This window comes from Chiloscyllium punctatum, chromosome 9 (genome assembly GCF_047496795.1).
Source record: "Chiloscyllium punctatum isolate Juve2018m chromosome 9, sChiPun1.3, whole genome shotgun sequence".
In the NCBI taxonomy this organism is placed as follows: domain Eukaryota; kingdom Metazoa; phylum Chordata; class Chondrichthyes; order Orectolobiformes; family Hemiscylliidae; genus Chiloscyllium; species Chiloscyllium punctatum.
Window position 1 is genome coordinate 79,053,755 of NC_092747.1, and position 144,179 is coordinate 79,197,933.

The window sequence follows — 144,179 nt, forward strand, 5'->3', positions numbered from 1 at the left end:
ACTCTTCCTCCAGCACAACCCTTGAGCCATGCATTCATCTGCCCTATTCTCCTATTTCTGTGCTTGCTAGCACAAGGCCCCAGATATAACCCAGAATCCTTTAGAATTCTGCTTTTTAATCTACTGTCTAGCTTCCTAAACTCTATATGCAAGATTTCATCCCTCATTCTACCTATATCATTGTAACTAAAGTTTACCATGACCTCTGCCTTGTCATGTTTCTCCTTCAAGACACCCTGCAGCTGCTCAGCAATGTCTTTGACCAGGCCTCTTGGGAGGCAAGACACCATCCTAAAATCATTGCTACAGCCACAGAAATGCATGTCAATTCTCTTAACTAATGGACACTCTATTGCTATCACTCCTTCGTTCTCCTTCCTCCCCTCCATTACAGTCAGGCCACTTGTGGAGACAGAAGCTTGGCTCTGTCGATACTTACTGGAATACCAGTGCCCTCATCAGCTACAAAATGAAAAATTAATTTATGAGTGGGACCCAATGGGATGCCTGCTCTACCTGCCTGATTCATGACCTAGTGATCACCCATTTCCTTCTTTCCTCCAATCCCTTGAGCTGTCGTGTGACTACCTCTCTAAGCATACTATCAAAGTAACTGTCAGCATCGCCTCAGCATATCTCAAGCTACCACTCAAGGTCCAAAACACAGAATTCACGTTTGTGCAATTAGGAGCATTTTCTGCACATATGGTCATCTACAACACCAATAGGATCCATGATTTCCCCAATACATCAGTTCACATGTCCCACTCAGCTGACCTCATTCATCATGTCTCAACTTTAAACTTACTGCTAACTTTTATAATTACTTAATCTGACATTAGCCAAGTGTGGCACAAACCTGACTTTGTTTCACATGCCAATGAATCACTGGAGCTCAGAGGATACTCTTTGATTGTTCTTTCTTCTGTGAATCAATTCCCACACTAAATAAATGAGCAATATGCTTGAAGAGCTTGACAGTCAGGGGCAAGAATTTTCACTTGTGATTGAGTGTTAAGTCCTGCTTCCTGTCGGCATTGCAGTACTCTCGCATAGAAATATCACAACTCTGGATGCTTTTGACAAACAAGGGACTGAACACCTTACTTGGCAAAGTGATGAATGTTTATTAATCGCACTTCACTAGAATCTTCTTACATCAGGTCCAAGTTTCATGTGACCTGACATTCTCTGACATCACTGATGATACAGTCTAGCTATTAGTATACAGCTATTAACCCTGAATGCCACATTTTCACCCATGTTCACTCTACCCATAAACTGTTTACATCATAAACTACTTGCATTTTCATCCTAATCCTAACTTCCATCCCCACCTTCAATCTCTCTTACCAAAGGTATGACTCTCCAACAATGTTCTTGGCTTCTTTGAAGAAGTGAGGAATGTACATGCCTCCTTAAATTTCCCTTGGAAGGCAGGAACATTGCACCAGGAGTTGCCAACTGCTCAATACACTGGTACCTGAATTTAAAAGGTGAAAACAAGAAAGACTGATCAAAGAACGATTGATTCAAAAGACATATCTTCAGGACCTGATTGATCTAAGCACGAAAGGACAATTCTCATTCCCATTCTTAGTTTGTATGCAGGAGAAAGGCTAAAGCAGCTCCTTGAAGAGATGAAGCATATTTCGGCCTTGTGAAGACCTTCATAGCTGAATTATCCACTGTTGTTATCAACGACAACAAAAGAATGATTCATCACCTTATCAGGAATGACTAAAAGAAGCATACAGAAGATAAGGAAATGATGTCCATACTAAGTATTGGGCAGAGTTTTCCCTTTCTGTAAACAAAAGTGAGAAGTCCAAATACTGTTCAGCATGAGGCCTCAGGAATAATATCTTGGGTATTCCTGAAGAAAGCAAGATTTGACCATCTTCAACAATAGAACTACTGAACTAAAAGGAATTGAGTCCCTTGTGGGCACCTACACTGGGATCATGCTATACGGGAAGCTCCTCCAGAGTATTCTGATTGACTGTGACTTGCTTGAAAACCTGACAGATTATCTGATCATCAGATATAATCTCAGCAAAAGCTTTATTGGTAAAGGAAGGACATCTCATTTCAGTTCTTCATATAAAGGGTTTCTATATCCTTTATTCATTCATGGGACATGGGATAGGACTGGGACAGTATTTAGTGCCCACCCCTAAAAGTCTTTCAAATGAGTCATTAAGTCATAGAGATCTACAGCACAGATGAAAGCCCTTTGGCCCACTGAGTCTGCACCAGTCAAGAACAACCTCTTTTTCACGCAAAGGATGTGGTGGAGGATGGTATCAACAACATTTAAAAAACATCTGGATGGGTATATGAATAGGAAAGGTTAGGAGGGATATGGGCCAAGTGCTGGCAAATGGGAATAGATTAATTTAGGAAATCTGGTCAGCATGGACAAGTTAGACTGAAGGGTTTGTTTCTGTTCTGTACATGACTTCAGTCCATGACTCCATAATCACCTAACTATTCAAATCCCATTTTCCAGTACTTAGCCTTTGCATCACAAGTGCACATCTGAATACTTCTGAAATGTTGTGAGAGTTTCTGCCTCTAAATGGTGAGTTCCAGATTCCTATCACCATCTGGGTGAAAAAGCTTTTCCTCACATCACCGCTAAACCTCTACCCTTTCACTTAAATCTATGTCCCTGGTCATTGACTCCTCCATCAATCTCTTCTGTGCCTCTCATAATTTTATACATCTCAATCATACACCCCTTCACCTGGCCATATCCATCCATCTAATTCCCACTCTCTGCAACTGAATCCTCAGTTTCCTGACCCAGAGGCCACAATCAGTGAAGACTGGGGACAATATTTCATCCTCACTAACACTCAACACTGGAGTCCTCTAAGGGTGCGTACTCAGCCACCTACTGTACTCACCATATACCCATGACTGTGCTGCCAAATACCAGACTAATGCCATTCACAAGTTCGCTGATGACACCACCATAGTCGGTCGACTCTCAGATGGTGATGAAACAGACTACAGACGGGAGGTGGAAGACCTGGAAAAATGGTGCACTGAGAACAACCTAGCTCTCAATGCTGGAAAAGCCAAGGAACTCATTATTGACTTTCAGTGGGATGTTACTCATGCTCCCCTACACATTAACAGCACAAAGGTGGAACGAGTGGAGAGTGTCAAGCTCCAGGGAGTGGTCATCCACAACGAGCTTTCTTGGACTCTTCATGTGGATGCATTGGTTACAAAGGCCTAACAATGTCTCTTCCTCAGACAACTGAGGAAATTTGGCTTGATGGCAAATACTCTTCCCAACTTTTATAGGTGTGCCATCGAGAGCATTCTGTCTGAATGTATCACTACCTGGTATGACAACTGTACCATTCAAGATTGGAGACAGTTACAGAGAGTGGTGAATCTCGCCCGGACAATCACAAAGGCCAACCTCCCATCTATAGAATCCACCTACTAGGTCCGCTGTCGAGGAAAGGTTGCCAGCATTCTCAAAGATCCATCCCACACTGGCATTGTTTTTCTACAACCTCTCCCATCAGGGAGAAGGTACAGAAGCCTGAACACATGCACCAGCCGGTCTCACAACAGTTTCTACCCTTCTGTTGTTAGAATATTGAATGGACTCACAAACTCTTAACATTCACCTGTACCTGTGTTTTTGTTTCTGCCACTGTTTACCTATTATTTATTATCTGTTCTACTTAACTATTTGATCTGCCTGTATTGCTTGCAAGACAAAGATTTTCACTGTGCCTCGATCCACGTGACAATAAATTCAATTCAATTCAATTCATTATTCTTTGGTCTCTACCCTGTTGAAACTCTTTTAAAACATCACATTGGCATCTCTCTTGGAAATCTTTATTAATCCCAGTCACCCATCCTCTTACCCTGAGTTTCTCCATCAAGATATTCCCTTTCCTCTTCACTGAACTCATCTTCACTAATGTCAATCTCCAGTTTGACTTCTCTTGTCCACTGTCCCCTGACAGGTTCTCCCTTATTCAGAAATAAAGAGATATTGGTGCTAATAGATGGAAGCATTAAATGAGATAGTTAAAAACTGGGTGAAACATTGAGTGATAAGGACATTCCAAATGGAAGTAACTGAAGCTGAAAAATTAGGTTTTAGTGAGGGAATTTCAGTGAGCAGCTCCATGTTGCTGAAGGCTTGGCTTCCAATGGTGGGCATAACAGAATTTGGAAGGTGATAAAAGCCAAATTTAGTTGTACAATAATTCAAGAGGAAGGGTTTAAGGACTGTAGGGGCTAACAGAGCTAGGGAGAGTGCAGGCCTCAATGGATTTAAACTGGAGGATAATAATTTTCAGTGAGTTATTAGGACTGGCAGTACACATAAGTCAATGAGGTTCTGTCAACTGGGAGAGTTACTCTTCAGAGGGTCAGTGTGGACTTGCTGAGCCGAATGGCCCGTTTCCACACAGTAGGGATTCTATGAATAATCAAAACTGAACCCATTCAAATTGAATATAAATATGTTCCCACTAGATACTTTAAGGCAACTCCCACTGTTCCCTCCAGTACTGAGCATACAATTATGCAGAGCCACTGGGAAGCATAGAGGTTGCTTCTCTGGTCTGGATATCCTTTAGGTAATACTGTGCCATTCCTGAAGCTTAATCCACATCTAAATATGCAGGGAGTCCCAAAGTCTTGAGAAGTGACAATTTCCAGCTGTTATGAAGGTGTAAGTGTGTATCTTTAAGAGAGAGATTAAAGTTGCAAGGACTGACTGAAAGCATAGAGTGTGCCGAACAGTTTAAAAATGTAACATTTGTTTCATACAGGTAGCTGGTGCTGTGTTGTCATGGAACAAAAATCAAATTCAAATTCAACCAATCAGTTTGAATTATGCCCCAGAGACCAAAATCCAATCATGTTTGAATTTTGCTTTTTGGGATGACATCAAACCAATGAAATGATCAGATGTTTTGGTGTATAAAACAAGACATTTTGAACAATTAGGAGGAGAACAGTAAAGAGCACTCACAAGTAAAAACTGCCAGCAGAATAGCTCTCCAAGAGGTATCTATCTATAAACCATTTGTGCAGCAGGAGGCCAAAGCTAACATAGAGAAATTTAAAGAGAAAGTTCAATATCCAAAGACGACAACTGGGTTTGAAATTGATTTGCCGTAAATTTAAAAGGGAATTTATCCGACCAGTGTTTTAGGGTGGGAGGTAAAAGATAGGTTTAAGAGGAAAGGACTTAAAGAGTAAAATTGTTAATTCTTACTTTAATTAGTGAAAACTGGGATAGTTCTTTGCCTCTCAAAGTTTAACAGATTACGACATGAAGTGAGCTTCTCTGTGTGTCGGGTTTAAATTAGCAGAGGGGTGTACCCATGTCGTAACACCAGCACATAGTGATACTTCCCTTGGCATAGGCTGTGAATCCAAAGAAAGCGAGAAAAGCCTCTACTTAAGCTCAGGACTGTGAGTATTCAGGTTCTAGTGGTACTTCCTGATCTCCAACTAGACTTATATCAGGATTGTTCTAGAACAGCCAAGTGAATTCACTACAGAAATTAAAACTTTGCAGTAACAAAATCTGCCTTTGTTAAACACTTTTAAATGGACAAAGTAGATCTCATTTGAGTTTAAAACCCTGTGTTCTGAAATTTGATGCATGGTCAAGAATTGTAGCTTACTCATACAAAGTAGGATTGGATGGGAAACAAATATTTACAGAAGACCTTGATTTTATTGTTGTGAGTTTAAGGATGACCATGGCATAAAATCATGAAGTTTTTTGTGTTGAATACCATACTCCAGTAACCTAGATTGACACTTCAGTGCAGCACTGATGGAATGCAATATCATTCGCAGCGCTATATTTTAGCTGAAACATGAAGCCAATACCATAAGTTGTCTTCTGAGGAAATGTTGGACAGGCTAGGTTTATATCCACTGGAGTTTAAAAAAAATAAGATGACAACTGAAACACATAAGATTCTGAGGGGTCTTGTCAGAGTAGAAGTGGAACAGTTGTTTCCACTTGTAGAAGAATCTAGAACTCAGGTCACTATTTCAAAATAAGGGGCTTCTCATTTAAGCTAGAGATGAGTCATAGAGTCATAGAGTCATAGTGATGTACAGCATGGAAACAGACCCTTCAGTCCAACCTGTCCACACCGACCAGATATCCCTACCCAATCTAGTACCACCTGCCAGCACCTGGCCCATATCCCTCCAAACCCTTCCCATTCATAAACCCATCCAAACGCCTATTAAATGTTGCAGTTGTACCAGCCTCCACCACTTCCTCTGGCAGCCTACTCCACACATACAGCACCCCGGGTGTGAAAAAGCTGCCCCCCAGGTCTTCCCTGTGTCCTTCCCCTCCCACCCCAAACCCATGCCCTCCAGTTCTGGTCCCTCCAACCCCAGGGAAAAGACTTTGTCCATTTATCCTATTTTTGCTCCTCATAATTTTGTAAACCTCTATAAGGTCACCCCTCAGCCTCCAAAGAGATTTTTTTTCTCACAAATGAGTGAGTCTTTGAAGCTCTTTTCCTCAAAAGACTATAGACACAAATGCCTTGAATATTTTAAGATGGGAAGATACATTTTTGATTATCAAGTAAGTGATAATCAGGGTAGGTGGGAATTTGGAGTAAACAGATCAGTAATGATCTTTTAATGTAAGTGTAGATTCAATGGGCTGACTGGCCTCCCATTGCTCCTGATTAGTGTGTTCTCCTTTATCTACTCCCATCAATGTGAAGATGATGCTCCCATGATGTTAATAGGCTGGAAATCCCAGAACTTGATGGGGCAAGTGAAGAATATATGTCCTGTGTTGCAGGATTTGAAGGGAAACATAAAACGATTCATATAGTATGACCTCTCTTCAGTGTTAGTGGTCATGGTGGTTGGGAAAGCTGCTGGTAAGATTGATAAATGCAAACTATAGAGTCACAAGATCTACAGCACAAAAAGAAAGGCCCTTCAGTCCATCACATCCAACTGGTCAAAAACAACGATCTAACTATTCTAATCCCATTTTCCAGCACTTGGTCCACAGCCTTGTATGCCTTATGTTATCATGTAGATGTTTCTACCACCCGCACAGACAGTGTGTTCCAGATTCCCACCATCCTCTGGGTGAAAATGCTTTTCCTCACTTCTCTTCAAAACCTTCTACCACATACCTTACATCTATGCCTCCTGGTCATTGATCCCTTCCCCAAGGGGAAAAAGTTCTTCCTGTCTATGCTATCTACACTCCTTGTAATTCTATTCATCTCAATCATGACCCCTCTCAATTTCCTCTGTTATAAAGAAAACCACCTCAGTCTGTCCAATCTCTCTTCATAACAAAAACTCTCCAGCTCAGGCACCATTATGATAAATCTCATCTGTCCTCTCTCCAGTGCTATCGCATCTCACCTATAATGTGGATTCCAGGACTGCACACAATACTCTAACGATGGATAATCGCCACATGTGGGCAACCAACATTCTATACAGTTTTAGCATAACTTCCTGCTCTTAAGCTTAATGTCTCGGGTAATGGAGGCAAGGAGATTATTTGCCTTCTTAACTACTTTATCTACCCAGCCTGATACCTTTATGGATTTCTGTACATGTCCACAAAGGTTCTTGGTGCTTCCCAGTGTCACAAAACTGGTCATTTTTTATAAAAGCTATTCCTTTTCTCAAGGATACTGTGTCACCTGTCATGTGACTGACTAGCAGTCTCAGAGTGTACTGGGAAATTGAAAATATGTAACATTTTGCTGCTATATTCACAACAATTTAAATTTGACCAATCACTGCCTCATTCCTGATGAGGGGTTTATGCCCGAAACGTATAAATAAGCCAGTATTTTAGAGAATTAGCTGGAGAGACAGCGACAAACTGCAATCTAGAGAGACACTGCTATTCAAAATACTCTCTATCGGAGGTACATTTCTCATATGAAACATCTTCGCAGCAAAACACTGAAGACAACCCAGGGAGATCTACAGCTGAAAGAAGACACACGCCATCGATGAAAGCCACTGTCTGGTTTTGAAAATTAAGTTGATGTAATTTTCTAATAGGGCTTTTATTGGATCAGTATATTGTTATAGAGTTAGAGGTAGATAACAGACCTTTGAGAGAAAGGAGGCTTAGAGTTGTAAATAGTTGTTGTTTAATGTTCACTTTTAGAGTTAAAGAATAAATTGATATTTTTTCTTTAAATAGTGGAATTTGGGGAGTTCTCTATCACTCATACTTTAACAGGTTACAAGGCAAGGCATTTGGTTTAATTAACAGAAGGGTTTCCCGCCATGTCGTAACATCTGAAAGCTTGTGATTTCAAATAAATCTGTTGGACTACAACTTGGTGTCATATGACTTCTGATATACTCAAGGATATTGTTCAGTCTCAGCTAGTTACTTGGGACTGTCGTGGTCAGGAGCTTTATATTATTACTATCTTGGGAGTGAGCCACAGTCAGTCCTACACCTCCGGTGTAACTAGCCCAAGAATTTGCAACAAGTCAGTTGGGGAGCTGCACAGGGATCTGTCAGGTACCATCTGTGATGGTCACTCATCGGTTAAGGCTGTCATCCCAAACTGATCAGGAGGCCAGGTCACATTTATTCGTGGGGAATCTGTTTACTGAAAATCAAGGGGGTATTATCAGGGCCACTGTTGAGCTGGTCAACTGGGAAGTCAATTTTTGGAATTGGAGGCAGCATGCTGCAATGAGCAAGGAAGGTTGTTGATGGCCGCAGCCGCCTTGGCTTTGACAGAGGGACAGGGTGGTTAGGATTCAGTGGGTTTTGTGGCCTAAAGATGTTTTGGAGATAATGCTGTGACTCACTCTGTGAAGAACGACCTGTGTTGCCTCCCATCCTCATTCGAATTGTAAATGGCCAATAGAAATGGAAAATGTCCAATCAAACTTGGTGTGGGCAGTGTTTTATTCCTGTTTGAGCTCATGGAGTCAACATGAGAGCAATTTGAGATCTTCAATAGGGCTCAATCAATTGCATTAATCAGGCACTTTCATAGTATAGGTTTAAGTAATCTGTAAGCAAAGCATCCTGCGTTTAAATATACACAGTGTCCAATTGTGTAGGATCTAAGTCCTGGTCACAAGAGTCTTGATTTTGCCATTGTGGATAACAGATAAACATGGTCATCTTTGTGAAACAGAAGGAATTAGAGGTGACCTTAAAAGTGGAACATTGAGGTCACTATTCAATGAAATTCAAGATCTCAAACCTGCACAAGAGCAAGGAGCTATTTCCGCTCTCCTTCAATTGTAAGTATGCACCAATGTGCTAACTTTCCTGGGTGATATTGATGGACAAGATATCAGTGTCCTCACATACTTAAAAATTTCCTCTTGTACTTGTGCGACAATGGCTTGCACTGCATTTATTAGAATAAGTAGAGTAGCTTTTTACTTGTCATTTCTACCACATACAACAGATATAGTTAAAAAATGAGACAGTATTCCTCCAGGACCAAGAGTGATACATGGACAGCATAGGCTACACACTTGTACACGGCATAAAGTGCATAAATAACATTTTTCTAGCAGCAATTCAAAGTCATGCAAAGAATTTCAGATAGGAAAGAGTCCGATCATACTGTATTAAGGAGCCTGATGGCTTGGGGGAAGAAACTGTTGCACTGTCTGGCCATGAGAGACCAGATGGCAGGAGGGAGAAAAATTTGAGTGAGGAGTGTGTGTGTGGAGTCTTCGCCTTTTGGATGCAACTGTCCTCGCTATCTGTTGTAAGATCTTACGTTCCAAGACGGTGCAATTCCCAAACCAGGCAGTGATGCAGTTGCTCAGGATACTCTCAATGAACCGTCTGTAGAATGTGGGGAGGATCAGGGGTGGGACGTCGGCTTTCCTCAGCCTATGCAGAAAGTAGAGACACTGCTGGGCTTTCTTGGCTGTGGAACTGGTTTTGAGGTTCCAAGTGAGATTATCCACCAAGAAACTTGGTGCTCTTCACAATCTCCATGGGGGCACTGTCAATGTCCAGCGGAGAATGGTTGCTCCATGCCCTCCTGAAATCAGCAACTATCTCTTTCATCTTGTCCACGTTCAGAGACAGGTTGTTGGCTCTGCACCAGTCTGTTAGCCACTGCACCACCTCTCTGTATGCTGGCTCAGGAAGTATTTAGGCCAAGCAGACTCAGCTTTCCAATCAGGTGCTGAGGAACGGTAGTGTTAACCGCAGAACTGAAGTCTAAGAATAGTATGCTGATATAGGTGTTCTTTCCCAGGTGGGTGAAGGCTAGTTGGAGAGTGACGGAAATGGCATCATCTGTTGAGCGGTTTGGTTGATACGCGAACTACAGGGTGTACAGTGAGGGGGGCAGCAGTGTGTTAATGCCTCACTACGAGCCTCTCAAACCACTTCATGGGTTTCCTCCGGGTGCTCCGGTTTCCTCCCACAGTCCAAAGATGTGCAGGTCAGGTGAATTGGCCATGCTAAATTGCCCGTAGTGTTAGGTAAGGGGTAGATGTAGATGTAGGGGTATGGGTGGGTTACGCTTCGGCGGGGCGGTGTGGACTTGTTGGGCCGAAGGGCCTGTTTCCACACTGTAAGTAATCTAATCTAATAATGATGGGTGTGTCATTGAGACAGGACGCTGAAGACTTCTTCGGCATGGGGACAATGATAGCAGCCTTGAAGCATGTTGGAACTATGACGCAGCCCAGGGAGATGTTGAAGATGTCCGTGAGAACATCTGTCGGTATGTTAGAGCATCCACTGAGGACTCTGCCAGGGATGTTATCTGGTCTAAAAGCCTTCCGTGGGTTGACTCTGTGTAGAGTTTTCCTCATGTTGGGTGTGGTAAGACACAGCACCTGGTCTTTGGGTGGGGGTGTTGCCTTCCTCACTGCCACATCATTTTGTGCCTCAAACCATGCATAGAAGTTGTTCAACTCATCTGGGAGGGCAGGCATCACCAGCACAAGCAGGAGATGCTGTTCTATGGTTGGTGATGGCGTAGATGCCCTTCCACATGATTCACATATAGCCACTGTGCTGAAGGTGGCTGTTATTCTCTGTGTGTGTGCGCACTTTGCCTCTTTGATGGCCTGGGTCAGGTTGACCCTCGCTGTTGTTAGGGCCACCCTGTCATCTGCTCTGAAGGCTGACTCATGAGTCCTCAGCAGCACACACACCTTTGCCATCGTCCATGGTTTCTGGTTGGGGCGAGAAGTGATGGTCTGGACGCAGTGACATTGTCAATACACTTGATAATGTAGCAAATCACCGACGCTGTGTACTCCTCTAAGTTGATGGAATTGCCATCAGTTGCCGCCTCCCTGAACATTCAGCAGTCAGTGCCCTCAAAATAGTCTTGAAGAGCAGAAATGGCTCCTGCCGGCCAGGATTTCACCTACTTCAGAACCGGTTGGACATGTTTGACAAGTGGTCTGTATACTGGGATTGGCATAACAGAGATGTGGTCTGAGGAACCGAGGTGGGGCCGGGCTATGCCCTGTATGCAGTGGGAATGTTTGTATAAACAAGATCCAGCATGTTCTCCCCTCTCATCACAAAGTCCACACGGTTGAAATCTCCAGCAACATTAAACAGGCCATCAGGATTTGCGTTCTGCAGTCCACTCATAGCCCCACACAGTTCACAGAGTGCTTCCTTAGCATTAGCACTGCGATGGATATACCCCAACTATAAGAACAGCAGAGAATTCCCATGACACATCAGCAAATAAGGTCCCTATGTCAAATGTTCATGTAATGGTATTCTTTGGCCCTCCTCGTCAAAGTCCTCCATGTTTTACTGTAAGGAGGAGTAAGCTGAGCTATCAATTGTGAGTGATGTGACTGCTCACATTACTAAGGAGCTGCTTTGTTTCTAATATTCTCCACACAGGTTTATTGGAACCATTACCAATAGATCCATGCACAGCAGGGGTCATCATCATTGTGACTACGACAGTAGTCTTGTGCAGAGCGTTTTTGTTTGCTCATGGGAAGTAGGCATCGCTGATCAGTTTAGCACATATTGCCTATCCCTATGTTTATCCTTGCGAAGGTTGTAGTGAGCTGTCTTCTTCAACTACTGCAGTCTATTTGGCTCACAATGCCATTCGGGAGGCAGTTCCAGAATTTTAACCCAGTGACACCCAGCGATATAATTCCATGTTTCAGCTGCTCTGTCGTTGCAGATAGTATTGGTCATGAGTTTGGAAGGTGCTATCTCAGGAGCCTTGGTGAATTTTTGCAGTGCATCTTCTAGATAATGCATACTGCTGTGACTGAGCATCCTGCTTTGGCAGTGGGGGGGGGGGGGGGGGGGGGGGGGGAAGCAGGGCAAGCGGGGGTGATGAATATTTGTGGATGTAATGCCATTCAAGCAAGCTGCCTTGCCCTCGATGGTATCAGACCTTTTGAGTGTTGTTGAAGCTGCATTCATTCAGGCAATTGAAGACTATTCCAACAAATGCCTGACTTTCATCTTGTAGGAGGTGAATCGGCTTGGAGGAGTCATGAGGTGAGTTACTCCATGCAGGTTTCATAGCTTCAGACCTGTTCTTGTAGCTACTGTGTTTTTGTGGTTTTTGAGTTTCTGGTCAATGGTAACCTTCAAAATATTGATAGTGAGGAATTCAATGATGGTGATGCCATTGAATATCAAAAGAAGTATTGTAATTGTAATGAGATCAGCCAGCTAGACCTCATAGGATATGAGTTCCCTGATTGAGGTTGTTAATCTAGTCCACTCAGGGAAATCTGGCTGACATAAAAAAATGTGAATGTCAGGGATATTAAGAACCTGAATGCCTCACTCAGTGAGAAGCAGTGCTATTGTCAAAGGCTATGTAATAATAAATAAAGGATAATTGGTGATGGGATGCTGGCCTCTGATGAGTTATTTCATTGGTGTCAAGAGAATAGAATGATCCTGAAGAAACTTACTCCTAGCAGTGATTTTGAAGTTAGGGGTAGGGTAGGCATTTTCTTACATTTCCCTCTGTTTGGGAAACTTGACTCATTTGACTGCACTGTCAATGGCTGAGCCCAGTATGTGGAAAGAATTTTTTTTTCTGGGCAATTGATATTGCGGCAGATGAAAATATTCTCTTGACAGCCTGCAGCACTGAACTTGTTCTGTCATTTTCCTGAGGCACCCTTCACGAAAACCTTTCACAAACTGATTTACATAATTAAAGAATATTACAAGCCAAGCCTCTTTAACTCTGAGATGCAATCAGTTTTACTGAGCAATTCAAGAGCCAGCAGAATCTGTATCGGTTAAGTCGACTTTGTTACTTCTCCTCTGTGAATATTTCTCCTCTATGTTTACCGTGGAGAAAGACATGAAGACTTGGGAACTTGGGGATGTTAGTGGTGATATCTTGGGGACAGTCCATATCACAGTAGAGAGGCGAGGAACACATTAGAATGTATGAAAGTGGATAAATCTCCTGGTCCTGATGAGATATGTCCAAGAACCCTGCAAGATGCTAAAGAAGAAATTGTGGCAGCCCTGGCTGATATTTTTGCACCATTGTTAGCCACAGGTGAGTTCCTGGAAGACTGGAGGCTAATGAATGTTGTGTCCTTATTCAAGAAGGGCTGTAAACCTGGGAACTATAGATCAGTAAGCCTAACATCTGTGGTAGGTAAGTTACTTGAGAAGATTCTTAGAAATATGATATACATATATTTGGAAAGACAGGATTTGATTAGGAGTAGTCAGCATGGTTTTGTGTATGAGAGATCATGACTCACATGTTTGTTAGAGATCTTTAATGAAGTGACCAGGAAGGTTGCTGAGGGCAGGGCAGTAGATGTAGTCCATATGGATTTCAGTTAGGTCTTTGTTAAGGTTCCACAAGGTAGCAGCTATGGAAGATTAGATGGAATGGAAACCAGGACGAGCTGACAATTTGAAAACACAATTGGCTTGATGGTAGGAAGCAGAGAGTGACAGTGAAAGGATGGAGGCCTGTAACTAGTGGAGTGCCTCAGGGGTCAGTGCTGGGCCCATTACTGTTTGTTTTCTATTTCAATGATTTGAATGAGAATATAAAAGGCATGATTAGCAAGTTTGCAGATGACACTACAATAAGTGGCATTGTGGACAGTGAGGAAGGTTCTCAGATATTGCAGTAGAACCTTTATCAGCTGGGGAAGTGGGCTGAGAAATAGCAAATGTGCTTAATATAGATACATGTGAGGTCTTGCATCTTGAAAAAGTAAAATTAAGGCAGGAGTTTCATGGTGAATAGTAGGGCCTTAAGGAGTGTAATGGAATGGAAGATCCTTGGAGTTCAGGTGCATGGTTCTCTGAAAGTGAAGTCACAGGTAGACAGGGCAGTAAAGAAGGCTTTTGGCACACTGCCTATGTCAGAGCATAGAATATAAGGGTTGGGAAGTTATGTTGCAGTTGTCCAGGACGCTGGTGAGGCCACACTTGGAGCATTGTGTTCAGATTTGGTCACCTTACGATAAGAAAGATGTTATTAAACTGGAAAGAGTGCAGAAAAAATTTACAAAGATTTTGTCAGGACTCAAGGGTCTGAGTTATAGGGAGTGGTTGGACAAGCTAGAACTGTTTTCTTTAGAGCATAGGAAACTGAGGGACCAGTTTGGACCAGAGGGAATGTCTCTGTCTGTAGCACTCTATGATGCTATGACTTATGACTGGCAGAAGGCTATGAATTTGGGTTAACCCTTAACGAGATGCTTAGAGATCACCTAGAAGAATCATAAAATACTTAATGTGGAAGCAGGCCAATTGTCCTATTGAGTCCACATCAACCCTCCAAACAGCAATCACCTAGACTCACCGCAGTACTCTATTCCCATAACTCAGCATTTCCCATGGCTAAACCACCTAGCCTGCACATCCCCGGACACTATGGACAATTTAGCATGGTCAGTCCACCTAATCTGTACATCCTGGAAGTGTGAGAGAATATTGGAGCACCTAGAGGAAACCCAGACATGGGGAAATGTGTAAACTCCACACAGCACCTGAGGGTGGAATTGAACTCTGGTGCTGTGCTGCAGCAGTGCTGATTACTAAGCTCCCATGCCATCTAGTATACAGGATTAATGATATGACTTTGCAAAAACACCTGCTAGCTGATCTCAAGTGGATTTCAAACAGATACTACATGATTAGATTCCCTACAGTGTGGAAACAGGCCCTTTGGCCCAACAAGTCCACACTGACCCTCCGAAGATTAACCCACCCAGTGCCATTTCCCGCTGGCTAATGCACTGAACACTATGGGCAATTTAGCATGGCTAATTCACCTGACCTGCACATTTTTGGACCTGTGGGAGGAAACCGGAGCACCCGGAGGAAACCCACGCAGACACGGGGAGAAAATGCAAATTCCACACAGACAGTCGCCCGAGACTGGAATCAAACCTGGAACCCTGGTGCTGTGAGGCAGCAGTGCTAACTACTGAGCCGCCGTGCCACCATGAGTTACAAGATATTCCAATGGAAGTGGACACACTTGCCTAAGATTGGGGAACACCTCTTGAGTGCAGGCAACTGCATAGCCTCATTCAGGACATATTCTGAACAGAATGACTCTACAGAAAAACACCAAAGTAAAACCAGTGTCAATTTTCTTTAGAATCCTGCACAGTAAGACATTGTGTGGAGATGCCGGTGGACAAAATCAAAAATCACACAACACCAGGTTATAGTCAAACAAGTTTATTTGAAAGTACAAGCTTTCAGAGCGCTGCTCCTTTATCAGTTAGCTAGTGGGGCAGGACCATTAGCCACAGAATTTATAGTGAAAGATCAAAGTGTCATACAACTGAATCAATGTATTGAACAAACCTAGATTGCTGTTAAGTCTTTAATCACTTAGAACGGTTTTGATTAATTAATATGTAAATCCCAGAATATCTTTCAAGTAACAGCCCCAAGATAATATCGTAATCATTGTGAATATGGGAACTCGAGATAGCAACAGTATCTTCTTAGACAAAAATGGAGCAAGGTCCATTTGTTGACACGTATCTAGAATAGAGGTCCAGGAGAGGTCATAGCTGGAAACTCTAACTACATCTGGTTTGGAACAGTTAAATTGTTTTACAACATTGATTTTGAGTGGGAGCAGCGGCCGAGGAAAAACGAACCCGGGAGACTACAGCTAAGGTAAGACAGTTTGTTTCAAAATTACTTACCTGTAGCGGGCAGCGGAAGTGAGGTTGGAGCGCATAGCTGGGCGGGAAGGTAAGTGATTAGCATTTGAGTGGGTGTGTTCTAGACCCCAGGTCCTACTTCCGTAGGGCCTCCCTCCCACCCTCCTCCTCTAACCTAACTTAAAAGTCCACAGGTTATTGACTCAGTGTTCTTGTTTTTGGAGACAGTGTACAGTCATGGCAGCGCAGGCGGTGGAATGTTCCTCCTGCAGGATGTTTGAGGTAGGGGTGACCACCGATACTCCTGCCGACTTCGTGTGCAGGAAATGCAGTCAGATCCTGATCCTCACCGAACGAGTTAGGGAACTGGAACTGGAGCTGGATGAGCTGAGGATTATTCAAGAGGCTGAGAGGGTGATCGATAGAAGCTACAGGGACATAGTTACGCCGGAGAACAGAGGTAGCTGGGTAACAGTTAGAGGTGGGAAGGGGAAGAAGTAGGCAGTGCAGGGTTCCCCTGTGGTCGTTCCCCTAAAAAATAAGTATGCAGCTTTGGAAACTGTTGGGGGGGACAGCCTTGCAGGTGTAAGCTGCAGTGAAGGGGTCTGTGGCTCTGAGATTCAGAAGGGAAAGGGGGAGAAGAGGAGAGCGCTAGTTATAGGGGACTCTCTAGTTAGAGGGACGGACAGGCGGTTCTGTGGACATGGGCGAGACTCTCGGCTGGTTTGTTGCCTCCCGGGTGCTAGGGTCCGAGACGTCTCGGACCGTGTCTTCAGAATCCTTAAGGGGGAGGGTGTGCAGCCAGAAGTCGTGGTACACATTGGCACCAACGACATAGGTAGGAAGAGGGGTGGGGAGGTCATTCAAGAGCTCAAGGAGTTAGGCTGGAAGCTAAAAGCTAGGACAGACAGAGTCGTCATCTCTGGGTTGTTGCCGGTGCCACGTGACAGAGAGGCAAAGAATAGGGAGAGAGTGCAGTTGAACACGTGGCTGCAAGGATGGTGTAGGAGGGAGGGCTTCAGATATTTGGACAATTGGACTGCATTCTGGGGAAGGTGGGACCTGTATAAACAGGACGGGTTGCACCTGAACCAGAAGGGCACCAATATCCTGGGGGGTAGGTTTGCTAGCACTCTTCGGGGGGGTTTAAACTAATTTGGCAGGGGGATGGGATCCGGACTTGTAGTCCAGCAAGTAAGCTAGCTGTGTGTCAGGATGTCCAAGACTGTAGGGAGGCTGTGGAGAAGGTAGCACTGACAGGGACTACTTGCGGACACAGAGATGGGCTCAAGTGCGTATACTTCAATGCAAGGAGTATCAGAAATAAGGTGGGTGAACTTAAGGCGTGGATCGGTACCTGGGACTACGATGTTGTGGCCATCACGGAAACATGGATAGATGAGGGACAGGAATGGCTGTTGGAGGTTCCTGGTTACAGATGTTTCAGTAAGATTAGGGAGGGTGGTAAAAAAGGAGGGGGGGTGGCATTGCTAATTAGAAATGGTATAACGGCTGCAGAAAGGAAGTTTGAGGGGGATCTGCCTCTGGAGGTAGTATGGGCTGAAGTCAGAAATGGGAAAGGTGCAGTCACCTTATTGGGTGTTTATTATAGGCCCCCCAATAGCAGCAGAGATGTGGAGAAACAGATTGGGAAACAGATTTTGGAAAGGTGCAGAAGCCACAGGGTCGTAGTCATGGGCGACTTCAACTTCCCAAATATTGATTGGAAGCTCTTTAGATCAAGTAGATTGGATGGGGCGGTGTTTGTGCAGTGTGTCCAGGAAGCTTTTCTAACGCAGTATGTAGATTGTCCAACCAGAGGGGAGGCCATATTGGATTTGGTACTCGGTAACGAACCGGGACAAGTGGTGGGCTTGTTGGTGGGTGAACATTTTGGTGATGGCGACCACAATTCTGTGACTTTCACCTTGGTTATGGAGAGAGATAGGTGCGCACAACAAGGTAGATTTTACAATTGGGGGAAGGGAAATTACGATGCCGTAAGACAGGATTTGAGGAGCATACGTTGGGAGCATAGGCTGTTAGGGAAGGATGCGGTGGAAATGTGGGACTTTTTCAAGGAGCAGATACGACGTGTCCTTGATATGTATGTACCGATCAGGCAGGGAAGAAATGGTCGTGTGAGGGAGCCTTGGTTGACGAGGGAGGTTGAATGTCTAGTAAAGAGGAAGAAGGAGGCTTACATAAGGTTGAGGAAACAAGGTTCAGACAGAGCAGTGGAGGAATACAGGATAGCCAGAAGGGACCTGAAGAAAGGGATTAGGAGAGCTAAGAGAGGGCATGAAAAATCCCTGGCGGATAGGATCAAGGATAACCCCAAGGCATTCTATGCATATGTGAGAAACCTGAGAATGACGAGAACGAGGGTAGGTCCGATCAAGGACAGTGGTGGGAGACTGTGTATTGAGTCGGAAGAGATAGGAGAGGTCTTGAACAAGTACTTCTCTTCAGTATTTACGAACGAGAGGGACCGTATTGTTGAAGAGGAGAGTGTGAAACGGACTGATAAGCTAGAAGAGATACCTGTTAGGAAGGAAGATGTGTTGGACATTTTGAACTTGAGGATAGACAAGTCCCCCGGGCCTGACGGGATATATCCTAGGATTATGTGGGAAGCAAGAGAGGAAATTGCAGTACCGTTGGCAATGATCTTCTCGTCTTCACTGGCAACTGGGGTGGTACCAGGGGACTGGAGAGTAGCGAATGTTGTGCCCCTGTTCAAAAAAGGGAATAGGGATAACCCCGGGAATTACAGGCCAGTTAGTCTTACTTCTGTGGCAGGCAAAGTAATGGAAAGGGTACTGAGGGATAGGATTTACGAGTATCTGGAAAGACACTGCTTGATTAGGGACAGCCAGCACGGATTTGTGAAGGGTAGGTCTTGCCTTACAAGTCTTATTGAATTCTTCGAGGAGGTGACCAAGCATGTGGATGAGGGTAGAGCAGTGGATGTAGTGTACATGGATTTTAGTAAGGCATTTGATAAGGTTCCCCATGGTAGGGTTATGCGGAAAGTCAGGAGGCATGGGATAGAGGGAAATTTGGCCAATTGGATAGAAAACTGGCTAACCGGTAGAAGTCAGAGAGTGGTGGTAGATGGTAAATATTCAGCATGGAGTCCAGTTACAAGTGGAGTTCCGCAGGGATCAGTTCTGGGTCCTCTGCTGTTTGTAATTTTTATTAATGACTTAGAGGAGGGAGTCGAAGGGTGGGTCAGTAAATTTGCAGATGATACAAAGATAGGTGGAGTTGTGGACAGTGAGGAGGGCTGTTGTCGGCTGCAGAGGGACTTAGATAGGATGCAGAGCTGGGCTGAGGAGTGGCAGATGGAGTTCAACCCTGCCAAGTGTGAGGTTGTCCATTTTGGAAGAACAAATCAGAATGCGGAATACAGGGTTAATGGTAGGGTTCTTGGTCAGGTGGAGGAACAGAGGGATCTTGGGGTCTATGTACATAGATCTTTGAAGGTTGCCACTCAGGTGGATAGAGTTTGTAAGAAGGCCTATGGAGTATTATCGTTCATTAGCAGAGGGATTGAATTCAAGAGTCGTGAGGTGATGTTGCAGCTGTACAGGACTTTGGTTAGGCCACATTTGGAGTACTGTGTGCAGTTCTGGTCGCCTCACTTTAGGAAAGATGTGGAAGCTTTGGAGAGGGTGCAGAGAAGATTTACCAGGATGTTGCCTGGAATGGAGAGTAGGTCGTACGAGGATAGGTTGAGAGTTCTCGGCCTTTTCTCGTTGGAACGGCGAAGGATGAGGGGTGACTTGATCGAGGTTTATAAGATGATCAGAGGAATAGATAGAGTGGACAGTCAGAAACTTTTTCCCCGGGTACAACAGAGTGTTACAAGGGGACATAAATTTAAGGTGAAGGGTGGAAGGTATAGGGGAGATGTCAGGGGTGGGTTCTTTACCCAGAGAGTGGTGGGGGCATGGAATGCGCTGCCCGAGGGAGTGGTAGAGTCAGATTCATTGGCGACCTTTAAGCGGCATTTGGATAGGTACATGGATGGGTGCTTAATCTAGGATAGAAGTTCGGCACAACATCGTGGGCCGAAGGGCCTGTTCTGTGCTGTATTGTTCTATGTTCTATGTTCTATCTAACATCCAAATCAGAACCGGTCATGAAAAATGTCTGGTTAAATGAACATTTAGTTAAAATGGATGTTGTTACTTGCACGGCTGTATCTGTGATCACAGAACCAGTTTTTATAAAATTTGCTCTGGACTCCAGCCCTTAAAATTGTGAAAGACTTCAGCTAGGTTGAGAACCTATACAGGTTCTGTGCATTGTAAGGGTAAAATCTCTGTTCAGGTCTCTTACGAAAGGCAACTGGTTCAGTTACCATTGATTGTAGTAGAAGGCTCAGATTCAAGCTTGATTGGTTTTGAGACATTCACCAAAATTGGCTCAATATTATTTACTTGGAAAATGGTCGCTTGAGTGAAGTCCTAATTAAATTCTTGAAGGGTTTCTAGGACGGTCTAGGGACTACCAAAGGAGCCAAAGCCACTTTGCATGTTGACTAAGAAGCAATCCTACAATTCTACAAGTCCGTCCAGTGCCATTTGCCTTATGGGCAAAATTAGAAGCAAAGCTAAGAAGACTAGAACGTGAAGGCATCATCAACCAGTCCAATTCACAGAATGGGCACCACCAGTTTTGCCAATTTTGAAGTCTGATGGGTCAGTTCATCTTTGTGGGTATTTAAACAACCAGTAAATCATTCCTCGTAGCTAGCTAAATATCCAATCCCTCAGATAGAGGATCTGTATGCAAAACTGGCAGAAGATTTGCCCATCACGAAGCTTGGCATGAGCCATGCTTAATGTCCTGATTACAGAGAAAACTAATAAGGATCATTTAGTGGATATAGTCTTAAGATGCGTTTCCGTCGAAGGTGTAAGCCTAAGAAAAGAAAGAAAATGTATTCTAGTGCCTCAACCTGGACTACAGGGTCGAGAAGACCAGGTTATTCTTATTGAAAGATAAAGTAAATGTGATAAAAGGTGCCCAGCATCCCATCCTATCTAGGAGCTTAGGCAACTTCAGGCCTGGTAAATTATTGCGGAAAGTACATACACAACCTGGTATCCATCCTGACACCATCACCTCAATATTTACAAAAGGGTCAGCCTTGGAAATGGTTTCATAGATAGGCCCTATCTTTCAATGAAGTTAAAAAAAACTACTATCTTCATAGAATCCCTACAGTGTGGGAGTAGGCCATAAACCCTGCAAGGAGCATCCCACCAAGACCCACTCGATCCCTGTAACCCAACATTGCCCATGACTAATCCATCTAGCCTGGATACTGTGGTAAATTGAGCATATCCAATCCACCCTAATCTGCACATCCTTGGACTGAGGGAGGAAACTGGGGGACTTGGAGGAAACCCACACAGACACAGGGAGAATGTGCAAACTAAGACAGTCATCCAAGGATAAAATTGAACCTGGGTCCCTAGCACACTGAGCCACCATGCCACTTTTGATGTGTTGGCATACTACGATCTTAAGATCTGGTATTGACACGTGATGCCTCCTTGTACGGTATTGGGGTAGTATTAGCTCAAAGGTACCCACTGGAAAGGAATTCCCAATAGCTTATGTATCTAGGTATTTGGCTAATTGAGAGCATAAATGCACCCAAGTCGGAAAAGAAGGAGTCGTGGTCATATTTGGAGGTAGAAACGTCAACCAATACCTTTACAAGCAAAAATTCATTTAACTCCAGATTTTTATTGAACTGAAATTTCATCATCTGCTATGATAGGATTCAAGCCTGGGTCCCCAGACCATTACCTAGATGCTGTATTACTAGTACAATAACAATACCACTTGGACTTCTCCTCCCCAGCTAAGATGAACACATACATCAGTATGCCCAGAACCAACAAAACCCTCCAGCAGCTGTCAAATATCCTCCAATGAAGAGGTCACACTGAAGATCTCCTCTGAATGCGTAGATGAATGAAGTGCAGTGTCAAAGTAGCCTGAGGATGTTCCAAGACACACTCACAAAATGATGCCATTCATACCACTTTCAGAAGTATTTCAAAAACTTGCCAGACTTGCTGATGCTCTTTGGTTCTGTACCTAATCGAACTTGAGATAATAGTTATTGAGGATACTGTGGGTGGTGAGGGAAGGAGGCATGAGGGTAATGGACAGAGGCATAAGGGATATGAGAAGTGTAGGCAGTGGATGAAGGATATGGTGAGATATGGGGGTGTCATACATATATGTGAGGCTTGGAGGGAGGGAGTATGAATGTGGAGAGGATTGAGACATGAAGGGTGGGGGTACAAGGGCCTAACACAGAACAGGATAATGCGCCACTAAACAGAAGCCTGACTTACCACAACATCCAGCCCCCAATACCTCATCTTCACCACGGACATCCAGTCCCTATACACGTCCATCCTCCATGGCAAAGGTCTATAAGCCCTCCATTTCTTCTTGTTCCACTGACCTAACCAGTCCCCTTCCACTGGCATGCTCATTTGATTGGTGGAACTGGTCCTCACCCTCAACAACTTCTCCCTCCTCTCGCAAGCTTACCACAAGGCCTCAATAATTTTCAGATCACAGCTTTAATTGTTTTTTTTTCATCAAAATAAATATCAACAAGTATTTAGTGCATCACATATGAGTAATCTTTTAATAATTGAAACTGACCTTTTAAAAACTGCACTGAAGCATGTATTAGTTTCATTAGTGGACTGTATTCAATTTCTTGACAATTTTTTTAAAGGTCTTTAAATGTATCTACAACAGCCTACAAAGGAACAAATTAATTTTAGGACTTTCCTTTGAAGATTGTGAACAGGAGCAATTAGTAAGAATTCACCAGGGTCATTATTTCAGTCTGAGCATGGAACTGTTTTGCAGACAGAGCCAACTTCTCACATGATAGTTTTTAAAACCATGGAAACCACATTTGCCTTAGATGTACCTATCCAATTGAAAATTCTTCAAATAGTCCCCTGAATTGTGCTGGAATAACCTGTGGAACCTGACCCCACAGGTATACAGTTGTCAGCAAAAGTGAGGAGGGGCATGAGTAAACGTTCTTTATGGTAATAACTTCTGGAGTCACAGAATGAGTCTTTCTGGGAATTATTGATTCAGTTGTACAATGAAAGCAGAGAAAAATTTTTGACATGAAGAAAAACAATGAATCATTCGGAATTTGTGAGGCAATGAAAGGTTTTGTGAAATATCTCTCTTTTGTCATTGAAATTATATAATTCAATTACAGTCGTAGAATAATAGAATAGTTAAACCACAGGGAGTCTATCACATTGCTACAGGCTCAGAAAAATGTTCTAATTTCTCTACCCTTTCCTGATATTTATAATTTTATGTCCAAACATTTACATTAGATATAATGGGAGACAGTGATATAGCAGTAATGTCACTGCACTGTAATCCAGGGACCTAGGCTAATGCATTTGAAGCCTGCCATGGCAGATGGTAAAATTTGAATTCAACAAAAATCTGAAATGACAAGCTCACCAAATACAAACTTCTGTAACTATTCGCAATTGTCATAAGAACGTATGAGGTTCCTTAATGTCTTCATTGAATTAAACAACTAATACCCCTTTAAGGGAGGAAATCTGCTGTTCTTACTTGATCTATAATTCAGATGCACAGCAATGTGGTTGATTATATTTTTCTGAAAGAACTGAGCAAACTGTTAAAATTGCAGCAAAGTCTAAAGAAAGAAATTAAACCACACAGACCACCTCATGTTGACCTAGGCACCAGAAACGACAATGGTAGTGGAAGCATCATACAATAGGTATGTCATGGAGTCATGGAGATGCACAGCACAGAAACAGACCAACTCATCCATGTTGACCAGATATCCCAACCCAATCTAGTCCCACCTACCGGCACCCGGCCCATATCCCTCCAAACCCTGCCTATTCATATACCAATCCAGATGCCTTTTAAATGTTGTAGTTGTACTAGCCTCCACCACTTCCTCTGGCAGCTCATTCCATACACATACCACTCTCTATGTGAAAAAGCTGCTCTTTAGACCTCTTCTATATCTTTCCCTCTCATCCTAAACCTATGCCCTCTAGTTCTGGACTCTCCTACCCCAGGGAAAAGACTTTGTCTATTTATCCTATCGATGCCCCTCATGATTTTGTAGACCTCTATACGGTCACCCCTCAGCCTCCGGCGCTCCAGGGAAAACAGCCCCAAGCCTATCCTCTCCCTAAAGCTCAAATCCTCCAACCCTGGCAACATCCTTGTAAATCTTTTCTGAGCCCTTTCAAGCTTCACAATATCTTTCCAATAGAAAGGAGACCAGAATTGCACACAATATTCCAAAAGTGATCTAACCAATGTCCTGTACAGCCACAACATGACCTTTCAACTCCTGCACTTAGTACTCTGACCAATAAAGGAAAGCATACCAAACACCTTCTTCACTATCCTATCTACCTGTGACTCCACTTTCAAAAAGCTATGAACCTGCACTCTAAGGTCTCTTTGTTCAGCAACACTTCCTGAACAATTCTACTACAAATGGATCAGATTGAAGAACTCCAGTCTTCCCATATTCAATTTTGAGTGGTGATGGACAATTAAACAATTCAATGGAGGATGAGACTCCCACAAATATCCCAATCCTCAATGATGGGAGATCCCAGCACATTAGTGCAAAAGAAAAGACTGAAGCATTCACAACAATCTTCATCCAGAAGTGTTGAGTGGATGATCTATCTCTGCCTCCTATAGAGGCCCCAGAATCACAGATGCTAGTCTTCAGCCAAATTGATTCACTCCATATAATATCAAGAAACTGCTGAAGGCCCTTACAACATTTGACACGAGTCCTAAAGACTTGTGCTCCAGAATTTACTACATTCCTAGTCAACATGTTCCAGTACCTGCAGGATTGAGAATGCTCATTACATGCCATAACCAGGTACCAGACAGTCAGGCACTGACAAGTAATTTTAAAAAGTGCATCTTGTGGTGTGTCTAACAGTAGTTAGGCCTAACAGTCTGTCTGACCTAACCTACATCATTAGATACTTCAGACAATATCCACCCATAATCAATGAATAAAACAAAACTCTGTAAGCCTATCATTAACACAGAATGTATATGAAATATGTTAATTCTTGGAGCCTCCTTGAATTTGCCTGAGGGAGCGTTTGAATTTGTACTGTCAAATTATTTCCATCAGGAGAAACATCACCACAGTGATTGTACATGTTTTCCTGAGTTCTATGCCTCAAAAAGGTGATTTCATTTATTCCACTGACAGTGAATGTAGCAATTTGCATTCATGACTCTTGCATTGAATTGCTATATGAGTGAGATTCTTCAAAGTACATACAGAGACTAGACTCCATTAATGCTGTTTGGTAACTTGAGCTGGTGAACTTGAAAGAGAAAAGTAAATGGATTGTGCTTGTTTAGCAAGTTGTTCAACTCATTGAGATTTGGGGTTTCTAAAAATAGTACTTTTTTAAAATAGTCAATTAATTAATTAGTTACATTAATGCAATCATATTAATATCAATCGCAACAATAGATAAATATAATTCTTTAATATTTTGTTTGTAATTTAAATTTTGAGAAATGTGCTGCATACGTTTAATTAAGTACACTAATACGATGTTTCTTTCTCAGTCCAGAAGTGTTCTTGCACACAACTGAACAGTTTTTCTCCCCACCACCAAAATATCATGACTTCTTTTTCTTTTTAACTACTAACCACCACCAATAGCCAACTGAATACTTACATGCAAAGCACATTATAGGCAACACAAACCATCAGAAGCTGAGGGGGAGATAGGTTGAAGGAGAGGGGGTTAAATCATAATAGAATTGGATGAGGAGAGAACACTCCTCTACCCCCTTTAGTGCCTGACTCTCTCTAAAAGCATTAAGACTATTGGTGGACGTAACATGCTCCCTTTCCAAGGACACCCAGGCATGAGTGTTGCCAAAGAAGTGGGTCAGAGACAAATGATCTGCAGATGATGAAACTGGAGACTGGAAGAACATAGCAAGCCAGGCAGCATCAGGAGATGGAGAAGTCAACATTTCAGATGTAGCCCTTCTTCAGGAATGGAGATTGAGATAGGAGGAGCTGCAGATAAAGAGATGGGGAGGGCTTTGGTTGTGGAATGGGGCAGAATGGTGAGGTAGGGATAGGTGAACACAGGTGGTGGGTTTGACCTGGTTGTTCAATGGGAGAAAGGAATCTGGTTGGTAGCTGGATGGCAGGGTCGGTAGATGGAATGGAAAGGAGGTGACAGGGCTGGAAAAGGAGTCAGGGGATAGGTGGGAAGGTTATTTGAAATTGGAGAACTCAATATTGAGTCCTCTGGGCTGAAGGCTGCCTTTCCAGCCCTTCCTCCTCCTTTCCATGCTACCAACCAGATTCATTCCTCCCATCAACCAACCAGGTCAAACCCACCACCTGTTTTCACTATCACGACCTTACCTTTCCACCCCTCTCCCCACCCAAAACCTCCCCCTCTTTATCTCCCTAACCCCACCGCCATTCCTGAAGAAGGGTTGTACCCAAAATGTTGACTTCTCCTGATGCTGTCTGGCTTGCTATGTTCTCCCAGCCTCAGGCTTGTGTATGGGAGAGGGGCAGCAGCCAGCAGAAATGAACTGCTCCACAGTCTGATGTTTGGACTTGTGAGTAGGCAATTTGGCCAGGCCCAAGTTTAGACTCATGAGGAGGTCCTCTGACTTGCCCACACCCGTCCACATCAGACGCTCCAAGATCAGAAGTGTGGCATTGAAGTGCAACCAAAATCGCAACAAAAGATTTTTTAAGTAACTAAAAAGGAAATCCAATCAACCATAATCAAAATTTACATGATCCATGGACTCCACGGTGTCACAAAATAATTAGTTGGACTGGGAGTCCATGAATCATTACAATCTATGGTTGCATGGGACCACTGCATGGAATACCCTGCATTTATGTCCTCAATGAGAAATGGGAGACTCGAGTGCAGAGACCCCTCCACCAGGGATCCCCATTGCCCGGCAACAAATAAGGATACCAAGGCATGTCTGGGTGGCAGGTCCAAGAGTCAAGGCAGATATTGTGCTGCAGCAGCCTGTGCAAAATAAACCTCTTTTTGAGGCAGAAGGACACAGAGGGCATTCCCAACTACAAGGTTGTGGGGTGTGGGCTCCTTGAAGGAGGTTCAGAATGCTTGGGGTACAAGCAAACGGGATTCCACCACATGCCTGAGCATCCTCCAACTGGTGGGCAATGTTGGGTCAGAGCACCACTGTTTTCAGACATCAGCTGTGAGTTGAATGTCTATTGCCTCCTTCTTTATACTTGCTTCATTAATATTATGTTAATTTCCTGGTTTCTTCTGATTGGCTGCTGTACCTTTGGTGCTATTGACCAAAGTCCTCAACAATTGCAATTTCTGCTGATTTCCCACTGAGCTTATGGTAAGTGATAAGGAAACACTTAGGTATTAATCTTTCTCACTGACTGTTGAATTGTAATATTCAATAGTGCAGTGCAATTCCTTTGTTTTATATTGGTCCAAAACTTTAAAAAAGTCTGGACACAGGACATCAGTGGAACACTTTACTATTGTCCCAGTGTTGGCATCTAACACTAATATCTTACAATTAACATCCATTGTATACGCAGCAAATCTCCCCATACTCTGCTTTAATGATATGCTACAGGCTTAATCCACAACATCCAGATCAACATTTTCCATCTGCCACTCCAGCCAGTTAACAGTGTCTTTCAATCAAATTTCTAATGAAGGGTTGTTTTTGCTAGGTTTCCACTGGACTGAAACAAACATGTGCCTTTTATCTTGATAATGCTCTATTGCTAATAAATTGTCAAGTCTGTCCTCCAACTAGTAATGACATTAAGTCAATATAACATTTTATTTTAGGTTGTGTAATTTCCACATGTCCTTTTTGTTAAGCACCTTGTCATTTTAATTTTTTTTAATGTAATAAACAAAACAACCCATCACGATGAATTATTCCAACTTGAAGTTACAAACATCTTAAAACTGACCCTGGAAGTTTTCAGCTGGTCTTAATCTATGCTGTCTAGGATTCTTCCAAGAAGTATATAGGCTTCTCACGATAAACCTGTCACTTACCAAGAATGACCAACAATGCAAAAGACCAGACAGACTGTTTGGGATTTTATAATTCCTGACATAGCTAAACAACCAATGAATAACAGGATGTGATTAAAGTCAGCAATGTATTTTTTGATAGTTGCCCTTTACCATCATAATTGTGGGAGAGACTAACTTAATAATTATTATTATTTTGTTAGCAGAGTTCAGAAATTAAGAAGGAAGTCTAGTAATTTGTTCACTTCTCAATTGGTTTGATTTACAATTATGTACTGTAGTAAATCTTTGAAAAGATCAACTTTACAGCAGTACTTGTTGCATACCTGTTATTGAGAACAATCTGAACAAAGAAGTTTGCCTTTGGCTGCTTTGTAAATATTTGTGAAGTGTGTTTTATCCAAAGGGGTTTGGCAAATGGCTCTCCTGATGTCTTGGTTAACTTCTGAGTCATGCAAGCTTGATTGGTTCTTCATACTAGTGAGGTCACCTCAGTCCCTGAATAAGTAAGGACGTTACCAGGAGAAAATGTATCAGCCAGTATTTTTGTTGCCATTTGTTCTTAGGCTGGAGTGTGAGAATAGGCAGGATAACGCCCTACAACCACACCTAGTGCCAATTAAAGGTCAAACATTTCAAGTGGATACTTGTTCAAACTCTACAGAAATGAGACAATGTGGAATTCTGCTGCAGCAAGAAGGAAATATCTTTATGAAAGAAATGAACATAGAAGGAGGACAAGAAAAAGAAGGACTTTAGATTAATATTTTCAAATTTGAAATCAGGAACTTTAAAAAATAATTTCCCCTTTAACTAAATAGCTGTGTTTATTCAGCAACTGCAACATGAAAGAATAAATGGTAAGATTTACCAAATCACGAAATAAGTTCATTGGTATCATTAGGTCTTGGCCACTAGAGAGGCCTTGAAAATATTTGTTGTGAACCAGCTCCTCTGAGGCAAATGTAAGGGCAAGTGCTGAACCAGATGAAACAGAGTCCATACAGTTCAAAAAGAGGCAATTCAGCCCGTCAAATCTGCACCAGCCCTCAGAAAAGCATTCCATCTTATCCCCATACCCACATTTACTATGGCCAATACACCTAGCTTGTGCACCCCTGAACACTGCAGGACAATTTAGCATAGCCAGATCTATCTAACCTGCACATCTTTGGATTGTGGGAGAAAATCAGAGTACCCAGACGAAACCCATACAGATACAGGAGAAGTCCACACAGACAGTCACCTAGGGCTGGAATCAAACGCGGGTCCCTGGCTCTGTATTGCACTCAGTGCTGATCACTGAGCCATCATGAATTGTTGCATTTAGTAATTCTTCTTTATATTCTTGCTTTCGCAAGGCTAACTAGACCTTTCCTTGGTACTTATTTTTCATTTCATATTTTAAAATTGTTCAACCATTACAAATTTGTTTCCTGTAAAAAGTATGCTACTTATTCCATTCTCTCATAATATCTATCTATGAATACGAAGAAACTTGCAAAACCATCTTTCCATTATTGGAATATTCCCAACAGGCTTTGATTGTCCTCATCAGAACTTTGGTAAGTCTCCATGGATGACATTTCTTTTGGTGGGAGTTAATACTCGCATGCATGTGACTGCATTCATGACATAAGCAATAGAATGTTTTAATATTCACCTGTTTGTAAACCATCTTAATGGGAAATAGTTCAACATCATGGAATGAATATTTGCATATTGCCAATTCAGAGTTTTCCTTCTAAATTCCTGCAAGCTCTGACTTTGACTTCATTGTGCAATTTATGGAGTTAGAGGACTGGATTGTATGTGTATCCCTGCTGGGCCTGTTTTTGGGAATTAACTTTATAAAATTATTCAGCTGTGCAGCTCATCACCTTCTCACCTAGCACCTGAGCTCACCCACATAATAAGCGAGCTAGGCAGGTGCTGAAACCCGCATGTCATACTTAAATAAAAATTAAGGGTCATTTAGGCTTGTTAATGAGTTTATTAACCTGAAAATTATTAACCAGTTACTAGTGGTGTACCACAAGTGTTGGTGTTGGGTCCACTGCTTTTTGTCATTTTTATAAACAACCTGGATGAGAGTGTAGAAGGGTGGGTTAGTAAATTTGCAGACGACACTAAGGTCGGTGGAGTCGTGGATAATGACGAAGGATATTGTAGGTTACAGAGAGACATAGATAAGCTGCAGAGCTGGGCTGAGAGGTGGCAAATGGAGTTTAATGCGGACACGTGTGAGGTGATTCATTTTGGTCGGAGTAACCGGAATGCAAAGTACTGGGCTAATGGTAAGATTCTTGGTAGTGCAGATGAGCAGAGAGATCTCAGTGTCCAGGAACACAGATCCTTGAAAGTTGCCACCCAGGTTGACAGGGTTGTTAAGAAGGCATACAGTGTTTTTGCTTTTATTAACAGAGGAATTGAGGTCCAGAACCATGAAGTTATGCTGCAGCTGTACAAAACTCTGGTGCGGCCGCACATGGAGTATTGTGTACAGTTCTGGTCACCGCTTTATAAGAAGGATGTGGAAGCTTTGGAAAAGGTGCAGAGGAGATTTACTAGGATGTTGCCTGGTATGGAGGGGAGGTCTTACGAGGAAAGGCTGAGGGACTTGAGGCTATTTTCATTAGAGAGAAGAAGGTTGAGAGGTGACTTAATAGAGACATATAAGATAATCAGAGGGTTAGATAGGGTGGACAGGGCGAGCCTTTTTCCAAGTATGGGGACACCGAGCATGAGGGGGCATAGCTTTAAATTAAGAGGTGATAGATATAGGACAGCTGTCAGAGGTAGTTTCTTTACTCAGAGAGTAGGAAGGATATGGAATGCTTTGCCTGCAATGGTGGTAGATTCGCCAACTTTAAGTACATTTAAGTCATCATTGGACAAGCACATGGACGTACATGGAATAGTGTAGGTTAGTTGGGCTTCAGATTGGTATGACAGGTTGGCGCAACATCGAGGGCCGAAGGGCCTGTAATGTTCTATGTTCTATGTTCTAAAATTATATTGCCTAACCAACAATATAATTATGGGCAATCAGACAGACATAGCAAGGTTGGTTTGCATTGACTATTTGAAAAAAGTGGAAGGGATGGTGGATACATCATTCAGAAAAAACATACATGCATAAGGAGCATCTCTGCAAGATTTCACCTTGTCCTCCCATACTCCTTTCCCCTCTCCTTGGACTCCAGAATTCCTCTTCAACATGAAACTGCAGAATTTATTTTCTCAGCACAGCCATGTTCCTCTTTCTGCTTCTTCCTTCAGTCCCAGCAGCACCTGCAGTACCAGCAGCACCAAGTATTCTGATGGTAGCCATGGAGCTGCTCACTTAGGTGATAGGCTTTTGCAGCATGAGTTCAGTTCTGGCTGACCTTCCTTCTGGAGGGGTGGGCATGCAGGCTCCTTCTTCCACTGTAAAATGCAACCTCTAGAGTTGTTATAACAGTGAAAAGAAGCCCTTCAGTCCATCAAGTTCATACTGACTTTTTGTAGAGCAATGTTAAGAAACAAGTTCCATTCACTGTGTAAAAGTGATTTTCCTTAAATAATCCCTGCCTAAAACCTTAAATCATGTCAGTCTCCTATAATTATGTGAATTACCTGCTTTCGTAGTGAGTGAAGAGTAAAATCGCTTACAGATTCACAACTTCACATCATTTGATCTGACAAACCTAGGGCAAGCATCCCCTCAATGAAAGTATTGCTATAGAAACACCCAGGAAAACAGTCATTCTGTGGCTCATTGATAACGACAGACCTCAATAAAAAAATGGACTAAATACCTTCTAAGTGAGAGTTGGGCATCTATTTGCCACATAGGTTCAGATGATGTATTCAGAACTGCATGAATAAACTGAATCATGTTAAGGACAGGAAAGTTATTCCAAGATTTTGATTCAGCAAACACTGAAGGAACAGTGATACATGATGCTATGTGACTTGGCAGGAATTTGCAGGTGGTAATATTCCCGTGTATCTGCTGTCCCTGTCCTTCTGTGTGGTACAGGCCATAGGTTTGGAAGGGCCTGTTGACGTAGCCTTGGGGGTAAGTACCTGAATTGCATCTTGTTGATGGTATACACGCTAGTAACTGAGCATCGATGGTGGAGGTAGCAGATGTTTGTGCATGTGACGACAATCATGGAGGCTGCTTTGTCCTAGTTAGTGATCAGCTTCTTGAATATTGTTGAAGCTGCACTGAACCAGGCAAGTAAGTCCTGACTGGTGCTTGTGATAGTGGATAGGCTTTGCAGGTCAACAGATATGTTACTTGGTGCAGTATTCCTAGCCTCTGAACCTAGTCTGCAGTCTCTGTATTCACAAGGCAGGTCCAGTTGTGTTCCTGGTCAATGGTGACACTAGGGTATTGATAGTGAGTGATTCAGTGATGGGAACACCATTGAACGACAGGGCAGTGGTTAGATTTTCGCTTATTAGAGATCGTCATTGCCTGCCATTTGTGATGTGAATGCTATTTTTCACTTGTTAGCCCAAGCCTGAATATTGTCCACGCCTGGTTGTATTTGCATATGGACTGCTTCAGTATTTGAGGAGTCACAAACAGTGCAATCATCAGTGAACATTCTACTTATGACCTCATGATGGAGGGGCAGTCATAGAACCATCCAGTCATAGAGTCCTATAGCACGGAGACAGGTCCTTTGGCCCAACCTGTCCATACCTACCAAAATGTCCATCCACGCTAACCCCATTTCCCTGCACTTGGGCCATATCTTATTAACGAGGTAAAAACAATGACTGCAGATGCTGGAAACCAGATTCTGGATTAGTGGTGCTGGAAGAGCACAGCAGTTCAGGCAGCATCCAAGTAGCTTCGAAATGGACGTTTCGGGCAAAAGCCGTTCATCAGGAATAAAGGCAGTGAGCCTGAAGCGTGGAGAGATAAGCTAGAGGAGGGTGGGGGTGGGGAGAAAGTAGCATAGAGTACATTGAGTGAGTCGGGGAGGGGATGAAGGTGATAGGTCAAGGAGGAGAGGGTGGAGTGGATAGGTGGAAAAGAAGATAGGCAGGTAGGACAAGTCCGGACAAGTTATGGGGACAGTTACTGAGCTGGAAGTTTAGAACTAGGGTGAGGTGGGGGAAGGGGAAATGAGGAAACTGTTGAAGTTTGGGTGTTGCCAGGAAGGATGCGGGCTGACTCTTGCCTGAGCACTCCCTAAAGCCTCTTACATTTGAGGGCAGGCCTTGGCGCCGCACGACCTGCTCTGGTAGTGGGTGGCCGCTATTGTCATTTATTGTATCTGTTGCTCCCGATGCGGTCTCCTCTATATTGGGGAGACTGGGCGCCTCCTAGCAGAGCACTTTAGGGAACATCTCCGGGACATCCGCACCAATCAACCACACCGCCCTGTGGCCCAACATTTCAACTCCCCCTCCCACTCTGCTGAGGACATGGAGGTCCTGGACCTCCTTCACCGCCGCTCCCTCACCACCAGACGCCTGGAGGAAGAATGCCTCATCTTCCGCCTCGGAACACTTCAACCCCAGGGCATCAATGTGGACTTCAACAGTTTCCTCATTTCCCCTTCCCCCACCTCACCCTAGTTCTAAACTTCCAGCTCAGTAACTGTCCCCATGATTTGTCCTGCCTATCTTCTTTTCCACCTATCCACTCCACCCTCTCCTCCTTGACCTATCACCTTCATTCCCTCCCCCACCCACCCATTGTACTCTATGCTACTTTCTCCCCACCCTCCTCTAGCTTATCTCTCCACGCTTCAGGCTCACTGCCTTTATTCCTGATGAAGGGCTTTTGCCCGAAACGTCGATTTTGAAGCTCCTTGGATGCTGCCTGAACTGCTGTGCTCTTCCAGCACCACTCATCCATATCTTATTAAACCTTGCCTATACGTTTATTCGTCCAAATGCGTTTTAAATGGTTTTAATGTATCCACTTCAACCACTTCCACTGACTACTCATTCCATATGCATACCATCCACTGTGTAAAACAGTTGCCCCTCAGGTTCCTCTTTATTCTTTCCCCTCTAACCTTAAACTGATGCCCTCTAGTCCATGATTCCCCAACCCTGGGAAAAAAGTCTGAGTACATTCAACCTATCCATGCCTCTCATGATCTTACACAATTCTATAAAGTCTCCCCTCTGTCTCCTATGCTTGAAAGAAAAAAGTTCTAGCTTGTCCAACCATTCCCTATAACTCAGACCCTTGAGTCCTGACATCCTTGGAAATTTCTTCTGCACCATTTCCAGTTTAATAATATCCTTCCTATAGCAAGGTGACCAAAACTGAACACAATGCTCCAATGTCCTGAACAACTGCCACATAACTTTCCAACTCTTATACTCAATGCCTGATGAAGGCCAGTAAGTCAGCAGCTTTCTTCATTGCCTTTCTACCTCTGATTTCACTTTGAGAGAACTGTTAACCTGAACTCCAAGATCCCTCTGTTGCACTACACTCCTTAAGGCTCTACCATTCAGCATGAAACTCCTACTTTGATTTGACTTTCCAAAATGCAAGACCTCACACCTATCCACACCTATCCACTTGCCATTTCTTGGTCCACTTCTCAAGTTGATAAGGTCTTGCTGCAATTTCTGATAACTTTACTGACTGTTCATGATACCACCTATTTTAGTGTCACCTGCAATTTACGAATTGTGCCTTGAACATTCTCATCCAAATCATTGATATAGATAACAAACAGCAACAGACCAAGCACGATGCTGAAGGTACACCACTAGTAACAGATGTTACGACATGGGGTAAACCCTCTGCTGATCTAAACCCAGCACACAGAGAAGTTCACCTCACGCCATAATCTGTTAAAATTTGAGTGCCAAAGAACTATTCCAAATAACTATTTAAAGTAAAAATTAACAATTTCATTCTTTAAATCTAAATGAGATCATTAAAACAACAGTTGTTTGCAACTCCCCTCTCTGATTTCTATCTTTTACTTCCTATTCTACAATACTGGTCCAATAAAACAATCCTGATTAAGATTTACAGAAAAAAAAATCATATTTCAAGACTAGTCAGGTTTGTCACTTCTCTTTGTAGATTTTCCTCTGTATTTTCCTAGGTCACCTCTTCTTCTGTCTTCTGCTACACAACTTTTCATATGGGCAGGTATCTTTTAGAGGGCTATTCAGCTAGCAGTCTGTACTTGTTGGTGCTCTTTTCAGTTCTCCCCCTAACAATGCAAAATGTCCAGTTTTATACCCCAAAACATCAGATCATTTCATTGATTTGATGTCATCCCAAACAGTAAAATTCAAATTTGCTGTGGGCAGCACGGTGGTTAGCACTGCTGCCTCACAGTGCCGGAGACCAGGGTTCAATTCCCTCCTCAGGTGACTGACTGTCGGGAGTTTGCATGTTCTCCCTGTGTCTGCGTGGGTTTCCTCTAGGTACTCTGGTTTCCTCCCACAGTCCAAAGAGGTGCAAGTCAAGTGAATTGGCCATGCTAAATTGCCCGTAGTGTTAGGTAAGGGGTAACTGTAGGGGTATGTGTGGGTTGTGCTTTGGCGGGTTGGTGTGGACTTGTTGGGCCGAAGGGCCTGTTTCCACACTGTAATCTAATCTAATCTAAATTCAATTGGATTTTGGTATCTGGGCAAAATTTAAACTGATTGGCCAAGTTTGAATTTGTTTTCTTCTATGGCAATGCAACTCCAGCTTCAACCAAATGTTGCATTTTTAAATTGCTCAGAACAATCAGTCAGTCAGTCCTTGCCAGCTTCCTCTCTCTCTTAAAGGTACAGTACACCTACACCTTCATAACACAGAGACCTCCAGTCCAACAGCATCCTTCTGCTATTAAATTCTGCTTCCCACCACCAGAAAATTGTTTGTCCAATTTGCCAGCTCCCCCTGCATTCCATGCAATCTAACTTTCCAGAGCAGCATACCATGTGGAGCTTTATCAAAAGCCTAACTGAAAAAGCAACTGAAGTTGATTAGGCCTAGGACACCACCCTAAAGAATTGCTACTGACATATCGTGGAGCTGAGCTGACTGACCTTCAACAACCACAATCAACACTGTTGGGCCTTTCCAGGATGCATCTACTTCCACTATCCTGAGCTTGGAGGGGTTATACTATTGAAAAGAGCACTTACTAGATGATAAGACATTTTTAAGAAATTAATGGCTGTATGGCATCTTTTTTACAAATAAGATCTCAAAGAGCAGAAACCTTGATCAAAACGTTTGGAATATAGCAGAATAAAAAGTTGAAAAGACTGAGACACATTTGTAGATTTTCTTTGTCTTGTGATGTAAGCAACTTCTGCATATATATTCTGTTTTGGTAGGAACAGGTCTAATAGATTGAACTGAACAAGTTGTTTTGGCTCATGTTGATTTGATTTTCTTTTAACTGTTGAAAACAAGGCCATATACTTATGTGGAACATGAAATGTTAGACACTGCACTGGTCAGGTACTCACAAAGCATACATATCACAGGATTCGGACGTTTTATTGACCCTGATGAAGGCTGCGATAGTTGTTTCAGAGTCAGGCAGCTAAAGATGTTGCTGACCAGTAACAGTTGCTTCAAACTTGTCCTTCTTCTAGCAGTGCATCAATGGTACATTTAAAAAACAATTCTGAAAGAACTATTAAGTGTAGTGGCATTGACTAGCTCCATAACCTTCCATAAGTTAGTTTTGGTAAACTCATATTCAATACATTTTCATTGATATTTGCCTATGAATTGGTCGATTGTGACTGGCTGTTGTCAGTAAGATTTGACCTCAAGCTGAAGTTAACTCAAACTTTAAGTTGATCTTCTAATTTTGGTAAATGTTAGCAACATCTTTTGGAGTCATCAATAGAAATGCCAAAACATTTAGCTCTTCCTAGTCCTTTGTTTCTGCCTTTCCCCATCATCCACTTGTTACCAAGGAGCCATAGATTGATTCATTCTTTAAATAAGTGAAAAAAACTGTCAATATAGTGTTAATGTTTACACAGATGTTTGCCGTCCATCTTTCTTTTGTAGCTCTATGCTCCTTAACATGCCATATAAAAATCTGTTTTGTAGTATAATGCTTAGATTTTGTCAACTGCTCTCTTTTTATTTTTTTTTCCCTTGCAGCTGCTTTAGAGCTGACTGCTTTTATTCTTATTCTATTTTCTTCTTTTGAAATAAATTGTTGAGCAGAGAATATATTTGGTATTCACACCAGAAAAGTACCAGTGATGATTTTTCTTCTTTGCATCACTCTGACACAAAACAAAATGATGGAATCAAATGACAATTGATCACAGGTAAGGCCTTAAAGATAAAAAGAATGTTTTTATCGAGAGTTTTGGCCTGTATTTCATTTTAGGATTGCTTCGTTCAATCTGAATTGTCCTGGTCCTCTTGTAAACTGTTTTTTAAAAATCAGACATACCTCAGTCTCCTTTGTATTTTTGTGACAGAGTGTACTCAGAACTCATAAGAACTGACAGCAAGGGACTGCATGATGAATAGTAAGACCCTGGGAAGCACTGACGATCAGAAGGATGTGTGTGTGCGTGTCCACTGGTCCCTTAAGGTAGAAGGACAGCTGGATAAAGCAGAGAAGAAGACAAATAGTATACTCACCTTTATTAGCTGAGGCATAGAATTTGAAGGAGAAAGTGAGTACTGCAGATGATGGAGATCAAAGTGAAAAAGTATAGTGCTGGAAAAGTAGAGCAGGTCAGGCAGCATCCGAGGAGCAGGGGAGTGACGTTTTGGGCATAAGCCCTTCATTAGGAAGGTTGAAGGGCTTATGCCTGAAATGCGATTTTCTTGTTCCTCGGCTGCTGCCTGTCTCGGAAGCTGCTTTTCCAGTGCCACACATTTTGGCATAGAATTTGAAAGCAGCAGTTTATGCTGGGATTATATAAAATATTGGTTAGCCCACAGTTCAGGTATTGTGTCCAGTTCTGGAATACATGTTACAGGAGGACTGTGTTACCATTGGAGAGGATGTAGTGATTTATCAGGATGTTGCTGGATAGTTTCAGTTATGAAAGGAGTTTGGAGAGACTGTGGTTGTTTTCCTTCGAGCAGAGGAGATTGAAAAGCAATATGATTGAGATTTATGAAGTTACAGAAGTATATTAGGGTAGACAGGAGGAAACGATTCTCCCTGATGGAAGGATCAAGACCATAGGATAGAGATTTATCTTATGGGGTAGAATATTTAAAGAAGATATGAAGAAGTTTTTTTCACCAAGAGGGTAGTGGGAATCTGGAACTCACTGCCTATAATGATGCTAGAGAGAGAAACCCTCATACATTTAAGAACATAGAACATAGAACAGTACAGTGCAAGAAAGGGTATTTTGACCCACCATGTTCCTGAACACAAAGCCAAATTAATCTAATCCTTTCTGGCTGCCCTTAATCCATATCGCTCCAATCCTTGCATATTCATGGCTTACTTAAAAGCCCCTTAAATGCCCCTATTCATCTGTCTCCACCCATCAGCCCTGGCAGTGTATTGCAGACTCCTACCACTCTCTGTGTAAAAAACATGCCCCTCACATCTGTTTTGAACTCCATCCCTCACCCTCAATGCATTTCCCCCTAGTATTAGACATTTCAACTCTGGGAATAAGATTCTGACTATCAAACCTATCTATGCATGTCATAATTTTATACACTTGTATCAAATCTTTCCTCAGCCTCCACCACTCCAAAGAAACTAATCCTAGTCTTTCTAGTCTTTACTTATAGCTTGCACCCTCTAAGCCAGATAGCGTCCAGGTAACCCTCTTCTGCATCCTCTCCAAAGCTTTCACATTCTTCCTGTAATATGGCAACCAGAATTGAATGCAATACTCCAAGTATGAGCTAACCAAAGTCTTATAAAGCTGCAACACAACATCCTGTCCCTTGTACTCAATTTCCCCAACCAGTAAAAGCAAGCATGGCATATACCTTCTTTATCACCCTATTTACTTGTGTGGCCACTTCAAGCTATGGACCCCAAGATCCCTCTGTACTTCAATACTGTTCAGGGTCCTACCAAAAGGCAGAATGTATTTCTGGTTATACAAGAATAGAAGAAGCACAAGAAGTGAGAAGCATATGGATATGCACATGTGATGCCAAGGTAAACAAGGCTGTGGCCTAGTGCCGGTAAGTGGGATTAGAATAGTTAGGTGGCTGTTTGTGAATAGCATAAATGTGTTGAGCTACAGGGCCTTTTTATGTGCTGTTGATCTGCACTACTCCTGTTTCTCCATTGTCAGTTGCTATTCTTCAGCACAGTTGTAGCCGTTAATATAAGTTGTAGTTGTAAATTTCAGGTCTGAACTTAGTTGATGAGTAATGATTGTTAGGAAAAATACTCTTTGCAATAATATTGCTGCTATCACCTTTCAGTACGAACAAGCTGACACTCACAAGCTGTCACTTCACTGCTCACTTAGTGTCACCATGGCATAATTTCATGCATCAAACACCATTATCAGCATGATATGGTATGAATTCCTCCCTCTACGCTAGCTCACATAACATATTCTGCAAAGAATGGATTATTGTTGAGGCAAATGGGCAGCACGGTGGCTCAGCAGTTAGCACTGTTGCCTCATAGCACCAGGGTCCCAGGTTCAATTCCAGCCTCAGGTGACTGTCTGTGTGGAGTTTGCACATTCTCTCTGTGTCCTCGTGGATTTCCTCCGGGTGCCCCGGTTTCTTCCCACAGTCACAAAGATGTGCAGGTTAGGTGAATTGGCCATGCTAAATTGTCTGTAGTGTTAGGTGCATTAGTCAGAGGGAAATGGGTCTGGGTGGGTTACTCTTCAGAGGGTCGGTGTGGACTGGTTGGGCCAAAGGGCCTGTTTCCACACAGGGAATCTAATCTAATCAAAAATGTCATGTAGTTTATTGGCGATACAAGCTGTTTACATTGTTATATCTCAAACCTGTACTGTTCATAACATGACATAACATAACATAATACAACATGGACCATTACTGTTAGCAGTGAGTAGCTAAAAATCAAGGATCTTTATACTGGACTATCACATGCTATGAATCCATGGCATCTTGTACCTGTCTTAAAGGTACATTTCTTACCTTGTCTGGAATCTTTGCAATAGCATAACTACAGCATTGCTACATTACTGGGCAAAATTCCTGTGCATGTCTTTATCGGGGGAGCAGAAACCCATTTAAAGTAATCATGTCAACAACTACATAGTTGACAGAAGAGTCGGAAATTTAAATGTTAAAAATAAACAAATTAACATTACAGATAATTTATTTGCATGTAAAACTTATTTTCTTCATAATTTATTAGTTTTAGAGTAGAACTAGAGGGAATGTAATCTTCATGTTTAGAATTCCTGTTTACACAATCAAGCATATTAAGTTGCAATCATCATCTATGTTGCCAAGGAGCATCTGTAATGTAAACACAAACTAATACTTTTTCAATTTAAACTTAAATACAAATTGAACTTCAGGTAATATCGGTCTTTAATTCTTTATTGCACATTTTATTCTCACATTCACAATTGGCTGATAAAGGATTGCAATAACATTTCAAGCTGACATATGGCCACTTGGATATGTATCATTTTTAGTTGAAGTGAATGTAGCATTTCCATCGGACATCATTTCAGTCCAATCATTACAGACAACTATAATCAGATTGCAAATTAAGTTTGAACACATTTCAACTTAATCCACTCTCAGTGTCCCAGTTACACTGCTAAATCAAATGCTGCAAATTGCAGGTGCAGCTTGCAGTCATTACACCCAAGGGGCAAAGGCTTTACAGTCAACAGCAAATAAATTGAAGTACTGAGAAAGAAATCATCTGATTTGCAGGCTACAAGGCATTTCTAATTATCTTAGAGTTTAGCTAGAATTTTTCGGTGCCTCGATACAGTAGTGCTTTTTGTTAACAGCTGCTGAATACGGCTGATGCTTTGCTTGTTTGATTTAATTGAAGCATTACCTCCTCATCTCAAGTACCCCCTCCAACCCGCCAGCAGCTTGTTGCAAAAGTATCAGTTTTACTTGATATTACAGCTGTTTACCTGAACATTCTCCAGAGAAATCACAAATAACTGTCAAAAATCACACCTCATTTCATTCAATTATTGTTAAGAAAGGTTCAGGAGCTAACTGTGTAGCCATGGCTATTTTGTGAATACTCATATACTACCTGTCTATGTGGATAAAAGCATCATTCTCTGTGCATTGGCATTTTGTGGAGCTTTATACTGGAGATTTTCCTTTGATTCTAGGTAACTATGAACAACATACATTTCAAGACATTTTTAAGTGAGTATGATCGTTTCATGCCATAAAGGTGGCATAAACTCATCCTTTATGTCACCTCCCCAAAGCCCTCAACTTCTCACTTTCTCAAAAATTCTGTTGCATTTTAAATACTTTTAGTAATCTAGCATCCACAACTCTCTGATGTAGTGAATTCAATGCACTCTTTGCCAGAAATTCCTTTGAATCTCAGTTTTAAATCAGTGTCCTCCTATTCTGTAACTATGTCCCCCAATTCAAGTTTTTCCCATTTGTGGGAGCAGCTTTTCAACACCTATCCTGCCTTGTCCTTTCAGAATCTTGTATGTTTTGTTAAGATCACTTGACATTGAGTACATTTTCAAAATATAACATTGAGTAATACTTTAATAATTGAACTCAACAGTGAATTAGCATTTCTCCATCTGACTAATTTAACAGTAAATGCTTTTATGGCTTGTTGATAGTGTCCATATGCTGTTAAGCTTCAGCAGCATTGTTTCTCATAAGTGATTTATGTTGGACTCGTGCCCTTGTTGGTGTCAATTCCTGACCGATAAGTTGCGCACAATCACTGGCATCTCCAAAACAAATGTGTCAACTTTACTAACCTGGCAACAAGCAAAAGACATTTTTTATCAGATCTTTCTCACTGACTGCATATTATTTTAGTGTTATTGTTTCTGCTTAAGATTTGTTGGTGGGAGTTTAAAATTCCAGCAGAATTGTGTGCTCCCCGAAGTGGTATCAACATGCTCTTGCCTCAACTCAGAAGGGGTTATGAATGGAGTTTCCAAGGATGTGGATGACTTTCTATTGCCTTGATGAAATAACTTTCTGTCTCAGAGCCTTCTGTCAGACTGCTGCGCTGCTGGTCATGCCTCAGTTTACTTGTTTAGGCTTTGCATTGTATTTATGATCCTCTTTCATTCTTATCACATCCGCATCTCACAGTCGTAGTTTATTTCTTCGACTTTACTCATTGGTCTCTTAGCCACAACCATCTTGTCAATTAACCATCACCTGTTCTCCAGGAAGCCGTTTGTACTTTCCATTCTATTTCCTGGGCTCAACATATGATCTTTTGTGTTTGATCCTGAATCATGCAGCACACAGGGAGGCTATTTAGCCATCAAGCCTGTGACAGCTCTTCAAGAGCTGTCCAATTCAGTTCCACATGCAGCTCTGTCCCCATGACCCAATCCTTCTCAGATACATCTCCAACTATGTTTTAAAAGTTCTTATCTAATTTTATTCCATCATCCTTTCAGTTAAACTGTTCCAAATCTGAAGAGACTTCTATGAAAAATATTTTCCTCTATTTCCCCTTTTATTTTTTTGTGATCTATTTTAAATCTATGGACTCTGGTTTGTGACCTATTTATACATTAGTATTTTTCCCTCTTCTAAGACTTGTCTGTTCAATTTTAAGTGGTGTTATTCTGGAATATTTCTCAAATTTGATAGAAAGTTTAACATGAAGTAATAACAATTATGCTTTCTTCGGATGCTGTCTAATCCTTTTAAATTAATTCATGGGATGTGGGCTTTGATGGTTGGATCTATAATGGTTGTCCATCCTGAATTGCCCTGGAGGGCAGTTAATAGTCAATCATATTGCTGTGTATCTGCTGTTTATACTGCTTGAGAAAAAGGTTCTCATTGGTTGGCAAGTAAACCCACGTCATGGTAAATGATTAATCATTTGCCAAGCATTGAGCGTTCACTCATAAGAATACAAATAAGAGCCGGGCAGATCATTTCGCCTCTCCAATCTATTGCTGACCTACCCTAAGGCCTCGACTTGTCCTTTATGTCACCTCCTCATAGTTGCTTTTTCAAAAATCTATCCACCTCTCCTTTAAGTACTGTGGTCATCTAGCATCCACAACTCTTTGGTGTAGTGACCACAATGCACCCTCTGCAAGGAATTCATTTGAATCTCAGTTTCAAATCAATGTCCCTTTATTTTGTAACAACATCCCCCAATTCAAGTTTTTCCCCACTTGTGAGAATAGTTTATCACATCTACTCTGCCTAGCCCATTCAGAATCTTGTGTGTTTTGTTAAGAGCTCTTGAAATTCTTCTAAACTTTAGTGACTAAACCTGTTTAGCTGTTCTTGATAAGTCAACCTTTTCTCCTGAGGAATCAGCTTAATAAATTGTCCTTGAACCGCCTTTAATGTCTTTTTTAATTTCCCTCCCCAATGGCATTCTGGGTCTATCTACAGCACACAAATGGCAGCAGTTCAAGAAGGCAGTTCATCACCAATGTCCAAGGGCAACTACAGATGAGCGATAAATACTGGCCTAGCCAGTGACATCCATGTGCACAAGTGAACAAAAAAAGTATCAAAATTGTACAGTGGGGTGGTGTCGCAACTTTTACAGTTGTAACAAGACTTCGCTATTTTTAAACTCCAACACCCCCAGCACAAACGGCCACTCATGCACTATAAAATGAGATTCATTGTCCTGTGTCTGTCCTAAGTTGTGCAAGATGAAAGGCTTATATCCCTTGATAGCGTGAGAATGAAGTGGTAAGGAAATGGCACCTAGTTAATAGATTGCAAAGAGAGGTGTTCAGATAGCTGAGGGCACCAATGCTCTTGTTCCTCACACACTGAATGCCCCTCAACAACATTGTTGTTTCTACGTGGCCACTGATGACCTTGTTTTACAGTGCCTCTGTCTCTGCTATCGAGTGCATATATAAGATGTCATGGATTAATCTTCCACCATTAGAATCTTGGAAAGACAGAATTAATAATCTTTGGCGCCACTGACACCCTTCTTTTGCCACTCATTCCATTTTTCTAACCAGTTGAAATATAACTTGATATCTTGAGCATCCCTCAAATCCTCTCCATCACAAAGATCTCCTTTACCACTGTTTCCACCTTCCTTGTCGATTCATCCCTTCGGCACTTATAAAAGTTTTGTTCATCTTTGGATTTCATTATTCCAAGCCAATCGTTACCAGCATCCCATCCTCCACCACGTCTACCTTATCCACAACTCTGCTGCATATAATCTGTCCCATGATGAATGCTTTCCCAAGAATCACTTCCTGTTAAAAACGGCTACTATTGTTGTATCATGCCTGATCTTCATAACCTCTGAAACATTTGTCTTTTTAAACATATTACACCTTCCAGAATATAAACTGGCTATTCCATTAATCTACAAAGCAATAGTGATTGTATTTTATAAGCAATCTACTAGTTATGAGTGCCTCACAGTATCCTGATTTTCTTTGTCACTTTTCTTTTTTCACAATTATTATTACAGCACTAACCTGCTAAGGTTAAAGTGACCTGAGTCTGATGCTTATTGCCGATTGTAAATGTTTTCAACAACTGGTGTTAACCTGTATTCAGAAGTGTACCACATCTGTCCAAGCCCATGCTAACCTGAATGTTGTGCTTCAGGCCATTTGCAGATTGTGGGAAACCTCAAGCTACATCCCTGCTGCTGCAGAGTGAGTTTCTGAATGAGTGTGGTTTGAGACAGGTTGGCAAACCATTGCACAGTTATGTATCTGAGACACTGGCTTGTTCCTGTCGGAGACAATCAGTTCAGGCCAGAAATCAATTTTTTGTCTTTGCTGCTGGGTCCCCAAAACAAGCCTGTCCCCATAACCCTTGAACACCTACTGAATCCTCATTCTGTACAGGTCACTGGTGAAAAGTTCAACAGCCTTGTCTTAATTTGGACCTAGAGATAGTTACCCAGTCAGTGCCAGAATAGCCCTTTGCCACATTTTTCACCAAGATCTATAATAGTTTGGGGTAAAGAACCTGTCCAACCCTTTCTGCAAAGTTCAAATGGAACAATTTACAAAGGGTTGAAGACCTGTGGTAATGAATCCTGTTTTCTGATCTCAACACCTGGACAATGAGCATAGAGTGGAGGGAGGAAATGAAACAGAGGTCAGGGAAATTAATGCCATGGTACTGAGATCATAACTAAAGGAACAAAATTCTGAGTTGGTTTTTGCCATATGAAGCGATACAGTTTGGCGGCACAGTGACTCAGTAGTTAGCACTAATGCCTCACAGCGTCAGGGTCCAGGTTCAATTCCAGCCTCGGGCGACTGTGTGGAGTTTGCACATTCTCCCCATGTCTTCATGGGTTTCCTCCAGGTGCTCTGGTTTCCTTCCACAGTCCAAAGATGTGCGGTGAATTAGCCATGTTAAATTGCCCATTGTGTTAGGTGCATTAGTGAGAGGGAAATGAGTCTGGATGGGTTACACTTCATAGGATAGGTGTGGACTGGTTGGGTCGAAGGGCCTTTTTCCACACTGTAGGGAATCTAATCTAAAAAAAAGTTGTAAATGTCAAGGTCAGTGAGATTCTGAACTTTCACTATGACTCATGTGAGAATTCATCAGAGTCCCAAGGAGAAAGTACAAAGGGCTGAAAAACAATTTCCAATTCACTTCAATGGAGCTTTCACTAATCCTGACACACCTCAATATTTATACAGGTAAGCAATAAAACCAATTGCAGGTTCAGCAAGAAACAATTTATCTAATTATAACAGAAACAGAATATCAAAAGTTTGGAGAGTAGACTCAAAGTGGTCAGAGATTAGCAATTGCATTGTTAACTGATCCTCCACTCACATATAAAAATGTACAAGGTGTGAAAACCTGGGTGGAACATGCATGAGTAACAGGGTGTGAAGTAAAACAATTTGATAATGACTATCAGAATCTGCTCTTAATGTAGTATTGTATTCAGAATTATAATATGTTTATAATGTAATTTATTATGTAAATTTGAGGCCTCAAACTTCCTCACAACTTCCTGGGAGTATTGCACTGGAAATCAAGCCCCACTATCCCTGGAGTCATCACAAAAGTTAAAGATCTTTAAAAAGGATATGCAAAATCCCCAAGCTATCTGATTTACTGACCCAGATTGATAGAAAGCACAGACCAAGTTTCTGTACTTAACAAGAAATCAGTAATTAATACATATCTTAAGATTCCAATTACAGGCAAACAATTGAACTAGAGGAAAGATAAATTGGTTTTCTTCAAGTTTAGAGCTGAAAGTGTGTTGCTGGAAAAGCGCAGCAGGGCAGGCAGCATCCAATGAGCAGGGGAATCGACATTTCGGGCATGAGCCCTTCTGCAGGAATGAGGAAAGTCTGCCAAGCGGGCTAAGACAAAAGGTAGGGAGGAAGGACTTGGGGGAGGGGCATTGGAAATGTGATAAGTGGAAGGAAGTTAAGGTGAGGGTGATAGGCCGGAGTGGGGGTGGGGGCGAAGAGGTCAGGAAGAAGATTGCAGGTTAGGAAGGTGGTGCTGAGTTCGATGGTTGCGACTGAGACAAGGTGGGGGGAGGGGAAATGAGGAAACTGGAGAAATCAGAGTTCATCCCTTGTGGTTGGAAGGTTCCTAGGCAGAAGATGAGGCGCTCTTCCTCCAGCCGTCGTGTTGCTATGGTCTGGAGATGGAGGAGTCCAAGGACCTGCATGTCCTTGGTGGAGTGGGAGGGGCAGTTGAAGTGTTGAGCCACGGGGTGGTTGGGTTGGTTGGTGCAGGTGTCCCAGAGATGTTCTCTGAAACGTTCTGCAAGTAGGCGGCCTGTCTCCCCAATATAGAGGAGGCCACATCGGGTGCAGCGGATGCAGTAAATGATGTGTGTGAAGGTGCAGGTGAATTTGTGGCGGATATGGAAGGATCCCTTGGGGCCTTGGAGGGAAGTAAGGGGGGAAATGTGGGCGCAAGATTTGCATTTCTTGCAGTTGCAGGGGAAGGTGCCGGGAGTGGAAGTTGGGTTGGTGGGGGGTATGGACCTGACGAGGGAATCACGGACGGAGTGGTCTTTTCAGAACGCTGATAGGGGAGGGGAGGGAAGTATATCCCTGGTGGTGGGGTCCGTTTGGAGGTGGCAGAAATGACGACGGATGATACGATGTATATAGAGGTTAGTGGGGTGGTAGGTGAGGACCAGTGGAGTTCTGTCCTGGTGGCGATTGGAGGGGTGGGGCTCAAGGGCGGCGGAGCGGGAAGTGGAGGAGATGCGGTGGAGAGCATCGTCGATCACGTCTGGGGGGAGATTGCGGTCTTTGAAGAAGGAACAACTGGGTTGTTCCGTATTGGAACTGGTCCTCCTGGGAGCAGATGCAGCAGAGACAAAGGAATTGGGAATATGGGATGGCGTTTTTACGGAGGCAGGGTGGGAGGAGGTGTAGTCTAGGTAGCTGTGGGAGTCAGTCGGTTTATAGTAAATGTCCATGTTGATTCGGTCGCCCAAGATAGAAATGGAGAGGTCCAGGAAGGGGAGGGAGGAGTCTGAGATGGTCCAGGTAAATTTGAGGTCGGGATGCATGGTGTTGGTAAAGTGGATGAACTGTTCAACCTCCTCATGGGAGCATGAGGCAGCGCCGATACAGTCACCGATGTGGCGGAGGAAAAGGTGGGGGGTGGTACCAGTGTAGCTGCGGAAGATGGACTGTTCCACATATCCTACGAAGAGGCAGGAATACCTGGGGCCCATGCGGGTGCCCATGGCTACTCCTTTGGTTTGGAGGAAGTGGGAGGATTGGAAAGAGAAGTTGTTCAGGGTGAGGACCAGTTCAGTCAGTCGAAGGAGGGTGTCAGTGGATGGGTACTGGTTGGTACGGCGGGAAAGGAAGAAGTGGAGGGCTTTGAGTCCTTTGTGATGGGGGATAGAGGTGTACAGGGACTGGATGTCCATGGTGAAGATAAGGCATTGGGGACCGGGGAAGCGAAAATCATGGAGGAGGTGGAGGGCATGGATGGTGTTCCGAACATAGGTGGGGAGTTCTTGGACTAAGGGGCACAGGACCGTGTCGAGGTATGCAGATATGAGTTCGGTGGGGCAGGAGCAGGCTGAGCCAATGGGTCGGCCGGGGCAGTCAGGTTTGTGGATTTTGGGCAGGAGGTAGAAACGGGGCGGTGCGGGGTTGTGGGACTATGAGGTTGGAGGCGGTGGATGGGAGATCCCCTGAGGTGATGAGGTTATGGATGGTCTGGGAGATGATGGTTTGGTGCTGGGAGGTGGGGTCATAGTAGGAGGAGGTGTCCGCGAGCTGGTGTTTAGCATCAGTGGTGTAAAGGTTGGTGCGCCAAACTACTACCACGCCTCCCTTGTCTGCCTGTTTGATAGTGAGGTTGGGGTTGGAACGGAGGGAGTGGAGGGCTGCACGTTCCGAGGGTGAGAGGTTGGAGTGGGTGAGAGGGGTGGAGAGGTTGAGGCGGTTGATGTTGCGGCGGCAGTTGGCTATGAAGAGATCGTGGGCGGGTAAGAGGCCAGTACGGGGTGTCCAGGTGGATGGGGTGTGTTGGAGGTGGGAGAAGGGGTCGTCAGAGGATGGGTGAGAATCCTGGTTGAAGAAGTAGGCGTGGAAGCGAAGGCGGTGGAAGAATTGTTCGATGTCTCGCCGCGTGTTGAACTCGTTAATCTGAAAGCGTAGGGGAATGAAGGTGAGGCCTCTGCTGAGGACTGATCTTTCATCCTCAGAGAGGGGTAGTTCTGGAGGGATGGTGAAAATATAGCAGGGCTGGGAGCTAGGACCTGGTGTCGGGCTGGAGCTAGGAGTGGGGGCAGGGTTAGGCGTGAGGCGGGGACGGAGATCGGGGCGGGGGTGGGGTTCGGCGTGCGAATGGAGATCGGCGTGGGGGCGGGGTTAGGCGTGGTGACGGAGATCGGCGTGGGGTCGGGGTTAGGCGTGGTGATGGAGATCGGCGTGGGTCGGGGTTAGGCGTGGTGATGGAGATTGGCGTGGGGGTGGACACACATGCGTTGTGCAGGTGAGTGATGTCACTGGGGGCGAAGTGGCTGCGGCGACGGCAACCCAGGGAGGGCGGATGTGGCAGTGGCGGCGGCAGAAACGGTGTTGTTCCCGATAGCCGTGGATCCCGCAGAGGCCGCGAATCTGTCGCCCATGGTCTTCCTGGCGATCGTGGATTTCACTGGGGGCAGAAGTGGCTGCGGCAACGGCAACCCAGGGGGCGGAAGTGGCAGTGGCGGCGGCAGAAACGGTGTTGTTCCCGATAGCCGTGGACCACGCGGAGCCCAATAGCTGTGGACCCCGCAGAGACACCACGCCACATGTGTCTCAGCCCCCACGCCGATCTCCGTCACCACACCTAACCCCGCCCCCACGCCAATCTCCGTCACCATGCCTAACCCCAGCCCCACGCCGATCTCCGTTCGCACGCCTAACATTGCCCCCACGCCGAACCCCACCCCCGCCCCGATCTCCGTCCCTGCCCCGATTCCCGCCCCCACGCCTAACCCCGCCCCCACTCCCAGCTCCAGCCCCACACCAGGTCCTGGCTCCCAGCCCTGCTGTGTTTTCACCATCCCTCCAGAACTGCCCCTCTCTGAGGATGAAAGATCAGTCCTTGGCAGAGGCCTCACCTTCATTCCCCTACGGTCTTGGATTAACGAGTTCAACACAGGGCAAGATATCGAACAACTCTTCCGCCGCCTTCGCCTCCGCGCCCTACTTTTTCAACGAGGATTCTCACCCACCCTCTGACGACCCCTTCTCCCACCTCCAACACACCCCATCCACCTGGACATCCTGTGCTGGCCTCTTACCTGCCCTCGATCTCTTCACAGCCAACTGCCATCGCGACATTAACCGCCTCAACCTCTCCACCCCTCTCACCTACTCCAACCTCTCACCCTTGGAATGTGCAGCCCTCCACTCCCTCTGTTGCAACCCCAACCTCACTATCAAACAGGCAGACAAGGGAGGCATGGTAGTAGTTTGGCGCACCGTCCTTTACACCGCTGAGGCTAAACGCCAGCTCACGGACACCTCCTCCTACTGCCCTCTTGACCATGACCCCACCTCCCACCACCAAACCATCATCTCCCAGACCATCCATAACCTCATCACCTCAGGAGATCTCCCATTCACCGCCTCCAACCTCATAGTCCCACAACCCCGCACCGCCCGTTTCTACCTCCTGCCCAAAATCCACAAACCTGACTGCCCCGGCCGACCCATTGTCTCAGCCTGCTCCTGCCCCACCGAACTCATCTCTGCATACCTCGACACGGTCCTGTCCCCCTTAGTCCAAGAACTCCCCACCTATGTTCGGGACACCACCCACGCCCTCCACCTCCTCCATGATATTCGCTTCCCTACTCCCCAATGCCTTATCTTCACCATGGACATCCAGTCCCTGTACACCTCCATCACCCATCACGAAGGACTCAAAGCCCTCCGCTTCTTCCTTTCCCGCTGTACCAACCAGTACCCTTCCACTGACACCCTCCTTCGACTGACTGAACTGGTCCTCACCCTGAACAACTTTTCTTTCCAATCCTCCCACTTCCTCCAAACCAAAGGAGCAGCCATGGGCACCCGCATGGGCCCCAGCTATGCCTGCCTCTTCGTAGGATATGTGGAACAGTCCATCTTCCATAGCTACATTGGCACCACGCCCCCCACCTTTTCCTCCGCCACATCGGTGACTGTATCGGCGCTGCCTCGTGCTCCCACGAGGAGGTTGAACAGTTCATCCACTTTACCAACACCTTCCACCCCGACCTCAAATTCACCTGGACCATCTCAGACTCCTCCCTCCCCTTCCTAGACCTCTCCATTTCTATCTCGGGCAACCGAATCAACACAGACATTTACTATAAACCGACCGACTCCCACAGCTACCTAGACTACACCTCCTCCCATCCTGCCCCCTGTAAAAACACCATCCCATATTCCCAATTCCTTCGTCTCCGCCGCTTGTGCTCCCAGGAGGTCCAATTCCAAAACCACCCAGATGGCCTCCTTCTTCAAAGACCGCAATTTCCTCTCAGACGTGATTGACGATGCCCTCCACTGCATCTCCTCCACTTCCCGCTCCTCCACCCTTGAGCCCCGCCCCTCCAATCGCCACCAGGACAGAACCCCATTGGTCCTCACCTTCCACCCCACCAATCTCCATATACATCATATCATCCGTCGTCATTTCCGCCACCTCCAAACGGACCCCACCACCAGGGATATATTTCCCTCCCCTCCCCTATCAGCGTTCTGAAAAGACCACTCGCTCCGTGACTCCCTCGTCAGGTCTACACCCCCCACCAACCTAACCTCCACTCCCGGCACCTTCCCTTGCAACTGCAAGAAATGCAAAATTTGCGCCCACACCTCCCCCCTTACTTCCCTCCAAGGCCCCAAGGGATCCTTCCATATCCACCACAAATTCACCTGCACCTCCACACACATCATTTACTGCATCCACTGCACCCGATGTGGCCTCCTCTATATTGGGGAGACAGGTCGCCTACTTGCGGAACGTTTCAGAGAACATCTCTGGGACACCCGGACCAACCAACCTAACCACCCCGTGGCTCAACACTTTATCTCCCCCTCCCACTCCACAAGGACATGCAGGTCCTTGGACTCCTCCATCTCCAGACCATAGCAACATGACGGCTGGAGGAAGAGCGCCTCATCTTCCGCCTAGGAACCTTCCAATTTCTTCAGTTTCCTCATTTCCCCTCCCCCCACCTTGTCTCAGTCCCAACCCTCGAACTCAGCACCACCTTCCTAACCTGCAATCTTCTTCCTGACCTCTCCGCCCCCTCCCCCACTCCGGCCTATCACCCTCACCTTAACCTCCTTCCACCTATCGCATTTCCAACTGCCCCTCCCCCAAGTTCCTCTTTCCTACCTTTTATCTTAGCCTGCTTTGCAGACTTTCCTCATTCCTGAAGAAGGGCTTATGCCCGAAATGTCGATTCTCCTGTTCCTAGGATGCTGCCTGACCTGCTGCGCTTTTCCAGCAACACATTTTCAGCTCTGATTTCCAGCATCTGCAGTCCTCACTTTCTCCTTTCTTCAAGTTTAAAGTGACTTACTTCAGAGAAGTATTTTGGCTGCTGCAAATACGCTTATTTCTCTTCTTTTGTGAGAAAGCTTCTGTTGGTCTTGTTTGCAACACAAGCTATTTAGTTACCCTGATGAAGGGCTTTTGCTCAAAACATCGATTTTACTGCTCCTCGGATGCTTCCTGAACTGCTGTGTTCTTCCAGCACCACTAATCCAGAATCTGGTTTCCAGCATCCGCAGTCATTGTTTTTACCTATTTAGTTACCTGTCAACCAATCACATATTGTCAATAATAACTGACCCCCAGTCCACAAACCAATTAGCTCAGCTTCAGTTTGTCTGCATTTTGCTGAAACCCAGAACTACACAAATGGAGGTTCACAATAATTTCAAATTCCTATTTTCACAACATACAGCCATCCTTGCAAATCCACAGGTTTCAAAACAGTTCTTCCTCATTTTAGTCATTATTTTAAAAAGCACAAAAATAAAAATACACTGACTTTGCAATTATAATAAGGCCTATGGAGTATTATCGTTCATTAGCAGAGGGATTGAATTCAAGAGTCGTGAGGTGATGTTGCAGCTTTACAGGACTTTGGTTAGGCCACATTTGGAGTACTGTATGCAGTTCTGGTCGCCTCACTTTAGGAAAGATGTGGAAGCTTTGGAGAGGGTGCAGAGAAGGTTTACCAGGATGTTGCCTGGAATGGAGAGTAGGTCGTACGAGGATAGGTTGAGAGTTCTCGGCCTTTTCTCGTTGGAACGGCGAAGGATGAGGGGTGACTTGATAGAGGTTTATAAGATGATCAGAGGAATAGATAGAGTAGACAGTCAGAAACTTTTTCCCCGGGTACAACAGAGTGTTACAAGGGGACATAAATTTAAGGTGAAGGGTGGAAGGTATAGGGGAGATGTCAGGGGTGGGTTCTTTACCCAGAGAGTGGTGGGGGCATGGAATGCGCTGCCCAAGGGAGTGGTAGAGTCAGATTCATTGGCGACCTTTAAGCGGCATTTGGATAGGTACATGGATGGGTGCTTAATCTAGGATAGAAGTTCGGCACAACATCGTGGGCCGAAGGGCCTGTTCTGTGCTGTATTATTCTATGTTCTATGTTCTATGTTCTATAATAATAGAGTATTTCAAAATACTCTAGGAGAAAGTGAGGATTGCAGATGCTGGAGATCAGAGCTGAAAATGTGTTGCTGGAAAAGCGCAGCAGGTCAGGCAGCATCCAAGGAACAGGAGAATCGACGTTTCAGGCATGAGTCCTTCTTCAGGAATCTTTTCTGATTCCTGAAGAAGGGCTCATGCCCAAAATGTCAATTCTCCTGCTCCTTGGATGCTGCCTGACCTGCTGCGCTTTTCCAGCCACACATTTTCAGCAATTTCAAAATACTGTTAAGATTTCCATTCATTCTGTTTTGATTGACACTCGTTGTACTAGATATCTGAAATGCAAATTTTTCCATTCTGAACTTTGACAATGTACAATATTCACAAAGGGAGACATTGAAGAATTCTAGACCCAATAGTACAGTTGTTGCCTTGGGGCAAGAACAGGGCACAGAAACTGAGCCCTTATCAATTATGATTATGAGTTTATCTCATTTGTTTTATGTAGTCATATTTTAAATCCTAAAATTGAACATGAACTAAATCACTGCAAGTTGTTCAATGCTGATGTATGCAGTCCAAATAAGCTGCTCTTTTGCCTTTATCTATACTTTTAAAAAATGCTAATTAACATACTGCAGACAATAAAATAATGATTCTTTGTTTCACATCTTTGAATCATAAATTCCTTTCTGTATGGAAATAGGTCATTCACCCCAAGTCTGCACTGACCGTCTGAAGAGCATTCCACTCCCCAAGCCTATCCCCGTACCCCAGCGTTTACTATAACTAATCCACCTAACCTGCACATCCCTGGACACAATGGACAAGAGTATCTTTTGTTTCCTGTTATTGTAACAAATTGTTTAATTGAGCCTCATTAACTGTGTGCAGAGACAGTAATGTGGCATCAAATTCAGTTCCCGCCCAAAATAATTGGTTCTGAATATTGTCTGGCAAATAAAACAAACCTACTTTGAGCAAAATGGTGGTGATTGGGACTTTATGTTTTACAATAAAAGCCCAGTTTGTGTGGAACAATGGGAACATGATGAGGCAGTGGCTGGAGATTGATTCTGGATAAATCAAAAGATGAAAGCGAGTGGCAGAAGAGAGAGACTCTGAAACCCATTCATTTCAAAGTATGTATTTCAAATGTCAGTGAAACTCATTCATTTCAAAGGCTCTTATATCTATCATATTATTCCAGCGATTTGGTTTGTCTCCAGCACCATCTTATTTTTAATTTTTATAATTATCTGTCTGCCTCAATTAATTGGATCACAGGTTATCCCTTCACTTGCTATTCAGCTGTTGACACTTTACTCACACCATCTGAAACTTGTGATCACTTGCAAAGACTTATTATTCAGCCTGTTGACACTCCACTCACTCCGCCAATAAATTCTATGCCTATGTGCTTCCCTCCACTTCACCTGATGAAGGAGCTTGTGATTCAAATAAACCTGTTGGATTATAACCTGGGGTTTGTGACCTTGCCCACCCCAGTCCAACACTGGTACCTCCACATCATCAACTGTGGCAGTTTAGTTGCTTCACAGCAACATGTGGTTTATTGCGTTTGATAAAAATACTCTGCTGTTAATGTGATATGACTGAACCTTGGAAATGGCATCAGCTCTAATATACCCATATGAAGATGCAAACAAAATGCTTCTGAAATCCACTGTCTCACTAAACAGAGTAAAAATATAGCATCTGATTTCATATTAGACCATCAGAATAATTTTAATGTAGTCTGCACTTCAAGGAGCAATGCTGTATTTACGTCAATAATAACTGAAATAGTCCAGCAAGTGTTTCACTGGAAGTATTGCTATTTATAATTTAACTTTATTGCCTATAGTAGGCTTGTTTGGATTTGTGTTCCCTGAAACTGCTTCATTTAGAAACAAAAGGATGATGAAACCTCCATAACTGAAATTTTGAGGGTGAAATCCTACTGTTTTTCTCCCCCAACATTTTTGGGACATTATTTGTGATTTCCATTGTGAAGACAGACCAAAATATGTACTTATTTGGTCCGCCATGTCTTTATTTCCCACCATAACTTATCTGGTTTCTGACTGAGAGGGAGCTATATTTGTCTTCATTAATCTTTTTTCTCTTCATCTAAAGAAACTTTTATAATCAATTTGTATATTTCCCTCAAGATTACTTTCACACTTAGTTTCCACCCTTTTAATCAAGCTCATTGTCCTGAAATCTTGCTCCCAATTCTCAGGTCTGCTGCTTTTTTTGGCCAACTTTCATGCCCATTGCTTGGATCTAATACCATCCTTAATATCGCTTGTTCACCATGATCGAGCTACCTTTCCAGTTTCATTTTTATGCCAGACAGGAATTAACAGTTCATCCATGTACTCTCCCAATGCTATTCCCAACAACCACATCCCTTTGAGTAACATTCCCTGCACTTATATATAACAAAAGAGCTTTGGTTGCTGGAAATCAAAAATAAAATCAGAATTAGCTGGAAAAATTCAGCAGGTCTGGCAGTATCTGTGAAGAGAAAGCAGAGTTAATGTTTTGGGCCCAGTGACCCTTCTTCAAAGCTGATTGTAGCTCGGAAAAGATTAGTCTATATGCCGAAGATGGAGTGGGGGAGGGGGATAGCATCCAGAGAGAGAGAGAGAAATACAGTTATGCAGACAAAGGAATGGATAAAGGTCAGTCTGAGAGAATGAATAGCTGGTAATGAGGACTGTTAGTGTCTGGTAATGGGTTGTTTGAGGTAGCAACCTCTGTGATGACAAGGTCTAATGTGTGTTGATTGAGGTAAGGACATGGGAGAAGGTGTTCAGGCCCTAAAATTATTGAACCCAATATTGAGGCCAGAAGATTGCGCAAAAGGAAAAAAAGATGTTGTTCTTCCAATCTGTACTGAGTTTTGCTAGAGCAGTGAAACAACCCTGAAACTGAGATGTTGGCCACAGAACATGGTTGTGTGTTAAAATGGCAAGCAACTGGAAATTCAGGGTAATTTCTGTGGATAGAATGTAGGTGTTCTGCAATGAGCCACAAGTCTGCGCTTCATCTCCCCAAAGTAGAGGACACCACATTGTGAGGAATGAATACCGTAGATGAGATTGAGTGAAAGTCAAAAATCACAAAATATCAGGTTATAGTCCAATTGAAAATGTTGTTTTCAAATAAAGCTTGTGATTTCAAATAAATCTGTTGAACTATATTCTGGTATCATGTGATTTTTGAACTTGTCCAACCCAGTCCACAACCAACAGCTCCACATCATAGATTGAGTGAAATACAGGTAATCACTGCTTCACCAAGAAGGTGTGTCTAGGGCCTTGGATACTGAGGAGGGAGGAAGTAAGCAGATGGGTGTTAGAAGTTCTGTGATTGCATGGGTAAATGCCAGGGGAAATGGCAAGGTGTTCAAAATAGAGGAATGGACCAAGGTGCCCCAGAGGGAACGGTCCCTGCTGAAGGCAAACAAGGAAGGGGAGGGGAATATATATTTGGCGGTGGCATCCCACTGGAGGTAGTGGAAATTCTTTGGATCTGGATGATGGTGGGGTGGTAAGTGAAGACGAGGAAAGTCCCTATCATTTTGGTAAGGAAGAGAGGGGTTAAGGGCTGAGGATAGAGAGATAGGTTGAACATGGCTGAGGGCCCTGTCACAAAGTTATCATAGTTATCATCATACAAAGTTATCATAGAAACCTGCGCCCACACCTCCCCACTTACCTCCATCCAACGCCCTGAAGGAGACTTCCACATCCACCAATGTTTCACCTGCACTTCCACACATATCATTTACTGTATCCATTTCTCCTGATGCGGTCTTCTCTACACTGGGGAGACTGGACGCCTACTCACAGAGCGCTTCAGAGAACATCTCCAGGACACATGCAATCAACCCCACTGCAATCAACCCCAACGCCCTGTGGCTGAACATTTCAACTCCACTTCCTACTTTGCTGAGGACATGCAGGTCCTGGGCCTCCTCCATCGCCTCTACCTTACCATCTGATGCCTGGAGGAAGAACACCTCATCTTCCACCTCGGGACCCTTCAACCCCATGGCATCAATGTGGACTTCACCAGTTTCCTCATTTCCCCTCCCCACCTTACCCCAGTTCCAATCTTCCAGCTCAGCACCATTCTCATGACCTGTTCCATCTGTCAATTTTCCTTCCCACCTATCCACTCCCCACCCTCCTCTCTGACCCATCACCTTCATCCCCACCCCCATCCACCTTGCTCTTGGCTACCTTCTCCCCAGCCCTAACCCCCCCTCCCATTTATCTCTCCACCCTGGAGGCTCCCTGCCTTCATTCCTGATGAAGGGCTTTTGCCCGAAACATCGATTTTCCTGCTCCTCAGATGCTGCCTGACCTGCTGTGCTTTTCCAGCACCACTCTAATCTAGTCACTGCTCAGGCATAATCAACATAGCTTTGTGTGTGGGAAGTTGTGTCTCACTAGCTTGATTGAGTTTCTTGAAGAAGAAACAAGGAAAATTGATGAGGGCAGAGCGGTGGACGAGACTATCGTGCCTTCAAGGTTCTTCACGGTGGATTGGTTAACAAGATTAGGTCACATGGAATACAGGAAGAATTTTGGATTCAAAATTGGGTCGAAGGTTTGAAAATGATAGTGGAGGGTTGCTTTTCATACTGGAGGCCTGTGATCAGAGATGTGCCACAAGGATTGATGCTGAGTCCACAACTTTTCATCATTAATGTAAATGGTATGAATGCGAACATTAGATGTATGGTTAGTAAGTTTGCAGATGACCCCAAAGATGGAGGTACAATGAACGCCGAAGGTGGCCTCAAAGTACAATATGATCTAGATCAGATGGGCCAATTGGCCAAGGAGTGGCAGATAGAGTTTAGTTTAGATTACTTACAGTGTGGAAACAGGCCTTTCGGCCCAACAAGTCCACACCAACCCTCCGAAGAGCAACCCACCCAGACCCATTCCCCTACATTTTCCCCTTCGCCTAACACTACGGGCAATTTAGCATGGCCAATTCACCTAACCTGCACATTTTTTTTTGGACTGTGGGAGGAAACCGGAGTACCCAGAGGAAACCCACGCAGACACGGGGAGAATGTGCAAACTCCACACAGACAATTGCCTGAGGCGGGAATTGAACCCGGGTCTCTGGCACTGTGAGGCAGCAGTGCCAACCACTGTGCCACCGTGCCGCCCAACTTAGATAAATGTGAGGTGCTGCATTTTGGAAATGTAAATATCGGCAGGACTTATACCCTTAATGGTAAGGTCCTGGGAGTGTCTTTGAGCAAAGGAACCTTGGAGTGTTGATTCATAGTTCATTGAAAGTGGAGTCCCAGGTAGGCAGGATAAGTGAAGAAGGAATTTAGTATGCTTGCCTTTATATGTCAGTACACTGAATACAGGAGTTAGGAGATCACATTGTGGTTGTACAAGACCACTTTTGGAATATTGCATTCAATTCTATGTTCCCTACTGTAGAGAGGATGCTGTGAAACTTGAAAGGCTTCAGAAAATATTTACAAGAATGTTGCCAAGGTTGGAGGGTTTGAGTTGTAGGGTGAAGCTGAATTGATTGGGGCTATTTTCCCTGGAGCTGAGAGGTGACCTTCTAGAGATTTATAAAACCATGAGGGGCATGGATAAGGTGAATAGTCAAAGACTTTTCTCCAGGTTAGGGGAGCTCAAAGCTAGAGGGCATAGGTGAGAGGAGAAAGGGTTTAAAAAGGACCTGAGAGACATTTTTTACACAGAGGATGGTGAATGTATGGAATAAGCTGCCAGAGGAAGTGGTGAGGCTGGTGCAATTACAACATTGAAATGGCATCTGGATGGGGATACGAATAGGAAGGGTTTAGATGGATGTGGGCCAAATGCTGGAAAATAGGACCAGATTCATTTAGTTGGCATGGATGAGTTGGACTGAAGGGTCTGACTCAATGTTATCCAGCTCTATGACTCTATAACTGGATGTGCACATTGAGTGATTGCTCAATTGTTAATCAATATTGTCTGAAACCCAGGTGACACAAGAGGGTTAAGTACTCAACATACTCTCCCAACAGGTGTGACTGCCTGCAGGAGTTGTCCTGTAGACCCAGATTTGGAAACTGGCCTACCCTCAAACCTTCATTGAGGCTTGCAGATGAGGTGGCCAACTCTTGTGGAAAGTTAAAAATCACACAACACCAGGTTATAGTCCAACAGGTTTAATTGGAAGCACACCAGAACGGACTACGATGCCCAACTCACCGATCGCCAGTTCCGACGTGCCACAGCAAGGAACCGTAATGACCTCCTCAGGAGACAGACATGTGCTGCAACCGATAGGGTACCCTTCGTTGTTCAGTATTTCCCAGGAGCTGAAAAACTACGCCATGTTCTTTGTGACCTGCAACACATTATCAATGAGGATGAGCACCTCACCAAGACCTTCCCCACACCTCCATTACTTGCCTTTAAACAATTGCTAAGCCTCAAACAGATCATTGTTCGTAGCAAGCTGCCTGGCTCTCAGGACAACTCCATACAACCCTGTCATGGTAGGCGCTGCAAGACGTGTCAGAGTGTGGACATAAATACCACCATTACACGTGGGGACACCTCCCACCATGTACGTGGCAGGTACTCATGTGACTCAACCAACGTTGTCTATCTCATACGTTGCAGGCAAGGATGCCCTGAGGCATGGTACATTGGGGAAACCGAGCAAAGGCTACGGCAACGAATGAATTAATGGGCACCGCACAACAATCAATAGACAGGAATGTTCCCTCCCAGTTGGGGAACACTTCAGTGGTCCAGGACATTCGATCTCGGACCTTCGGGTGACCATCCTCCAAGGCGGACTTCGGGACAGGCGGCAGCGAAAAGTGGCTGAGCAGAGGCTGATAGCTAAGTTCGGTACCCATAGGGAGGGCCTCAACCGGGACCTTGGGTTCATGTCACATTACAGGTGACCACCATTGTACTATATTCACACACAGACACTCCCACACGCACACAACACACACACACACACACACGGACACGGACACACATATACACAGACACGCACACAGACACTCACACAGACACCCACACACACACTTACAGATGCACACACTCCCACATACACCCCCTCACAGACTTAAGACACTCTATACTCACTATACACACACGCATACACTTTCTCACACTCACAACCCCCAACCCAGACACACACACACAGACAAAGACCCACATGCACACATATATTTTGTGGGGTGAATTTGTACTTGCAAGGTTACATTGTAATTTGCTCAAAAACTGCATTCATTCATGTAAAGCTCTGAGCTCAAAAACTGTGTGAATTCATGTAAAACTCCGTTATCTCACTTTTTAGATTAGAATCAATCTAAACATCATGGCATAGACAGAGAACACAGGGGGCCAACACCTTCAGCATATTGTCTAGCTATCATCCATTGCTAACAGCTAACCTGAGAATGCAACTTTTAAAAAAAGGTTTTGTGATTTACACATGAAAGAAATGAAACTATAATGGTATTCAAACAGATGCAAGACTTAACAATCAATTTTTCAATGTATAATTTCAGTTACATCACACTGTAAATTTTTGCTATAAATTCTGTGTGTTAGGATTGAGCCCTCCATTATCACTTGATGAAGGAGCAACGCTCTGAAAGCTAGTGCGCTTCCAATTAAACCTGTTGGACTATAACCTGGTGTTGTGTGATTTTTAACTTTGTACACCCCAGTCCATCACTGGCTTCTCCAAATCATCAACTCTTGTGGAATAAGCTAAACAGCTAAAGAACACTTCAGTAATGAACAGCGCTGGTATTGATAACAAGAGAGTAGCACGGTGGCTCAGTGGTTAGCACTGGTGCCTCACAGTGCCAGGGACCTGGGTTCGATTCCAGCCTCACATGACTATGTCTGTGTGGAGTTTGCCCATTCTCACTGCGTCTGTATGGGTTTTCTCCAGGTGCTTCAGTTTCCTCCCACAGTTCAAAGATGTGCAGGTTAGGTGAATTGGCCATGTTAATTTATCTATAGTGTTCAGGGATGTGTAGGCTAGGTGTATTAGTCAGGGATAAATATCACGGTAGGGGAATGGGTCTGGGTGGCTTACTCTTCAAACAGTCAGTGTGGACTTCCCACGTGGTTAAAGATGCCCTCCAATGCATCTCGTCCACATCCCGCACCTCCGCCCTCAGACCCCACCCCTCCAACCGTAACAAGGACAGAATGCCCCTGGTGCTCACCTTCCACCCTACAAACCTTCGCATCAACCAAATCATCCACCGACATTTCCGCCACCTCCAAAAAGACCCCACCACCAGGGATATATTTCCCTACCCACCCCTTTCCGCCTTCCGCAAAGACCGTTCCCTCCGTGACTACCTGGTCAGGTCCACACCCCCCTACGACCCACCCTCCCATTCTGGCACTTTACCCTGCCACCACAGGAACTGTAAAACCTGTGCCCACACCTCCTCCCTCACCTCTATCCAAGGCCCTAAAGGAGCCTTCCACATCCATCAAAGTTTCACCTGCACATCCACCAATATCATTTATTGTATCCGTTGCTCCCGATGTGGTCTCCTCTACACTGGGGAGACTGGGCGCCTCCTAGCAGAGCGCTTTAGGGAACATCTCCGAGACACCCGCACCAATCAACCAAACCGCCCGTGGCCCAACATTTCAACTCCCCCTCCCACTCTGCCGAGGACATGGAGGCCCTGGGCCTCCTTCACCGCCGCTCCCTCACCACCAGACACCTGGAGGAAGAACGCCTCATCTTCCGCCTCGGAACACTTCAACCCCAGGGCATCAATGTGGACTTCAACAGCTTCCTCATTTCCCCATCCCCCACCTCATCCTAGTTTCAAGCTTCCAGCTCAGTTACTGTCTCCTTGACTTGTCCGACCTGCCTATCTTCTTTTCCACCTATCCAGTCCACCCTCTCCTCCTTGACCTATCACCTTCATCTCCTCCCCCACTCACCCATTGTACTCTATGCTACTCTCTCCCCACCCCCACCCTCCTCTAGCTTATCTCTCCATGCTTCAGGCTCACTGCCTTTATTCCTGATGAAGAGCTTTTGCCCGAAACGTTGATTTCGCTGCTCGTTGGACGCTGCCTGAACTGCTGTGCTCTTCCAGCACCACTAATCCAGTATTTGATTTTCAGCATCTGCAGTCATTGTTTTTACCTTGTTGATTTTAACCCTACTGCGAATCCTCTTGCAAGGATGCCTGCCTTGAAGTTTTCCTCCTCTCTCTACAAGAATCTCAGGGAGTCCCTCCCCCACTGCAACTCCCAGGTCATTTCCTTTGCTCTGAAGTTCTTCAACCATGTTGTGAAACAAACTCGGTACCACAGCCACATTTGCTTCCTCAGTGCATGCCTCCGTAACCAACTCATCCCACACGGACTCCAGACCACCTTTAAACCAGCAGAGTTCGGACCCGAACAGGACAAACAGTACAGACTACAGATTCAAAAACACCAGCAACAGTTCTCCTTCAGGATCCTCCGCTCCACGCTTGCAGCAACGTGCCGTCACCTAACCTCTCTCCAGTCAGCCCTGCCTCAGCTGAGGGCCACACTCTCTCAGAATTGCAAAGGACCCACTCTGTACTACATCCTCAGGAGAATTCATACTCTCAACAAACAGTATTTCAATTCCATCTCAAACATCAAAAACTGTAAGTACAACAAACTTTTAACCACCCACCTCCATAACCAGCGCTCCTCAAACATTCCAGAAGATTCCCCTGGCCTCGGAAACGCCATTAGCCATGCGGCTGATGCAGCTACCACCCCCATGCTGAGTGATGATGTCACTTCCGCCCACATCATGGCCACTCCCACAGCCCTTCGGCCCAACAAGTCCACACCGCCTCGCCGAAGCGCAACCCACCCATACCCCTACATCTACCCCGACCTAACACTACGGGCAATTTAGCATTGCCAATTCACCTAACCCTGCACATCTTTGGACTGTGGGAGGAAACCGGAGCACCCGGAGGAAACCCACGCAGACACGGGGAGAATGTGCAAACTCCACACAGTCAGTTGCCTGAGGCGGGAATTGAACCCGGGTCTCTGGCGCTGTGAGGCAGCAGTGCTAACCACTGTGCCACCGTGCCGCCCACAACTTTGCTGTATGATGTGCAGATGCTGGTGTTGAACTGGGGTGGACAAGGTCAGAAGTCACACGACACGAGGTTATAGTCCAACAGGTTTATTTGAAATCAAAAACTTTCAGATCACCATCCCTTCACCACCTGTGTGACTCCTGACCTTGCTGATCTATCAAAGCACCCTATAATCTGTATGCCCTGTTTGCTATGGTCTGCCTGTGCTGCTCGCAAAACAAGAGCTTTTCACTGTATCTCAGTACATGTGACTACAATAAATCAAATCAATTCAAATCTGTATTGTTCCATCTGTATTGTTTCATCGGTATTGTAAAGTTTACTGGCAGCTTTAAAATATCTTGGGAGGTGTAGGATATATTAGCAGTTATTAATTAAGTAACACATTTTAAAATGGCAAGACAGGTGATATGGAAGCTTCTAAATACCATGTATTCAGGGTTAACACATCTATCATACGTGTTGGTTGCTGCAAGAAATTAGTTCAGAGTTATAGAGCTGCAGATTGAGTATATCAGGGAGGGAGAAGTTACCTGGAAACTATATACCAGGAGGCAGTCACATCCTTTAAGGTAGGGTCTTCTAATTTGGTCAATTGTCAGAGACAGGAAGACAGCTGCAAGTGAAGTGGATAAGATCCAAAGGAGACAAGCACCTGAACCCTGCTGGTTTAGGTGTTCTTGACAATTGCATAACCAGTAAATAAGTGTGGGCTTTAAACTAAACAAGGGAGTTGAGGGATCAAACTTGAGAAAATGTGATCAGTCAAAGGCAAGAGTCAAAGCAGAAGAGCATAATACTAGTTGGCAAATGAAGGTCAGCACTTGGTAGGAATATACAGAGAAACAACATCTTAGAATATGCCAGCACTCAAGACTAGTAAAAAGATAATTTAAAAATTTAAAGGCTTTGTATCTGAATATGCATAGCATTCTTAATAAAGTCAATAAATTGACATGCTGAATTATAGACATGGCTGCAGGATGACAAGGATTGAATTCTGAATATTGCTTATGTGACATTCAAGAAGAATTAGCAGCTAGTTAAAGGTGAAGGGATAGCACAATTAATCGTACATGGTATTGGCACAATGGTTAAAGATGACATTAGTTCTGGAGATCAAGAAGTAGAAATGGTTTAGGTGCAGATAAGGAATAGTATGGGAAAGAAATCACTTACACATGCCTCTGAATAGTAAACATGATTTAGCAAGCAATTTACAAGAAGAAGTTTTGGCTGCTAATGATAAAGGGATGCAGAAAATTATGGATGATTTTTTATGAATATACATGTTGGAAAAAGTGGAGTACAGTTGAACTGGGCCTTTCAGCTTTCAGTAAGCTATCCAGGTGTTCCATATATAACTTGTAGCCATTAAAAAATGTGGATTTAGAAATCGTTATCTTTTGTCCAACTTTATCTGTCTATCATATAGAGTATTTTTGATTATTGAAGTTATTTCTGTTTATTTTAACATCATAAAATTGAAAACAATACCACTATCGTGGTTTGGTTCTGTTTCTTCCACACCGGAATTTTGTTACCAGATGCTAAAATGGCAGCAAACAGCTATTCAGTCCATCAGAGTTCAGCCATATTATACTCTGACTCTCCCACAAGAGTACCCAACGGTGCATCAAACTGCTTTTGTCTTCATTTTCCTGCACATCACGTTATTTCAAGCATTTATCCTTCTTTGAATAAATTATTTTTAGCAGCTATTAATGCTGTAACTAGACAAAGTGCTGGCCCCTATAGTCAGAATATATACTATAATCTACCACACATTTCATGTATAGTTTGTTCTAAATTAATTACTCTTGGAATATAGAATATAGTAACAAGTGCTAACAATTTTATTGACTATCAGAAGTTGTCCAAAAGCTAGTGATGGGTTTTATAACACTTTGACCAAGTAGTAAGCTGCATGTCATCAGCCTCCAGCAGGATATTTCACCATATTTATATTATCTCCTGTAACATGGGAATCTATATGTATTGAAGGATCTAACAGAATATCTATTTCAGCTCACTGTTATATACAAAGATTGCATTCACAGACTTCAGTCACAGCACCTGTTCCCTATCCCTGATTAAACTGAATGGCCATCTTGGCCATTTCACAATCAGCCATATCACTGTGCATCTGCAGACCAGAGTAGAAGATGGCAGATTTCCTTCTTCCAAGGTCATTGGATAGCTTTTTACTACAATAATCACTACCAGGCTAGCTTTTAATTCCAGATATATATATATATATATATATATATAAGTTTCACCATCTGCCAGGATGGGATTTACACCCTGGTCTTCAAAAGCATTAGCCATGTAGAATCACTATAGTGTGGAAACCGGCCCTTCAGCCCAACAAGTCCACACCAACACTCCAAAGAGTAACCCTCCCAGACCCATTGCACTACATTTACCTCTGAATAATGCACCTAACCTATACATCCCTGAACACCAAATGACCTGCACACCTTTGGACTGTGGGAGGAAACCAGAGCACCCAGAGGAAACCCATGCAGACACGGGGGAATGTGCAAACTCCACATAGATAATCGCCCAAGGCTGAAATTGAACCAAGTCCCTGGTGCTGGGAGGCAACTGTGCTAACCACTGAGCCACCGTGCCATCTCTGGTATTCTGGATTACTAGTCTAGTGACAATCCACTAAGCCACCATCTCCCAGAAAATTGACTTATATTAGGCTATTTAGTTGGAAAAAAGAGCACATTTCCATCAGTCATGTTTCAAGTGGTGCCAATTAATGTGGACTCTGTCAACTTGATACATGCTATAATGCAATGATGTTATAAGCCTGTATCTTAAAGGTATATTGACATTGCATCTCTTAAAGTTATAACTGACTGTGAGGAATATCACCGGAGAAGGAAATGGTCAAATGGTGTTATCATTAGACTATTAATTCAGAGGTTTATGGAATGTTCTGGAGACATGGGTTGAAATCCCTTCCATGGCAGATGATGGAAATCTAGAATCTACTGATGACCATAAAACCATTTCCAAATGTTGGAAAAATCCATCTGATTCATTAATGTCCTTCAGGGAAGAAAATCTGCCATCCTCACCCAAGTGGCCTACATGTGACTCCAGACCCATAGCAATGTGGTTGACACTAGGCAGTTAAGGTTCAGAAATAGCTACTGGCCTGGCCAGTGACATTCACATCCCATGATTAAAAATAAGGCACTGGATCTTGCTGCCTCAGGGACAGTTTTTCATTGGGACTGCAGTGAGGAGGGAATAGGAAATCTGCTCTCTGCCAGTTAAAAGCCTCAGAGACCTTGTTAAGAAGACTGACCAGAAAACAATTAATGTTCTTTTTTTCATAAAATTATAGCTTTTTGTTGGTATCACTACGGACATCAGAAAATTGGTTTCCATCTGTGAGCTTTTATGAAATGTGAAGTGTTAACTTGTGTCAAGTAAAGTGCTTTACCTCGACTTGGGGGTCCATGGCCATTTTGTATTTCCATATCCTCCTTGCCCTTTCATGAGGTGCCCCTTGGTAAGGCAACCAACTCCAATGTTTTAGGAGAAAGTGAGGACTGCAGATGCTGGAGATCAGAGCTGAAAAATGTATTGCTGGAAAAGCGCAGCAGGTCAGGCAGCATCCAAGGAGCAGGAGAATCGACGCTTTGGGCATAAGCCTTTCTTCAGGAAAACTCCAATGTTTTCCCTACCAGTAGCCTGAGATCAAGTCAATGTCTTATAATCTTGATGTCACATTTGATTCTGAATTGAGCATTCAACCTCAAACTCACTGCAACACTCAGAACATCTAATTCCACTGTATAACACTGCTTGACTTTGCCTCTGTCTCTGCTCCTGCACTCAGGTCACCCATGTAAAATAGTGGGGCAGTCTTAAGGATTAAAATGGAGCCTGGTCCTATTCCTTGTCCGTACGAACTTTAATTACTACCACTATATCTGGAGAGTGTCATAGACTGTGTATTTTTCAAATTTTAAACAAATGGGGATGAGCTGCATTTTGAAACGAAAAAGCTGCAACCTTGGTTAGTTGGTATTTAAATTAAAAAGCTAACTTTTAACAAATTCAAGTAAAAATCCTGACTTACCTGTGCTGCTGTTCTAGGGAAAGGGTGGACCTTCACTGATCTCTGGACCTGTCTCATACTTGAACCAAGAATGCTAAATACTGGTGCTTCATACACTATGAAAAATATCTATTGTGTAGAATGACTGAAAATCCCTGAATTCATAATTTAGTGCTCTATGGACCATAAAGTTTCAGCTGGAGTCAGACCATCTCATTATTTCCTGACATATCGAGTTTGTACCTCCTGATAAATAATTCCTGCTGGTATAATGTATCAAGCTGTACCATATTTGCCAAGGCCAGCAAGGTTAAAGCAGCAATCTAGCCCGCGTATCACCTTTTTTAATTTTTTTGCCCTGCAGACAGTGATTTCCATATACAGAGTGACCTCAGTTTCTGTTGAACATCTCAAATCATGATGAAGCATGAAATGACAGGTATTGCTGTCGGAGATTTGAAATGAGGCCTGGTAACCTGTGGGCAGTATCTCAGGACCAATAAGACTGTCACTGAGGAAATGTATTATGATATGCACTCCTTAGGAAAGAAAGGCTGGTGAAGTTTTTATCTAGGTCATTGACAAACATGACAATTTAATGTATTTTTCTAATAATCTGGTCTTATCCCACTGTTGAGGCAGTTATCTCCCTGATTCTTGAAATATGAATGCTGTATAGAATTATTTTTCTTCCATCAGTATACCTCTGTGGTTTAGTGATTGACAACTTTTATGCGGTATTAAAGGCTGGAGGAGTTTTTAGGACATTTAGATATTTGTGCTGCTTGTAATCACTGCAATGATTTTAATTTTTGAAATGCTTGCAGCAACAAGACTGTTGGAAATAGATAAAAATATGTTGCAGGTAGAATTTTATTGTTGTAAAATATGTTATGGAAGTGGTTGGTATATAGCAATTGCAAATTTATAAATATATTTATATGTATTAAATAAAAAGTAAACATGCTCTGTACAAATTGATTTTATTATTGAAGAAGCACTTGAACAACATTTTGTAAAATTAGAAGACCGTAAGAGAAAGGAGCAGAAATTGGGGCATTCAGCCCATTAAGTGTTCTCTGCCATTCAATCATGGCTGATAAGTCTGTCAATCCCATTGTCATGCTTTCTCCCCAATAACCCTTGATCTCTTTGACAATCAAAAGCCTATCTATCTCCATCTTAAAAATATTCAATGACCTAACCTCCACAGCCTTCTGTGGCAGTGAATTCCATAGATTCACTCTCTGGCTGAAGAAATCTTTCCTCATCTCCACTCTAAAAGGTCTTCCCTTCACTCTAAAGCTGTGCCCTTGGGTCCTCATCTCTCCTACCAATAAAATTGTGCAAAAGAATTTTGAAAATAGATTTTGTATTTCAGAAAGACTTAATGAAATGCCTGGAAAGTTTTGCTCTTTGGTGACTGTGTTCTCTCTCTCTCTCTCTATCTCTATGTATATATATATATATATATATATATATATGTAATACAAGCATCTTACTTTTATGGGTGTTCTTTGATCAGATGAATATTTTTCAAAACATGCAAAGGTATTTTATGGTCAATCATTTTAGGAATCTTGTCTGGCTGTGAATAACCTACAGATAGGTTGTCCAAAAGTTTATCCATGATGTTTTCAATAAAATACTGGCAATTTAAGATGAGAATTTCATTGTTAACCCACTTTGGGGAGGAGGTAGAATGAAAGGATAATAGCACTGATCTGCACCACATTTGTCCAGATATGTGTAAACATATGTCAAACAGAGAATAAAGTAATTTTGAACTAGACACCACAGGTGACATTTTAAAGTTTGATTGTTCACAGGCTATATTTCTTCATGGCCCAATCTTTGTATGTCTCCCACGGATATATTTTCAGCAGAGGATGGCAAAGGGATGTGTCATGCAGCTCAGCACCTTCTCACCCACCTCTGAACTCACCCCATAATATGGGACTAGGGTGATTCCTGATGAAGGGCTTTTGCCCGAAACATCGATTTCGCTGCTCCTTGGATGCTGCCTGAACTGCTGTGGTCTTCCAGCACCACTAATCCAGAACCACAATCATCAGCCTACAACTATGGAGATAAATCATGACAGATAATTCAGCCTGTTAAAACTTCAATTGACACCAATATTACCTCAAAATGGAAGGCATAGGCAGGCAGGTGGGAATGGGCATCCTACTTTAAAAAACATTATAAGGGTGGAAAGGAAGTGGGCACGATTATTAGATGTGCCCTTTAGACACCTTCAGAGTAAGTAGTGCCACCCATTCCTTCCTCCCAACTTGGACTTCAAAACTGACTCCTCCAACCTCCTCCTTATGGCCACCAAACCTCCTTGCCCAATGTCTGACCTGGGTCTGGAATTCATTGGGGCCTTCATGCTGAGACTAGTTGCAGTCTTAGCAGTGTCATACTATGGTGCTCTGGTGATCCTGGGTTTCTTGGAGTTGGTGACTGATCAGATTGGATGACTGATCCATATGGTGGGACGTCCTGCCACTCTGCAGTAGTTTAGCTGCCTGTCCCACTCTGCACTAGTTTAGTCCCTGAAGCATGCTATGGCTGCAAGGCAAGCTCATCACAGTCTGTCAACTTCTACCAATTTTCTTTCTGTGGGAGGAGTGTGTTCTTTTCCACCAATATCTGTTTTTTTCAATCCATCATTTCTTTTTTTATAGATCACTGTTTCTTTCAGCTTTAGAAATATATTTGTTTGGTGTTTTGTTAGCTTTTCTTCCTTTTCCCCTGCATGGGTTGCGCTATATTTATCTTAACTCCTTGCTTTTAGTGGAGCATTGAATGATGCTGATGAAACTTGGTGACTGATTAAAGGTAACCAACATTTAGTGTTAGGTGTCACATCTCACTGAGATGGCATACTGGAAATCAAACTATTTCCACTATTGTCACAAATGTGACAAGATTTAGTCAAACTATCTAAAATCTCCAATTTTCCTAACTAACAAACCCAGGTTGAAACATTCACCAGGTTTCTGTACTTAACAAGAAAGCAATTGTTTGTTATGACCATATTATCTTTAACCAATGGTAATAAAGAAGCATATGTTGCTAATTTACTATTCTATATAAATTAAACCGTATTCCTTCTTAAGTCTCCCCTTCACAAAGACATCAATATTAGGGGTGAAAAAGGAAAAGAAATTAGGGGAAGACAGTTTAAAAGCACCCATCTGGACCACAAGATCTGATGAGCTGGTTTCTTTTTCTTCCTTTCCTTTTTAGCTGTTTGCTTTGCCACAAAATTGTTTGTATACTTTCATTTTATACTTCCATTCTACAGAGTATTTGCAGAGACAGTTCAGTGGAAGACAATTAGTTATCACAGGACACTTGCTGGTATCTGCTCACAGGAGGGAGACAGATTGTTTTGAGGCTTCCTCTTTGCAGACTCAGATTTTTTTAAAAAAAGACTCAATCCCTTCTTTATTACTCAATAAATTTGGAAAGATTCTGAAGTCTTTAAATATTGTTGAAAGTGACAATATTGACCCTTTGTAAGTGATCCTCAAACATGCTGATTTCTTCCTCTAGTGAATCTGTGCCAATTATGTATTCCTCCACCACACTTTGGAGCTTGAGTTTCTTGATCCTATATCCAACCAGGATGAGTTTGGATGCTTTCCACATCAAGCTGTTCATCTGGATGGTGTGCACACACTCCTCTAGCTTTGTCATGTCCATCTCATCATCCCATGGTTTCACATCCATGAGAATGGAGGGCAGGTTTCTTGAATTTCCTCTCTGCATTCTGATGTAAGCATTCCTCATGGAAATTCTCTTTCTCTGCAGTCTCTTCATCATCACTGCTTCCAAAGAGATCAATGTCATCATCATCATCATCTTCATCCTTTCAATGTATATAAATGCAAAGTGATGCAGTTTGGTAGAAGACACACAGAGAGATAATACAGGCTGAATTGCACAACTTTGAGTGGTTTACATGAGCAGTGGGATCTTGGATTCACATGCATAATTCTCAGAAGATGGCCAGGCAATTTGAAACAGTTGTTAGGAAGACCATAGGATCCTCATGTTTATAAATAGATGCATAGAATATAAGGGTATGACGCTACTGCTCTACAAATCATTGGTCAGGCAATATTTGGAGTATTGTGTTCAGTTCTGGACACCTTATTTAAAAGTGTGTTGAAGAGAACGGAAAGGGGATTTATGAGAATGATACGAGGAATGAGCAATTCTCGGTAAAATTAAAGAAATTGGACTTATTCTGCTTGGTGCAGAGAAGATGGGAAGCTGACCGGGTGGCATGGTTTGCACTGTTGCCTCACAACACCAGGGACCTGGGTTCGATTCCAGATTTGGGTGTCTGTCTGTGTGTAGTTTACACATTCACCCTGTGTCCACATGGGTTTCTGCTAGGTGCTTTGGTTTTGTCCCACAGTCCGAAGGTGTGCAGGTTAGATGGATTAGCCATGGTAAATGCAGTGTTATGGATTTAGGGTGGGGCTGAGTGGAATATTCTTCAGAGGGTCTATGCATGGGCTGATGGGACAAATTACCTCTATCTGCATTGTAGGGATTCTATGACCTTATTAAAGTTTTCCAAGTTATGGGCAATTTTGACATGATAAAGAAGGGCATTCTGTTTTCACTAGTTATTATGTCAGTAACTAGTGGTCACAATTTCAAGATTGTCAGCAAGAGAGCTAGGAGTGTGATGAGGAGAAACATCTTTATCAGAGAGTTGTTGGGATTTGGAATATGAAGCCTCACAGAGTGGTGGAGTTGGATTCTATATGAGGTTTCAAAAGGGAGCTGGATAGGTGTTTAAAAGTGATAAAAAAAAGAAGGTTACGGATTTAGGACTGGAGAACAGGACTACTGTAGATGGGTAACTCTTTCTGGAGCCAGTACAGACACAATGCATTGAATGTCCTCCTCCTGTACTGTAAGTGTCTATGATTCAATGAGAGAATGGGTCTAGCGAGCAAAGAAGCAATGGGTTGAATGGCCTCCTAAATTGTAAAATTCTATGATTCTATGAGTTTTAATCTCAAGCTTCATTGTGCTGAGCTTGTTACCTAGGTCTGGTGGCAGATTGCAGGCTTTGTGCTGGCTGGGGACTTCCCTGATGAGGACATATGAGCTTTGAAATTCAACAGTGTTAACCACAAGTCTTCAACTATCTGGTGTAAGTTCTGATTGGCTTCCCTAGGTTGCTCACCTGGGCACACAGATCAATATCTGAACATCACACAGCACTTCTGGCAAGCAATTTAATATTCGCCCTGATCTGGCAATATCTCAAAGGATACTACTCACTTTATTCTGCTGGATGGCTGGTGGATTTTGTAATTAGGTTATTACTGCAGTGCTGAGGTAAATGTAATATTGCACCTCTGCATAATTATACCTCTATTAATTAAACCAGATCTTTACTTTCATCAAAACCTTTGTTCTATAAATGTTAATGGACTTCAGGCTGTTTTCATTAGAGAGAAGAAGGTTGAGTGGTGACTTGATTGAGATATATAAGATAATCAGAGGGTTGGACATTGAGAGCCTTTTTCCTCAGAAGGCAATGGCTAGCATGAGTGGACATAGCTTTAAATTGAGGGGTGATAGATATAGGACAGATGTCAGAGTAGTTTCTTTATTCAGAGTAGTAGGGGCATGGAATGCACTGCCTGCAACAGTTGTAGACTTGCCAACTTTACAGGCATTTAAATGGTCATTGGATAGACATATGGATGAGAATGGAATAGTGTAGGTTAGATGGGCTTTACTGCACTGTAATGTTCTACGTTGTAAAACATTAATTGCCATTGCATTCCGATCTCTCCTTCACCAGTCAGCGTCACTCCCGTCACCCTACACAATCCATGGTCATCTGGTCAGGAGCCAAAGAGAAAAAAAATGTTGTCAAGCAGCTGTCCCTTATTTCAGAGCAAATCAGCTTTGTGTTGTTTGCTTTTGCTCTCATTGTTCCAGAGAAAATGGAATATTGTAAAAAACAAACAAGGAGCTCCAGTAAATATGATTGTTGATACTGCAGCCATCTCTTTACATAGACTGTTTGGTTCAAAATATAATCTTACTTTTTTAGTCTACAGTCCAATAATAAAGGAAATAAAAAGATGTAATCTTTACACAGGATTATGCATTATCATGTCAGATATACTCATTACACATTTATTCACCAGATTAAATTTATTCTTTAAGATTAAGTTTGCAACAAGTAAGAAACACATGCCTTGAGATTCACAAATGTTTCAGTGGTAGTCTGCAGCAAAGTCTTCTTCCTAGTGGATTTGGAGGGAGTTGGAGGTGTTCTACTTTTATGGGACCTCTTTTTCGACCGGAGAGTGGACACTGACCTAGTGCGTTGAGCTCAGGCGAGAGTTTCAGGGAACTCAGGGCAAAGGTTTCCAATCAAAGAGGAAGGTCACAACAGCAAAAAAGAGAGCCATGAGGATCAGAGGGAGGGAGGGACAGTTGACGGTCTATCCCTATCAAACACAATTGAAGTAAATAGGTGAGACAACACAAAGCTGATTTGCTCTGAAATAAGGGACAGCTGCTTGACAACTTTTTTTTCTCTTTGGCTCCTGACCAGGTGACCATGGAATAAGCTGCCAGAGGAAGTAGTAGAATTACACCATTAAAAGACATTTGGACAGGTACATGGATAGGAAAGCTTTAGAGGAATATGGGCCAAATACAAGCAAATGGGACTAACTCAGTTTAGGAAACTTAGTTGGCATGGATGAGTTGGGCTGAAGTGCTTGTTTCCCACTATATACCTCTATGATTATAGGACTCTATCCTCCATTATATGGGAAATCCTAGATGATCCTGGTGAGTTCAGATGACTATGGGCGGGACATGCCCCTGGCTGGAACACTTGAGCTGGAGGCAGCTGGGGATACGATGGTGCATTCATGAGGCTGAGAGTTTCATGGGTAGTTTATTTCAAAATGTAGTCACCTTGCAGCTTAAGGAGAGGATGGGAAGAGAGGGAATAGGTAACCATCAGACAGCAGAATGGGACCAGGCAGGTAATAAGTGAAATTTGTGGAGGGCATCTCACACACAAACCACTTTTTGACTTTGGGAAACAGTGAGAGTGATAGTTCCTCTGTGCATTAGATTCCTGAGGAATTGGGACTATTTCCGGGAGAGATTGGAATTATACAAGTTGTACCTTCTGAACAGGAATGGGACGAACATACTCACAGGGTGGTTTGCTAATGCTGTTGGGGTGATTGTAAACTGGATTGAGAGGGGTCTGAGATCTTGACAAGTATTTCAGAGAAGCTGAGATGGGACTCAGGATTTAAAATGCAAATAATGCATGCCTGGAAGGCAGAAGAAACACAGGCCAGATGTTACTCAGTCTAGCAAATCGAAATAGATCTATTTTCATGCAAGGAGCCTGAAGGATAACATAGATGAGCTGAGGGTAGAGGTAAGCACATGGGAATATGCTTGTATAGCTATGATTGAGATTTGGCTAAAGGATGGGTAGGATTGGCAGCTCAATATTTCTGACTAAGGAGATTCAAATCTTTCCATTTCTGATTAAACATATGTCGTATAGTTTTGGACTCCCCTATCCTGAGAAAAATGCTATGGCTATTCACCCTATGCTTGCCCTTCATGATTCTATAAACCTCAATAAGGTTATCCCGCAGCCTCCGACACTCCAGGGAAAACAACCCCAAACTATTTAGTCTCTCCCAATGGCTCAAACCCTCCAACCCCAGCAACATTCTTATAAATCTTTTCTTCTCCCTTTTAAGTTTAACAACATCTTTCCTGTACCAGAGAGAGCAAATAAACATTCATAGAATCCCTACAGTGCAGATGTAGGCAATTTGACCCATCAAAATTGCACCAAACCTCGGAAGAGCCTCCCATCCCACTGCCTCATCCTCATTACCCCATATTTATCACCTAGACTCCACAATCCTGGACACTACAGGCAAGCGAACATGACCAACCCACCTAACCTGCATATATTTGGATTGTGGGAGGAAACCAGAGGACCCAATAGAAACCCATGCTACAGAAGGAGAACATGCAGGGAGAGTTACCCAAAGCTGGAATCAACTGGTCCCTGGCGCTATGAGGCCATATGTTAACCACTAAGCTGTATTATACCTGATCATTGAGTCAGATCCATACAGCAGGTTTAAAAGTAAAATACTCAAAATTCTGGTTAATTTGCTTGTGATATCTAAATATTCATTATGGGTGTTTCTGGCCACAATCAGCTTCACTACGATACAAATTCACTTGATTTCATTGCACAGGATCATTATTACTCAGATTTGTATTATTTCATTCAGCTGGTGACTTATGGGTAAAATTCAACTTTGCCATGGGCGCATAGGGGCACAATCAAATTGTCTGCTTGTTTTCCAACATATCCAATTTTCTTTTCCGAAATAACCTCACTGAGAAATAAAATTGGGTAGGGTGTGATAGAGAGTTTGCAATTTATTATTGCCTGTATTGTGTTACCACTGCAGTCAAATTTCACCATCTCAGAATATGAAAGTAGTGAAAATTTTCATTTTAACCTGCATGAAAAGGAAAACTGTGAATGCTGGGAACCTGAAATAAAAATAGCAAAACAAATGCAAGAAATATTATACACCTTAATGCTTCATATGTGGCTGGCTAATTAAAATGCAATTAAAATATGAGCCTGTTTATCCATTTCAGATGTAAATTAATATGTAATTGTTTTAAATTTAGGAAATGTTATTTCATTTTGATTTGATACTGCCACTTTATTTTCATTGTTTTATTTATAACCACAATCGTATGCAAATAACTATTGTTCACACATAGCTTTTGCCTCATAACCAGATTCTTTTCAAAACTTACTGTGTTTCTATATTGCTCCATTGTGTTATTCCTGCCAATTGCCATTAGCATTTACAAGTGTTTTCTTCTGTACAGATATTGAAATATAAATCCAAGCTGTACACATCTCTGTCTCAATCTACATCACTGTACCTTCATTATTACTAGGTTAACATGCTGGAACTCACTTCCTAACAGTACTGTATGTCAGAATTCCAAGGGCACTAGAGTTTCCAGAAGACACCTTTTACAGGGCATTTAAGGATGGATAATAAATGCTAATCTCATTACAGAAACCCTTTTGCTATGAACGAATTTTTAAAATTACAGAAACCCTCCAAATAAAGTTCCAATCAATGTATTTCACTGGTTTCATTTACTGAATTCAGTTTGTGCTCTGGTAACTATGCTGACTATGTGCTTTTCACCAATGAATCGTATTGCATAAATGAGTCTACAGGAATAAAGAATGGTTATATAGATTTACCAATAGTGCAAATTGGCCTGGTTGCAAATGAGCAAAATGGGCTGATTGCAAATTAATCAGCTATCCAATGGAGAAGAATGAGGACCCCAGTGTAAAATGGGCTATCAATGCATTAGTGGTCTCGATAAGTTCCACACCCATATATAATAATTTACAGAGGAAAGAAATCGAATAGAATTGAACAGAGGATGAAAACTCAACTCTGAGTGCATCTAGTCTCAATCCAGTGTCTCGTGGGAATGGGCTCACAGTCTCAAGCAATATATTGCACAGGGAGAGGTCACTCTATGAATTTGTGCTTCCCTGTATCTGCTTTAAGAAGTGCACAATGAGAATTTTGGCACCAAAACAGAAAGGTAGATAAATCTCTGGGACCTGATCAAGTATATCCCAGGAGATTGTGGGAAGTTAGGGAGGAAAGTGCAGAGCCCCTGGCAGAAATGTTTGTAACATCTATAACCACAGATGAGATGCCAGAGGGTTGGAGGGTAGCTAATATTGTACCTTTACTCAAGAAAGGCTAAGAATGAGAGACCTGTCAGTCTGACATCATTGGTGGGTAAGCTGTTGGAGGTGATTTTGAAAGATAAAATTTATATTCATTTGGAAGGGCAAGGAATGATTAGAGATAGTGAGCATTGTTTTCTGTGAGGGAAATTGTGTCTCACAAACTTGATTGAGTTTTTGAGGAAATAACCAAAAAGATTTATAAGGGCAGAGCAATAGACCTTGTTTACCTGGGTTTTAGTAAAGCCTTTTATAAGATTCTGTGTAGTAAACTAATTGTAAAGTTCAATCACATGGAATTCAGGTGAGCTTGCCAATTGGATACAAAATTAGCTTGCCGGTAGGAGAGCACGGGTGGTGGTGGTGGTGTTTTTCAGTCTGGAGGCCTATGACTAATGATGTTCCAAGGCTTCAGTACAAGATCCACTTTTATTTTGTTATTTATCTGAATGATTTGGATGAGAATATAGGAAATGGAGGTGCTGGTGTTGGACTGGGGTGCCCAAAGTTAAAAATCACACAACTTCAGGTTATAGTACAACAGGTTTATTTGGAAGTACTAGCTTTCAGAGCACTGCTCCTTCATCAGGTGGTTATTTAATTCATATTTAATTCGAATTTAATTACAAATTTCATTTTTTTTATTCATTCATGGGATGAGAGTATTGCCAGCTGGACCAGTATTTATTGCCCATCCCTTTTTGCCTAGAGGGCAGTTAAGAGTCAACCAGATTGTTGTGGGTCTGGAATAAGGACGTTGGTGAAACAAATGAAATTTTCCCAACAATCAAATTCATGGTCATCGTTAGACTCTTAATTCCAGATTGTTATTGAATTAAAATTCCACCATCTTTGATGGTAGGATTTGAACCAGAGTCCCCAAAACATTACCTATGTCACTGGGTTAACAGTCCAGTGCCAATATCACTAGGCCATTGCCTTCCCCTGTATAAATGCAAACAAGGACATGACTTATACAATTAATGGTAGGGCCTGGATACTGTTGTAGGACAGAAAGATTCAAAGGTTCAGGTGCATAATTCTTTGAAATATGCATCACAGGCAGACAGGGTAGTTAAGAAGGTAAAAACAATGAAGGCATTTCACACGCTTGCCTTCAGATCTTTGAATATGGAAGTATGGGACATCATGTTGAGGTTATACAGAATGTTAATGATTCTTCTTTTGGAGAACTGTGGGCAGTTTTGGTCACCCTGCTATAGAAGGATATTATTAAACTGGAGAGGTTCAGAAAATATTTACCAGGATGTTGCCGACTTGAGATAAATAAGTAGACTGGATTGGCTGTATCTTTTTACATTGAAATGTAGGTGGTTGAGGGGTGACATTATGGAGGTTTGTAAAATCATGAGGGGCAAAGATAAAATGAATTAACAAAGGTCTCTTCCCTAATGTCAGGGTGTTCAAAATGAGGGGGCATATTTTTAAGGTGAGATGAGAAGGATTTAAAAAGGACACAAGGAGCAACATTTTTACACAGAATGTGTGGAATGAACTGCCAGAAGAAGTGATGGATGCAGGTTCAGAAATGTTTAAAAGACATTTGGATAAATGCATGAATAGGAAAGATTTGGAGGGATATGGGCCAAATGCAGGCAGGTGGGACTAGTTTGGGAACATGGTCATCTTGCACCACCTGATGAAGGAGCAGAGCTCCAAAAGATAGTGCTTCCAATTAAACCTGTTGAACTATAACCTGGTGTTGTGTGATTTTTAATCTTGGACCAAAGCCCATGCTGCATGGCTCTATGACTCTATAAATGCAGTGGGGTCCATTATTCATCTCATCATTATTCAATCACTAATTTACCCTTGATTTTTAAATTCCCGATATCCACTACTAACACATATTGCTTCTGTGCATGAAGTGTAAATTTGTTAAAATACACCCCTATGTTGTGATGCTGTTAAGGCATGTTCTGAACAATTATGGTCCAAAAGAAATATTACACTGGTGTAGTAAGGAGCTACTCCACTTTATTTGGGGAGAAATTGAGGAATCTTTACCCATATTCCATACCATTATGGAATCTGATGCTGACATTAATGTTAAATGATTCCAGTACTGTCATCTTTTCCCTCGACAGAATGTTTAAAATGCAAACAATGTGCACCTTCAAACGAGCTTCTTTGGAAGTCATATAAAAATCATGTTAATATAATCACACGTGAGGGATATTTCACGTAAATGCAAACAAAGCATTTTATATCAGATTATGAAACATTACAGCTTTACAAGAAAGGTGATGCAATACTGTTGAATTTTCTTCCGCTGTAAGACTCACGTTTCAGAAGTTCTTACTTAGATTAGATTACTTACAGTGTGGAAACAGGCCCTTCGGCCCAACAAGTCCACACCGACCCACCGAAGCGCAACCCACCCAGACCCATTCCCCTACATTTACCCCTTCACCTAATACTACGGGCAATTTAGCATGGCCAATTCACCTAACTTGCACATTTTTGGACTGTGGGAGGAAACCCGCGCAGACACGGGGAGAATGTGCAAACTCCACACAGTCAGTTACCTGAGGTGGGAATTGAACCTAGGTCTCTGGCACTGTGAGGCAGCAGTGCTAACCACTGTGCCACCCACTTTTTTTTCTTTTTTAAAGCTTAACCACACATACCAACAAGTTCAAGAACATCCTTCCCCAACCCCACCCACCCCCACGCTGTTATTAGACTGCTTAATGGACCTCTCAAATTCCAAATCTGATTTTGATCTTGCTTGTCATGCACCTTCATTGTGGCTATAGTTTTGCATTCCCCTTTATCAAAGGTTCTTGATGACTTGTGTGTTATTAGAAACTCCTGCTGCATTTTATTATATTATTTTTCTCCTTTTGGTTTACAATTTTGAATTAAATCCCCCTTATTCTCTGAATGGTCAATTTGTAGTATTTGGATATATTTAGCCATTAGCATCAATTAAAGCATCAGATGTGTAATCCTAACTTCTCCTCCCCAGGTCAGCTACATCTCTTAAATTCCTTGAAGGCTTCAACTGTGATGAATTGAACTACAATCATTGCCTGTTTTGTCTTAACTGTTTTTGACTAATTATGAAACCAATGCACATGAAAAGGAAAGAAAAACTAATATGTTTTAAACATGCTGTGCAGCTTTTGCACAATGATTTGTGAAGGAAGACAACAGAACAGCAGAGGCCATTTTTTCCCATAACTTGTCTCTCAGTTTCAGATGATTCTCAAGTAATGGTTGAGTCTACAAACTGTTGAGTAAGTATGGATGACCTACTCATTCTAATTGCGCTCTGGTGCCCATTATCTATGAATGTTAATGTGGAAAAAGAATTTAAATGGAGAGGACAATACTCTGAGCGTATGTAAATATTATTATTATTACCTCTCATCTGTTACCAAGTTTGCAATTATACTGGAATGATTTTAGTAGTAATTTACACTTTAACTACAATAATTGTTTACATGAACTTCCAGAATGCACTTGATGAAATCCTTCAGAAAAGAATGCTAACCAAGGCAGATACCCATGGAATTGAGGGCAAATTACTGACATGGCTGTGAAATTGGTTGAGTGGCAGACAACTGAAAGTGGGGTAATGGGTAGGTAGTCAAATTGACAGAGTGTGACCAGTGGTATCGCACAAGGATCTGTATTCGGACCTCCATTATTCACATCATGGTATTAACAACTTGGATAGTGGCATAGAAAGTCACAATTTTAAATTTGTTGATGAAACAAAGTTTAGTGGCATAGTGGGCAGTGTAGATGATAGCATAAAATAACAAAGGGGTATTGATACATTAAATGAATGTGCAAAACTGTATCAAAAGGAGCTCAATGTAAGCAAGTGTAAGGTTATCCATCTGGACCAAGAAAGGATAGATTAGTTTTTTTTTAATATGGTATGAAGCTAACTACAGTGGATGTCCAAAGAGACTTGGAGTTCAGTGCATATATCTTTAAAATGTCACTAACAGTTACTGCAAGTAAACACAAAATCTAATAGAAGGCTGCTCTTTATACCCAGAGGACTGGAGTACAAGGATGTATAAGTTGTGCCACAGTTCTATAAAACCCTAATGAGACCCCATTTGGAGCACTGTGAGCAGATCTGGGCATCTCATCTTAGCAATGGTATATTGTATTCCCAGCATGGCCAATGTAGATTTACAAGAATGATTCCAGGATTTCAGGGATTAAGTTATGAATTTACAATTTCTGATACAAGTTCACTAGACTCAAAGTATTAACTTTGGTTTCTCCTCCCAGATGCTGCCAGGCTTACTGAGTTTCTCCAGAAATTTCTGCTCTTATTTTCAGATTTCCAGCAAATTAGACCTGTTTCTTAGAAGTTAGAACCTTTTAGAGGTGATCTGATTGAAGTCTTCAGGATATTGGAAAAAAGACAGGGCAGATAAAGATAAACTATTTCTACCAGTTTGGATTCTAGAACTAGGGAGCACGTCTGGTAATTAAGGCCATACCATTCAGAAGAGATGTTCGGAAACATTCTGTACACAAAGCATGGTAAATGGTTCAAACTGTCTTCCACAAATGGCAGTGGATGCTGAATCAGTTGTTAATCTAAATCTTTGTAAATAAGTACTTGTTAAGCAAAGGTGTAAAGGGATATGGGCCAAAGGCAGATAAATGAAGTTCGGCCACAGATCAGCCTTCATCTCACTGAATGGTGGAACAAGCTCAATGGGTTGAATGGCCTATCATGTTCTTATGAACTTAGACATATTAAATCAACTCACTTTGACCACTCAATAACAAGATGGTGGCAGAGTAAGACGCTCCAGCTGGAGCTTCCTTGCTGCACCTATTTCTTTTCTTTTCCTCTCTTCCTTTTTTCTCCATTCTGAATTAGGGGAATGGAGGAGCTAACGGGTCTCAGAGGTGAATCCCAGAGTGGAGGCCAACACATAGAAGCAGTCCCAGATCAGCAGCTGGCACAGGAAAGCAGTCCCAGATCAGCAGCTGGCACAGAGAAGCAGTCCTGGAGCAGTGGCCAGCACAGTAAAGCAATCCTAGAGCAGCAGCTGGCACAGGGAAGCAGTCCTGGAACAGCGGGTGGTGCAGTGAAGCAGTCCTGGAGCAGCGGGTGGCATGGGGAAGCAGTCCTAGAGCAGCAGGTGCCACGGGGAATCAGCCCTGGAGCAGTAGGTAGCACAGGGAATATAAATTCTGTGTGTTATGATCCTGCCCCACTAGTCAACTAATGAAGGAGCAGCGCTCTGAAAGCTAGTAGTTCCAAATAAACCTGTTGGACTATAACCTGATGCTGTGTGATTTTTAACTTTGTAATAACAATATCACAAACTTGTTTGGAGATCATTGAATATCAAAATGTCAAAAGGCAAGGACAGTTGGTACCTACCACTTTGTAAACTATTTTTAAAAAACTGTCTCCGTGCAGTCAGAGCTGATGAAAAGTCCAGAGGAGCTGAGAAGATGATGCAAGTTTGCTGTTTCCAAGTTAGGGCTCAGAAAAAGCCCTTGGAATCACTTAGACCTTGGTTCAGCCAAGAGACTGGAACAGTGGACAGTATTAGCTGAGAGAAGCCAGCTGTATGTGAAAGAGAGTAGGTTTGTGTCTGTAAGTAGCTACTGGACTGCAACCTGAGAAATCCAATGGAATGCAGTTTAAGGGGAAGAGATTAATTTACCAGAATGTTAGCTTTCGTTGAGACAGTACATGATGGAATAGCTTTTGAGGGCAATCCAAGATTAGATCGTCATAAGTGAAAATTTGGAATTTCTCAGGAAAGCGACATTTAATAAAATTTTGTGACTCACAGTTGTCATTGACATCTGGCTGTGTTACTGAGAAATCCTGGGGTCACATCTGAAATTTGCTGTGAAATATGAAAGTGTTCAATCACAGTTTATTTGCTAATTCATATTTGCTTAATGTTAGTTCTGGATGTTGAAGTACAAGTTAGGTATTTTAAATTGCTTTACTTTTCTAACTTTATTATTCAAAGTTTTCTTTTGTTCAAAAAACCCTTGGAATCTTTTGGCTCTATTCTCTGATTATTTTAAAGCATTTAAACCTTTTCTCCCCAAAGCAAACATTACTGGTTCCTAACTGGATCATAGTCACACAAATATATGTGGGAATACAAGTGGTGAGGATGACACAAAGTATCTGCAAAAGGATGTGGACAAGTTATGTGAATGGGCAAAAACATGGCAGATGGAATATGATGTTGGGAAATGTGAGGTTATGCACATTGGCTGGCAAAATAGAAGTGCTGAATATAATTTAAATGGAGAAAGACTGCATAAAGCCAACAGCCAGTCCCCAAAAAGGATTTGTGATGCCTTGTCCATGAATCAAAAAAGCTGGATCCAAGTTCAGCAGGTAATAGGAAAGGCAAATGAAATGTTGGCCTTTAAAGCCATAGCATCATAGAGATGTACAGCACAGAATCAGACCTTTCAGTCCAACTTGTCCATACCCAGTAGATATCCTAAATTAATCTAGTCCCATTTGCCAGCACTTGGCCCATATCCCTCTAAGAGAAAGTGAGGACTGCAGATGCTGGAGATCAGAGCTTAAAAATGTGTTGCTGGAAAAGCGCAGCAGGTCAGGCAGCATCCAAGGAGCAGGAGAATCGACGTTTCAGGCATAAGCCCTTCTTCAGGAATGAGGAAAGTGTGTCCAGCAGGCTAAGATATTACTCATGGAATCTATAGTGCAGATGATAACTTATAGTTTGTTTGATATTCCAAATTGATATGAACCATTTGTATATTTCCTTTGCTGAAACGGCTTTCTCTGCCCCATTCATTACTATTAAGTTCATTTTCATACATATATTTCTGAAATTGTCATTAACAACCTCCCTTCATTTATCAGTAAGAAATCTTACTGGAGATCTAAGTCCAGTCCTTATTCACTTTTCCATGGTTTAATCCATAATTACTTTCTTAACTTTACTATATATTATTGTTGACTGGCAAATCTGCCAGAACTTGTGGTTCTGGGGCTTTGATAATGATAGCGTGGTTAGATATATGGAGTCTCCATCGTTTTGGGTAATATTTATCTGCTGAACAATGGAAGCTGTGTGGCAGCTCCTGGGCATTACTGTTCTTGCTGACCTTCATAATGATGTTGCAATTGAAGTTTTCCTCCACACTATCACCTCATAGTCAGCAACACCACAATCACTGGTTCCATCTCAAAAATGAATAGATAATCTGTGGGGAAGGTGGGAAATTGAACAGTACTAATCACAATGAAATAAGATGTCATGGTCTCATACATTGTGACATGGAAGCTTGTGACATGAACTCTTGAACCTTCTGCATGTTGGAGCAACGAAGAATCATAGGCATTTCTCCACTGTGTTAGCACCTTCTCCCTATAAAATTAGACTTTAACTTCACAGACCATGTCATCATATACTTACAGTAGAAGAGTGTGGTGCTGGAAAAGCACAGCCAGTCAGGCAGCATCTGAGGAGCAGGAAGAGTTGACGTTTCAAGCATAAGGTCTTCATCAGGAATGAGGGAGTGGCCCAAGGGGGCTGAGAGATAAATGGGAGAGGACTGGAGCCTGTGGGAAAGGTTGCTGGAAATGTGACAGGTAGGTGAAGGTGGGGTGAATGTGATAGGGTGGAGTGGATAGATGGGAAGGAAGATGGACAGGTAGACAGTTCATGAGGGCGGTGCCAAGTTGGAAGGTTGAATATGGGATAAGGTAGGGGGAGGGAAAATGGGAAATTGGTGAAATCCACATTGATCCTGCATGGTTGGAAAGTCCCAAGGCAGAAGACGAGATATTCTTCCTCCAGGCATTGGGTGACAGGTGAAGGTCCAGGGAAGGAGGGTGGGTTGGTGGGTATTGTGGGCCTAACAAGGGAGTCACGGAGGGAATGGTCTCTCCGGAATGCAGATAGGAGTGGGGAGGGAAATATATCCCTGGTGGTGGAGTCTGTTTGTAGGTGGCGGAAGTGGTGGACAATGATGCCATGTTGGTGGGGTGGAAGTTGAGGACGAGGGGTGCTCTGTCTTTGTTGCAGCTGGAGGAGTGGAGTTCAAGGGTGGAGGTGCAGGAAGTGGAAAAGATGTGCTGGAGGGCATCGTCGATCAAATGGGAGGGGAAATTGTGGTCTTTGAAGAAGGTTGCCATCTGGGATGATCTGTGGTAGAATTGGTCCTCCTGGGATGCAGCGGAGGCAGAGGAATTGGGAATGAAGGATAGTATTTCTAGAGGAGGCATGTGGGAGGAGGTGTAGTCCAGGTAGCTGTGGGAGTCAATGGGTCTGTGTTGACTAGGCATCACCCTCTTAAAGTGTCTTACCTGTCCATCTTGTTTCCCACCTAGCTGCTCCACCCTCCTCTCCGACCTATCACCTTCACACCCACCTTCATCTAATTATCTCATTCCCAGCTACCTTCCCCTCAGCCCCACTCCCTCCCATTTATCTTTCAGCCCCCTTGGGCCACCCCCTCATTCCTTGGCGGTACGGTGGCACAGTGGTTAGCACTGCTGCCTCACAGCGCCAGAGACCCATGTCCAATTCCCGTCTCAGGCGACTGTGTGTGGAGTTTGCACGTTTTCCCCGTGTCTGTGTGGGTTTCCTCCGGGTGCTCTGGTTTCCTCCCACAGTCCAAAGATGTGCAGGTCAGGTGAATTGGCCATGCTAAATTGCCAGTAGTGTTAGGTAAGGGGTAAATGTAGTGGTATGGGTGGGTTGCGCTTCGGCAGGTCGGTGTGGACTTGTTGGGCCAAAGGGCCTGTTTCCACACTGTAATATAATCTAATGATGAAGAGCTTATGCTCGAAACGTCGACTCTCCTGCCTCCTCAGACACTGCCTGACTGGCTGTGCTTTTCCACCACCACACTCTTTGACTGTGATCTCCAACATCTGCAGTCCTCAGTTTCTCCATCATATATTTACAGTTAGGTTCGAGAAGCTGGCAGCTCTGAAGCATTGCATGCCAGTATGAAATACAAAGAGCAATGCAGAAATGGCAAATCCATGTGAGTAATTGTTATGTGTGTATCTGCAGAACTTTTTATATTTGACATGAGAGGTGGCCAACTGATGCAAAGTACATAACAGTTATCATTGCTTGAGGCGACAATTTATGATGTTGATGGATGCCAAACATGACCTTCCAATACAACTGAATTTAATGGCAGATGGATGGCATTGTAGGATCCATGGATGTTTAGTTAGTTTAATCACCCAAAGCAAGGTCACACATGGAAATCATTTTACTCTACTCCAAAAGAGAAAAACAGGAACTTACTCCACCTACTCTGCAGTGTTAGCCATTTTGGCTTCTTCTTGTTCTGTCGAATTTGGAATAAATATGGCAAGGTTTCAGCTGAGGCTAAGTGGCAGACTCTGCTTGAGACCAGCACTGATCCCAATGCTTCATATCAGAGTTGAAAAGGGTGGCACTGGAAAAGCACAGCAGGTCAGGCAGTATCCAAGGAGCAGGAGACGCAATGTTTTGGACATGAGCCCTTCATCTAGAATGATCCTTTATATTTCCTGCCATGTGACTGTCCCTGTGACCACCCTTCATAATGGCTTTATAAAGCCAGAACGGCTTAATGAATTGCCTTCCCTTGTTGGCCATTCACTCTCCTCACATTGTGGATTGGTGATTGTGATCTCTGAAGAGTATAGTAAAGGGCTGAGTACGCTGACTTGTAGAACTCCGATGTTGAGGATTTCTTTGGAGGAGATTTTGTCACCTGTCCTTACTCTTTGCAGTTGTGGGCTGTGAATTTGAGGAACCAGTATGAGTTGGAATGGGAGCAGTCATGATTTGGTTTTATTTAATTTGATTTGATTTATTGTTGTCATATGTACCTAAGTACAGTGAAAAGTTTTGTTTTATGAGCAGTACAGGCAGATCATAGCAAACAAGAACTTTCAGATTATAGGGTGCTTAGACAGACTGATGCATACAAGCTTAGGACTGCACAGGAGGTGCACAAAAGCAAGGCCAACATTACATTTGAAATTACAGAAATCTGTTCAGCAATCTGATAACAGCAGGAAAGAAGCTGTTCTTGAATCTGATGGTGCATGTGTTCAAGCTTCTATATCTTCTGATGTGGTGAGGTTGATCGTTTAGTAGGCGAAGGGTGGATGGGTTAATGTCCACAGTGCATGAAAGGAAATGGTGGTGACATTGTTTAGATGAAGGCTCGCAGAAGTGAGCAGTGAGTTGCTGCTGCTGACCAGTAATTGCTTTGAGTTTCATGTCAGAAATTGATGTTGTCTAAATTTGTAGGCTGGGAGGGGAGAATCCAGAGTGAGATCAAAATGAGGTGGAAATGAAATAGAAATTGGGGTATTAATGAGATGCTAATGCATGGACATAAGATAATCACCACTCATTGGTGAGATTCAGATTTCACTGTTTAAACCTTAAGAGGAAATCAGATTTTTCTCTCAACATTGGATATCTGCTTTTTCATTCTCACCATCAGTAATTGTTTGAGTGAGAGAGTGTGTGAGTGAGTTGGTTGGCAGGTCTGGTTGAATGTGAGTTCCTTGCTGGCTGGGTGACTAGACGAGTGGGTGACTGGATCAGTTTGATTACCTTGTGTTGCATAAGTCACCGAGTATTTGTATTTCCAAGAATATGCAGTTGATAAAATGCAGAATGTATGAAACTAGTGTTGTTTTGATGTATAAATTTGTTGTGTTTTAATAAGTTTTATATGTGTATTTTTTCACATTTTACGTGGTAATTGCTGATAATCTCCCTGCAGTAAAAGTAAAATCTAAAATTTGATATGTATATTGAGAATTTAAATCATGAAGTATGTTGAAAAGAGGACAATTCACTATAACTAGATTGGACAAATCAGACCCAGAAGTAAAATTTAATATGATTGCATGAAATTTATTCATTTGAACTGGTGATGAAATGTTATTACAAAGTATTAAAAATTCTCCTTTTTGACATTAACAATGTTTTATTGACTGCAATCTAAATATTTTTTGCAGAATGGCTATGAAGGCTTTTTGTTTTCTGTCTGACTAAACATGGGAATTGAAAAGTGATGATGGAGCTGGCAGGATTAACATGACATCTTATGTTCTTGTAAAATGATCAGGAATGGAGAAGCCTGGTGAAGAATTCTAAGGGAGTGAGAATGCAGAACAGAGGCTACACAGGATTAGTGGTTTGGGGAGATGGGTTGGTGAGGGTGAGTGAGGGTGAGTGAGGGAAGGGGTTGAATGTAGTAGTGAAAGTGAATGTGTTAGACCATACGCTTTGGTGGGGAGGTGGGTGCAGTAGCAGGGAGAAGAGTATGGCATTTACCTTCCTCTGGCACTCCTGACCATTCCTCCTAAACCTGGAGACAGCACTGATACAAGTGGTGACCAAGGAAAGAGCTACCAACGTGGCATATTCTCCTCCTCTATTGATGCTCCAGATTACTTCACCTTCGAGTCCTTGCCAGATATTCATGGGTCGTATTCTGACATGTTCAGTTCTGTCTGTGACTGACCAAGGCAGTTTCAGAATATCCGTGCTCACCTGAAAACATGATGTCTTTTAAAGATGGCACAAGTGCAAGGGATGCTGGCCCTTCAACGGATATTCTGAGAAATGAGTTGTTTTGAGAACAGTGCATGATAAAATGGGAATAGAAACAGTCATGAAGGACACTGTAGGGCAGGGGATGTAGTTAATGAGGTGCATTTGGTGAGATTCAGTTATATATGTCACAGGACCTTGCAGTGACATTCTCTTCCAAAAAACTTGACTCAGCTTACACTGAGCCAAAAAAAGTACAATATTCAGCCTCAATGTGTTTTGAGGTTCAGAAATTTGCCAATCACCTATTGTTACGACAGCAGACTATGGAAGAATATGAAAATAACTATAAAAATTCCACTTTCACAAAAAAAATTTAAAAATAAAAATTAATTACAATGTAATTATATTTATATCTTTCCATGATGTGACAAAAATAAATTATACAATTAATACCAACTATTAAATGCACTGCGATTGAAGTGGTATTGGTCATGTGTTTAAATCAATCAATAAGCTTTTCACTGATACTAAGTCTGGGTTTTACCAGGACGAATCAGCTCCTGACCTCATTACAGCCTTGGTTCAAACACGAATAGAAGCGTTAAATTCCAGAGGTGAGTAGAGAGGTGATTACCTTTGAAATCAAGGTGTGTTTGACCGAGTGTGTCATCAATGAGGTCCAGCACAACTGAAGTCAATGAGAGTCAGGTTGGAACCATAGCTGGCAAAAAGGATGATGGCTATGGTTGTCAGAGGTCAGTCATCTCAGATCCCAGACATATCTGCAGGAGGCTCTCAGGGTAGTGTTGTTGGTCCAACCATCTTTAGCTGTTTCATAATGATCTTCCCTCCATCAGTAGGTCAGAAGGGAATGTTTGACAATTATTGCACAATTTTCAGCACCAGTGACAACTCCTCAGATACCAAAGCAGCCTATATCCAAATGCAACAAGATCTGGACAATATCCAAGCTTAGGCTTACAAGTAGAAAGAGCCATTTATGTTACACAAGTGCCAGGTAATGATCATTTATGACAAGATAGAACCCAACCATTACCCCAAAATATTCAATGACATTATCATTATCATTACCCTCATTATCATCATCCTGAGATAACCACTGACCAGAAACTGATCTGGATTCACCATATAAGTAAAGTAGCTATAGAGCAGGTCAGATGTTTGGATTACTGTATCAGTATCTCCCCTGCTGCCTCCCAAAGCCTTACCAGCACCTACAAGGCACTTGATAAGAGTGTGATAGAATACTCACCGGTTGCTTGGAGGACTGCAGCTCCAAAACCACTCAAGAAACTTGATACTGTCCAAAAGAAAGCAGCCTACGTTATTAGAATCCCATCTAATACCTTCAAAATTCACTCCAAACTCCAAAACACAGTGGTGACAGTGTGTACCTTCTACATGATGCACTGCAACAACTCACTAGGCTCCTTAGACATTACCTTCCAAACTTGCAATGAGATGGACAAGAATAACAGATGTATGCAAACACCACAGCCTGCAAATTCGTCTCCAAATGAAACATAATCCTGAATTGGAAATATATTGCTACTCCATTGACACTGGGTCAAAATCCTGGAACTCATTCCCTTAGCGCACCCTAGGAGTACCTAAAAGCCACAGGCCTGCAACGATTCAAGAAGATAGCTCACCACCACCTTCTCCAGAGACATCCTTGCCAGAGACATTCACTTCAAATGAATAAATAACATTTTTAAGAAATGATTTAGTGGAGAGATGAGAATGCTAATTGAATTTAATAAATTGATAAACATTGAAGTGTGGTTAATAATATTAGCCGTACTGTGATTAAAATCAATAAATCTGTGCAGGGATTAATGGGATGTAAATTGAAACAATAATTAATTACACTGAATAAAGTTTGATTACTTATCCACTGGAGTGTGATTGCAGCAATTCACTGATTGTGTTCAAATATTATAACTTACTAGAGTGTGACAAATGTGATAATTTCAGTGAACAATGATAATTGTGGCATGATTAAAATTGATAATTTACTAGAGCATTGCCATTAATTCTGGTGAATTCAAATGATAATTAATTAAACTTGCTAATTTAGTGCAGTGGCAGTTGAAGAACAGCTTGCTATACTAAATTGTCATTTGGCATTGTGTCATATATTTGAATTTATATTTTAGATTTATCAGTAATTCCCTTTGGAGCAAAGTGCCGATGATGTGTTATTCTTGTGAGAATGTTTTTTCTTAATTCTCTTACTTAGACTGCTTACATTTCTTGTAGATTTGTTATTTAGGATGAATAATCAGACTTTATTTTTCCCAGGGTGGAAATGTCAAATACTAGGGGGTATAGGTTTCAGGTGAAAGGGGAAAAGTTTAAAGGAGATGTGCGAGGAATGATTTTTACACAGAAGGTAGTATGTGCCTGCAACATGATGCCTGGGAAGGTGGTAGAAGCAGATACATTAGCAAATTTTCAGAGGCATTTAGAAAACGCATGAACAGGGAGGAAGTGGGGGATTTTAAACATGTGCAGGCAAATGGGATTAGTTTAGAATGGCATCATGGTTGGCACAGATATACTGGGCTAAAAGGCCTGTTTCTGTGCTGTACTGTTCTATGTATTCTCTGATTCAAATAGATACAATGGACTGCATTTTGAAATTTAGAAGTATAATGTGAGGTAAGGGGCTCCCTTTCCTAGGGCACCAGCCCCGGTTCTCAGGCAGAAGGAGATGTACCAACTAAATGGGAATGAGACCTGTGTTGCAGTGGATCAGATAAATAAGGAGGTGACATTAACCTTGCATTTGGATGGGGGTTGTGGAGATCCACAAGAAATATAAGCAGTCTAAATGTAAATAGAACAGGGCAGTAGAGCATGGGAACAAAATAAAGTAAGTGAGGACATTGAAGGCATAAGGGGAACAAATAATGTCTCAGAATCAAAGTCTAACAAATTGTTGAACATAAAGTGAAACACAATCCTACTAGAATGAGTAAAAATGTCTCAACAGCAGGAGAGTTTGTTATAAAACAGGGGAGCTGGAGGCAATCATGCATAGTGAGAATCCAGACATAATAAGGATTATTGGGTTGTGATGACAAAAGAAAATCAGGACTGGGGATTAAAGATGCAGGGTTCACTAAAATGTATAAAAGATAGAGAGGGAAAAAGGGGAGGTGGGGTGTTTTGATTAGGGATTCAATGATACAACAAGAAATGCAGATTACCAACAAGGCAAAAGATGGAATCCTTCCAGTCATAAAAGAAAAGAATAGATAAAAGATCTAAAATAGAAAGGAGATGGATGAAGAAAAATTGGAGACAAGTTAGTAAATTGAGTAAAAATCATAGATAACCATTGCAATTTCAATCATGATATTAGAACTAAGAACAAAGAACAAAGCAGCACAGGAACAGGCCCTTCGATCCAGCCAGCATGCACCGACTTTTGATAACATTCCAAACAAAAAACATTTTGCCTCCATGTGGCCCTTCTGTCTCAATTCCTTGCCTATTTATATATCTGTCAAGATGCTACTTAAATGTTGCAACTATATCACCTTCACCACTTCTCAGACAGCACAGTTGAGGCACTTATCACCTTCTGTGTAAAGACCTGCCTTTCAAATCTCCTTTAAACTTCCTTTTTTTTACCTTAAACCTACATTCCCTCATAATTGACAATTCTACTGTGATACAAAGACTCCAACTATCCAATTCTATCCATGCCTCACATAAACTTCTATCAGGTCACCCATCATCCTTTGTCATTCAGGTGAATATAAACCAAGTTTGTCCAATCTCTCTTCATAGCTCTTACCCTCCAAATGAGACAACATCCTGGTAAATATTTTCTGTGCCCTCTCCAAAGCCTCCACATCCTTCTAGTAAGGTGATGAACATCGAACAATACAGCACAGAACAGGCCCTTCAGCCCACGATGTTGTGCCGAACATTTGTCCTCGCAAATGATGAGCAGAATGGCATACAATATTCTAAATGTGGCTGAACTAAAGATCTATATAGCTGTGACATGACTTACCAATTTAGTAGTCTATGCCCTGACTGATGAAGGCAAGCATGCCATATGCTTTCTTGACCACCTTATTCATATACGTTGCCATCTTCAGAGAACTGTGGATCTAGGGTGGCATGGGGGCTCAGTGGTTAGCACTACTGCCTCACAGTGCCAGGCACCTAAAGTTGATTCCAGTCTCAGGCAACTGTCTGTGTGGAGTTTTCACCTTCTCTCCGTATCTGCATGGGTTTCCTTTGGGTGCTATGGCTTCCTCCCTCAGTCCAAAGATGTATAGGTTAGGTGGATTGGCCATGTTAAATTGCCCATAGTGTCCAGGGATATGAAGGCTAGGTGGACTAGCCATGGTAACTGCAGGGTTACAGGGATAGGGTGGAATGCATTTTGGAGGGTTGTTATTGACTCAATGGTCTGAATGGCCTGCTTCCACACTGTAGGGATTCAATGTATGCCTATATATCACTGTATGTTAATACTTCTAAAGGTTCTGCCAGCTACTGAAGTCTTGCATTAGCCCTTTAAAAATGTATCACCTCACATTTGTTCAGAATAAGTTCCATCAGCCATTTCTCTGCCCAAGTTTCCAGCCTATCTATAACTGTTGTACCCTCTGATAATCTTCCTCACTATCCATAGCGCCCCCAACATTTGTGTCATTCGTGAGGTTACTAATCAGACCACCCACATTCTTTTCCAAATTGTTTATATATATTACAAACAAGAGAATTCCCATCATCTATCCTGCAAACCACCACTGTTCACACATCTCCAATCAGAAAAACACTCTTGCACTGCTACTATTCTACAGCCAATCTGGTTCTGTATCCATTTTCTCAGCTCAACACAGATCCCATGTGACTTCACCTTCTATGTCAATCTGCCACGAGGGACATTATTAAAGGCCTTGCTAAAGTCCATACAGACAACATCCACTGCCCCTCCCTCATCAATCGCCCTTATCACTTACTGAAAAAAATTCAGTCAGGTTTGTGAGACAGAACCTCCCCAGTAGAAAGCCAGGATACCTATTGTCAATAAATCCATGTTTTCCCAAATATGAGTAAATCCTACCCTTAAGAATCTTATCCAATAATTATCCTACTACTGACTTAAGGGTCACCACTGTGTAATTTCCTGGGTTATCCCTGTTACCCCTTTGGCTATTCTCCAGTCCTCTAGGACCTTTCCTGTGACAAAAAAGGACACAAAGATTTCATACAAGGCCCCAGCAATTTCCTCCCTTATCTCTATCCTGGGATAGATCTCAATATAACCTGGGGACTTAATGCTTTTCAAAACACCCCACACTTCCTCTTTTTTTATAGTGACATGCCGTAGAATATCAATATACCCTTCTCTAGACTCACCATCCACCATGTCCTTCTTTGTGAATACCGATACAACGTATTGGTTAAGGATCTCACCCACTTCTCCAGCTCCATACATAATTTTCCTCCTTTTCCCTTGAGTGGATCTACCCTGTCCCTAGCTACCCTGCTGCTTATTATTTATAAATAAAATGTTGTGTGATTTTCTTTAATTCTGTTTGCCAAGAAAATTTCAAGACCCCTTTTCGTCCTCCTGGTTCCTTGTTTAAGTTCCTTCTCCCAGCTTCATATTCTTCAAGCTCTGTCTTCAGTTTTCCAAACCTCATTTTTCTTTTTGACTAAACTCTCAAGTTTTCTTATTTTCCAAGGTTCCAGAATCTTGCTATTCTCCATCTTCATTTTCACAGGAATATGCTGATTGAACACTATTTAGTCATTGGCCTTTAAAACATTCCCACAGGACAGATATGAATTTATCTTTAAGCAGCCACCCCAATTTATATTCCAAACCAATATTGTTGCAGTTAGCCTTTCCCCAATTTAGTACATTCACCTAAAGACTACTCTTATCCTTATCTATAAGTAACTTAAAACTTACGGAATTATCATCACTGTTCACAAAATGATTCCCTACTGAAACTTCAATCACCTGATTAGGCTCATTGCCTGATACCAATCTACTTTAGCCCCTGAATTTGTAAGTAGTAAATAAAGAGGATAAGGTATCTAAAAAGAGTAAAAGATATTCCTATAGTGTATTCAGGCTCTTTTCTAACCCAATATGTAAAATAAATCCTAAAAAGGAAATAATTCACCATTGGATCTAGTAATGGGGAATAAACCAGAGCAGATAAAGAAAGCAGAGATGGTGAACACATGGATAATTTTGATCATAACATAATATACTTTAATATGATGATGGAAAAGGCAAAGTTAAAAAATTGGAGAAAAACAGATTTTGTGGGGTAGAGAATAGAACTTCAGAAAATAAAAACGGCAATAATATTGGCCAACAATAACAGAGAATATACAAAGTAATGTTCAAGAGTGCAAGAAAATTAAATTCCACCAAAAGGAATTAAAAAAAATACTTTTGTGACTCCATGGATGAACAAATCAATAGAGAAATAATTGAGGGTCAGGAATGAGTTTATATTAAATTCACATACAGGAGAAGTATGAATGATAAGAGAGAAGGCAAAGTAACATGGAAAGAAGTCAAAACAATTTGTATAGCAAAGAGGAACAAATGAAATTACATTAATGCAGAACATATAACAAAAAATTTTAACCAGGAACATCAATAAAACGAAAAGCTCCAGTAAGAATAAGACCACTAAAAGCTGGATTAGGATGTAAGTACAGGTAATGGTAGCAGGAAGATTAAATAAATATTTTGCCTCAACAGTTACCAGGGAGATATAATGTTGCTGATGCAATTAGCAATGAAATAAGTATAATTACAATTAAAGGAAGAAATGTGGTAAATAATTTCATTAAAACTCAAATGAGCCTGTCATTTGCTCACTATTCAAGATTGATCCTAAAATAGTGTGCATCAAAGCTACTTAGCAGAATAAAGGCTATACCAGTTAGATCATGCATCTTGTATTCTTGTAACTGAGCCTAAAACTACCACTTTTCATCTGAAAGTGCCTGGTCTACTTTAGATAATCTTGGAAGGATAGGATATCTAAAAATACTTTGAGCAACAGGTGGACGTAGCTGTTTCAAGTTTTATCAGTCAGTGGCAATGCAAATATCATTTTTCAATAACCAGATGCTACCATCAAACAAAAAGGAAGCTCTCCCTGTCATATTAATGAATAATGTGGTGTAGAGGTTTTAGAGCCGGGTACATATGATGAACCTCAAAACAACTAATGGATCAGATCATGCAGCAAATGTCTTTCACAGTTTCCAATGAACAGAATGCTAACCAGCCATGTTTGTAAAACTCAGAACATAGTGTCCAAAATTCAATGCCACTCCTTAATTAGACAGCACTTGATGAACATTCCTTTTTTTTATTATTTCACAGGATGTGAGTGTTTCTGGTTAAGCAAAGAATTACACCAACTCATCAATTTAAGGGCATCACTTGGGCTCACAAGATGGTTCACTTGTGCTTGCTAGCAGCTACATTTATTCATATCCAGGGGCCATTCTTCTGGAAGTAAAAGGATCATTCCCAGGAATTGCACCGCTTTTGTTTAATTAAATAAATACCTAGGAGTCAACAGTTCATTGATCCATTCCCCACATTGACAAATCAGATTCCACTTGCAAACCAACCAGCATCCTTTTCACAAGCAATATAAATTGTTTCTCCCTTTAGAATTTGGCATTCTTGCATATGTCCTGGTAGAAGAAGCTACAAAGTTTCAACAGCATGTCTTCTTTTCAGCAAAATTCAAAAGTTGTTTTTTCATAAATTCAGGTGAATTGCATCCATATATTTTAAAAGCATATTTTTGAAGAGGTAAAGAAGGTATACAGATTTAACATTTGTTCATGAAAAAGTTTTGGCTGCCATGGATTAGCAGACAACTAATGTTATTCATTTATTTAAGGAGTACAGAACAGACAATTATAGCCCAGTTGGTTGAACGTAAATAATAAGAAAATTATTTGAACCCTTAGCAAAGGAGAGAATAGAAGAACATTTAGAAATGAATGGTAGTAATATTGAAATTTGATGTAGATTTAAAAGGGAAAAGTCTGGTTTGACCAACTGTTTTGAATTTTTTCTGAGAAGTAATAGAGAGAATCAACAATAATCCTGCAGTAATGTAATTTATCTGTATTTAATTTTGAAATCAAAAATTCAATCATTAAATTTGTAGGTGCCACCAAATTAGACAAATGATTAGTATTAAGAAGGACTGTGGTACATTACAAGAGAACATAATAAACCTAGAGAGTGAGCAAATAATTGATCATTTATCTAACTCAGACAAATATGTATTAATATAAATCTACATTTTGTTGGGAAGAAGGAGGAGATCATTTATTATTTGGAAAATGCAAGGCTATGTGAGGTAAAAGATAAAAATCACACAACACAGGTTATAGTCCAACAGGCTTATTTGGAAGCACTAACTTTCGGAGCGCTGCTCCTTCATAAGGTAGCTGTGGAGCAGGATCATTAGACATAGGATTTGTAGCAAAGGATTACAGTGTCATGCAACTGAAGTGATATATTGAACAAACCTAGACTGCTGTTAAGTCTTTCATCTTTTAGCATGGTTTGCAGGTTTTGGTTCATTGATATGCAAAGATTGTTTACTGTATCACATCTCCATGACACTGGACTCCTTTGGCTATAAATTCTGTGAGCATAGTCTTAACCTCCACAACCAACTGTTGAAGGAGTGGCACTCTGAAAGCTGGTGCTTCCAAATAAATCTATTGGACTGTAACATGGTGTTGTGTGATTTTTAACTTTGTCTTCATCCTGTACAAGGTAGAGCACAGAGTCAGTGAAATATCTGAGATGGGTGGTGACAATCCATAATTGTAGAAAATTATGCCAATGGTGGAGGCAAACCTGAAAGTGGCAAAGGCACCATTGTGGTAGGCTGTGGGCAATGGATAAAAGGGAGATCATTCAGAAAGCGTCATTTGATAGTTCAATACAGATGAAGAGCACAGTGCCCACTGTTGATCCACAACTACTGTAATTTATTGGGGTTGTTGTAGTCTGTTACTGGCTGAGTGATCTGAGCTATCACTACCATATTATACTGCCTCCCACGGAGTCACTTAGAAAGGGAGCACAGTGTACCCTGTCCTGTTAACAATGACCTCCCACAAGTTACTTGAGTCTTTTGTTCTCAGTGGGATTTTCATTATTTATCTTACTGATTATACCAATAAGATAACTTATGTGTTATCGTTGCTTGATGTTATAAACGGTTGAAGAGTGAAGGTACTGAAAGGGGCGTGATTGGATATTCACGTGGACCCCATGGTTTATCTTGCAGGCAGGGAAGGCTCCATTTTCATTGGTATGGTTGAGGATAGGGTTATCCAGATATGTGTACCTGCTGTTTGGTGATTCCAGTCCCTGAAAGAAGGCAAGTGACAGAATCAACTGTCCTCCAAACTCACGTGAATTATTGTTGCATTAGCCAGGGCACTTCTGGTCATGCCAGTCTGACAATCATCAATGGCTTCATGGGTTTTCTTCAATGTTTGGACACCTTTGTGGAAATCCTTGCCTCCTTAGGGCAGTAGTAGATAGATTTTTGACTACCAAGGAAGTCAGAGGTTATTGGTGACAGGCAGGAGTTTTGAGTTCTGTTGCAATCAGTTCTTGTTATATCACACAACAGTCTGGAGGGGATGAATGGCCTGTTCCTGTTCTGAATTTGTATAGAATGGATGGTAAAATAATTCCACAGAGGCCAGTATCTGTCACTAAGACACCCTTTATTTACATGTGCATAGTTGTTGACACTGATCCAACTTCCAGTAGAGCCAGCTGTCGGAGTGAATCTTCTGTCACTCCTGCTTATATCTGTCAGTCAGGGCTCCCTGCTTGTACCAGACCAACAGGCCCAGAGAACCCGTATTCTATGAGATCCACCTGACTGATCTTGTTATGATTACTACATTCTACACACCAACCAACCCCTCCCCCCACGATGCCCAAGTGCAAGATATAGGCCAATTCTTTCTTTTTTGGAGCTCCTTCAGGGGCGTTTTTAGCACTGGGTCAGATTCCTCCAACTCTGTCTCTGATGTGAGCAGCATGTAACCCACTTCTTGTGCCCAGAGCATCTCAGAAGATGCTCCTCTTCACAGGGCAAAGACATCGAGGTGGCAATATCTGCCATGCCCACCTCAGATTCTGAGGTATCTTCAACACTTGATGGAGAGGGAGAACTCACGGGTTCCTGAACAGACAGAAAAGCAGTCAAGCAGCCGAATACGTTTTGCTCCTGCACCTTTTCTGAGTTTGCAGCGTTCATATGGTCCACGTGGATGATTACTCCTATCAAACCTTTATACATCACTGAACCTGACCTCATGTCCTCTTACCTATGCAGAGTCATTTCTATGGTTCCAAACCAAACATTTTCCCCTAAAGTAAACTGCCTCTTTCTCACTTAGCAGAGTCTTGCATTTGGCTTTATTGTTCCTGATGCTGTTCCCCCCTCCCCCCCAGGTCCGAGAAGATCAGATTTTTCCTGGTGCAGAGTCTTCTCCCTATTAGTAACTGCTGCAGCTATCCTTGTATGTGCATGAGGGGTGGTCCTCTAATCAAATAGAAACCAGGACAGTTTGGTATCTAATGAATCTGAAGGCTGTTTCTTCAAGCCTGCTTTCAGAGTTCGGACTGCTTTTTCTGCTACACCGTTCGATGATGGATTTACCATGTTTAACATCCCCAAAAAAGATGAACCAACCTGTCCGGCTTCATATAGATATGAATGGTGCTACCAATTCGACAAACTGGACGGGTTTGATGATTCCTTTGCTTTCCAGCCTTCTGATTCAGCATCATAGAGTCATAGAGTCCTACAGCACAGAGACAGACATTTAGCCCATACTGATCCATGCCAACCAAAATGTCCAGCTGCGCTAACCATATTTCCCTGCACTTGGCCCATATCCTACTAAACCTTTCCTATCCATGTGTTTGTCCAAATGCCTTTTAAATGTTGTTAATGTACCCACCCCAACAACATCCGCTGGCAGCTCATTCCATATGCAAACCACCCTCTGTGTAAAAACTTTGCCCCTCAGGTTCCCTTTTATTCTTTACCTCTAACCTTAAACTGATGCCCTCTAGCCCTCAGTTCCCCAACCCTGGGAAAAAGACTGAGTGCATTCACCTGACCCATGCCTCTCATGATCTTATACACTTCTGTCTTCTACACTCTAATGAAAAATGTTCTAGGTTGTCCAAACTCTCCCTATAACTCAGACCATTGAGTCCTGGCACCATCCATGTAAATTTCTTCTGTATTCTTTCCAATTGAATAACATTTTTCCTATAGTAAGGTGACCAAACTGAACACAATACCCCAAGTGCAGCCTCACCAATGTCCTGTAGAACTACAACATAACTTCCCAAATCAATGCCCTGACTGATGAAGGCCAGTGCTCCAAAAGCCGCCTTCACTGCCCTGTCTACCTGTGACTCCATTTTCAGAGAATCATCCACCTGAACTCCAAGGTCTCTCTGTTCCACTATACACTTTAAGGCCCTACCATTTACCATGAAACTCCTGCCTTAATTTGACTTTTTCAAGATGCAAGACTTAACACTTAAGTATATTAAACTCCATTTGTCATTTCTTGGTCCACTTCCCCAGCTGATAAAGGAACTGTTGCAATTTCTGATAACCTTTCTCACTATCCATGATGCTGCCTATTGTAATGTCATCTGCAAACTTACTAATCATGCCTTGTACATTCTCATCCAAATCCTTGATTTAAATAAGAAACAGCAATGGGCCCAGCACCGACCCCTGAGGCACTCCACTAGTCACAGGTCTCCAGTCCAACAAGCATCCTTCCACTGTTACCCTCTGTTTCATGCATCATGTCAATTGTGTATCCAATTTGCTAGCTCCCCCTGGATTCCATGTGATCTAACTTTCCAGAGCTGCCTACCATGTGGAACCTTATCAAAGGCCTTACTAAAATCCATCTGGACTATGTTTACTGCCCTTGTCAACCTTCCTGGTCACTTCATCAAAGAACTCTAACAAATTTGTGAGGCATGATCTCCCACACACAATGCTGTGCTGACTGCCTTGTCTTTCCAAATGCATGTATATCTTATGTCAGAATCTTCTCAAGTAACTTACCTACCGCAAATATTAGAATTACTGGTCTATAGTTCCAAGGTTTTTCTTTGCAACCCTTCTTGAATAAGGACCATTCTCTACCCTCCAATTTTCTGGGACTTCACTCATGGCAATGATAATGCAAAAATATCAGCCAGGGCTCCCACAATTTCTTTTCTACTTCTTGCAGTGTTCTTGGATATATCTGATTAGGACAAGGAGACTTATGCACCTTCATACATTCTAATACATCAATACCTCCTCTACTGTGATATGGATTGTCCCCAAGATATTACCACTAAATTCCCCAAGTTTCCAGGTCTTCATGTCTTTCTCCATGGAAAACACATTTAGGACCTTGCCCAGCTCTTGCAGTTCTACAAATACATATCTATTTTGGTCCTTGAGGGATCCTATTCTCTCTCTAGTTATTCTTTTTTTCTTTAATATACTTAAAGAACCTTTTTGAATTCACCCTAACCTTCTCAGCCAAAGCTATCTCATGCTGCGTTTGTACTCTCCTGATTTCCTTATTCAGTAAACTCGTCTATCCCCAAAAAACATCCATGATCGCAGCTGCCTGTACCTGAGCCATGCTTCTTCTTTTTTTCTGGTCAAAGCCTCAATATCTCTTGTCATCCAGGGTCCCCTCTTCCTGCCAAACTTGCCCTTCATCCTCACAGGAACGAATAGACCTTTAACCTTTGCTATCTCATTTTTAAAGGCCTCCCACTTATCGGAGATCCCCTTGCCTGCAAACAAAGTACTCCAATCAATCCCTGCAAGCTCCTGTCTAATTCCATCAAAATTCACCTCGCCCAAATTTAGAACTTGAACCTGTGGACAAGTTTTGTCCCTCTCCATAACTATTTTAAATTTAATAGAACTATGGTCGCTGGTCCCATAGTGCTCCTCCGCCGTTACCTCAGTCATCTGTCCTGCCCTATTTCTCAGGAGTAGGTTGAATTTTGCCCCCTTCCCAAGTAAGACCCTCTATATACTGCTTGAGGAAACTTTCCTGAATGCACTTAACAAATTCTACCCCATCTAAGCCCTTTATGCTATGGCAGTCACAGTCTATATTAGGAAAATTAACATCCCCCAATATGATAACCCTATTGCTCCTGTGGTCTCCTCAGTCACACTGCATATTTTGTTCCTCTAATTCCTGTTGACTATTTTGTGGCCTACAGTATGACCCCAATAATGTCACCATCCCTTTTTATTTCTTAGCTCCACCCACAAAACCTCACTGGATGATTCTTCAGTTATTTCATCTCTGATTACTACTGTGATACCTTAATGAAAAATGCAATTCCCCCTCCATTCTTTTCACCACCTCTGTTCTGCCTAAAGCACTGGTACCCTGGTACATTAAGCTACTAGTCCTGTCTTTTCCTTTGCCATGTTTCTATAATGGCAATAATATCCCACTCCCATTTACCTATCCACACCCTAAGTTCATTGGCCTTACCTGTCAGTCCTCTCACATTGAAATAGATGCAATTTAATCAAACAGGCATTCCTTGCTCCCTGTTGTGTTCCAGCCTGACCTGTCTCTTCACTTTACTATTTCTGATTACTGCATTGCCTTCTAGCCTCACACTTGCCTCCCAACTGTTGAGGATCCCACCCCACCCCGCCAACCGAATTAAAACCCTCCCTTGTAGCATTAGCAAAACCTGACTGCCAAGATATTGGTCCCCCTCCAGTTCAGATGCAATCTCTTCCTGCCTCTACTTTTTCCAGTAAGGCAAATGGCACTGGATGGGCCTTATAGAATCGTGGAATTTCTTCTTGGTCAACATACAAGGTAGCCTTGGCTCCTTTGATAGCCCCTGGACCTTCCTGAAAAATGTCTGCGTATTTAGTTTGAGCTTCACTCAGGCAGCCATTTTCTCATTGAAAAGTGTTGAGCCAATTGAGATGAATGTTTCTCAACCAACTTCACCCCATCAAGCTTGGGCCCAAGTCTTTTACTTTGATCAGTGGTATCTGAACCAGCTGCTTTGCATAAGAGACCGGAACCAATGTTGTATCCTTAATCTGTAAAGGCAATAGATGCTCAGTCTAGTCGAGGTCTTGTGGAAACTTGGGGGTTGAGTTTAGAGAAAATTTTGTCCAAGACTAGTTCTGTGAGATTAAAGCAGCAATGCTGATGTCAAGCTTTATTAGAACCGGTGAACATTTAACCAGACATTTATCTTGATTGGTTCTGATTTGGGTGTTGTTGGGTAGTTTAGCTTTTCTAAATCAGATGAAGGTGGACTTTCCAGGGTGTGCACTCTCCCGGCCTATGAGAACTCATATTAGTTCAAGTGGGACTCTTTTGCTGTCTCCAGTCTGCATATTGGCAACAACTACAATGGCTTGCTGGCTTGGATCCTGAAAACAATTTTAACCATTTGACCAAGGCTTAGCTTTGTTTCAGGGTTTTGCTATGGGCTGACCTACAAACTTCTATGCAATTGTCCTCACTTAAGTGGTGTTCCCCAAGCTCAGTCAGACTGGCAAGGATTTTCTCTTCCATCGGAACACCCTACAACTCACATGCTCTTCTTGCCACAGTTTCCATTGAAAAGGCCAGTTGCAGCGCCTGTTTGAAGTCATTTGGGCTTCAGCTAGTAAACATTTTTACATTGTTACATCATTAATCTGACATACCAAAGGGTCTCTCAGCATCTCTCTTTAAGGGTAAAATCAGAGTCATTCTGCCAGTCATCTTAACCTAGTCAAAAATCCTGATACGGATTCCCCTGGTTCTCAAATTGCCAAGCCAAACTGATTGTGTCCCAGAATTAGAGGAGGCTTGGGGTCATAATTTTCCGTAACCAAATCTGTCATCTCTTGAAAAGGTTTAGTGTATGGTGCCTCAGGAAACGTTAGGTTCCTAATGACCAAAAACCAAAAATCCATAAGCTGTCACTTATTGCTTTTCATCTGCCCCAATGCCCTTTTCCCAGAAGAAAAAACATTCTTTCCACATACTACACCCAGTCTTCAACAGCAGGATTGAATGAGTCAAATATCCCAAATAATAGCGTAATGCCGGGAAAGAGAGCTGTTGCAAGTGAATTTCTTCAGGAGCATGCTTTTTCCTCATTGCCATTGAAATAACTACACAGAGACTGGTACCTTGTCTCCAAGTCACTCTTTATTGACATGTGGAGAGTCCTTGACACTTGATCCATCTCTCTCTGGGCCAGCTGTCAAACTGAATGGAACATCAGATACTCTTGGTTATATTTGTCAGCCAGGGCTCCCTGGTTAGACCAGATTAACACGCCAAACCAGGAAACTCATATTCTTTGAGGTCCATCTGGCTGACGTCATGATGATCACTACAGGGTATTTACAATCCTTTTCCAGAACACTTTGAATAGTTACATGAAGTCGTACTCAGCATTTAATCAGAGTACAAGACACTCTAGCTGACTTGTACTGGATACCACTTCCCTATGGCCAAGGGATAAGAAGCGTATTTTCTACCAGTGGTTTGTATGATGAAGGTTTGTGTTACAAGCTATGGCATTTTCTCAATTACAGGTATTAGACCCTTTAGTCCGAGGCTTCCTGCTTTCTGTCTCCCTCCTTTCTTAAAAATTGTATTATTTTTGCAGTTTCCAATGTGCTAGGATATCTTTAAAATCTAGGGAATTTTGGAGGACCACAACTACAGTGATCTAAACTGATCAAGATAAAACCAAAATGAAACCTAGTTTTATGTTCTTTTTAGTTGTCTGTATAGATCAGTCACTGAACATATTTTCAAGAGACTGCCAGTGTACTTTTGACAAAATAACATAATTTTGATTATGCAAATGAAAAACACAAACTATAATAACACCAGAAATGAACTATTAGCATGGTTTCATTACACATACCAGATTTTTAAAAATCTCTTTTATCCCAACAATAATCTCACAGATACTCAGTGAAACCTTATAAATTGGGCCTGCACAAACGTAATGCCAAAATAAGATGCATTAAAGGCATTCTTCAGGATAATTGCTACCCTATTCAGATCATTTCTCATGCAAAGTCATAAAAGGTCCTATGGGTTTCATTCCTGATCATAAAAGTGTCCAGTCCAACTCAGATTACCCTCGAAGCATAGGACCTACAAAGTTTGAGTAACAGTTGAAAATGTTGCTACTATGTCGGATTTTGTTATCAAGCCAAAAAGATTTTCTTCTGCCTGTCACAGAAATGAGAAACTTGGCATCTGAATTTCAGTGCTGGTGTGATGCATGGTGCATACATCCCAAATACAGTCATGTTACATCAAACAATATGTCCCTACAACTCTATACAACATGTAAGGTGCTGACCAAATTCAACCAGCCTGCACTTGCAAAATTCACAGAGTCTAATATTAAATGTGATTCTGAACTTGGACCACATTTGCTGGATGATCTTGAACATACAAGGAATCATGCTAACAACCAATTTAGGATTGTTGGTCAGGCTCACAGTGTGGTGCTGCTGTGTGTGTGTATATATATATTAAACCACAGGGCTCCATTCCTTGCAAATAGAAAGAACATGCACATGCTTAGCAACTGTTTCGGCTCAAACAAATAGATGCCAGAATTGACAAGTTAATTTCTAATGGCAATGCCTGGACCAATCAGAGTCAATGTGCTTGATTTAAAACTTAAACAAATCCTGTTATTAACTGTCAATTAATATTAATGGTTATACAGCTATGTCTCTTCTAATCAGAGTCGATCTTCCAACCAATTAGCACTCTTCTCTTATGCAGTATAAATATTATTTTTTCCTTAGAATTGCTATTTCTCTGAAATGTCCAAATGAACACAAGGTTAAGAGCATCAACAAACTGTCTTTTTGCAACAATACTCTAGCTGATATAATATCTAGATGTGCCCAATTTGAACTATTGTCAACTCTTTAGAGAGGAAAAAAAGCTTAAAATACATAAATCACCAATCTGCTTAACCAGCTCCAACCTGTCTCTATCCTGTTTCTCAGATCACTCTTTTCTGTGAAGGCCAAAACATGATTGCTTTCCTGTCTGCACTAAATTTCCTCACCTTCCAAATTTTGAGATTTAAGCACTCAGTCCCCCTGCAGACTGTATCCACTGCTGCTTTTGTGGGGCTTACTTTGAATATAATGGATCTCTGTATTGGTGTAAGAATGCCAGATGGGTAGTAGGAACAATCTCTTTAGGGGATAACCTTTACCAGCCAGCAATCACCCATGGAGTCTCATTCAAAACAGTACCAACCTCGGACTTTTGACGGATGAAGGCAGCATGAGACATGCCAGGAAACCAAGTACAGACCCACAAAATGGTTTCCCATGGTCACACTTATCCTCCTAGGATGACAGCTGTCAATCGTAGGGCCTCAACTTTATTTTTGAGGGATTTGTTTATGGGCCAATCCCTTGAACCAATTTGTATAGGTCTATAAAGCAAATGATGTCGGACCAATGTCTATCTGACACTTCACAATCACTTGATGCTCACTTTCTGCAATTGTAATTATAAGGTTCACTTTTACACCTGATGATGACACACCTGTTGTATGGAATGTTTCCTTAGGATGGTCAGCTACTCCTTTCTAGCTAAACACTTGCATGCAAAGTGATTCAAGTTCCTGCAGTTACAGCACCGAATTCCCCACACTAGACATGCTTTCCTTTAGATTTAGATTAGATTAGATTCCCTACAGTGTGGAAACGGGCCCTTTGACCCAACCAGTCCACACTGACCCTCCGAAGAGTAACCCACCCAGTCCCATTTCCCTCTGACTAATGCACCTAACACTTTGGGCAATTTACCATGGCCAATTCACCTGACCTGCACATCGTTGTGACTGTCAGAGGAAACTGCAGACAATGTGCAAACTCCACACAGACATTCGCCCAAGGCTGGAATCAAACCTGGGACGCTGGTGCTATGAGGCAGCAGTGCTAACCACTGACCCACCGTGCCGCCCGACCACTTTTGTCATCCACAATATTTACATCCTGTTTCCAGGATTTCATCTGATCTGGAGTTCAAAGTATGTCTTCAAAATTTTCAAACTCTTACCACAGTGAGAGGGTGCAATACAGCTTTCAATATGGTAAATAAATTAAATAAGCTAAATTATTTTAAATATCTTTTTCTCTTGCACTAATAATATAATTGTTAATCTTATTGTTTAATTCAGTTTTAATAGTAAAAATCCTTCTATTTAATGCTGTAGCTACTTTGTAGTTTTGCCACTGAACATGGAATAGGGAGTGGAAAATTCACAGCCATTCTGATTCTGTCAGCGCTTCAAAGCAGAAAATTTCAGTTTAGAACATACAGCATAGAAGAGTACAGCAGAGGAACAGGCCCTTCAGTCCAACATGTCTGTATCCACCATCGTGCTATTCCAAACCTATCAACCTGCGCATGGTCCGCATCAATTTATTCCCTGCCAGTTCATGTCTAAATGTCTCTTAAATGTTGCAATTAAATCTGCTTCTATCACCTCCCAAGACAGCGCATTCCAGGCACCTATCATCTTTTGCGTAAAATACTTGCTTCACATATCTCTTTGGAACTTACTCCCTCTCACCATAAATCTATGCACCCTAGTGTTTGGCATTTCCAACCTGAGAAAAAGACTCAAAAGTAAAAGAAACAACCAAATAAACAGACAAATCTTAACATCCTCCCACGTACCATGGAGATTAAAATTGAACTAAAATCTATTCAAAATTTGTTTTAAAATTAATAGCAATCACTACTAAAAAAAACTTTAATGAATATGGGTTCATAGTCTTTACGGAGAAAGTGAGGACTGCAGATGCTGGAGATCAGAGCTGAAATGTGTTGCTGGAAAAGCGCAGCAGGTCAGGCAGCATCCAAGGAGCAGGAGAATCGATGTTTCGGGCATGAGCCCTTCAGGAAGGGAGAAGAAGGGCTCATGCCCGAAACTTCGATTCTCCTGCTCCTTGGATGCTGCCTGACCTGCTGCACTTTTCCAGCAACACATTTTCAGTTCATAGTCTTTACGTCAAATCAATGTGAAGAAATGTGTTTGTATGGATCATCTATTTCTGAAAACATTAAGGAAAATACCAACAGGGCCTTTTGTATACAATGTTTGAAACTGTAATTGAGGGATTAAAAACTACTTTATAAAATTATTACCAGCCACTGGTTTTGAGTGTGCCTGGTGATTTGAGAGCATGACTTGAAATTAATCTTTTTATTGGAGAAGAAAATTGTTGCCAGATCGCTGCCTGTAGTTTCTCTAAGCCTAAGGCAACCCTCAGATTTTGGATTATTATTAACATCAATTCAATAGTCTGCATTTGTGTCATTGGCATTTCCTTGAATGGTTCTGGTTTCCTTCACAAACCTGCTCCAGTTTCTTATTTTATTTCGATCCTTAATATTCTCAACACATTGTTTTTCTTAAACTGTGATCTCATTTTGCCCAAACGCAGCACTTCACATTTATCAGCATTCTGGGCTGTAGGTAATAATTTGCATGAATGCACCAAACAGATAAGTTTTCACAGACGTCCTAGGACACAGGCTCAGGAAAGGCATGATACTATCTATTGGCCAAGCTTCAATGAGTAACAGTTTAGTGTGAAAGCATTTACAGACTGTTTTTAATACTCCTTCCTTTATTGCTGAAGGAGCCTTATAGTTTATGTCTGCACGCCTGCCTGACATTTGCTTGGCAGCTTAGCAATTCTACCCAAGTTGTTCCTGTCACCAAAAATCAAACAGAAGCTATGTTAGAGTGGAATGGCTCCTTCCCCTGGAACCAATACAGATGGAAGACAGGCAACAGATACTGAAAGCTTAGAGTCAGAAGATAAACTCTTCATGAGACTTCCACATTAAGGTAGCTGAGGGTCATATGTGCTTGTAAATAGCCCTACATAGTAAGGAATAGTTGCTCATTTATCTGTGCTAGATATAATAATGCAACCTTTTTGTTAGTTCTCATCAACTGAGCTCATGTGAGATCTGATGATGACTCTATGACTCTCTCTACAGTTGGTGCACGGGCAAGTCTCCTAGCTTTTTCTCGTACAGTTCACAAATTCAGACAATACCAAATATTTCTAAACATTTCTTTTAAACTGAACTATGAAGGAAGTGAGTACAGAAATTGAGGGACACTGGCCACAATCTTCTAGTCTTCCCTAGTCTTGGGGGAGGTGCCAAGAGACGAGAAAAATTGTAAACATTATCTTTCAACCTGATCAATTAGTATTTTATCAATCTGTGCTTGATTATCAGCAAAGTGACTGAAGATGTCATTGGCAGTGCTATCAAGAGACACTTAATCACAAATAACCTCCTCACATCCCAACTCCATTTTAATTTACTCTCCTCCCTGGGTGGCATGGTGGCACAGTGGTTAGCATTGCTACCTCATAGCACCAGAGACCTGGGTTCAATTCCTACCTCAGGTGACTGACTGTGTGGAATTTGCACGTTCTCCCTGTGGGTGTGCTCTGGTTTCCTCCTACAGTCCAAAAATGTGCAGGTTAGGTGAATTGGCCATGCTAAATTGCCCGTAGTGTTAGGTGTCAGGGACTGGGTCTGGGTGGGGGAGGGTCGGTGTGGACTTGTTGGGCTGAAGGGCCTGTTTCCACACTGTAAATAATTTCTCTCCCTCCACTTTTGTTGTTGTGCTTGGAAATTGCTGTTTTAATTAGAAAGAAGGGTGATTTTGTTGTGGTAAAAAATGTTCAGAGTCATGTTATAGTCTCTCTGGACAGAGAAAGAAAGATGAATAATCTGCTCACCAATATTCAGTTTAGGTTCTATCAGGTCCTCTTGGTTTATGACCTCATTCCAGCCTGAGGCAGGTTGCCAGATTCATTTTGTCAGCTGGCACTTGTGTAGCTCAAATGTTACTTGTTAATTATGACCCCAAACCCAGATATCATCTTTCCACATGTAGGGATGTGCTGTTTCATTGACTGAAGAACGCAATCAACACTATACAAGTGTCAGTGGACAATTCCACTTACACTTCGGTGAAGCAGGAAAGGTTATAAAATGTTACAACATAGAAAGAGCCTAAGATGCCTTCATGGCCAGTGTCCTTCGAGTATTTAATCCTTTGTATTACGAATGTTGCAATTTGTTATATACAGTTATAAATATTTGTTGTATATTTGAGCTAGGAATTAAAGCTTTGTATAAGTGTCTCAGTAGGGAAACATTTCACAGCTGCATAAACACTTAGGGTTAAGGGAACCAATAGGAACTGGAGCATTCTGAACCAGGGACGTCTTCATAAATTGAATAAGATAGAGTTCTCCTTTCTTTAAAATAGAAGTGTGATAATTCAAGCATCATCAAACATAGAACATAGAACAATACAGTGCAGAGCAGGCCCTTCAGCCCTCGATGTTGCACCAATCATATCCCAACATCCCATCAATTCCCTTCCAAATTATACATCATCCCAACATGGAAATATATTACTGTTCCTTCAGTGTCACTGTGTCAAAATCCCGGAACTCCCTTCCTAACAGCATTGTGCGTGTACCTCCAGCGTACGGACCATGACGGTTTAAGTGGCTTATCACCACCTTCTCAAGGAGAATTAAGAATGGGTGACAGATGTTGGTTTAACCATCAATGTCCACGTCCTGTAACAGAGAAGGGAAAACACAATTAGTCTAGTCTTATGTGCTTTCAATTTTCTATTCTCTGGGCTATTCCAAGTCGAGAATCCCTACAGTATGGAAACAGGCCCTTCCCCAATAAGTCCACACGATCCTCCGAAGAGTAACCCACACAGACCCATTCCCCAACCCTACCACTCTACATTTTACCCCTGACTAATGCACCTAACCTACACATCCCTGAACACGATGGGCAATTTAGCATGGCCAGTTTACCTTTGGATTGTGGGTGGAAACCAGAGCACCCAGATGAAACTCATGCAGACATTTTGAGAATATGAAAACTCCCTGAGGCTGGGATTGAACCCAGGTCACTGATGCTGTGTGGCAGCAATGCTAACCACTGAGCCTCCGTGCCATTCTATTTCCAGAATGTAAGATCTACAAATACTACTTGAATCCTTCATTATAGCAGATCTCATTGCAAAACTTCCAACTATCCAACTGTCCACAATCTCTTCTCCTCACTAACACAATGATAAAAGACCTATCAGATATACTCTTGTCATCACTACTGGGAATGAGTGTCCTTACCACAAAAAATAGGAAATTAATTGACCAGCCATCTACACAATATATAGAATCATAAAATGTTATATTATTTAGTCCATTACCATTGTCTTGAGACAACTGGAATAGTGTGTCTAGCCCTAGATTTTTGTGACCAGTTTAAAACAGCCATTGGCAAACCCAACAGCCTTATTTGAAATGATTAAACTCTGCACAAGCAAAGACCACCTCAAGCGGTGCTATGATGAGAGATCTCCCTGTGGTCAATTGGACTCAGTCTATCCTGAGTCATAACCAAAAGTGATGAGGAATCTGCATCTTTGAGGGCAAACAGAACATACCGAGGCACACTGATAGTCCAGTCAGGAACATGGAGATCATCAGTAGCTGGTTGTGGGTCTTGTCATTGACAGAGTGGGGTAGGCCAGCTGGTAACAAAGCCACTGATGTTTTGGGGCATCCCCAGACACCAAACCAACTGTTAGCCTCTGACTTGGTACCTGGTGACATTTGGTGCCCTCACTGTCGGAGGATGGCCAGTCTTTGGTTATGACCAATCAGCAAACCATTCATGGCATGAATGACTAAGGGACTGATTGAGCAGCTAATGGTTGGGGCCATGTACCAATTTGGCAGTGTTCTCAAGTTTGTGATGGACACTGGAGATCCCCCGCCCCAGACTGTATTCTGTGCTTTTGCTACCCCCAGTGCTGTTCAATATAGGAGAACATGGGGATATATGGGAGGATACAGATGTGACGATGGCCTAGTGTCACTGGATTAGTTAGCTGGAGATCCAATGTGATTGACTCTTAATTGCCCTCAGAAATGGCCTTAGCAAGCCACTCAGCTGTATGAAATGCTAAAAAGCTGCCAAAAATAAATGAAACAAGACTGGCATCTACGTAAGCACCTAAAAAGACCAAGGCAGAAACAGCCCTGTCAGCATTGCAAAGTCCTGCTTACTAATATCTGCAGGCTAGTGCCAAAACAGGGAGAGCTGTCTCACAGATTAGTCATTCAACAGCCTGACACATTTATACTCATGGAATCATACCATACCCAGACACCACCATCACCATTCCAAGATATGTCCTGTCCTGCTAGCAGGACAGTCCCAGTAGAGGTGGCAGCACAGTGATATGCAGTCAGCAGGGAGGTACTCTGGTAGTCTCCATTGACTCCATTGACATTGACTCCAGACCCATGAATTCTCATGGATTCAGGTTAAACATGAGCAAGGAAGCCTCCTGCTGATTACCATGTACTATCCTCCCTTAGCTGATGAATTGGTACTCCTCCATGTTGAACAACACTTGGAGGAGGAGTTGAGCCTGGCAGGGGCACAGAAGGTACTCTGAGTGGGGAATTTCAATGTCCACCACCAAGCTTGGCAGCAGCACTACTACTTGAGCTAATCAAGTCCTAAATGACAACAAGTTTTAAATTTGTTGTTGTAAAGGAGAAAAATAGTCTTCAAACAAGGGTTTTGGAGTAGGGTAAGGCAAATTGTATTAAAATAAGACAGGATCTGACCAAACTAGACTGGGAACAGTTACTAATGGATAACTCTACAGGGGATCTTTAAGAAGGTACTGAGAGAGTACAGGCCCAACATGTTTCCTTTCGGGTGAAATTTAATGAAAACAAGAACAGACAACCCTGGATGTCTAGGCATCTGCAGGAAAGAAAGGAAACAAGAGATATGTAACAGGTACAAAGGGAGCAAGCTAATTAAGGCCCGGGAGGGGTGAGAAAGTACAGGGAGAAATTCAAGGAAGCAATTAGGAGAGCAACTAGGTGCCATGAGAAAATGCTGACAGGCAGACATTGGAGAGAATCCCAAGTTATTCTAAAATATATCAAGGGGAAGAGGTTAACTGGGGAAATCTATGCTTGAAGCTGGAGGACATTAGAGGGGTAGAATGTTAAGTGAATACTTAAATCTGTTTCTATCCAGGAGAAGAAGGATGCAACTACAGAATTCAAGAAGACCGACTGTGAAGCTTTTGTGCAGATTGATATAAGAAGCAAGATGGTATTGAATGTCTTGGCAGGTTCAAAGATGGATTATTCCCCAGTCCGGATAGCTTGTTTCCTAGGCTGCTGTGTGAGATGAGGGATGAAATTACAGGGGTTCTGATCCAAATTCTCAAATTCTCTCTGGCCACAGTGGAGGTGTCAGAAGATGGAGGACATCTAATGTAGTTCTACTTTACAAGGTTTCTGCTCCCAAAACTCTCTGTGGCAAGGAGTTCCAAAGACTCTCAACCCTCTGAGAGAAGAAATTCCTCCTCATCTCAGTCTTAAATTGATGCCCCCTTATTCTGAGATTATGCCCTCTGATCCTGGACTCTTCTGTGAGGAGCTAAAAAATGTGTTGCTGGAAAAGCGCAGCAGGTCAGGCAGCATCAAAGGAGAAGGAGAATCGACGTTTCGGGCATAAGCCCTTCTTCTTCCTGAATAAAAAATAGGTATGAAGTCTGCCTGTGTCCCAATGCTATGTTGGATTGGCATATCCTCTGTATAGTTTTCCAGAATTTTACAAGGATACCCTTCGTTATCCAGTACTTCCCGAGAGCTGAACAACTACACCATATTCTTTGCAGCCTTAACACATTATTGATGAGGATGAGCACCTCGCCAAGACCTTCCCCGCACCTCCAGTTCTTGTCTTTAAACAATCACCAAACTTTAAACAGACCTTGGTTCGTAGCAAACTGTCCAGCCTTCAGGACAACACCGCATAACCCTGCCACAGCAGCCACTGCAAGACGTGGCAGAGTATCGACACAGATAACACCATTACAGGTGGGGACACCTCCCACCATGTACACAGCAGGTAATCATGTGACTTGGCCAACATGGTCTATCTCACATGCTGCAGGCAAGGATGCCCTGAGGCATGGTACATTGGCGAAACCGAGCAGAGGCTACAGCAACAGGTGAATGGACACCGCACAACAATCATCAGGCAGGAATGTTCCCTCCCAGTTGCAGAACACATCAGCGGTCTGGGACATTCAGCCTCAAACCTTCAGGTGACCATCCTCCAAGGCGAACTTTGGGACAAGCAACAACATAAAGTTGCTGAGCAGAAATTGATAGCAACGTTCGGTACCCAAGGGGATGGCCTTAACCAGGACCTTGGGTTCATGTCACACTATAGGTGTGACACACACACACACACACACACACACACACACACACACACACACACACACACTCCGCAGGCCCTCTCTCTCTCATATGCACACACATACACCCGTCACACTCACACCAACACAAGCACCCTCTCACACATACCCCATCACACTCACACACACACTTCACCAAGCTTACACACACTCTATCACATGCACTCACACCCACATGCACACTTAAAATGTTGCTCCGATATGCACATACATATAAGCTTATGAATTTATTTTTGCAGAATTACATTTGATTTTGCCGAAAAACTGCATGATTCCATGTAAAACCCAACAAAACTATACACACGATTTGTCAGTCTGACATAACATTGGGACACAGACAGATTTCATACCTTTTGTTTAAAAACCTGAGCTATCTTGACAATGTAATTTAAAAGAAGCTCTGGGATTTACATATCAAAGAACAGAAACCAGTTTATCCCATTGTAAAAGATGGAACTTTTAGTCTAAGTTTGTTTACTGTATGACCAGCAGTGTTGGATTGGTGTTGGGTCAACGTTTGGTTATCATTTATATAAATGATGTTGATGAAAATATAGCAGGCTCAGATATTAATTTTGCAGATGACTCCAAAATTAATTGTATAGTGGAGAGTGAAGAAGGTTATCTAAGATTACAAAGAGATTTTGATCAATTGGGCCAATGGGCTGAAGAGAAGCAGATGGAGTTTAATTTGGATAAATGCATGGTTATGCATTTTGGTAAAACAAACAAGGTCACTCTGTGACCAGTGGAGTACCACAAGGATCGGTGCTGGGTCCTCTACTTTTTGTCATTTACATAAATGATTTGGTAAAACTTACAATTAAAAGTAGGGCCTTGCATAGTGTTGTAGAATAGAGAGACCTAGAGTTTCAGATACATAATTCCTTGAAGTTTGCAGAACATAAAGACTGGGTAGTTAAGAAGGCATTTAACATGCTTGCCTTCATAACTCAGATCTTTGAATATAGAAGATGGGACACTATTTTGAGGTTGTAAAGGACATCGCTGAGGTCTTTTTCTAGAGTACAGTAACCACTTCTAGTTGCAGTGTTACAGGAAAGATATTTTTAAGCTGGCGAGGGTTCAGAAGAGATTTATCAGGATTTTGCTGGGAATGGAGGGCTTGGACTTCAACTTCAGTAAGGCGTTCGACAAGGTTCCCCATGGGAGACTGATTAGCAAGGTTAGATCTCATGGAATACAGGGAGAACTAGCCATTTGGATACAGAACTGGCTCAAAGGTAGAAGACAGAGGGTGGTGGTGGAAGGTTGTTTTTCAGACCTATGACCTATGACCAGTGGAGTGCCACAAGGATCGGTGCTGGGTCCTCTACTTTTTGTCATTTACATAAATGATTTGGATGCGAGCATAAGAGGTACAGTTAGTAAGTTTGCAGATGACATCAAAGTTGGAGGTGTAGTGGACAGCGAAGAAGCTGACCTCAGATTACAACAGGATCTTGACTAGATGGGCCAATGGGCTGAGAAGTGGCAGATGGAATTTAATTCAGATAAATATGAGGTGCTGCACTTTGGGAAAGCAAATCTTAGCAGGACTTATACACTTAATGGTAAGGTCCTAGGGAGTGTTGCTGAACAAAGAGACCTTGGAGTGCAGGTTCATAGCTTCTTGAAAGTGGAGTCACAGGTAGATAGGGTAGTGAAGAAGACGTTTGGTATACTTTCCTTTATTGGTCAGAGTATTGAGTACTGGCATTGGAAGGTCAGGTTGCAACTATACAGGACATTGGTTAGGCCACTGTTGGAATATTGCATGCAATTCTGGTCTCCTTCCTATCGGAAAGATGTTGTGAAACTTGAAAGGGTTCAGAGAAGATTTACAATGATGTTGCCAGGGTTGGAGGATTTGAGCTACAGGGAGAGGTTGAACAGGCTGCGGCTGTTTTCCCTGGAACATCGGAGGCTGAGGAGTGACCTTATAGAAGTTTGCAAAATTATGAGGGGCATGGATAGGGTAAATAGGCAAAGTCTTTTCCCTGGTGTCGGGGAATCCAGAACTAGAGGACATAGGTTTAGAGTAAGAGGAGGAAGATATAAAAGAGACCTAAGGGGCAACTTTTTCATGCAGAATGTAGTATGGGTATGGAGTGAGCTGCCAGAGGAAATGGTGGAGGCTGGTACAATTGCAACATTTAAGAGGAATTTGGATGGGTATATGAATATGGGCCGGGTGCTGGCAGGTGGGACTAGATTGGGTTTGGATATCTGGTCGACATGGAAGGGTTGGAAGGGTCTGTTTCCATGCTGTACATCTCTATGACTCTAAGAGGCTGGATAGGCTGGGACTTTTTTTCACTGGAGCGTAGGAGGTTTAGAGGTAACCTTATAAACGTTTATAGATATAGATAAGGTGAATAGCAGGGATCTTTTCCCTAAGGTGGGGGATTCCAAGACTGGGGGACGTATTTTTAAAGGGAGAGAAGAAAGACTTTTCAAGAAGACATGAGAGGCAATTTTGTTGCACAAAGAGTGGTCCGTGTGTGGAATAAATGTCCAGAGGAAGTGTTGGATGTGGTACAGTTACAATATTCTATGTAACCTTTGTAAAGATGAGGCGTGAAGGTTCAATAGGGGCGATTGAGAGTTATAAGGTAGCCCGGAAGGACCTGAAGAGAGAGCTAAGAGCAGCAAGGAGGGGACATGAAAGGTCCTTAGTTGGTAGGATTAGGGAAAACCCTAAGGCTTTCTATAGGTATGTTAGGAATAAAAGAATGACTAGGGTAGGAATAGGTGGGCGGCACGGTGGCACAGTGGTTAGCACTGCTGCCTCACAGCGTCAGAGACCCGGGTTCAATTCCCGCCTCAGGCGACTGACTGTGTGGAGTTTGCACGTTCTCCCCGTGTCTGCGTGGGTTTCCTCCGGGTGCTCCGGTTTCCTCCCACAGTCCAAAGATGTGCAGGTCAGGTGAATTGGCCATGCTAAATTGCCCGTAGTGTTAGGTAAGGGGTAGATATAGATGTAGGGGTAGGGGTAGGGGTATGGGTGGGTTACGCTTCGGCGGGGCGGTGTGGACTTGTTGGGCCGAAGGGCCTGTTTCCACACTGTAAGTAATCTAATCTAAGGTCCAATCAAGGATAGTAATGAGAAGTTGCGTATGGAGGCTGAAGAGATTGGGGAGGCACTGAATGAATACTTTTCGTCAGTATTCACTCAGGAACAGGACATTGTTGTCGATATGAATACTGAGGCACGAATAAGTAGAATGGATGGCTTTGAGATATGTAGAGAAGAGGTGTTGGAAATTCTGGCAAGGGTGAAAATAGATAAGTCCCCTGGGCCTGATGGCATTTATCCTAGGATTCTCTGGGAAGCAAGGGAGGAGATTGCAGAGCCATTGGCCTTGATTTTTGTGTCCTCTTTGTCTACAGGAGTAGTGCCAGAGGACTGGAGGCTAGCAAACGTGGTTCCCTTGTTCAAGAAGGGGAGTAGGGATAATCCTAGTAACTATAGGCCAGTGAGTCTCACTTCTGTTGTGGGCAAAGTCTTAGAGAGAATTGTAAGGGATAGGATTTATGCACATCTGGATAAGAATGATGTGATCAAGGATAGTCAGCATGGTTTTGTGAAGGGCAGGTCGTGCCTCACAAACCTTATTGAATTCTTTGAGAAGGTGACTAAGGAGGTAGATGAGGGGAAAACGGTAGATGTGGTATATATGGATTTTAGTAAGGCGTTTGATAAGGTCCCCCATGGTAGGCTACTGCAGAAAATACAGAGATATGGCATTGAGGGTGAGTTGGAGGTTTGGATTAGGAATTGGCTGGCTGGAAGCAGACAGAGGGTAGTAGTTGATGGCAAAGGTTCACCTTGGAGTGCCGTCACTAGCAGTGTTCCGCAAGGATCTGTTTTGGGACCATTGCTGTTTGTCATTTTTATAAATGACCTGGAGGAAGGGTTAGAAGGTTGGGTGAGCAAGTTTGCAGATGATATGAAAGTCGGAGGAGTTGTAGACAGTGAGGAAGGATGTGGCAGGTTACAGCGGGATATAGATAAGCTGCAGAGCTGGGCAGAAAGGTGGCAAATGGAGTTCAATGTAGCTAAGTGTGAGGTGATTCACTTTGGTAAGAGTAACAAAAAGATGGGGTACTGGGCTAATGGTCGGATACTTGGTAGTGTGGAAGAACAGAGGGATCTTGGTGTCCATGTACACCGATCTCTGAAAGTTGCCACCCAGGTAAATAGTGCAGTGAAGAAGGCATATGGCGTACTGGCTTTTATTGGTAGAGGAATTGAGTTCCGGAGTCCTGAGGTCATGCTGCAGTTGTATAAGACTCTGGTGCGGCCACATCTGGAATATTGTGTGCAGTTTTGGTCGCCATACTATAGGAAGGATGTGGAGGCACTGGAACGGGTGCAGAGGAAGTTTACCAGAATGTTGCCTGGTATGGTAGGAAGATCCTATGAGGAAAGGCTGAGGCACTTGGGGTTGTTTTCATTGGAGAAAAGAAGGTTTAGGGGTGACTTGATAGAGGTGTACAAGATGATTAGGGGGTTAGATAGGGTTGACAGTGAGAACCTTTTTCCACGTATGGAGTCAGCTATTACAAGGGGGCATAGCTTTAAATTAAGGGGGGGTAGATATAGGACTGATGTTAGGGGTAGGTTCTTCACTCAGCGAGTCGTAAGTTCATGGAATGCCCTGCCAGTAGCAGTGGTGGACTCTCCCTCTTTATGGGTATTTAAGCGGGCATTGGATAGGTATATGGAGGATAGTGGGTTAGTGTAGGTTAGGTGGGCTTTGATCGGCGCAACATCGAGGGCCGAAGGGCCTGTACTGCGCTGTATTCTTCTATATTCTATGTTCTATGTAATATTTAAAAGACATTTAGATCAGTACATAAATAAGGAATGTTTGGAGGGATATGTGCCAGTGCAAGCAAGTGGGACTAGTTTAGTTTGGAAACATGGTCGACATGGACTGAGGAGTCTGTTTCCATACTGGACCACTCTGACACTCTGGAGAAGGAGGCCATTTGACCCATCATGCTTGTACTGGCTCCAGAAAGACTTATTCAGCTAGTCCAATTCTCCAGCCCTATTTCTGTAGCCATCTAAATTCATCACTTTCAAATATATACGCAGCTCTTTTTTGAAACCTGATATGGAATCCAGTCTACCACTTTTTCAGGCAGCCCATAAAATTCTTTGAAGAGGTAACAAGCAGGTTAGACCAGGGAAACCCAGTGGATGTCATCTATCTCGACTTCCAAAAAGCCTTTGATAAGGTGCCTCACACGAGGCTGCTGAGTAAGGTGAGAGCCCATGGTGTTTGAGGTGAGCTACTGGCATGGATTGGGGGTTGGCTGTCTGACAGAAGGCAGAGAGTTGGGATAAAAGGTTCTTATTCAGAATGACAGCTAGTGACAAGTGGGGTCCCGCAGGATTCAGTGTTGGGCCGCAGCTGTTCACTTTATATATTAATGATCTGGATGAAGGGACAGGGGGCATTCTGGCGAAGTTCACCGATGATACGAAGTTAGGCAGACAGGCAGGTAGTACTGAGGAGGTGAGGAGGCTGCAGGAAGATTTAGACAGTTTAGGAGAGTGGTCCAGGAAATGGCTGATGAAATTCAACATGAGAAAGTGCGAGGTCTTGCACTTTGAAAATAAAGAATACAGGCATGGACTACTTTTAAATGGTGAGAAAATTCATAAAACCAAAGTACAAAGGGTTCTGGGAGTGCTAGTCCAGGATTCTCTAAAGGTTGACTTGCAGGTTGAGTCCATGATTAAGAAAGCAATGTAATGTTGTCATTTATCTCAAGAGGGTTGGAATATAAAAGCAGTGACATGCTTCTTAGAATTTATAAAGGCCCCATTTAAAATACTGTGTCCAATTTTGGGCCCCACACCTCAGGAAGGACATACTGCCACTGGACCGTGTCCAGCAGAGATTCATAGAACATAGAACATAGAAGAATACAGCACAGTACAGGCCCTTCGGCCCTCGATGTTGCGCCGATCAAAGCCCACCTAACCTACACTAACCCACTATCCTCCATATACCTATCCAATGTCCGCTTAAATACCCATAAAGAGGGAGAGTCCACTACTGCTACTGGCAGGACATTCCATGAACTTACGACTCGCTGAGTGAAGAACCTACCCCTAACATCAGTCCTATATCTACCCCCCTTAATTTAAAGTTATGCCCCCTTATGCCCCCTTATTCACACGGATAATCCCTGGACTGGTAGGTCTAACATACAATGAACAGCTGAGGATCCTGGGATTGTATTCATTCGGGTTTAGAAGGTGGAAGGGAGATCAGAAAGGGTGGACGCTGGGAAGTTGTTTCCATTAATCGGGGAGACCAGGACCCATGGGCTTAGCCCTAAAATTAGAGGGGGTCAATTTAGAACGGAAAAGAGGAGATATTTCTTCAACCAGAGAGCGGTGGGCCTGTGGAATTCACTGTCACAGAGCGCAGTGGAGGCCAGGATGTTGGGTGTCTTCAAGACAGAGATTGATAAATTCTTGATCTCGCAAGGAATTAAGGGCTATGGGGAGAGTGCAGGTAAGTGGAATTGAAACACCCATCAGCCATCATTAAATGACGGAGTGGACCCAATGGGCCAAATGGCCTTGCTTCCACTCCTATGTCTTATGTCTTATATCTAACTCTCATACAAAGAAGTTTCTCCTCATCAGAATATCCTCTTTTGACCCTGTCAAACTTGTTCATACATATGAACGCTTCAATGAGGTCACAATAAATCTTGTCTGCATCAAGGAAAATAAGCTCAATTTTTCTCATCTTTGCTTGTATCTGAAATCCCTCATTCTTGGTATCATTCTAGTAAATCTCTTTTGCATTCTCTCCTGGGCTTTAATACTTTTCAATAAGATGCCCAGAACTGAACTCAATACTACAAACATAATCTGTAGGATTTGTAGGGGAGTTGTATCATTTCCTACTTGTGCATCTATTCATAAACCCAAGAATCCTGTAAGCCTTTCTAACAATTGTTTCAACTTGCCAGGCTAGCTTCAAATAATCTTGCATGTGAGCCCCAAGTTCCATCTGTCCTGTACTCCACTTTAAGTCATACCTTTGAGCCTGTATTGTCTCTCCATGTTTTGTCCCGCAAAAGGTATTATCTCACATTTCTCTGTGTAAAAATAAATCTTCTGGCTGTCTGTCCATTTGGCCAGCTTCTGAAGTTGCTCAGCATCATTCTCATAATTCACTATTATCTCCAGCTTAGTATCATCTGCAAATTTAGAGATTTTGTCCTTAACCTCCATTTTCAAATCATTTCGATAAGTCAGAAAAAGCAAGAGTCCCAACACTGATCCCTGGAGAATACCAGTTTCAAATTTTCTCCAACCTGAGAAATATCCATCTTTAGCTACCCAAAGTTTCCCATTTTTAGCCATCAATCCCAAACATTCTAATTTGCTAACCAACCTATTCTGTGGTATAAATGCTTTCTGAATATCCAAAATTACATCCACAGCACTACCTTCATCTACTGCCTGTGTCACCTTATCAAAGAACTCAATGAACATTGTCAGAAATGACCTGCCCTTGACAATGCCATATTGACTGTCTAGCATTAAGTTAAAACCTAGAACATAGAACATTACAGTGCTATACAGGCCCTTTGGACCTCAATGTTGAGCTGACCTGTGAAACTAATCTGAAGCCTTCATCAGGAAGGGCTTTTGCTTGAAACGTCGATTTTACTGCTCCTTGGATGCTGCCTGAACTGCTGTGCTTTTCCAGCACCACTCTAACTAGACTCTGGTTTCCAGCATCTGCAGTCATTGATTTTACCTACTACTGTTGCAGGTAGTGCATTCCATACCCCTACTACTCTCTGAATAAAGAAACTACCTCTGATATTTGTCCTAAATGCATCACCCTGAATTTAAAGCTATGTCCCCTCATGCTAGCCATCACCATCCAAGGAAAATACTCTCACTGTCGCCCCATCTAACCCTTTGATATCTTATATGTCTCAATTACATCACCTCTCAACCTTCTTTTCTCTAATGAAAGCAGCCTCAAGTCCCTCAGCCTTTCCTCACAAGACCTTCCCTCCATACCAGGCAACATCCTAGTAAATCTCCTTTGAACCCTTTCCAAAGCTTCCACATCCTTCCTATAATGTGGTGACCAGAACTGTACACAATACTCCAAGTGCGGCTGCACCAGAGTTTTGTACAGCAGCAGCATGGCCTCAGGGCTCTGAAGCTCAATCCCTCTACCAATAAAAGCCTACACACTATATGGAGAGTGTGATTCTGGAAAAGCACAGCAGGTCAGGCAGCATCAGAGGAGCAGGAGAATCAACGTTTTGGACATAAGCCATTCACCAGGAATGAGGCTTGTGGACCAGGGGGCTCAGAGATAAATAGGAGGGGTGTGGAGCTGGGGGGAAGGTATCTGAGAATGCAATAGGTCGATGAAGGTGGGGGAGAAAGTGATAGATCGGAGAGGAGGGTTGAGTGGATAGATTGATAGTTGTGATAGTTTAGTGCACTGAACTCTACACCCCACTGAAGCAAGGCGCCAACTCGCAGACACCTCCTCCTATTGCCCCCTCGACCACGACGTCATATCCCATCAAAAATCCATCATCTCCCAGACCATCCATAACCTCATCACCTCTTTGGATCTCCCATCCATAGCCTCCAACCTCATCATCTGCGAACCCCATACTACCTGATTCTACCTCTTACTGGAAATTCAAAACCTGACAATCTATCCCTCCAACCTCCTCTCTGACCTATCACTTTCTCCCGCACCTTTATCTATTGCATTCTCAGCTACCTTCCCCCAGGCCCAACCCCCTCTCATTTATCTCCTAGCCCCCCTGCCAAGAAGGGTCATTCCTGGTGAAGGTTTAATGTCCAAAATGTTGATTCTCCTGCTCTTTGGACGCTGCTTGATCTGCTGTGCTTTTCCAGCGCTACACTTTCAACTCTGATGTCCAGCATCTGCAGTCCTCAATTTCTCCTAACACACTGTACGCCTTCTTAACAACCCTATCAACCTGGATGGTAACTTTCAGGGATCCATATACATGGACACCAAGATCTCTCTGCTCATCTACACTACCAAGAAGCTTACCGTTAGCCCAGTACTCTCTATTCCTGTTGCTCCTTCCAAAGTGAATCACCTCACACTTTTCCGTATTAAACTTCATTTGCTACCTCTCAGTCCAGCTCTGCAGCCTATCTATGTCCTTCTGTAACTTGCAGCATCCTTCAGCATTATCCACAACTCCATTGACCTTAATGTCATCTGCAAATTTACTAACCCATCCTTCTATGCCCTCATCTAGGTCATTTATAAAGATGACAAACAGCAGTGGTCCAAAACAGATCCTTGTGGTACACCACTAGTAACTGAACTCCAGGATGAACATTTCCTATCAACCATCACCCTCTGACTTCTTTCAGCTAACAAATTTCTGATTCAAACTGCTAAATCACCCTCAATCCTATGTCTCCATATTTTGTGCAATCGCCTACCATGGGGAACCTTATCAAACGCCTTACTGAAATCCATTTGCATCACATCAACCGCTTTACCCTCATCGATCTGTTTGGTCACCATCTCAAAGAACTCAGTAAGGTTTGTGAGGCATGACCTACTCTTCACAAAACCATGTTGACTATCCCTAATTGACTTATTCCTCTCCAGATGATTATAAATCCTATCTCTTATAACCTTTTCCAACACTTTACCCACAACTGAAGTAAGGCTCACTAGTCTTCAATTTCCAGGGTTGTCTCTATAGCCCTTCTTCAACAAGGGAACAACATCTGCTATCCTCCAGTCTTCTGGCACTATTCCTGTATACAGTGACGACATAAAGATCAAAGCCAAAGGCTCTGCAATCTTCACTCTGGCTACCCAGAGAATTCTAGGATAATTCCCATCCAGCCCTATTTTCACACTTTTCAGAATTGCTAACACCTACTCCTTGTGAACCTCAATCCCATCTAGTCTAGTAGCCTGTATCTCAATATTCTCCTCAACAACATTGTCTTTTTCCAGTGTGAATATTGATGAAAAATATTCATTTACCACTTCCCCTATCTCCTCAGACTCCACATACAACTTCCCACTACTATCATTGATTGGCACTAATCTTACTATAGTCATTCTTTTATTCCTGATATACCTATAGAAAACTTCAGGGTTTTCCTTGAATCTATCTGCAAACAACTTCTTGTGCCCCCTCCTGCCTCTTCTTAGTTCTCTCTTTAGATCTTTCCTGGCTAACTTGTAACACTCAAACACCCTAACTCAGCCTTCAAGTCTCATCCTAACATAAAGAACAAAGAAAATCTGTCCAGACACATCCTAAATGAATCTACCGTGCCTGCCTCTACACGTTCCAAACACCCACCACCCTCTCGGTGAAGTACTTGCTGCATGTAGCCCCCTTAAACTTTCCACCTCTCACCTTGAAACCATAACCTCCCGTTATTGAATCCTTCACCCTGGGAAAAAGCTTGTCTCTATCCACCCTGTCTATACCCATCATGATTTTGTAAACCTCAATCTCCTTTTTTCTAGTGAAAATAAACCTAACCTACTCAACCTCTCTTCATAGTTAGCACCTTCCATACATCGTCATAAGCCTTCTCTGCACCCTCTCCAAAGCGTCCACATCCTTTTGGTAATGTGGCAACCACAACTGTACACAGAATTCTAAATGCGTCCAAAACGATGTCTTGTACAATTTTAACATGAGTTGCCAGCTCTTATACTCAATACCCCGTCCAATGAAGGCTAGCATATTATATGCCTTCTTGACCACTCTATCCACCTGTGCAGCAACCTTCAGGGTACAATGGACCTGCACTCCCAGATTTCTCTGCCCATCAACTTTTGCCAAGGCTCTTCCATTTATTGTATAATTCCCTCTAGAATTAGACTTGCCTAAATGCATCACCTCACATTTGTCTGGATTGAAGGCCTTCTTCTTTCTCTTGACAAGAGATTCAGTAGCCTGCTACTAAAGAGTTTTCTTTAGTAAACCACGGCTCCCTCACTTGACCACTTCCTCCTTGCCTGACAGGTACATACTTATTAAGGACAGGCAGTAGCTCTTCCTTGAATAAGCTCCGCATTTAACTTGTACCCATTCCCTGCAGTTTCCTTCCTCATCCTATGCATTCTAAATCTTGCCTAATTGCATTGTAGTTGCCTTTCCCCAACAATAATTCTTGCCCTGTGTTATATACCTATTCTTTCATTACTAAAGTAAACATAACCAAATTGTGGTCACTATCACCAAACTGCTCACCTACCTCCAAATCTAACACCTGGCCAGGTTCATTACCCAGTACCAAATCCAATATGGACTTGCTGCTTGCTGGCCTGTCTACATACTGTGTCAGGAAATCATCCTGCACACATTGGACAAAAACCGACCTATCTAAAGTACGCGTACTAAAGTATTTCCAGTCAATATTTAAAGTTAAAGTTCCCCATAACATAAAGATTCCTCCCTTCCCCCACGCTGTTACTCTCACTTCTATCCAGAATTATCTTTGCTATCCTTTCCTCTACATCTCTAGAACTATTCAGAGGCCCACAGAAAACTCCCAACTCCCCTTTCCTGTTTCTAACCTCAGCCCATAATACCTCAGTAGAAGAGTCGTCAAACGTCCTTTCTGCCACCATAATACTGTCCTTGACCATCAATGCCTCATCTGCCCTTCTTTTACCGTCTTCTCCATTCTTACTGAAACATCTAAATCCTGGAACCTGCAACAACCATTCCTGTTCCTGCTCTATCCATGTCTCTGAAATGGCCACAGCGTCGAAGTCCCAGGTACTAACCCATGCTGCAAGTTCACCCACCTAATTCTGGATGCTCCTGGCGTTGATGTAGACACAGTTCAAACCACCTTTCTGCTTGCCAGTGAACTCTTGCGACCTTGAAACCATATTTCTGACCTCACTACTCTCAAACTCCTGGACACTAGAACTATAATTTAGGTTCCTATCCCCCAGTTGAATTAGTGTAAACCCTCCAGAAGAGCATTAATAAATATCACTACCCTCCACCCGCCCCCCCCCCCCCACACCCCCAGGATGTTGTTACCCCTCTGGTTCAGGTGTATACCATCCTGTTTGTAGAGGTCCCACCTAATGAGCCCCAATTATCCAGATATCCAAAACCCTCTCTCCTGCACCATCCATGTAGCCACATGTTCAATTCCTCTCTCTCCCTATTCCTTGCTGGAACTCTGTTTGTTCCAGCACTAAGCTTGCACCCTAGCTCCCTGAATTTCTGCCTTAAATCCCCATCCCTTTTCCTACCTATGTTGTTAATACCTATGTGGACCACAACATGGGGCTGCTTCCCTTTCCCCTCAAGGATCCCAAAAACACGATCCAAGACATCATGAACCCTGGCACCTGGGAGACAACACACTAACCATGAGTCTCTCTCGTTCCCACAGAACCTTCTATCTGTCTCCCTAACTCTGTAGTCCCCAATGACGAATGCTCTGTTCATCTCCCTCCTTCGCTTCTGAGGATCAGGGACAGACTCTATGCCAGAGACATATACCCCATGGCTTACCCCTAGTAAGTCGTCACCCCACCCCCCTCCCCCCACCCCCCCACCCCACCACCAACAGTATCCAAAATGGTATACTTGCTATTGAGGGCAACGGCCACAGGGATCCCTGCACTTTCTGCCGATTCCCTTTCTGTCCCCTGACTGTAACCCATCTGCCTCTTTTTCGCAACTGAGGTATGACTACCTCCCTGTAACTCCTCTCAGTAGCGTCCTCTGCTTTCCAAATGATCTGAAGTTCATCCAGCTCTAGCTCCAGTTCCCTGACGCGGTTTTTGAGGAGCTGGAGTTGGGTGCACTTCGCACAGATGAAGTCAGCAGGGACACTAGTGATGATTTTCACCTCCCAGATTCTGCAAAAGGAACATTCAACTCCCTAACCACCATTCCCAGTGTTCTAAATTCTCAAACAGACTGTAGGAAAATAAAAAATAAAGAGAAAACTTACCAATCTGGTGCACAGAACCTTTCTGTTTTGGTTAGAGGAGTAGGATGGGTGGGAGACACTGCCTAACTAGTGTTTTGGGTAACACAACCACCCAAATATATCACTTCACTTACTCCCATATATGTTCCTGCTTGGCGTGCGCTCTGTCTATCTACAAGCTAAGTTTTCAAATCAGTGATTCAACTTCTCAGCTGCCCTCTGGTTGACGCTCCTGCTCTTCTTGCTGCTGAAACAAAAATGGAGGGCCCCGACGCTCAAGGTAAGTTTTTAAATCAGTAACTCACCTTCCTGTCAGCCCCCTGGTTGATGCTCCCACTCTTCCTGCTGCTGAAACAAAGAAAAACATCTTTTTTTTCTCAGTGTGTCTTATCCTGCATTCTGACCTCCATTAGTTTTCCCACGATTGATGTCAAGCTGACAGATCAGTAGTTTCCAGGGTTATCCTTTGTTCCTTTCTTAAACAACAGGGTCACATTTGCTGTCCCTGGGGACCACTCCTGTGTTCAGAGAGATCTTGAAAATTTCTGGCTATGATTTGCTCACTTACCTCTCTCAGCAATTTAGGATGCATTCCATCAGAACCTGACGACTTATCTAACCTGGAAGGCTGCCAGCCTTTTTATCACCTATCACTATATTGCTCAGTTGTTCAACAACCACATTTTCAATTCAACTATTATCAGCATCTTCTAATTTGGTAAAGACAGAAGCAAAATATTAATTTAGTACCTCTATCACATCTTTTCCTTCAGTAAGCTGCTTGCCCTTCTTACTCCTTATGGGCCATACTCTATCCTTCATGAATCTTTTACTATTAATATTTTGAAGAACATTTTACTATTTTGGTTGAGTACAAACTGCATCCTTTCCTCATGCTTTCCCTTTGTGTACCTTCTGCCATCCATAGCCTTTCTCCTGCATTCGAGATTCTCCTGATTCCTATTATTCTAGTATGCACCATATGCTTTCTTATTCTTCCTTACTTTCTCATCAATATTTTTAGTCTGTAGCTTTGGAGATAGTGAGGACTGCCAATGCTGGAGAGTCAGAGTCAAAAAGGTGTGGTGCTGGAAAAGGCATAGCAGGTAAGGCAGCATTTGAGGAGCAAGAGAGTCAACATTTCGGACGTAATCCTTCATCAGAAGCAGATACAATAGCAATGTTTAAGAGGCATTGGACAGATACATGAATATGCAGAGAATAGAGGTATTTGGACTGCAAGAGGTTTTTAAATTAGAGAAATGTCTTGTGTAGACATTGGCTTGGTAGGATGAAGGGCCTGTTCCTGTGCTGTACTGTTCTTTGTTCTTTGTCTTTTGAACTCTTTGTTAGTTTATTCTCATTTTTAGAAAAACAAGATCCTTTTTATAGCCCTCTTCCATAGACAGTGATTCATATGGCATGGGGCTCAGTGATTAGCACTGCTACCTCACAGCACTGGGTATCTGGGTTTGATTCCAGCCTTGGGTGACTGTCTATGGAGTTTGCAAGTTCTCCCTGTGTGTGCGTGGATTCATGTTAGGTGCAACTGTTTCCTGCCATAGTCCAAATTTGCGCCAAATTGTCCATGGCATCCAGAGATATGCAGGCTCGGCGAATGCAGATGGTAAATGCAGATAGAGTAGGGAGCTTGGTCTGGATGGGGTGCTCTTCAGAGGGTCAGTAAAGGGTCAATGGTGTGTATGGCCTCCTTCACACTGTAGAGATTCTATGATGCTGCTTCAAAGGTCAAAATGCAATGACAGCTTAAAGCACCATTCCTCATACACAGATAGACTGACCCTGAGTCACATGATATTCAGACACTTTCGACTGGGAGCATAGAGTCATCAGGTCCTAAAGCATGCAAATAGGCCCTTCAGCAGAAAAGATTTACAAGAATGTTGCTAGGGTTGGAGAATTTGAGCTAATGGGAGAGGCTAATAGGCAGGGGCTGTTTTCCCTGGAGTGTTGGAGGCTGTAGGGGTTTATAAAATCATGAGGGTCATGGATAAGATTAATAGGCAAGGTCTTTTCCCCAGGGCAGGGGATTCCAGAACTAGCGGGCACAGGCTTAAGGTGAGAAGGAAAATATTTAAAAGGGACTTAAGGACTGATTTTTACATGCAGAGTGTAGTGTGTGTGTGGAATGAACTGCCAGAGGAAATGATGGAGACTACTACAATTACAACATTTAAAAGGCATGTGTATGGGTGTATGATTAGGAAGGGCTTAGGGGGATATGGGCCAAGTGCTGGCAAAGGTATGAGATTAAATTAGGATATCACGTCAGCATGGATGAGTTGGACTGAACTGTCTGTTTCCATGCTGTACATGTGTGACTCTATGACTCTGTGGTCCATGCTGGCCAAAATGTCCATCCATGCTGACCCCATTTCCCTGCACTTGGCCCATATCCTTCTAAACCTTTCCAATCTATGTATTTGTCCAAATGCCTTTTAAATGTTGTTAATGTATCCACCTCAACCACTTCTGCTAGCAGCTCATTCCAAATGCATATCATCCTCTGTGTAAAAAAGTAGCCTCTCCGGTTCCCTTTTGTTCTTTCCCCTCTAACCTTACACTGATGCCCCCTCGTCCTTGATTCCCTAACCCTGGGAAAAAAAACTGAGTGCATTCACTGTATCCATGCCTCTCATGATCTTATACAATTCAGTAAGGTCCCCCTCAGTCTCATATGCTCAAAAAAAAAGTTCTAGCTTCTCCAACCTCTTCCTATAACTTAGTCCCTTGAGTCCTGGCAGCATCGTTGTAAATTTCTTCTGCACTTTTTCCAGTTTTAATAACATCCTTCCTGTAGCAAGGTGAACAAAACTGAACATAATATTCCAAGTGCATGCTCACCAACATCCTATACAACTGCAACATAACTTCCCAGCTTCTATATTCAATGCCCTGACTGATAAAGGCCAGTGTGCCAAAAGCCTTCTTCACTGCCCTGTCCACCTGTACCATGTGGAGAACCATGTACCTGAACTCCACGATCTCTCTGTTCCACCACACTCCTTAAGGCCCTACCATTCACCATGAAACTCCTACCTTGATTTGACTCTCCAAAATGAGATGTCAATCAATTCACAACATATTGTGGCTTCCTGCCTTTTTAAGATCTCATTGGATGATATGACGAGTGGAGTAGGTGGTTCATTGGGAGTGGTACCTGCAGGACCTGTTATTAATAGGATGTTCTTTTAGTTAGTGTGATATTTGCAGTCTGGGCTCCACTCGCCAGGCAAGGCCTCTTCCCACACTGGGCATTACTTATGTGCCAGTGCCTGTGACTGAGTCTTCAAGGTAAAAAGATGATTTGCTTCATTTCAAATGTGAGAACCAATAGGTTCCTTGTTTTCCTCTTACTCACTACCTTTCTCCCCATCATGCTTCACCAATATACCATTTTGTTATTCCTGTCCCCATGGATATCCTTGAGTATCCCCTCCCCCTCAGATTTTATCAATCCTTTCAATGTTTATGTTTACTTTTCTTTTGTGAGCCTTTTTAAGTGCCAGCTTTGAAGAGGTGCTGCTCTTTCATCTGACAGTTTCTTCATTTGTCTCTTCTATTTGGTTCACCTTCAACACTTTCCAGTTCAGCCTTTAACAATCTACCACAACGAACTTCAACTGCCATTTCTGTACTCCATTTCTCCAGAAACCATCCCTGATGCTGACTCATTATGCATAATGCCATCCGTCAAATCTCCACCCATGATCACAGTGACTTTGGAGTCTTTCCAACATTTGCTCAAACCACTGCACCCATCACAAACTGCAATCAATGCCCATTGTCAAATGACAGCACTTACAAATTCTCGATCTCACTCTTCAGCGGTGCTGACTCATTGTACCTCAAAGCTATCCTGGCCCTTCCATCATATATCTATCACATCTGCTCAGATAGTACCATCTTCCAGACAGATGCTTCTGATGCATTGTACTTTTCCATAAATTAAGGATTCCTTGGCATCTTTAGTTGATATGGCCTTTGATCTTGTCTTTCTATTTCTTGCATATTTGCTCGCACTCTTCCCCACCTCCCAGACGCAAAATAATGCTCTCTTGTCATCACCTATAATTGCCCCAGCCTTCCAAGTCAACCAATAACCCTATGCTAATTTCAACACCTCCACTGTTATACTACTAGCAATTACCTTCCCTTTCAACATTCCAAAAAGAGTAGTCTTTGGCCAACACTATGCATAATGCTCACATTAAGAATTAGGGATGCAACAACTGCCTTCTACCAAATTTTGCTCTGACCAACCAGGGGTCCAAATGTTCTGTCAAAGTGAAACAGTGATCGCCTTCATATTTACCAAAGTTCTAGAGTTGTGTTCTCCACATTGGTGAGAGCAAACACCGAATTAATGATTGCTTTTGGAGGGTTTGGGGGGGGGAGGCGGGGAGGGGGGCAGTGGTGAGGGAGGTTGGTGGTGTCTTAATCCAAAGCATGAAACAAATTTTCGGTCTCCTCCCCTTTTTGAATTCTATCCTACATCATCTTTGTCTGTCTCTTCTTGACCTAGTATATTGTACCACTAAAGCTCAACACCAGCTTCAGGAACAGAATCATATCTTTCCTTTAGACCTTTAAAGCCTTCTAGACTCAACTCTAGAAACACCACCATCAGAAATATTTTATCCAACAGATTTTTAAGAAATTCCAACAAAAATACATATGCTCACATTTCATTCTCTGCCAATATATTTTAAGAGTACAAGGTAATATTATTGAACCCAATTCGAGTTTGACTTTTAGACTTTTTGTTTTACACGTCCTTCTTTCATGCAGTATAGGCTTTTGTCTTTCATGTATTTGACTCATTTACTATCTCAAACTCAATATTGCCTCACACTGGTCATTTGGTACAATGGACACTGTATTACGTTTGTGTATTCATTCACAGTATGTGGACATCACTGCAGAGGCCAACATCTATTGCCCACCTCTGATTATCCTTGAGAAGGTACTAGTGAGCTCTGCACTGTGTTTGGGCTGACCCTACTCCCACATTGCTGTCCTGTAAGGAGCATCAGGACTTTGAACAATGGAAGGTCAAAGGTATGCTTTCGTGTTGGTATGGCTATATACATTGGAGCAAGAAAGTGTAATGCATTGTTTGGTGCTTTGGACTTCTGTTTTGAGGTTTCCAATTATTTTGTGGCTCACCTTTAGAATTAGATGAGATTGACTCTAGAAACAGAGAGTTGGTTTTCTGGAGTAAGGTATGGATAGGAGCATTTCAGACACAATATGGAAATGGCATAAGTATTTTAATCAGAAATTGTTCACTTTTGTGACTTGTATTTATTGAACAATTGAAACAAAATTGATGGCAAAAAAAATGGTAGGGAAGATCTTGTGACAAAACTGATCATCCAGGAATGATTTGGAGATGCCGGTGTTGGACTGGGCTGTACAAAGTTAAAAATCACACACCAGGTTATAGTCTAACAGGTTTAATTGGAAGCACTAGCTTTCGGAGCACTGTTCCTCCATCAGGTGGTATTCAAGCAGCAGTGCTCAGAAAGCTAGTGCTTCCAATTAAACCTGTTGGACTATAACCTGGTGTTGTGTGATTTTCATCTAGGAATAGGATGAGATGTGATTTAAAGGGCTGGACAGGGAGACTCCATTCTGATTGAATTAACATCTAGAAAAAAATAAAGAACTATGAATGATGGAAATCTGAAGCAAAGGTTGAAATTGCTGGAGAAACTCAGCAGGTCTGTGGAGAGAAATTAGAGTCAACATTTCAGATCCAGCGACCCTTCTTCAGAAATGCAGTTTCCACAAACATCAGTATCTTTGATGGTTCTGGCTTTACTATATTTCCTGGCAGCTACATTAATGACAATTGCTGTAAGACCTGTATATGATTTTAATCAGTAATATTATTGTGTCACTCATTGCAGCTTAACAAAAGAACTCATATTAGATTATTCTCTGTTGCCCTATTCAAATGTGTTCTTCATTGTTATGCTAAGTACATCACAAAAGCGTTGTTACATCATTTGTTTTGATTTTCACACCATAAAAACAACATTGCTGTAGTTATTTAAACTGTTATAAAATACACATTTACAGCATTTTGAATGCCCCTTGAACTGTAATTTGTGTGGAAGTTCACATAATGGAATGTGGCTTGTTCATCCAGAGACATGGTGCGGAGGCAGATGAAAAGCCTGGGAACGATAGTGATGGGTACGTTGTTGGAGGGGATTCTGAGGGACAGGATTTATATGTATTTGGAAAGGCAAGGACTGATTAGGAATTGTCAACCTGGCTTTGTGCATGAGAAATCATGTCTCACTAACTTGATTGAGTTTTTTGAAGAAGTGACAAAGAGGATTGATGAAGGCAGAGCAATAGACATTGTCTATATGGACTTCTGTAAAGCTTTCAACCAGATAGTAGTAGTAAGAAAGGTTAGTAAGGTTAGGTCACAAGCTATCCAATTGGATACAAAATTGGCTTGAAGATAGGAGGCAGAGGATGGTGGCATAGGACTTTTTGGACTGGAGTACTGAGACCAACGAGTGCCACAAGGATCAATGCTGGGCCCCCTGCTATTGTCATTTATATAAATTGCTTGAACGTGATTACAGGAGGAATGGCTAGTAAATTTGCAGATGACACTAAAATAGGTGGTGTGGTGGAGAGTGAAGAAGATAATCTCAAAATACAATAGAACCAAAATACAATAGTACAATAGGGTTGGCACAGTGGCTCATTGGTTAGCACTGCTGCCTCATAATGCCCGGGGGCCAGGTTTGATTCCACCCTCAGGTGACTATCTGTGTGGAATTTGCACATTCTCCTCGTGTCTGTGTGAGCACCCTCTGGGTGCTCTGGTTTCCTCCCACAGTCCAAAGATGTGCAGGTTAGGTAAATTGGCCATAATGTGTAGTTTATTTGCGTTAGTCAGGAATAAATATATGGCAGGGAATGGCTCCGAGTGGTTTATTCTTTGAATGGTTGGGCCAAAGGGTCTGTTTCCACGCTGTAGGAATTCTAATTAATAAAAAACCTTGCTCAGATGTGCCAATGGGCTGAGGAATAGCAGTTGGAGTTTAATTTGCATAAATGTGAGGTGTTGCATCTTAGTAAGGCAAACCAGGCAGGACTTATACAGTAAATGCCAGGGCCCAGGGAAGTGTTGGAGAATAAAAAGAGACCTGGGGTGGAGGTGCATAGTTCCTTGAAAGTTGAGTCACAGGTAGATAGGGTAGTGAAAAAGTTGTTTGGCACATTGGTCAGAACATGAGTATAGGAGTTAGGATGTCATGTTACAGCTGTATGGGATATTGGTGCGGCCACTTTTAGAATACTGTGATATTCTGGTTATCTTTCTAATAAGAAGGACATTGTTAAACTTGAGAGAGTGCAGAAAAGATTTACAAGGATGTTGCCAGTACTGGAAGGTTTGAATTAGCAAGAGGCTAAATTGGCTGGGGTGTTTTTTTTCCCTGGAGCGTTGGAGGCTGACGTGTTACCTTATAAAATCATGAGCAGAAATGGGTAGAGTGAATACCCATTGATCTGACACACTCCATGGGAACCCCACCCATAAATGCTGCCTTGAAGAAGCATTATGCTGCCTTGAAGAATCACTGCATTTATGCCCATGTCGATAAAGTGTGGCACTAGAAAAAGCACAGAAGGTCAGGCAACATCTGAGGAGTGAGTTGACATTTCAGATTTAACCCTTCATCAGGACTGGGAAGGGAAAGGGGGCTGAGAAATAAATGGGAAGGGGTGGGGCTGAGAGAAAGATAATTGGAATGCCAATATTTGAGCGAAGATAGGAGGTGATTTTGATAGGTCAGTGGGAAGTGTGGAGCAGATAGGAGGAAATGAAGGTGGAATAGTAGGTCAGGTCAAAAGGGCAGAGGTTTGGATCAGGGATGGAGTGGGGGGTGGGGAGGTTTGGCAACTGGTGAGTTTAATGTTGAGGCTGTGGGCTTGGAGACTCTCAAGTTGGAAGATGAGGTGTTCCTCCTCCAGTTTGCGGGTGGTCTTGTTTAGGCAGTGGGGAAGACCCAGAATAGACATGTCATGGGGGAAGTGCGAAGGGAATTTGAAATGCAAGGTGGAGTTTTTTGGTGCATACAGACCTATAGATATTCCCTGAACCGTTCAGCGAATTTGCGCTCGGTCTCTCTGATGTAGAAGAGACCACATCGAGAGCCACAGATGAAATATGGGTGGCACATGGCTCAGTGGTTAGTACTGCTGTCTCACGGGACCCAGGTTCAATTCCCACCTCAGGTGACTGTGTGGAGTTTGCACATTCTTCCTGTGTCTGTGTGGATTTCCTCCAGGTGCTCCAGTATCCTCCCACATTCCAATGATGTGCAGGTCAGGTGAATTTGCTATGCTAAATTGTCCCATAGTGTTAGGTGCATTAGTCAGGGGTAAGTGCAGTGTAGGGGAATGGGTCTGGGTAGGTTACTTTTCGGAGGGTCAGTGTGGACCTGTTGGGCCAAAAGGTGTGTTTCCATACTGTAGGTTATCTAACCTATTCTAAATCAGTAAGTGAGGTTTGGAAATACATAAGTATGTCCCTGCCGGATTTGGAATGATTCTTTGGGACCCTAGACAGAGGTGAGGAGGGAGATGCAGGCCCAGTTGTTGCACCTCTTACGATGGCAGGGGAAGGTGCCATGTATGGAGAAGGGATTGGTGGGGAGTTTAGACCTAACGAGCGAGTCACAGAGGGAATGGATTCTACAGAATGCAGATAGAGGTGGGAGGGAATTTTTTTTTCAGTGTGAGGTCTGACTGTAGGTGAAAATGGTGGAGGATGATACGTTGTATTTGGGGATTAGTAGGATGGAATGTGAGGACCAGGGGGATTCTTTCCTTGTTGCAGTTGGTGAGGAAGGTGGGTTCAAGGGTGGAGGTGTGTGAAATGGGGGAGATGCTATTGAGGACATTGTAGATAACAGGAGAGGGGAAATCATGGTCCTGGAATGTCCTGGGATGTCCTGGAGTGAAATTATTTATTCTGAGAGCAGATACAGCAGAGGCAGAAGAATTTAGAGTTAGGGATCTCATTTCTCTGGGGGTGGGTGAGAGGAGGTGTAGTCAAGATAGCTGTAGGAGTTGGTGGCTTATGCCCATTGCAGGTACCATCTCCTAAAAAACTGAGCTAAATGGACTTGCTGTTACAAGTCTTGTGCCCTCAACCTAAACCATACCATCAAACTTCCATTGCCCTCTCTGTTCTGGTTGGACCAATAAATAACCTAAGGAAGATTTGGGAAGGAGGGCAAAATGCCAGTATTACTGAAATTCTGAAATAAAAGCAGAGAATTTTGCCAACACTAAGCAAATCAGTGGGAATCTTTAGGTTTTATGGCCCTGGATTAATACAAGACTGTGGGGAAGATATTGCAGGATCTCAGGATCAGTGTGCCTGGTTCAAAACCCCAGTAAGCTACTAATGATTGTTATAAGTATTTCACAAAACAAAGGATTGTTCATATTTTAAATTCTTAAAATGAAACACAAAATCAAGCCATTCTGCCCAAAGCCTCTTGCTCCACATATCCCTCAAATCACTAGATTTAATCTCACTCTCATTGATTCTTGAAGAAGGGCTCATGCCTGAAACGTTGATTGTCCTGCTCCTTGGATGCTGCCTGACCTGCTGCGCTTTTCCAGCAACACATTTTCAGCTCTCACTCTAATACAACAAGTTTCCATTTGTTGCAATTCAAATTGACTTTAGGCCACCATAAAGACTCAGGTCCTTTCCATCTTGTCTACCAAAGCATTAGTGACTCTTTCCAAATAGATTGGCTAACTATTGATAGATAAAGGTTGATCTTCAATGAAAAGGACACGTATTGATTTACAAAAGGTTCTTAAGATCTTCAATTCCCCATTCAACTCAGTATTAACTGACAAAGGAGCGCTGTAAGAAATTATTCCCACATAAAGTAACACCAAATGCTATGTTTCTTCACAAGCTCGGTGAGGAAACCTTCAAAAATGTTTAGTCAGTCATACAGTACAGAAGCCCTTTGGTCCATCAAGTCTGAAATGAAAAAGAAAATTTTATTTTCTCAATTATAAGCAGATAAACTAATTCATGCATTTTCCAAAGTTGGCCATTGTATCTTTAAAAGACAACTTTGCTGTTCATATATTATTTCATTTAGAGTCATAGAGATATATAGCATGGAAACAGACCCTTCGGTCAACTCATCCATGCTGACCAGATATTTTATATGAATCTAGTCCCACTTGCCAGCATTTGGTCCATATCCTTTTAAACCTCTCCTATTCCTATATCCATCTAGATGCCTATTAAATGTTGTTATTGCACCAGCCTCAACCACTTCATCTGGCAGTCCATTCCATATACGCACCACCCTCCACGTGAAAAGGTTGCCCCTTAGATCCCTTTTATATCTTTCACCTCTCACCTCAAACCTATGCCTTTTTAATTTTGAACTCCCCGACCCCAGTGAAAAGGCCTTGCCTATTCATCGTATCCATGCCCCTCAACCTCCGACACTCCAGGGAAAATAATCACAGTCTATTCAGCCTCTTCCTATAGCTCAAATCCTCCAACCCTAGCAATGTCCTTGTAAGTCTTTTCTGAACCCTTTCAAGGTTCAGAACACCCTTCCTATAGCAGGGAGACCAGAATTGCAAACAATACTCCAAAAGTGGGCAAACCAATTTCTTGTAAAATCACAACATTACCTCACAACTCCTATACTCAATGCACTGACTAATAAAAGCAAGCATACCAAATGCCGCCTTCACTATTCTGTCTATTTCACTTTCAATGAACCGGGGTGGCATGGTGGCTCAGTGGTTAGCACTGCTGCCTCACAGTGCCAGGGACCCAGGTTCGATTCCAGCCTCAGGCAACTGTCTGTATGGAGTTTGCATATTCTCCCCATGTCTGCGCGGGTTTCCTCTTTGGTGGGTTACTCTTTGGAGGGACAGTGTGGTCTTATTGGGCCAAAGGGCTTGTTTCCACACTGTAGATTAGATTAGATTACTTAGATTAGATTAGATTACTTACAGTGTGGAAACAGGCCCTTCAGCCCAACAAGTCCACACCGACCCGCCGAAGCGCAACCCACCCAGACCCATTCCCCTACATTTACCCCTGCACCTAACACTGCGGGCAATTTAGCATGGCCAATTCACCTGACCTGCACATTTTTGGACTGTGGGAGGAAACCAGAGCACCCGGAGGAAACCCACGCAGACACGGGGAGAATGTGCAAACTCCACACAGTCAGTCGCCTGAGGCAGGAATTGAACCCGGGTCTCTGGCGCTGTGAGGCAACAGTGCTAACCCCTGTGCCACCATGCCACCCACAATCTAATCTAATCAAAACTATAAACCTGCACTCCAAGATCTCCTTGTTCAGCAATATTTCCAGAACCTACTATTAAATGTACAAGTCCTGCCCTGGTTTGCCCTTCTAAAATACAGCACCTCACATTTATCTCAATTAAACTCCATCTGCCACTCCTTGGTCCATTGGCCCATCTGATTGAGATCCTGTTGTACTCTGAGGTAACCTTCTTTGGTATCCATTATACCTCCAATTTTAGTGTCATTTGCAAACTTATTAACCATACCTCCTAATTTCACATCCAAATCATTCACATAAATGACAAAAGGCAGTTGATCCATCACTGATCCTTGTGGTACATCACTGGTCTCAGACCTCCAGTCTGAAAAGCAAACCTCCACCACCACCACCCTCTGTCTTCTACCTTCAAACCAGTTCTGCATCCAAATAGTTACTTCTCCTTGAATTCCGTGTGACCTAACCTTGCTAACCAGTCTTGAGGATACATTTGAAGCAGTCATTTAACCTTAATACATTTGTCCAACTTCTCAAGTATTCAATGATCGCAACAAATTCAATGCTTATTGTTAAAGCTGGACACAGTAAGACTTCTGCCGGACTAAAGTTAGAGATTTCAGGTCCTTAGCGATTCAGTTTGCTTTGCAAAGATTAAGCTATAAGAATAAAGTGATGGAGAAAACCCTAACCTACCATAAGGAGCAGAATGACAAGTTTCCAATCAGTGTGAATCAGTTCACAAAGTTATCTGAAAAATATAAATTAAATACATTAGCTATAATATTCTTTGATTCTGGATTAGTGGTGCTGGAAGAGCACTGAAGTTCAGACAGCACCCAAGTAGCTTCGAAATCGACGTTTCGGGCAAAAGCCCTACCTCGTTGATAATATTCTTTGAGTCAACTGGGGCACATTGCAGTTTGTGCATTTGAAATGTAGATTAGATTAGATTAGATTCCCTATAGTGTGGAAACAGACCCTTCGGCCCAACAAGTCCACACTGACCCTCCGAAGAGTAACCCAAAGAGTAATGTAGTTCAGTTTGTCATTTAAATCTTATTCAGAAAATAGTGGCAAACCTACCAAAAGCAGAAACAACACAGCAGCCTCTAGGTTCTCCCTACAGCAGTCTAGTCAGACCTCAGAATGACAGGAACCTCCACAGAAATCAGTTGAGTTATTCTTCCTGCATGTATGCACTCGCCTGCTTTGGTAAAATATTAAAAGCGCCTCATTACCCATAGAAAAATCTGAACATTATAATTATAGAATACAATCAATCAGGCATAGCTGCACATACCTTTCCTTTTTGTCTCACCAAAACAATTCTTATTGTAACAACAAACAATAATCTACTATGGTTCATTTAATGTGGAGAAGAGCTCCAAGGTATTCCACAAAGTTATAATCAGAAAATACATAAACTATTGTTGCCCTAACTACAAATATAATACAGATGAATGGGAACAAATGGAAAAAATGTAAAATGAACACATTTGCTGAATTCCAACAAGGAATGAAATATATACCTTCTGTGTTTGCTGTCTGCTACTGTGTAAAAGCTGTGTCACTCTCACTTGAAAAGTATGTGCTGCCTTTCAGGAAGCAGACATTGGTGAAGATTATCTGTTTACCTTCAGGTTAATCAAGAGCAAAGCTTGGAGATCAGCAATAATTTCAGATGTTAGAATATTAGGGTGTCAGGAAATTCCGGGTTAAAACATAGAACAGTACAGCACTGGAACAGGTCCTGTCACCCACCATGTCTGCACAACTATGATGTATAGAACATACAACTGTACAGCACAGGAACAGGCCTTTCCGCTCATGATATTGTGCCAAACATGACACCAAATTAGACTAATTCCTTCTGCCTGCCCTTGGTCCATATCCCTCCATTCCTTGCATATTCATGTACTTATCTAAAAGTTCCTTAAACACCCCAATTGTATTTATCTCCACCACACCCCTGCCAGCATGTTCTAGACTCCTTCCATCCTCTGTGTAAAAAACTTGCCCCTCACATCGCCTTTGAACTATCCACCTCTCACCTTAAATGTACGCCATCTATTGTTAGACATTTTAGCTCTGGAAAAAGATTCTGACCGTCAACCCTATCTATGCATCGTTTAATTTTATAGACTTCTATCATGTCTCCCCTCAGCCTCCACTGCTCCAGAGAACAAAGCTTGAGTTTATCTGGCCTCTCCTTATAGTTAATGCCCTCTAATGATGGCAGCATCCTGGTAAACCTATTCTACACCCTCTCCAAAGCCTCCACATCCTTCCTGCAATGTGGCAACCAGAATTGAACACAATACTCAAAGTGTGGCCTAACCAATATCTTATAATGCTGCAGCATTCCATCCTGACTCTTGTACTCACTTCCCTGACCAATAAAGGCAAAGCATGTCATGTGACGAGTGTGTGCTGCTGGAAAGGCACAGCAGGTCAGGCAGCATCCAAGGAGCAGGAGAATCAACATTTCAGGCATAAGCCCTTCCTCAGGAAGCATGCCATATGTTTTCTTTACCACCCTATCTACTTGCGTAACTATTTTCAAGGAGCGATGGACTTGAACCCCAAGATCACTCTGTGCATCAACGCTTGTCAGGTCCTGCCATTAACTGTATGTTTTTCCGCAAGATTTGATCTCCCAAAGTTCAACACCGCACATTTACCCAAATGAAACTCCATCTGTCATTTCTGCACCTATACATGCAACTGGTCTGTATCCTGCTGTATCTTTTGACAAACTGCTACACTATCCACAGCTCCACCAATCTTTGTAATACCTGCAAACTTAATAAACCACCCATCCACATTTTCATCCAAGTCATTTATATATGTCACAAACAGCAGGAGTCCCAGTATGGATCCCTGCAGAACACCACTAGATAGGCCATTCTAACCTAACCCCACCTACCCACATATGGCCCGTATCCCTCTACTTCCTGGCTGTTCATGTGTATGTCCAAATGCCCCTTAAATGTTGTTCTCATATCTGCTTCTATCACCTCCCCTCACAGTGTATTCCAGACAATTACCACCCTCTGTATTAAAAACTTGCCTTGCACATCTCCTTTAAACATTCCCCCTTTCATCTTAAACTTATGCCCCCTAGTATTTAAAATTTCCACCTGGAAAATGACTGATTATTCACTCTATCCATCCACTCTATCTGTGCATCTCATAATTTTATAGATTTCTATCCAGTCACCACTGCCCAGCCTATATGCTTTGGCAAAAACAAATTTGTCCAAACTCTCCTTATAGTTAATACACACCAATCCAGCAATTATCCTGGTAAACATCTTTGCACACTCTCCAAAGCCTACACAACAATCCTATTGTGTGGTGTCCAGAACTGCACACGATACTCCAAATATGGCCGAATTAAAATTTTATACAGCTGCAACTTGATTTGCCAACTTTCCTACTCAATTCCCCAATCAATGAAGGCAAGCATGCTGTATGTCTTCTTTACCAACACAAGTGGATACACTTGTGTTGTTACTTTCAGGGAGCTGAGGGCTTGCACCTGAAGATCACTCTGTATGCCAATGCTCCTAAGCATTTACTGCAAATTTTCTTCTTGCATTTGACCTCCCAAAATGCATGACCACACACTTGTTCAGGTTAAACTCCATCTGCCATTTCTTTGCGCACCTTTCCAACTGATCGATGTCCTGCTGCAACCTTGGATAAACTTCTTCACTATTCACAACTCCAAAGATGCTTTTGCCATCTACATAGAACATAGAACATAGAAGAATACAGCGCAGTACAGGCCCTTCAGCCCTCGATGTTGCACCGATCAAAGCCCACCTAACCTACACTAACCCACTATCCTCCATATACCTATCCAATGCCCGCTTAAATACCCATAAAGAGGGAGAGTCCACTACTGCTACTGGCAGGACATTCCATGAACTTACGACTCGCTGAGTGAAGAACCTACCCCTAACATCAGTCCTATATCTACCCCCCCTTAATTTAAAGCTATGCCCCCTTGTAATAGCTGACTCCATACGTGGAAAAAGGTTCTCACTGTCAACCCTATCTAACCCCCTAATCATCTTGTACACCTCTATCAAATCACCCCTAAACCTTCTTTTCTCCAATGAAAACAACCCCAAGTGCCTCAGCCTTTCCTCATAGGATTTTCCTACCATACCAGGCAACATCCTGGTAAACTTCCTCTGCACCCGTTACAGTGCCTCCACATCCTTCCTATAGTATGGCGACCAAAACTGCACACAATATTCCAGATGCGGCCGCACCAGAGTCTTATACAACTGCAGCATGACCTCAGGACTCCGGAACTCAATTCCTCTACCAATAAAAGCCAGTACGCCATATGCCTTCTTCACTGCACTATTTACCTGGGTGGCAACTTTCAGAGATCGGTGTACATGGACACCAAGATCCCTCTGTTCTTCCACACTACCAAGTAGTCTACCATTAGCCCAGTAATCCATCTTTTTATTACTCTTACCAAAGTGAATCACTTCACACTTAGCTACATTGAACTCCATTTGCCACCTTTCTGCCCAGCTCTGCAGCTTCTCTATATCCCGCTGTAACCTGCCATATCCTTCCTCACTGTCTACAACTCCTCCGACTTTCGTATCATCCGCAAACTTGCTCACCCAACCTTCTAACCCTTCCTCCAGGTCATTTATAAAAATGACAAACAGCAATGGTCCCAAAACAGATCCTTGCGGAACACCGCTAGTGACGGCACTCCAAGATGAACCTTTGCCATCAACTACTACCCTCTGTCTTCTTCCAGAGAGCCAATTCCTAATCCAAACCTCCAACTCACCCTCTATGCCATATCTCTGTATTTTCTGCAGTAGCCTACCATGGGGGACCTTATCAAACGCCTTACTAAAATCCATATATACCACATCTACCGCTTTCCCCTCATCTACCTCCTTAGTCACCTTCTCAAAGAATTCAATAAGGTTTGTGAGGCACGACCTGCCCTTCACAAAACCATGCTGACTATCCTTGATCACATCATTCTTATCCAGATGTGCATAAATCCTATCCCTTACAATTCTCTCTAAGACTTTGCCCACAAC

At 42.6% G+C, this 144,179-nt stretch overlaps 1 pseudogene; it reads right to left on the reverse strand.

The window, feature by feature from the left end:
• Positions 1–71,243: 71,243 nt before the first annotated feature.
• On the reverse strand, positions 71,244–73,571 carry LOC140481698 (elongation factor 1-delta pseudogene; annotated as a pseudogene).
• Positions 73,572–144,179: the final 70,608 nt, after the last annotated feature.